At 41.9% G+C, this 143,626-nt stretch overlaps 3 protein-coding genes and 1 long non-coding RNA gene across 7 annotated transcripts; all 4 read left to right on the forward strand.

Annotated features, from left to right (window-relative positions):
* The first annotated feature begins 10,478 nt into the window (after positions 1–10,478).
* LOC135459343 (uncharacterized) lies at positions 10,479–13,610 on the forward strand. Its single transcript, XR_010443018.1, has 4 exons — positions 10,479–10,578; positions 10,963–11,051; positions 11,697–11,769; positions 13,487–13,610. It is a non-coding gene; the product is annotated as an uncharacterized LOC135459343 (long non-coding RNA).
* Positions 13,611–35,013: 21,403 nt separating this feature from the next.
* CCDC112 (coiled-coil domain containing 112) lies at positions 35,014–43,591 on the forward strand. Of its 2 annotated transcripts, XM_064735378.1 has the most exons (10): positions 35,014–35,069; positions 35,393–35,508; positions 36,663–36,784; positions 38,376–38,465; positions 39,690–39,765; positions 40,352–40,742; positions 41,535–41,942; positions 42,670–42,765; positions 43,258–43,376; positions 43,454–43,591. In XM_064735378.1, exons 1-10 carry the CDS (start codon positions 35,022–35,024, stop codon positions 43,482–43,484), a joined length of 1,497 nt encoding a protein of 498 aa, XP_064591448.1. In that variant the 5' UTR covers positions 35,014–35,021; the 3' UTR covers positions 43,485–43,591. The 2 variants fall into 2 exon arrangements, with proteins under 2 accessions (XP_064591448.1, XP_064591449.1); XM_064735379.1 differs by lacking the exon at positions 38,376–38,465 and having other exon boundaries at positions 35,016–35,069.
* Positions 43,592–43,871: 280 nt separating this feature from the next.
* Positions 43,872–79,806, forward strand: PGGT1B (protein geranylgeranyltransferase type I subunit beta). Its single transcript, XM_064735380.1, is given in 10 exon segments — positions 43,872–44,018; positions 48,787–48,905; positions 56,721–56,788; positions 62,772–62,923; positions 64,269–64,401; positions 69,956–70,001; positions 71,716–71,900; positions 72,203–72,311; positions 75,399–75,533; positions 75,536–79,806. Coding segments are annotated over 10 exon segments (1,125 nt in total). The 5' UTR covers positions 43,872–43,884; the 3' UTR covers positions 75,580–79,806.
* A 20,969-nt stretch (positions 79,807–100,775) lies between these two features.
* TRIM36 (tripartite motif containing 36) lies at positions 100,776–126,820 on the forward strand. 3 transcript variants are annotated; one of them, XR_010443086.1, is made up of 11 exons: positions 100,776–100,914; positions 101,845–102,079; positions 109,726–110,051; positions 113,241–113,387; positions 114,417–114,512; positions 115,381–115,634; positions 116,229–116,353; positions 117,140–117,433; positions 117,710–118,007; positions 122,105–125,070; positions 125,688–126,820. XR_010443086.1 is itself a non-coding variant. In XM_064736042.1 (10 exons), the coding sequence occupies exons 1-10, from the start codon at positions 100,888–100,890 to the stop codon at positions 122,457–122,459; spliced, it is 2,157 nt and encodes a 718-aa protein (XP_064592112.1). In that variant the 5' UTR covers positions 100,776–100,887; the 3' UTR covers positions 122,460–126,820. The 3 variants fall into 3 exon arrangements, 2 of the variants coding, with proteins under 2 accessions (XP_064592112.1, XP_064592113.1); XM_064736042.1 differs by having other exon boundaries at positions 122,105–126,820; XM_064736043.1 differs by lacking the exon at positions 101,845–102,079 and having other exon boundaries at positions 100,795–100,914; positions 122,105–126,820.
* The last annotated feature ends 16,806 nt before the right edge of the window (positions 126,821–143,626 follow it).

Here is a 143,626-nt window from a genome sequence, read left to right on the forward strand (position 1 = left end):
GGTAAAAAGGCTGCATCCTCTAATTTTAATATAAGAAGAGAGATACTGTCAAACAAAATAAAATTAAACGCTAAAGAAATTCTGTTTCATGTAATATCTTCTGTAAGGTAGTCTTTGTGGACAAAAACATAACCACATGTGTTATTGCAGCTGAAAGGAAATATTTAATTTCCAAGGTCTTACCCAATGCTGGCACCAGGTCATCGGGAGATAGAGTGATTTCTTGCCCTCAGTATTCAAGTTGTCCTACCTTTTATTGCTCTAGTAAAAGAGGAAGAGGACCTGTATTAAAAATAAAAGGAGAGCAGATTTCCAGCTATCACAAGCCAGAAACAACAGTAGTGGATTAGTGAAGAGTCACAGAGACTTTGCCATGATAGGTGTGGACTTGCTCTAGCCTGGCACATAGCTGCTGTACAAGGCTCACCCCTCCTCACAATGGCAGAAGCTTAATACATTTCTTTCAATAACTAGCTATTTTAGGATGACCAGTTTTCTGTCCCTGGACTGATTAACATTCAGATCACCATACTTGTCAGTGGGATGGCGGCAGTTGTTTGTTTGCACCCATCAAGCAAAATGGCAAAATTATATGTCAGAGTCCCTGGGTAGAAATTGAACCTTTTGTGACAGCTTTGCCAAGCAGACACTGCATGAACTGCTCTAGTAACATGGCAACAAGAGAAAGCAAGTCTGAAGGTTGGTGATGGAAGTTGGAAATGAGGAAACACAAGGTAATACCAGTCTCAAAGATGAGAGGGTTATGAGATTATGTTTTGTTTATGTAATTTGTAATTTTTTCATTCTCTGTTGTGACTGAGTCCTGGGAGGCTGTTGAACAGAGCTCAGAGAAGTTTCTTCCATGAACAGGCCTCATCTTCCTTATGGACAGCATGGTGTCCTGAGCAGTCTATCTGCTTTGGAGGGTATACTAATTTTGGATGGACAAAAGTGATGCTAAAGATCTTCCAACATCCTTGCCAAAGCAGAGAGAAAATTTGTGCTTGCCTCATTAATACTGTCAGGCTTACTTGGAAGCTTATGTGGGTAAAGTCTTGAGATATTTCTTTTCTAGTCCATCCTCATAAGTAAAGCTTCACTTGATCAATCTCGACTCTGCAGCATTTTAGACCCCTGTGAGCTCTCTGCCCAGACCCAAGAGGGAAAGGAAGGGCCTGTGCACTCTGCAGTGCAGCCTTGGAGAGCAGCATCTTTCTGTTGATAGATTTTGTGATCCCTTTGGGGTTACACTATCTTAGCAAATATTCCTTTAACTTTGTAGCTCTCCAGTTCTGTCCCCAAAATAAGGGAGCTCCAACTAAGACTGCTGCCCAAAGCCAGGTGTAGAACAAGAAAGACATCCCAAGGCAGAGTTGTGTGTCAGTACTGAGACTCCAGGGAAATCAGCAGTGCTATTTTCAGCTGAAACATGGTTTCAACCAGCTTCGAATGGTATGCTGACTTTCTGTTTTCTCTGTATGCAAATAAATTTTTCCCTAAAATCACATGCTAGCTAGACAAAGACAACTTTATTCTAATGTGCTTCCAATGCCTTTTGTGCAGGTTCTTAGGAGATTATGCTGAATAAGTGATTTCTGCTTATGCAAAATCTCTTACCATGCAGGAACCCTAGGTAATTTCCTCGTCATTCCCTTTGTAACAAAAAAATAGTGACAGAAGACAAGAACATCTCCCACATATTAGAAAAAAAAATAGAAGAAGAAAAAGAAAAGAAAAAGAAGAAATTAAAGAAAATTAATATGTAGTGGAACTAAGAGAGATAGACAGGATCTTCTCAGACATGCAACAGCTTCAAGAACCCCACGCCCCAGCTGCAATGCAGGTGCAGGCAGGGTCTGTTCCCAGTGGAACAGCAAGAGCAGCCTCTGGAAAAAGTAAGGGATGAAATCTGGTGACTTCTGCTCTATCCAAAGGTCTGTAACTATGCTATAAATTCATAAAGTCGTAGAACTGTAGTGCAAAAGAGTGATATGGACTGAGAAAGGACCTTGAAGACTTTCTAGTTCAAACTCCCCTGCCATGGGCAGGGACACCTTCCACTAGATCAGGTTTTCTGAGCCCTATCCAGCCTGAACCTTCAACAATTCCAAGGATGGGGTATCCACAAGTTCTCTGAGGAATCTGGTCACTGCCCTCAAGGCTGAGGAAACTGGCTGTGCTTTCAGGTGAGGTTTGGGCCAGCTGACCCTGCCCTCCGTGAGCCCCCCGGGGCAGCAGTGCCAGCAGCAGGGCACTCCCTGCACCAGGGGACCGTGGCACTGCTGGCCTGGCCTGGGGCTGCAGAAGTTCACAGTGGGCTGGGGACCTGGATCTGGGTGTTGGGGGGACTGCCAGGGCCTGCCTGAGCCCTGAACTATTCCATCATGTTCTTAAGTGTAGACACCAATGGCAGTGCTGGGAAAGCCTGAGAGCACCCAAAGGGACTACAGAGCTCTGGGGCAGCGGCAGTCGGGGACCCAGGTGATGCTCTAATTCCTGTTAGAGGGGGTTGAAAGTGTAAGAAGGGGGAAGGCAACGGCAGGTTGACTGCCTGTCAATTAAATGTTTGAGCAGCAGGGTGTAGTTTTGGGTCATGGGACCCTGTTTGAAGGTCATCACCTGTTTGGGAAAGGCACAATCTAGCCCACTAAATGAGCAAATACATCTTTACAAGGAGTATGGTTGCCTTAGTAAGGAGAATATATACATGCATACATATGCATATATCAAAATGCAATTAAAATCTTTGTTGAAAGGCATAAATATCTATTTAAACTCACACACATTATTTCAGAGAAAGAAGAGGAATATTTTTTGCAGTACAGAGGGTTGAATGCTAAACTAAAACCAAGAAAAACAAAGTCTACTGTCTCCGCAGACACACCAGAGTATATATTCCATGGTGTGACATGGGAGACTGATTTGATCTTGAGGGCTGGGGTCTGTGTGCATGCAGCTCCTGGTGCCCCCCGGTCAGTACTTGGGGCAGTGCCCTTCTCTCCAGGCACAAGACCTCTCACTGCCTGACCAGTCTGTGCCAAAACAGGTCTGTCTCTGTGTCTTTCTCCATTGCACTTGTCCTGCAACGGGGGCACTTAGCTTGCCAAAAAAAGCCAGGAGCAGGCCAGCCAAGGAGTCTCCAGCATCTCTGTCCTGTCCATCACACTGCAGCAGCATGAGCAGTGAGAGCACCTGAGGGGCCAGGCACTCCAGCTGGAGCCCTCCTCCCAGTGTGACAGGATTCCAGCCCAGCAGCACCACCCTCTCCAGCCGAACTGGTTGATTCCTTAATAAAGAAGGCAACAGTTAGTGCAAGCACTTCTGTTTTTCAGGGATCAGCAGCAAACAATTGTACTTCCAAACTGACATCTTTGAGAAAGCAGCAGCTCCTGTGCTCAGTGCTTTCCAGCCAGTGTGGGGTTCTCACCTGGCATCTCAATTCCTGACAGAATTTCTGCTCCTTCCTGCTCCTCTAGCATGAGTACATTTGCACCTTCACATATGAGAGGTAAAATTACGGGGGAAAAAAATTTACATGACAAATTATTTTTTCATGAAATTGTGATCTAGTGATAACGAAAAAAAAAAAGATGACACAACCGATATCTTGTATTTTGCATAGTATTAATAACTTAGCATAACCCAAGTGGTTCTATTATTACTCCCAAGTGTGACTAATTAGATACATAAAATTAGCTTTTCTCGTCTCTAGAATATATTTGTCTTTCTAAAATACCCGTTTTATTTAAGATTTTTAATTTTGAGTGCCGAACATGTGAGGCAGAGTTTGACAGCTCAGAGGACTGCTTGTCAGTGAAAACTAGATAATTTTTGCAGAGTGGTGGGTATGACAGAGAAGGTTATTTTGCAACTTGAGTCCCAGTCCATGTTTGTGCTATGCCTAGGGTGTTGAAGCCTCCTGGCTTAAGGTTTGCTAGTGCTGCCAAAATGCAAGTACAAAGTCTTTAATTCTCATGAGCCCCTCAGGAGCAACAGCCTCAGGGCCCCATGCACAAGGGCACTGCACAAGCAGGCAGTGACACCAAAAGCAATGGGCTTGAGGGTTAATCTTTGCCAATGGGAGCTCTCTCTTGCTGTGCCTCTGTTTGCAGGGTCTCCCAGAGCAAACCCAAAAATCTCTGCCTGATTTCACTTACTGTGGGAGGTATGAAATGAGAGGGTGATTTCTAGAGAAGAAAAAGGCTCAGAACTGAAGCAAGCCCATTGGTTTAAACAGAGCTGTGCCAGTTTGTACCAGCAGAACATCTCAACCAATTTAGCCCTGGCGGCCTGATGTTGCTAGCAGTGTTGTTGAAATGTCTGACAACAGACAGAAAAAAGTGCATGTTTTAAAATATATGCCTATATTGCTATAAAGTGATGGGGGAGGTGTGGGAGGCAGGGGTGTAAAAAAGAAAGAAGACCTAACAAAAACTCTCAGCTTCAAATTCCCTTGCCTTTTTTTTTTCTCACTTCTATTGACAACGATTTTCTGATGCCTTTTTTTTAAAGTGGCACTAAATTTATTACGGCTGCACCACAACAGGTACTTAGCGTGCTTGTGTGCACTGAGGGAAGTGGTGGCTGACAAAATTTCACTACCGTGGATAAGTGTGGACAAAATTTCACTACTGTGGATAACTGTGGACTGGAGCAGAGCACACTGCTGGAGAGACACAGTGAGTCTGAAAACACCCTGCCCTCTCCTACAGTCTTCTCCTAGTCCTCATGTTATTTTGGGGGTGATTCAGAATTTTCCAAACCCCTCACCAAAGCTCTGTCTAAAAAGCCACTTTCACATCATATTATTTGCAGCATAAAAATGAAAACTCTCCTAAACCATGGGATAACAGGGGCAATTATTTCCTTAGGGCATCATAGTAATTATTAATGATTAAACCATCTCAGCTTTGGACAAGCTGGGCACAGGTATCAATTTCTGTTCCTTTCCCATTGCATCTATTAGTTTTGTTCAGGGGAGCTATGACAAGTTGTGGCTGAGTAAAAAATCAAGAGGGGCTTTTTTCCCCCCTTCCTTCCTGTTTTTCAATATGGGTTAAAAGTTATCTTCCCCAAACACACAACATAGTGCTATTGGCTGACTCAGCCATAACTCACTGCAGAAAGCTGTCAGAAAACTTTTAATCCTTTAGATTTCAAAATTCTGTCAAAAGCATTCAGTGTAATCAAATTTGCTGCATTTTTGTGTAACAGCTAGGAGCCTGTTTTGTGTATTTCATAAACATGCAATATTGCCTCTCATCTTCCTCTCCTTTTAGCGTACAAACATTGTTTTATTGAATGAGAGGTAGGAAAAGATTATCTAAACTTTAACTTCTGTCTGCCAGTCTCTTCCTGTACAAGGGTAAAGTTTATTCTGAAGTCATGCTGACTTCAATAATGTTTATTTGCCTGGGCAAAAAGCACCCAGGTGAGTAAGGGTGATCAGGACTACGTCCCTGGGTTGCAGCCTCTTTACATCTTCAGGATATTTGAAGGATATACTGCAGGATCAGGAGTAGACATTTAATTATTAACCTTTTAAATCTTTTTTCCGCAGTCCTGAGCAAAGTAATAGGACTTATTTTCCCTTGGCATATTGGAAAAAATGAAGGTCCACCCATGATTTGCCAGTGCTGACTTTTCCACATCTGCTGCACTAAAAGAAACAGATTTTGGCTTTATGTAGTGCTTTTCTTCTGCTCTCTTCACAAAATGTTAACAAATAAATTTAGTGCAGTGGCTCTCAAGGTGAAAAGAAGGAAGACACAGTGTACTCAACACTGTTTACACTCATCAGGATGTTGCAGGGTCTTTCATTTAACAGGGGAGATTTGGATGACAAGCAGCATCCTCTTGTAACAAAATCAAGAATTATTGGCCTTCATGTTGCTTCCCACTGTGGGCTTCTTTCTGTAATGCCACAGAGATCACACACTCAGGAGTGCTGTGTGCCTAAGTGAGACACCCAGCCTCACTCTCCTTTCACATGGGCAGCCTAAATCCAGAGGAAAAGAGAAGGTTTTCTGTTTCTTACCCTAAATCATCCTATAATGAAAGAGCTGCACTACCTTCTTTATTGCCCTTAAGCCAGGCTGGACTCCTCCCTGGGTTTGGAACTGGACCTGGAGATGAGGACAGCACATCTCCACGCCACAGAGGGTCTCTGGCATCAGCTCCAGGTCCCTCTGGCATCAGCTCCAGGTCCCTCTGAGGCTCTGCCCTGTTCCACAGGCTGCCAGTGGGCCAGGCCAGAGCTGCTGAGCTGGAATGCCTGTCTGGGACACAACAGGCATGAGGAAAAAACAGCTTGTTATTTTTCTTTCTATCACACTAACGAGCATCCTTTTCCTGCCTTCAGCAGGATGATCCTCAGCAGTGCCAAGAGCTTCCCATTCTGTAAATTCTCTGTTGTCAAAGCTGCCTGAACAAGTCTAAATTGTCAGCTGAAAAGAGCCATTCCTGCATCCATGATGCCACATATTAGCATAGATTTGGAAGCCCCTCTTCCTTAGAATGCTCTCATCAGCACCAAACCCAGCATCTGTGTTAAGTCCCCATCCTGTGCCACTTCTCATCACAGCCACCACTGCTCTAAAACTTTTGGCATAACTTGTTGTCTAGCAGGAACAGAATACATACATTTCTTTTTGGCCCACAAACTTCTTTGTCAGATTCAGTAATGCCAGCTTACAAGGCCAGCAGTGTCAGTAAAACCTGCATTTCTTTCCCTAGACCACCAAATATATTGCATCAGTGCCCCCTGTAACACTCATTCTGCAGTGGAGTGTCTCCAGTAAATATCACAGAGTGATTCAAAAGCCTAAAAAATGATGATTTCAGTGCAATCCTTTAGGACTTCCCTATACGTATAATTCCTGGTGTGCTTGATATGCCTCAGTATGGTCCCCAAACTAAAGGACAGATGACATCATGGACTGGAATATGTTGTATCTTTATATTTAGTGATCTTAATCACAACCACTTTAAATATCTTGAGCAGCATATAAGGGCGATGTTTATAAGGGATGTGCAGTCCTCTAACTCTGAGAGCACATTTACCTCACTACATCACATTTACCTCACTACTACATCATCCTATTTGGATATCCTGTAATGGCAGTGAAGCCCTGGTGAAAAAGGTCAGCAAATAACTGCACAGCTCAAAAAATTCACACATTATAATCCAGTGTTTCAGCTTCCCTCTTCCTCATGCTGTGCATTATTCATTGCCAGACAGGAGCATTTTCGGCTCTCTGCCTCCTGTTCTCTTCCTGCTGTTCTCAAATCAAGAAAAACAGACTCCCTTTTAATTAATTAAACTTGGTTCCTGTGATGCTGAACATTTCACATTTTATCAGAGAGCTTATATTTATTTGACATTAATTTTCTTAGGAAGAAACCTTCAAACTAAAATCAATACATTGCTCATGCAAGTAAAGTCTATTTGGACAATGGGGTGTTTTTGTCTGCAGCCCACACATCTTTCCAGCTGTGAAGCATCATTTGGATGCTGAAGAATGTAGAAGGTGTAGTCAGTGAGGAGTGGGAAGAGAGAGGAAGGAAAAAGCCTCTACAGAAAGAGTCTGGGTGTCCTGGTCAATGGCAAGCTGAACATGAGCCAGCAGTGCCCTGGCAGCCAGGAGGGCCCCCATGTCCTGGGGTGCATCAGGCACAGCCTCACCTCCAGTGCTGGGGGCAGGTCTGGGTGCCACAACACAAAAAAGACACTGAGCTGTTAGAGAGGCTCCAAAGGAGGCCACAAGGATGGTGAAAGGGCCTTGGGGTGAAGCCATGTGAGGAGTGGCTGAGGTCACTTGGTCTGTTCAGCCTCGAGAAGGGGACACTGAGGGGAGACCTCACTGCAGATGCAGCTTCTTTGTGAGGGGAAGAGGAGGGGCAGGCACTGATCTCTTCTTTGTGGTGATCAGTGACATCCCAAGGGAATGGCCTGAAGTTGAGTCAGGGGATGTTTAGGTTGGATATCAGGAAAAGTTCTTCACCCAGAGGATGGTTGGGCACCAGAACAGGCTCCCCAAGAAAGCTGTCACAGTGTCAGCCTGGGATAGTTCAAGAAATGTTTGGAAAAGACTCTCAGGTACATTGTGTGACTCTTCAGACATCGTGTGTTAGGTAAGGAGTTGGTTTCTGATGATCCTTCTGGATTCCTTCCAGCCCAGGACATTCTACGACTCTATGATCTACAGCCTGACCTGTCAGCCTGCCCTCAGGGCCTGGCAAGGTTATGGAGCAGATAATCTTGAGTGTGATCAAACAGAACTTACAGGACAGCCAGGAGATCAGACCCAGCCAGCATGGGTTTGGGAAGGGCAGGACCACCCTGATCTCCTTTTGTGACCATGTGACCCACCTGTTGATGCAGGGAAGGCTGTGGATGCATCTGCCTGGACATCAGCAAGGCCTTTGGCATCATCTCCCACAGCACTCTCCTGGGAAAGCTGGCAGCCCACGGCTTGGACAGGAGCACTCTTTGCTGGGTTAGGAACTGGCTGCATGGCCGGGCCCAGAGGGTGGTGGTGAACGGTGCTGCATCCAGCTGGTGGCTCCTCACCCTGAGGGGTGTCCCTCAGGGGCCTGTGCTGGGGCTGGTCCTGTTTAACATCTTAATTGGTAATCTGGGTGAGGGGATGGAGTCCACCAGCAGCAAATTTGCAGATGATACCAAGCCGGGAGTGTGTGTGGGTCTGCTGGAGGGTAGGAGGGCTCTGCAGAGGGAGGTGGACAGAGATCCCTCAGCTGGGTAGATGGGCTGAGTCCAGCAATAACAAGACTGAGTTCTACACTTTGGCCATGATAACCCCCTGCAGCACTACAGGCTGGTACAGAGTAGCTGGATGATGAGTGCCCAGGCAGAGAAGGACCTGGGGTTTCTCTTCGACAGCAGATTGAAGAGCCAGCAGTGAGCTCACATGGCCAAGAAGGCCAAGGGCCTCCTGGCCTGTATCAGGAACAGTGTGGCCAGCAGGAACAGGGAGGTCATCCTTCCCCTGTACTCAGCACTGGTGAGGCCGCACCCTGAGTGCTGTGTCCAGGTCTGGGCCCTCAGTTTGGGAAGGACGTTGAGTCACTTGAGCGTGTCCAGAGGAGGCAACAGGTGAGGAACACAAGCCCTGTGAGGAACGACTGAGGGAGCTGGGGGTGTTTAGCCTGGAGAAAAGGAGACTCAGAGGCAACCTTATCACTCTCTACAAGTCTCTGAAAGGAGGGCGTACCCAAGTGGGGTTTGGTCTCTTCTCCCAGGCCACCAGTGACAGGATGAGAGGACAGAGTCTCTTAAGCTGTGCCAGAGGAGGTTTAGGCTGGGTGTAAGAAAAAAATTCTGTGTAGAAAGAGGGGTTGGGCACTGGCATGGACTGCCAGGGAGGTGATAGAGTCACTGTCCTTGGAGGTGTTTAAAAAAAGACTGGACATGGCACTCAGTGCCATGGTTTAGTTGACACGATGGTGTTAAGTCACAGGTTGGAGCTGATGATCTCCAAGGTCCTTTCCAACCTAATTAATTCTGTAATTCTGTGATTCTGTGATCATATAAGATGATAAATGATCATATAAGATGATAAATGCTTCTCTTCTATTCTGCGGATTGCCCATCATCCCAGTTCCTGAGACCACAGTGTGTGGGCTTTCGGGGTCCTAGCTGCTAGCTCATCCGCACAGTCCCAGACGACTAAAGACCGCACAGCCAGGTCAAAGGATGTGGGGGCCTGAATATATGTTGTATTGTAAGACCTGTGTGGGTCTGAGTTGCTCCAAACGAGCTGCAGCTGCAGGGTCCTTAGTTGGACAGCAGCTGTAGCTCATGAAGGTAACTGAAATAAATAAGGGTGGGTCGAGAGCCCAAGAGGAGCCCCTGAGAAGAGAGAAAGGACTGTGCTGCAGAGAAGGGAGAAGAGCCTCAGCAGAGAGGCAAGAACAACACTGCAGCGAAGATTACAACAACTGGTGCCCCGTGTGAGGAAGAACACGCAGCCAAACATTGAAAGAAGGTATGGAATCCCCCGGACAGCCGAGAGCTGTGGCAGCCTGAGAGCTGGGACTGTAGAATATAATATGGCCTTTGAATTAAGGAGCTGTAGCAGCAGAAAGCTGTAAGAATATGGCCTTTAAGGAAAAGAGCCTTGAAACATCTAAAGACAGCCGAGAGCTGTGGCAGCCTGAGAGCTGGGACTGTATAGGGGAGATAAGTATATATTCTATGTATGTATCTAAGACAGCCGAGAGCTGTGGCAGCCTGAGAGCTAGAACTGTATGTATATTGTAATTGTATAATTGTTAAAAGAAAAGGGGGGAAATGTGGGGGCCTGAATATATGTTGTATTGTAAGACCTGTGTGGGTCCGAGTTGCTCCAAACGAGCTGCAGCTGCAGGGTCCTTAGTTGGGCAGCAGCTGTAGCTCGTGAAGGTAACTGAAATAAATAGGGGTGGGTCGAGAGCCCAAGAGGAGCCCCTGAGAAGACAGGAAGGACTGTGCTGCAGAGAAGGGAGAAGAGCCTCAGCAGAGAGGCGAGAACAACACTGCAGCGAAGATTACAACAAAAGGAGGGCTCGGAGGCTCAGGTGCTGTTCCAACAGGCTTTAATGTCGGGAAGTCCAAGGGCGCAGGGAAGGATGGAAAGTGGGGTACAGCCTTGATTGAAGGGTACCAGAGCCAGGGTGCCGAGCCATGGGCCCAGGCGGGACTGGGGTTTTTAAGGGGGAAGGGGTAGGCAGGATCGGGGTACACCTTGACCAATAAGGAGAGGGTACAGAGAGGGGCTTAGGGTGGGCTCATTGGGGGCACACCAATAGGAAAACAGGGAGAGGGTGTTCTTAGGAAGAGAGCAAATGGAAAAGTGGGGAGCAGGGAATTTTCTGGAAGCAAGGGGGTGGGTTATGGATGATTGATTGAATCACCCCATGGTGTCCCAACGCCATCCTCTCTGTCCCCTCCTCCCACAATAGTGCCTGGCTATTTACTCGGAAACATGAGGAACAGTAGGAGGAGAGTGAGAGCACAGGCGACCATGTTCCGCTGCAAGGGTGGCCTGCAGGTATGTCAGGTCACAAGGGCATTTCCTATCCCTCTCAGAATTTGACCCTGAATCACATCTTGTTCATGATGAAGCAGGGGCCTAAACAATGTAGATGTAGCAAACTCTGTAGTAGTTTGCTTCCTTTTTTTTTTTTTTTTAGCAGAAAATACATGCATATTTTTACTTGTCAGAGACGTGGGTAAAGCTGGAAAATACAACATAAATGCTGCTCTAAATGTCAAAAAAACACCCAAACAAAAACCAGCAACTAAAAAGACCCCAAGCTTTATTTTAATCTCCTGATAATTTTTCTAGGTAGTTGTATTATTCTTCTCAGTTCTGTAATTTATAAACATCTGTAATCAGCATCAGTCACATCACTACAATACATTCATCCCCTATGAGCTCCCATAAAGACGCTCATGTCAGGATGGAAAGTGACACGACCCAGTTCACATGGAGCTTCTGTCTCTGCTCATCCTCTCTGCTTCTTCTTCTCTGCTCTGCTTCTATCTCTTGGGACAACAGGTGAGGAGAGATGTGTTGAGAAGGATGATGCAGAAGGAATCTTGACTGCCTGGCTTCTTGTCAGATGTAATAAAGGATAAATGAAGGCATAGCTGAGACCACCCCTGATTCATTTGTCCTTTTTCCTGTCTACAGAAAGGAACAGCTGAACAAAGTCAAGAAATAGGTGAAAGAGCCCTGAAAATGAGGGAAATCATCTTGAATAGAGGTGAGGCCTCTCACCATATCAGTTAAAATTGTTCAGGGACACAGAGAGCCACCCCTCAGTGAAATCACTCATCTGGAGACGGGTGCCAGAACGGTTGGTTCTAGAATGAGCTCTTGTTGGCCACATGAGGTTGAACCTGATACTCTTCTCAGAAATGAACAACCTCTTCTCTGTAACACAGTAAACATTAACAGGAATTTCTCAGTCACACCATTCCCTGGCTATTATTGTTTTAAGAGCAGAGCTTACCCAGGAGGAAAATTTGCCCCAGTACAGGCTATAAAGTGCATCTTCACAACAGTCATTTCTGACTCTTTGATATAGGATCAAGCCAAGCAAATTACATGGGTTAGCTATTAATTTGTTTTGTTTAATTGCACATTTTGGTGTAGCTGTAGGGTGTCAGTGTCCACAGCTGCTGGAGCTGGTTGCTGGCCTCAATACCGACCAAGTACGTAAGGTGTGGAGAGCAGATTTGCTCTTTTGCAAGTTGAACCTATCTCAGATCAGCAAAAAAACCAACCAGTTAGACACCTCCCCCTCTCAGAATAGTTGGATTCACTTTGAAGGCCTTAAAATTGCAAATTTTTATTCTATCTCCTTTTGAATTTCCACACCTCTGTAGAGCTAAGGTTTTCATCACCATAGGGACATATAGCAAGTAATTGTTTTAATGTGCAAGCAGAGAGCCAGACTGCTAGCTCATCACAGCTGTGGTTTCTCTGTAGGCCTGCAGCTTTCTTAGGGACTGCATGTCAGTCAGATGGACTGTGCACTGTTCCAGCACCATTGTTAAAAGGTTTTGACCTTCCTCCCACTGAAACACAGTTAAATTTTTATGCTCCATAGAGACTACGTTTATATTCAGACACATTTAGCCTTGTCTTCTCTCTGCTTGAGGAATGTATGCTTATAGGTGCATACACAGGTATGTGTGTGCATTTAGACTGGCTGGGACTGTCTAGACCCAGGACTGGGCAGCTCTACCCTGTCTGCTTTTTTACCTCATAGATGGTACGACAAAAAGCCATGATGTATTTGGACTCCCAGTAGACTTTAGTCTCTATCGTGGATCTGAAAATCCATGGCAAATGTGAACTCTCCCTCAGGCAGATCATCAGGCGCAGGAGTGTGTGTGCTGTGGGGAAACACCAAAGCACAACACTTTAAACCCAGGAATACACCTCTCTCTTGCACAGATTATCATGGAGATCTAACATTTCCTTTGATCCCTAACTCTAAAAATAAGCATGGAAATTTGCACACAGTATCTGTGCCCCATCTTGGCCCCTTTCCATTACCCCTGAGGGTTTGTCCACACCTGGTTATTCATTGAAAGAGCAACTCTGGATAATGACACTGGCTTTATATCTCTATATCTGTCTAAAAGCAAGCAACAGAACTGAAAAGCATTATATGGCTTTTGCCTGGATACAAAAGCAGATCAAAAGATCAAATCTTGCCTAAAAACTTCTTCTCCTTTTCACTCATATTGTGAGTTCCCTCCTGCAATGGAAAGCTCCAGACAGAACCATTTTTTCCTAGCACTTCAGCAGTTCTCATTTCCGGGCAGCAGTAGATCACTGTTGTGAATATATGAGGGGACATTTTCCTTTTGTGATTCTTTTGAGATTACTGGATAGTGGTTTAGTATTTTCCATCTAGTACATCTCAGGTTTTGCTTAATCACCTCATTACTACATCCTTCTTTTCACAGGCAGGCATAAACTAGCAAGCTGTGGGAAAATATGTCCAGTTTCAAGCTGTCTGCAATCAGCATCTCATCTTTAGAGAAGATCCAGGGTTTGGAGACAAATAATAATCTGTGATTCATCTTTGTGATTTTAATAGCCCAAAATTACACCCAAGGATGAAAACCCTGTTAAGAACTAGGGTGCTTGAGACTAGGATCTATATTTTGCAATGCAAGTTCCACTTTGACATTTAAAATATTTTTACACTTATCTGAGTGAGATAGTAAGTCCCTTGGAGAAGTAAAATGATACAGATGATTTGGTTTAACTTTTCACAAAAGGAGTTGCTCACGTGTTTTCTCTGTTTCCTTGGATACTAGAGATTTCATATCACAGTTCAGCAACACATACATTTATATTCCATTCCAGCACCTGGAATATGTATGAAAAATCCCCATAAATTGTTAAGACATGAACAAGACCTCAGGTGTAACCTCAAGCAGGAACATCATGATCAGGGCTAGATAGAAGTGGACAGGGAAAACAGAAAGATCATCATCTGCATAGGCTTCTTAATGATGCTCTTGCTTTTTATAGGTCAGGACTTACATGGGAATATTCTCTTCCCATTTTGCTTCTGCTTTTGGCATTCGTCTGAGTAGGCTCAAGAGATAATGAATTAGACCATGTACATAGCTTGGACTGAAAACCAGCCCAGTGCATTTTAAAACCAGTTTTCATAAGCATTTGCACAATTGTGTTTGACACTGATCAGAACCTCCACCCTCAAGGGTAAACTTAGGTGTGCAGATTGATTTACTAATCTTACTAACCATTTCCCATAGAAATTAAAATTCTGTCCATTTACTTCTGAATATTTGCCTAGCATTTTAAAGTATTTTGCAGGTCATGAATATTTTCACAGAAAAGGATAGATTACTGACTAGCTCCAAGGACACTGATATTACTAACAGAAAAGCTGGTTTAAATAGCCTTATGAAATATGACCAGAACACTTTTACTGAGTGTCCTTTAATCTGGATAAAAGGGCAGGGAAGAACTAGAAAAACTTGGTAAGTTATTCTAATTTAAGGTGATGTGGAGTTTTTCTATTTGTTTTGGTTTGGGGTTTTTTTTTTGTTTTGTTTTGTTATGGGTTTTTGTTTTGTTTTGTTTTCTTAGTAAAAGTAGATGGACCTATCAATGTTTTGAGTTATTTTGAAAATCCAAACTTTTATCATTTTCATAAAAAAACCCTTTTTGTCATTTACAATGTCACGGAGCAATGAGTGATTCAAGTTAACTGGTTTTTGTGAAGACCTACCTCTTGGGCTTGTCTGGAACCTCCTATGTTTATTTCAGTCAGTGTTGTTGAGGTAATGCCTTGGAAGAGCCCATGAAAAACAGCCACCTCCTTCAAATCACTCAATATATATCCTACAGTGATTAAAGTTGGGGGTTTTCTAAGTTTTTTTCTTTTTTTTTCTAGTGAGTATAGTTGAGTTCTGCCCCTTTCCATTCTAAAGTGTGCTAAATTGCTCAATTTTTTATATAGGAAAGATGTTCTCTGTCTTCACAAATCTCACTTTTTTTTTTTTTCCAGAACTTCTCTATTCTTTGACTTTTTCGGAGCTATTTCAAACAAAACACAGTGTCCAGTAGGAACATACAGTGGCATAGTGGCATTCACTGCTTCGTCCTTTACCTTTTTATGAACAACTTGCCTCTTCCTTCCATTTTCAGAATGGTGCTGAGAACCAACATTCCTTGCAGAGCAATCTGGAAGGTTTGGAGCCTCTTTGCAATGGTAACATGGAGAAAAAGAATCAGCCTGAACCAAGTCAGTGCAGTGGCAGGCACTGGCAAAACTTCCCACCTGGATTCCCAGGCGTGTCCTTGCCCATTATGTAGGAAAGTGAGCTGGAGGGACCTACAACCCACCAGGGCAGGTCTTTTGTTTACAAAAGGCATCAAGGGATATTAATAAACCAAGGCTTGTGGAATGGTACTTTTCTAGAATTGCATTAGAAATCACTTAACTAGTCTTGTAAAGTTTATTTTTACTGAATATACCACAGTAGTACTCTTAAAAAGGATGATGGCCCCTGCTGCAAAAGAAGACTGAAAACTTGTTGTTGGAAAGGGTTCCTGCATTATGAAGCCTCTTTATAGGCAGGATCATTAACTCCAATTCCCTCCCAGGAGAGTGGCCTGCTTCATGAGTAATAACTCAGCACAGTTAAGTGGCACAGCAACACATGGTGGTTTTGAGCACTGTAGATGTTTCATTGCATATGTTTTCCACTCTGTTACCTCACAACACTTTAGGGCTCTGCTTGTCTCTGTTTATTATTTCTGTGTTAGTCCTTTAGACCTTTCTTTTCAAATGTTAATTATTTAGAGTATTGACAGCAGAAAATTTTAATACAAGGATAGATATACCACAAATACACCTTTTTGGGCGTTTCTTGTAGTTGAGACTCCAAAATATGCAAATGATGCATATTTTTGATGACAGACTCTGTCTCTTCTTTCCATCATATTGTGCTCTCACAAGCTGGGGACTCTTTGTACAAAGCACCAAGGCCTTGGGTTTATGCCAGCTAGAAACTCAATACACTGTTTGACTGCTGTGTTGTTTGGAACAACAGCATTTTCATTTGCACAAGTAGCCTTACATAAATAAGCTTGGTTCAGAGGCAGGCAGAAAGATACATAGGCACACAGAGCAATACAGCCCAGCAACACTGAGCTGGACATTGAGTTAGTACACTCTGTTTTTTCAGGGAACTCTCTGGAAAAGCCATTGTGATGTTTTCTGCAGAGTCTAAAGAGAAAGTCCCAGAACAATCCTTCTGAGTCACCAGTTTCCATTTGCACAAACCTGGTCTTAAATGAAATGATAGAGAGGCAAATAATTGTTAATCCAGAAAAGGGACAAAACCTATCCGATTAAATTAAACAATGGTCAAATTCAGATGGAAAATGCCTCCCTCCAATCCACTAAAAAGGAGAAGGGAAACTGGATTACTTTCTACTAAAGCTCTTTGTTACAACTTATTTTCTTAAAAATACATATTGCAAGAAGTTCAATTAAAAGTATTAGGATAGATATATCATTATATTGCTGGCCTTGTTTTATCTGAAAATCTCATCTGAATAATATCTAATTAGCATAATTGTAGCTCTAAGATCTAGGAGTTGTACAGGTAAAGAGTGTGGATTTCATGGTGCCTACATGAGCTAACAGATGCATATTGTAGAGAGGTGAGGCACTGGACCAGGGTGCCCAGGAAAGCTGTGAGTACCTCATGCCTGGAATTGTTCAAGGACGGGTTGGATGGAACATGGAGCAGCCTGCCCATCATGACTGAGTTGAAGAAAATTATCTTTAAGGTCTCTTCCAACCCAAACCATTCTATGCTACTATAACAACTTGTTCACGTTCACAGGACTGATGCTAGAGTGAAATTGATTGCTTCAGAGAGGGTTTGTGGGGGGCAAACTGCACTAGCCTGCACTGCTGAGAATGGAGCAGCTTTCTTCACCAAAGAAGGCAGGTGGCTGTAACATTGGTTCTCTTCCCAAGACTGTGTCCCATTATTTCTTGAGTATACACTAAGGAACAAGGAAGGAAGATTTTCTTTTTTTTTTTTTTTTGCTAGGAACTTGAATTTCTAAACTTTCTGTCTGCGGTACATTTAAGAGAGCCGTTTGTTGTATAAACCAAACAGGAATCTGCAACAGCAGTGCTAATGTTAAAACAATTAGCACATCCTGCCCTGGAAAAAATGAGAACCTTTGATTTCTTTCAGTAGACCAAACCACTGAAAAGTGATTCATGCCCAATCACAAATCCGGAATGAAAAATGTAAATACATGTAGGGCACCACTCTGCAGGTGGCTGCTCCACCCTGGCTCATCGGTGTCACCCACAGAGCAATGTGTGCACCTTCAGGAGAGAGGTCATCACTGCCTTTGCCTCATCATTCTTGCTCCCTGCAGAGATACTCCTTCCCAGAAGCCTTCAAGCTGCTGAAATAGTCCCCAGGTAGCCCTGCTACCATCCATAATGGACAGAGATTGTCAGATCTACACTGTGGATGGGGTGAGACCTACCCCAAAATGAGCAGAAAGAAAAATTGTTTCACCATAATTTTGATCCCTAGGTTTGGCAGCATGTATCCTGGATAGGAAACCTTAAGACCTTTTTGGGAGAGCACAGAAAACCCAGGAGCCTCATGACCTTTGAGAAGTCAGGATGGTGACTGCCTTAAGCCCTAAGGCCAATGTCAGTGGCATGAAAGGAGCTGTCGTTCTTGTCTGAGCTCTGTGAGGGACTGGCTGGACATGACTCCAACCCCACAGAAATCCAAGTGCTTTTTAAGCCCTCTTCTGATGACTTTTAAACACCTCAGGATAAAATACAATGAGTAAACACTCACAAGTGAGGTAAACTGAAAAAAAAAATTTAAGTTACATATTGCATTACACTGGGTCACCCAGCCACATGCTGACATCTATGAATGAGGAAACAGCTGAAGAGTAAATCATAGCCAGTTAAATCAAATGGCACCAAATTCAGCAAAATAGCTCTCTTGAGGGCTCAAAATGAAATTAAATTGAAACTTTTGACTGCTCAAAAAACCCAATGTAGGCCTATTCCACCATCCACACTGCTGACTTTGTCTCCAACAACCACTTTTTTCTTGTGTATTTTGAACTATAGAAAACAGATAATCTAGAGTGCTTAGTCACTGCAGTATTGTCTCTGCAGTTTATTTTTCTTTATTTATGTCTATGTTTGCAATGATTTTATAAAACACAATATCTCTTAACCTGAGTTTGATATGAACTCTGTAAGGTCACTACACAAGAAATAAAATGTAGACAATTTATTTTGCTTTAAGCTGATATCTAGTAACTTACATGTGTTCCCTGATAACTGACTGCAGTTTGTTTGACTGCAGTTCATTTTCTGCTTGGGCAACACCCTCTGTCAACCACTTGTTTCACTCACTAGATAAATTTGGGACATTATGGGACATGATCAAAGAGAGGCAAATTGAGCAATGTTGCTTGTGCATGAACATTTTGACTGATGTTAAACCTGATGTTTTTGTAGTGATGTAAAGCTCATTTTCTGCGAAGCTGGGCTTTGTAGCCTAATGGTATTTCATTCTCTCACCTGACAAATTACAGGACTTTATTCTGTCCTGCCTTTTATATGCATAAGAAAGGAATGCATATGTGATGTAAATAAAATCAGGAATCAAGTCAAGAGCATTGTCATTTGGAAGATATTTTCCTTCCCATTTTCGCTTCAGAGGAGGAAGCTTAGAGTAGCAGGTCTGCAGGAAGCAAATTGATTAGCTGCATATATTCCTGTCTTGGACTATAAATGCGCCTATTAGAAAATAGGTGTGTTTAGATTAGAAAATATCACACGTTGGAATATTACTCAGTAATAATAATACAGTCCTAATAATGCTACCAAGTAGCATTAACAATAATACCACATATTGTTAGTAATGCCTCAAAATTAAGAGATCGTGGAAAAAATCAATACAAAACTAGATGCCCATGAAAGAGGGACAGACACTGACTGAATGCTTAACACATATTTGCACACACATATTCACTCCATGTGGGCTTTCCTAGCTGTTGGGTTCATTCTGTTAACATCATGACTGACCTTTTCATTAATCATTCAATCCAAACTCCCATTATTCACCCCAAACATTTCTTCCTGTAACAAAGCCCTCTCAACCACAAAAAAAACCCCTGAACCTGACCATGAACTTTGAACAATTCACAAGCCTGCCCCTCTTAGGAATCCCTCTAATCCTTCTTTCAGTATGATTTCCTGCCCTACTACTTCCCACAACTCCCATGACTTTACCAGATGAGAACACCAGCCTTTCTGGCCCAAGGACACTCAGCAATTTCTACGCTATTTAGTAAAAGTCCTCTTCTGGAGGGAGATGTAAGAAAACACACAAAAACTAAATATGTGCTTTGGATTTTCTCTTGTTTCAAATGTCCATGGTTTCCCCATTGGCCGAGCAGGTTTCCTTCTTGGAAAATTAGTTTTTAGTTCTTCCCTCTTCATGTGCAAAATAAATATATCTAGCAATGAGTAAATACACAGCCACCCTGGGTAGGCCTGCAGAATGTTCTCAGTGGTGCTGAAAGCCTGTTCTGAACAGGTATAGGAAAAATTTCAGGGCAGTACCTGCCAACTTGCTGTCATGGACATGATCCATGGGCTCTAGGAGGCAAAGTGTGCACTGCCAGCCCTCTGCCATCCATGCAGTCACAACCTCTGGGCACAGCTAACAGCCAGCCTGCACCTTCTGCCATTTCAGAAACATCAGAAACTGAAGACTCATTAGAAACTGATGACTCAGGGCATTTCAGAACTGATGGCGTCTTTCTACCTCTGTGACCTTTTCCGTGGCAGGCAGTAATTTCACAGTACTTACATGGTACTAAAGGTATGGAAATGGTATGGCATTAAATAATTGGAAACACAACATGTATGTATTCTATTTTAAGTAGTAAGATGATGATCCTTTATCATCAAAGAGACATTCCTGCACAGTCTGGAGCCTCACAGGCAGCTTTAACAGGTGAAGTTGTGTCTGTAGCACTCCTGGCTTGCCTGTGTGTCATTTCAAAGCCATGTCATGAAAATGCCCTTCTAAAGAAGTGTCAACATTCAGAAATGTTGCAAGACTAAAGTTCTAATATGGTTATGCTCCTAGAAATTGCAGATTTATTGGCAGGTGTTTTTGTTTCAGGTTCATTTTAAAGTGTCCTCCCAGTAAAACAGGACAAAACTGCATACTACTTTGCATTTAGGTCCAGGTGTCTGAAGGTAAACTTAATTTATATTCATGCTATTCTAGTAAATGGGATATGTACACACTTTTTAAGAAGAAGTGAAATTTTCTAGGATGAAAGGTATCATGCAAGAGGAGGAAAGAAATTACCATAATAATACTAATTTGCATTTGCAATATCTTTCATTTCAAGTGGCTTTACAAACCCTAGCTTTTGCTCAAGCTTAGTCTTTGGGTGGACAGGTCTAAAGCTCATACACATATTTGCAGTAAGGCCCCATGAATTTATTTGCCCAGAATATGCAGAATCACAGGTATATTTAGTGAGCAGTGGAGTTACAGTTGTATAAAGGAAAGCCTCCTGTGAGAAAGAAGGGATTACATTACTATCATTGTTTGTCAAAGTAGTATTTTCAAACATTTCCTAGCTATTACTTGGCCCAAGGCTCTCCTTCAGTAAAGGACCATCCCTGAGTCCAGAAGGTATTGGATCAGTCCTTCCTGTATATCCTCTCATGTCACAATATTTGAAGCATCAGTTAAATAGCTTGTTTTGTCTCATTGGCATGGCATCTGCCTTTACAATCACCAACTCTCTTTGTGGCAGCTGTCTATTCATTCCCCAGAACATTGAACTAGCTCTAACTAGCAAGAAAGAAAGTAAAATTAGTGTAACACTTCAGGCTTCAGCAGCTGGGTCTTCAAATAGAATTCCTGGCAGATCTGTGCTTGTCTGTAGCACGTTCCGCTGCAGATGTACTGCTGTAGGTTGAACAGCCCTTTATTGCACAGTTTCTAGCTGGATCTACTAGATCAACTGTTTAAAAGTCAACAGAAGAACACCAGCCAAAAAAGGTCCTGATTAGATCAGAGTTAGCCCACTACATGCAGAAAATCATGGTAGACCAGGGAAGATGAATATATACCCAAAAATTAAAACCCTGATATTGCTCAGTCAAGCTGGAGGAAGATACTTGGCACATCTGCAGCTTCCTAAGCCAGCAGAAAGACTGACCTGAATCAAATTATTTTATGTCTGCTGTGAACTGCACTCAATCAAAAGAAATAAAAATTATCCATGTTAAATAAGCGATCCTTTTTATTTGCTATAGGAAATATATATTTTACTTAGGAGCATTAGGTCTTCCCTCTAACATCTAATAGGCTTGGCCTCTGCTGGAAAAGCAAAATACAAAAAAACAGGTAAGAGAAAAGCTAAATCTTTTGCTGTTAAAGAAATCAAAAAGCTAAATTTAGAAGATATCATCCATAGCAAGAGCTATATGATGCAGAGAAAAACAATGGAGTCCTTTTCTGCAAATATCTGTCAGATGCCTGACAGGGGGCCCCTGGCAAACACGTGCATTTGGGAGGTGTGCAGTCTGTACACCAGCTTTGGAGGCTATTTTGGGACAGTCATCTGTCTCCAGGTGGTCACCATCCCAAGAGCAGATATCCAACAGAAATGCAACACTTCAGCCCTCCAGCAGCCTCTGGAGGCAGTGTTTGGATTTGTCCCAGTGTTAGCTTCCAGGTGATGGTGGGCACCCTGCCGCAGGGGGTTATTCCCCTGTCAGCTGTGGCTGTGGTTCACCAGCAGCATTTGCCTTTCTCGTTGCCTCCCAGGCTGCTCCTCAGAGGCTCATCCACCACCTCTGAGGAATTTGCCATACACAAGAGCAGAAGGCAGGTCTTGTCTTCTCCTGTGAAGTGCCTCTTGTGACCCTAATGTGCTTTGGGACAATAACTTCTGGTGTTGACTTATGCAATGAATCCAACATTTTAGTGTATGTTTAAATTTATATTAGTGTACCTTCAAACTGCAAGAGTAAAAAACAAGCTAGAAAGCAGAGGTCTATATATTTATTTGGATAATTTGAGCTCCTGCTCAAGCATTGTGGTATTTGATGCACTTCAGAGCAGACATTATAGCAACATATTGATTTTATCTAGGTACTGTGGAAGGGTGCTAATACTTTTCTGCAAGATAAATTTCTTGAACACCTTTAATATACTGATGGAATGCCAGAAAAATAAAAATGTCCCTAGGACTAAAGAAACAGCTTGGATAGCAGTTTTAATGTTTCTCTTTCTGATTCACATTGTAATAGTCCAGGTGTTACATTCTTACTTGTCCACAGAATTTTACAGCGATTTAGAAATAAAAATTTTACTATTGTCATCAAGAGTCAGAGGCCTGTACATTTCTGGATTGTGCATAAAACTTTCAAAAGGTTAGCATTCATTCTGTAGGAATAATTAAATATATTATCTGATTAATTTCTGTATCCATTATAGATTTTCCTGTATCAACTTATTTTTGTTTCCCAAAAGACAGTTAAGACTTTTTTTCAGTTAAAATTTTTATATTAATCTCTTTTTTGAATTGCATTGTATTCAAAATATAAACACCCCTAACCACTGCTCTGCTAACAATATAGGAAATTATGAAGATAACAGCAGTTCAATGCCTTAATTCAATAAGCACCGAAAATGTTTACTGCCTGGTTTCTGACTCTGTCATTAATACTTTCAGAGTACACAGCTTTCTGGAGCAGTTCTGCAAGCAATGCATTAAATTTGTAGTACTGACCCATCTCTGGCTTTTAGACAGCTGGCTTTTGCTCAGCAACTTCAAATGAAAATGATAAGTGCTTTAAACCAGCTTTTTAATTATATCTACTGGGATTACTAATGCAAATGCATGAAATGTATCAATTTACTATTACTAGTTTTATAATCACGGGAACATCTGATTTAGTCCATTTGGCTTTGGAACAAAAAAGCCTAAGGCGGGTCGCTCTCCCACAGTTTTCTGGTTTCTGTAGAAAAGACAGCTATGATTTAACCCTACATTAGCAGAGATTTTGAAAGGACTTGTGCATGACCATGTGTCCAAACTGACTTAGAAATGGTATTTCTGCAGGGATAAGGTATTAATTGCTTAAGAAAAATAAATTTGATCCTCATATACTGTAAGCATAGTACAGCACATCTGAGACTCAGTGGTCATTGTCTCTATTCCACAAGGAAGTAGTGAACACTTTGTACTTTCAAGTAAAGTACAAGATTTTACTTCCTAATAGTCCTGTAATGAAAGGTATTTCAATTTAATTATGTCTTACTTTAAGCAGTAGGCCAGTTTTGTAAAATAATGTAACACAGTGAAATGTAATTGAGTATAATGCAGAGAGGGGTTTGTAGAGACAGAGGTTACTGCTACCATCTAGGTACATGCACAGATACTGTGGGGAAAGGTGCATTCTAAAACTCCAGATAAATACTCGACAAAAAGGACAGTATAACACTCTGGTTTTTTGGTTTTTTTTTTTTTGTTCTGTTTTTTTGTGGCTTTTTGTTTGTTTAGTTTGTTTGTTTTTTCATTTTGTTTTGGGTGGGGTTTTTGTTTGGTTGGTTTTTATGTTTGGGGTTTTTGTTTTGTGTGTATGTGTTTTTTGTGGGTGTTTTTGGTTTGGTTTTTTTTTTTTTTTTTACAGTCTAGTACAGAAAATATATCTGAACATTCAGGGTGTCCATCTCAGGGCATTCAGCAGTCGTGTCACCTCAGCAGCTGTGTGGCTGTGTGCAGGGCTGTCCCAAGCCAGGACAGCATGGGGGAGCTGCACAGGCACTTTTCATGCCCCCCCAGTCAACACCCAGCAGATGGCAAACATGGAATGGAAATGTCCTCAGGACTGGAGAGAAAATGGCCTTTACTGTTTATACTTTTCAGTGAACTCCGACAGCAGCTGCCATTTCAGGTGCTCCCCACAGAAAGCTTTCCACACATCAGAAGAAATGCTTAGACAATTCAAGCACAGGTCTGGGGTTTAGTCATTCTGTACAATTTTGTATTGAACTTTCTTCTAGATACAGTGTTTAATGCTGCATGTTTTTGGTCAGATGGGGCCTAACTGAGGTCAGGAAAAGGGCCTATGGAGAGACATGGCCTAACCCACTGAAAAGCACACTATGATTGAAATGTTCAAAGCTTTACTATTATAAATGAAAAGCATCTGGAAAAATTTGATTCTTATGTTTTGGGTTAATACTAATTCCTGTGCATTAAGTTTTAGGAGCTGCAGGTGGTTGCACAAGCACCTGTAAATTCCCTTGCCATTGGTTTTTTCCTTTAATTGCTGATTGTGGTCCTAGCACTGATCTTTCTTTTCATTTCCTTGCTCTTCTGTGACCTTTACAAAGAGCATTTCAACTGTCTGGGAAAACCAGACATAGCAAAATAAGTAAACATTTTGAAGACATACTTTTAAGAGAGATAGAGCTGTTAGACAAGGAATGGTAGCTAAGGTCATTTTTGGAAGTGCGTAAAACCAGACCACATATACATATCTGCAGGTTCCCACAAGAACGTGTCCCGAGGCTATTAATTAGTACTGATACGGGGATTGTGTTACATATTCCTCAGTACCTTGGAATCTGAGACCACAAACATTTGTTTTATGGGAGACCTACTCAACCATGTCAAGTTATCTATGCATATACCTGCTTACAGGATTTGACACTTGGGTTAGGATTTGACACCAACAGACACGACATGAGACAGGACAGAGCTGGCAGGCAAGGGCTCAGTCTGAATGGGTGTGTCCACAGCCAAGCCACTCTTATTTCCTGCAGATGGTCCAGCAGCAGCGCTAGAGAGGGCTCTGTCAGCATCTGCCTCTTCATCCATCCAAGTGTAATCTCATCAGACAAAAGCCAAGCTATGTAAAAGTTGCATGAAATGAAAGGGTTACAATACATTTTGGTTACTTCTCATTTGCTTATTCCTGGGAGTAAGCTGAGATATGACACATAATATTGTGTCATATTTGAAAGGCCCAGCATTCCCTTTTGACTTCATGGCTGTGGACTGTGCGTGTCCCTTCGCCCCTGCAGGAACCTGTGTAACTGCAAACACAATCAGAGCAGTTGTGAAGTGAAACATAATCTGGCAGTCAGACACACACCACACTGATTGCATCCAGAGGGAGACTGAGGGCAGGATGGAAGGCAGAACTACAGATGCTGATCTGCAGGTAAACCATGTTCCCCATGGTGGAAACTCATTGTACCAGATCCCCATCAAAGTCACACATTTCCAGGTATGTGGCCTGTTATTTTGGAACAAGTTTTGATCCCTGGCTGTGGGGTTCCCTCAGCTGGGGAATGGAATAGGCATCAGCTCATAGCAACCTGGGACATGGGTGCACTGGGAAGATCCTTCTGGGCCATTCATCTGGCTTTGGGAAACAACACAAAGTGACCTTTAATGCATACCAGCATCTAGTGCCAAGGGCACAAAAGCCAAGTGTTAGAAGGGCTGCTTTTTTTTGAAGAGGTAGTGAAATGCTAGTGTGTATGGGCTGATGTGTTAACAGAGGCCTCTGACACACAGATCATGCTAAATCCATGTATCTCACTGCAGGACAGTTCTTCAAGTGCAGGAACTCTTCAAATCGCATTACATCAGTATTGTCATTGCAGGACTGTGCCTTGGCTCATGTCCCTGAGTCCTAGCAAATGGTACTCATTTGAGTGTTCTATGCATTGCTGTGACAAAACCCCCACCAGTTTGCAAACAAAAACCTGAAAACGTCAATAGAGGCAGAAAAAAAAAAAGACAATTACTCTTAGGCACACTAGGGTCAGATAACTCACAGTATTTTGTCATAAACTTTTATTATCCTCAGCGCTGCAGGATACAATTGGGATACTAAAAGTTCTCAGCAGAGTGGCAGGCTCTGATTTTGTAATCTGACTAGCAGGAATGGTCAGGACCCAGATTTTCTTTCCCTTAAAGAAAGTTTACTGGAAATAGCTCTTGACAGATGTCAGAGGGAGAGACAGTGTATCAGTCCTACTGGAGTTCTCCAATAATGACACAGGGGAAAAAAAGAAAAATTAACTTTGCTTGGAAATGGAGAAAATTGCCTAAGAAGTTCTGTCAGAGCATATAACATTTTGCTTAATGGTGGAATTGCTCAGTGAAAGTTTCTAAGCAGAATGTTGAACTTGAGGGATGTTTTCCGGCATTTATCATGTACCAATCTAGAAGATGCTTCCAGATGGACTATTGTATGCTCAGGCATTTAATACCTCTTGCAACACAGCTTCAGCTAAATATCTTTAAAGGGCATGCATCTGTATTTTCTTTGCATTGAGTAATAGCTGCTATTTATTTTTTTATTTCTGTAGCACTGACAGTGTGTATTTATCCATTTACAGAAGTGTGCCTTCTGACAAAAGAAAAGTCCTGGCATCCAGCTGCTCATTTCTGACTCCCCATCCCATGGGTACTGAAGTGATGACTCAGACAGAAGGCAAGGAGGGCAGTGGCAGTGGCAACAGTGGCTTAAAACAATCTTTTGTGCTGCTTTAGCTCAGAAGTATCCTATGAAGATTTATGTGGGAAGTAGATTGAGCCTGTGATTACAGCCCATTGAATACAGGAAGAAGTGAAAACCTGTGGATGTAATTTTTAGCAATACTACAGATCAGCCTACACCAAAAAACACCAGTTTGGCAGCTGGCTTTGTGAGCATACTACTTTTACCAGCATTAAAACCACTTGTCATGTCACCCTGATCTTTAGATTTTAGGTCATACGCAGCTAACATCATCTAATTATCCCAGGCTATCTGCTGATGAATTATCCTTGCAAATTCTCCTATTAACAGTCTGTTAACAGAAAACGTATTGCACTACATATTTTTGTCCCAATCTGTCAGGAAGTTCTATAACATATATTCAAGCCTCTCACCTTTCTCATGCAGGCGATTTTCTCTCAGACATTTAATCATCAGAATTACTCTTTCTTAAAGACTTCATTAAGGGAAAAAAATCTCATTGTATGACTTACAGCATTTCCTTATCAGTGCCTGAATTGTGGCTTAGCCTGGTGCAAGATCTTGTTTGAGAAGAAATCAAGCATGTGTCCCTCACTTTTTCTTCTGTGCCCCACAACACGGATTTTTTCCAATCAAATATATTTCTGATTCTGACAGGATTATCTAACTAAAGGCCACCATGATGTGCAGGCTCACAATCCATGTTAGCAAGAATAGCATACTATACAAACACTCTACATATGATTGCATGGGTTTTTTCTCCTAAATCATATATTCTAGACTCACTGCATCACTGTGCCTCTACTGGGAGCTATTGCATTCCAGCCGTCTCCAGCACTTCGCATTTTTGGTATCTCATTATGCATGAAAAGATTTTCTTCACTTAGATGCAAGTGACTGTGTTTTATATATTCTGATAGCCCATTCATTTTCATTGAAAACAGCTTGACAATTTGCAGTTCTGCCAACAGGCAGGAACTAATCAAAAGAGCTCTGCTTTCATTTTCTGCTTTAAAAGAGATAAAATCTGGTATCTCAAGAAAAGCAAAAAACATAACTAGGAAAGAACAAAAATTGCAAAAACATAGTTACTGACCTCTGTTTGGCTGTGAGTTTCTCACTAATTAAATAATTTTCAATACCTGTTACCACAATCCTTACCTGACACTGAAGGTTTCCAACAGATGATTAAAAATAATGTTCCTTTGATCTATTTTCACTTTCTTGATAATTTCAACTAATTTCTAATTTGTATCTACTGCAGATAGGAATCAATAATGATTATGCAGATCCTTCTAAGGTAGCTATGCAGGAGTAGCAACACAGTAAAAAAAAAAAAGGGTCTATGTCACTTTGTGCTTCTTGTTGGCTAAATATGGAAGGAGAGATCATTGTCTTCAAACACACCTGCAAATTCATTGACACAGAGTATGTTTCAGGTTCTTATTACAGTGTCAGCTTCCGGGGGCTATGCTGGGAGCCATAGGATTGGCATCATGAGGTGCCAAAAGGTATTGCTACAGGCACGGTTTTGTGGCAATGGCAACAGACTACCAGATCAGTCCCTGCATTGGTTACATGTGCTGTCTCTTCCTGCCCTGTTGCCTACCTGTTTCCACTTTTAAATTTTCTACTGGATGTTTTCTTGCTCTAAGTACTATTTTAAAATCAAGGAAAATTACAAATTAGGACAAGAGCTTAAATGAAGGCCTTTAAAGGCTCCTGAGCTGTTTCCCATCTCACTGCTTGTCAATGCTGCTTCTGTAGTATTTGAGGTGGAAAAACCTATCCAAAACCTTATCAAAAGCATCAAGGACCATTTGTGTCAACTTTTCCTACAGAAATATTCCTAATGACTTCACTGGGAGGTTATCGGGACAGAAATCAGGAGTACTTACCCCAGAATCATGACTTTGAGAATGTAGAGAGACCATGAAAGATCAATGGGACAGACAATATGTTGAGGGTCTTCACTAAATCCCTTCCTGTAAAATAGCACCAAGATCCTATCTAACACCCACAAAATGTCTTTATCATGTCTTGTGCACAACACTTACTATTGGCACAAACTGGTATATTCTTGCACATGTACTGCCACATATTCCAAATTGTTCTGAGGCAAAAACTAGAGGCAATATTTAATATGGTCTGGAAGGTCACTCTTTGATAAATGGGTGTTGGTCAAAGAAAACTCAGTGATTGTGAATAAAACCTTCTAGCAAACTGTTGGTTTTCATTGCAAGAATAAATCAGTGAAAGCCACAATGTTTAACTCTGTGCTACTGAAATCTGGAATAATCTGTGAAACTGGAGTAGCCTTATGGTGGCCATGAAAGCAGTAAATGCTACCCCTAATTCAAGTTTATTTTTTAATCTGAATTTGGACAATATTAGGGAGGTTTTGCTTATAAGTGGACTTTATGTGTTCCTGTTTTAAACTACAAAGACATGTTAAATAGCAGTGAGTGTGTCTTGCACCTTTCAGCCATATATCTAGAATAATGGAGGTGAAAATTGTGAAAATTGTGACTGTGATTGACATATGTGTGTTGCTGGGCTGGTTGTGCAGATACAGTCCCAAGTCACACACATGCTCTTTCAGCTGCTTATGCAAAAGGACTTAGAGTAAATACAAAGAAAAAAATGTAGAAGTACTACATTCTAAATTGCACCTTCTAATTCTGATCACTAATTTAATCACTTAATTCTCATAGACACTATAGCAATAGTATCTATTTCTCAGTATCTGGTAGGAACCAGAACTGAGAAAAAAAAAGCAACCATAAAACTTAAGGGTTTTAATGTACCCATTAGAAACTCTCTTTTCTGCAGCACATACTTCCCTGGAGAACCTGCCATTACATTGGTAATGCATTCTCATTTATTTGTCTCTGACATATTTGAGGTCTTCAGAGTGCTGCTCGGTGTGACTTGAGTTAGTCAAATCTTGTTCTTCAGGTGACAGGAGGAAGAAAAGCTCCCAACAGCCCAACGTAGGTCACCAGCTTTTCGCAGAAGCTTCAGAACAGGGCAACAAAAGGCCATAAGAAAGTCAATCATACTTGATTGCATTAATAACCAGTTACAGAAAAACAGTATAGGAGCTGATAAATTAAAAACTCATGATGAAAAAGTGGCAGAGACAGCTGCTGAGTAAGGTCTTAAAGTCCCAGCACGACTGATGTAGTGGTGTGACCTATACAGTCTGCCAGTTCCCAACACAAGCAGCTGCTAAGGTTGTTGATTGAATGTACAAATGTGTACCAGGGACAGCATCCAACTTTTTGCTGTGTTGAGGTTTGGCTAAGACTAAAATCTTCTGTAACTTTGCCAGAGCACTTTTCTGTCCTCTGCTTGCCAAGATCTAAGAAGAGCAGTATTTTGGAACACACAGACTTGAACTTAGAACTAACACCTTCATCACATCCAGAATGATTTTCAAGAAAACCTTTGAGACTTAAAACACATTAGGAATTGTTTGTTTACTGGCATGCTTGCTATCTCTTTTTGTTTCTTTCAAGTACAGTTGAGGGAAACATTTTCCTCCTCCTTTTAGAACTGAAAAGGGAGATAAACGAGATAATTACAAAAGAGGTGAGAGTCAGAAATTATGTGAAAATATAGTAAAAATTCTCAAAAACTGAAAAAAAAAGAAGGGAAGAATTGGAGGGGAAAAAGGAATTAATAAGATTAATAATTATTCAGTTGTCTTGTATATAGTTATAAATCAGGAGAAAGGGAAGAAAACTAAAATTATGTTCATTTGGGACCCTTACATTTTTCCAGGGTTTTTTCTTTTCCCGTTTGGTTTCCATTTTAGTTTTAATGTGAAATCTAGATTTCAATGAGGGTTCAAACAGGGAGGGGAGGAGAGGGGAGGGGAGCACAGTGGATATCTCAGTGGACACTTAGAATACAGCTTTTTTTTTTCATTTTTATTATTCCTACCACCTATATTCTTCTATGTCGAGGTTGTCACTGGGTCTAGGGTCTCCAAAGAGACATGAGCAGTTGTTGGCTGTTATAAGGTTGTTTATTGCATGAATACATCAGTCTCAAAGGCAAAGAGTTCAAGGTGTTAGAGTCTGTGTTAAAACCTTCCTAGTACAGAGTCCCAAGCTGGAGCAACAGCTGCAAGGCTGCTTTCTGGTATACAGTGCCAGGTTCTGTGCAGGAGCAGCAGCAGCAGCAACAGTTGTTCTCAGCACAGAGCCCAATGTCCCAACTGCAGTAGTAGAGTCTGATGTTCCAGAGAGCACCAGCAGCAGGGACCACAACTTTTCTTCTTTCTTCTTCTGCCATCTTCTTCTCATGGCTGCTGATGTATTGATGCTGTGATGATTGATGATGATGGTGAAGATGATACTGAAGATTATGTTGCCCATGATGATGATGATTGTATCCCACTATGGGTCTTTTCATTTATAAAACATCCGATCAGCTAAAAACACAATTCTAAAACATTCTTTCTAAACCACTCTGAACTTCATTCCAATGTGTGAAAGTAGTATGAAAGTAGTGTCAGTTCTTATCTGAAAAATTATGTATATAATATTATCTATTTACGCAAATGTACTGTCTGTTTTCTTACTTAAAATTTACATGAATAAGTTTATCTATTTATGTGAATAGATCTATCTATTTATGCATGAAGTTTTCTCTATTTTACATGAATAATTCTATCTGTTCTAGTGGCAAGGTTCTGCTATGTTTTTGTTATGTCTAGGACTAAGTTGCTGGACTTCCAACAAGGCCTAAGGGCCTTTGCTAGTTGATAAAATTTCTTAAGGCACTTAAAATGTATTTCTACTTACCTAAAACCTAGAACTTAAACTTACTTAAAATTACAACTCACGCTTCTATTTACTTAAAACTTAAACCTACACTTCTGCTTTATATCTATGTGGTTTAATATATCTTAGTTTCTCTAAAGGCTTTAATTCAACCCCTGCATTCACCTCCCTCTCTGAGGAACTCAGAGAGGCTTGCGTTCCAACACTCCTACAAACACATACTAAAACTAAGTTACTTACTCCAGGCCTCTTTTCATATCTAGCGCTTTTAGTTTCTTTGGAACATCTACAGGGTACTAAACATGAAAACCAAGCTACCTTTCCTTGCCATCATGCCACCAACCAAATTTCCTTCTACCTAAAGCACAGCTTTACGCTAAAATGAGTTGGGGTGAGTGGAATAGGCACTCATTTAGGGAACAGAAAATTAATTTCTATGATGCCATTGTCAAGTTGCAGCTCCTTGACTTCTGGGGCAAGTTAGGCACTGGCAGGAGAAGGCACTGGGAGACACAGACACTGGTCTGCAGCTGCAAAGCCACAACCCCGTCTACATCCAGGCTGCCAGGTCTGCCAGCACCCCAAGTCAGGACTCACAGGAAAAAGTGATGAGCACTCAGTCCTCATCAAATAACAGGAAACTGATGGAATCAATATGGGGCCATATCATGCCATAAAGAGGGATAGAGATAGCCAAAGTGCTGAATGCAGGCTCTGCGATCTACAGACACTAAAAGCTTGCTGTTGGTTTCTTAAAAAAAAAAAACAAAAAAAACCAAAAAAAAAATCCCAACAAAATCCCAACAACTCAAAAGCTAAGCCTTTAGTAGCTATCATGTGCTTCTCAGATGACACCTGGTGGACAGAAGCTAAAGAAATTAAAGCATTCTGCCTTCATAGTGCAGAACCTTGATCCTTACTCACAACTGCGTTACTGCACTTGCTGCAGGTGCAGCTGTCCTCCATATTCTGCTAATCCACCCCACGCCCCCAGTCCGTTATTAGTTTCCCCGAATTGTCACTTATCACCCATGTCTCTTCAACAGCTTTTCTTTTCAGCACTCATATCCATTTTCTTCCACAAATAAAAGTACAGGGAAAGCCCCTGGTAGCAGCAACGGGGTGCTTTTATGGTGTGGGATAACTAGACAATTTTATGAGTGTCTTCATAAGTGGATAGTTGCATTCAGAGGGTTAAAGGCTTCAGTTTCTTCTGATTATTAATTTACTCTTTTAAACTAATTCCAGTTCACTTCTGTTACAGTGTCTGTCTTTTCTGTAATTGCCCTAATGCATCCCAGTTGAGGTTTCAATATAAAGCGGGGGGGAGAGAGAGGGAGGTATCTGAAGAGAAACATACAGAAGTGTTTCTTATGGGGATGCTTATACCTTGAGGGGAAACAGGTGGTTTCCTCAAGGATCTCATGGATAGGAATATTAAGTTCTGGTGCAGTCCTGTCTCTCTATTTGGCTCAAAGGATTTCAGAAAATTACAGATACTGATGAATCAATACTGTGACATATGAGGCCTCTGCCATAAATAAGGTGACCATGATCAATTGTTTGACTGCTGGCATTGCATCTTCTAGGATTTTTTTTTCTGTTATTTTCTTTTTTCCTGTTCTATGTGTACTCTACTCCTTTAAGTGTTAACAACTTTATTTTTTTTCCTTGGTGTGTTTCCATGCCCTTTTTTTCTGCCAAAATCTTGGAAGATTTTATGAAGCAAAACACACAAAGAAGTCAGGGATTCATTGACTTCAAACACCAAGCTAAACCGAAAAATAATGTGTTAGAGGTGAGAAGGAAATTATTACATAATTATCTGGATTGCTTCTTCTGGACTCAGATTATCTGTTTACCTGTTTGGCAAATAGGCCATCCAAGAGTTGTGGCATTGTATTTGGTCTGGCTGAGGTGGAGTTAACATCCAAACAGCTGTGCTTTGTGTTTGTAGCCACAAAGGCTGAGACCACCCCAGCACTGGGCTCCTGGTGAGCCATGCTCAGGTGACATCAGGGCTGTCTCTCCAACACCTCCCTCAAAGACCAGCAGGTCTAGAGTGTGCAAGAGGCAGGGAAGGGAGACACAGCTGGGACAGCTGGCCCAAACTGACCAGAGCGACATTTCATACCATATGATGTGTAAAAACAAAAGCCAAGGGGTGCTGAATTTTTATTATTAAGGTGTTTGTCTTCTAAAGCAACTGCTACATGTACTGGGGCCATAGTCCCAGGAAGTAGCTGGACATCACGTGCTAAGAGCAATTAGAGAATGGATCTCTTTGCTTCCCAATGTGGCCTTTGCCTTGATCTCAACCAATTGAGTTTTTCATCTCATTTTCTTCCCCTGTCCTGCTGAGCAGAGCAAGTGGTGGAGCATCTTTGTGGAGTCCTGGTGGCCAGTCAAGGTGAACCCACAGCAGGCATATCCTGGCTGAAATGAAGTTTTCCCCACAGAAAGAATGAATAATGCCCTGGCACAGCTGAAAGACAGGGTTCATCTTTATACCAGTGTTGCAACTTGATGTTCAAGTCCCTGCTGTCCAAAGCCAGAAGTAACCAAATCTAGCTATGTTCTGACACCTGAAATATCCCCTCATATGGTTTCAAGAACAACTCTGTAAAGTCCTCAGGATTCTGAGTAACTCACAAGTAAAGTAAAATAGTCATAAAGATTGACCAGCCAGAAAATGGTGAACTACTGAGCAGTACCTGAGTTACACTATGAGTGGAAACACCTTATTAAAGCACTTTCTGAAAAAAGGTGCTTTCTGCAGGGCAGTTCCCAACAAGTGACCAATTTGCTGCTCACAGCAATAAGAAACTTGGAAGGGCTGACAATCACCGAAAGAAAGCAAATGCTAACACAACTTACTTTTTTCTCTTATACCCCATAGTGAAGGCCAAGGCAAAGAGGACTTTGAAACACTGCTTTTATAGTGTTTCAAAAAGAATACTTTTACAAGCTTTTCAGATAGCAATTTGTGAGGACAACACTCTTTATTTTATGCTGAAAAATACTTCCAGGCTTTGAAATGTTCACCTTTACTTTTTAATTCCTATTCAGCAAATACCAAGAGAACAAGTATAGTCATAAAATACAAAGAGGGAAATGTATCTGGAAAGTGCTCTTAACAACATCAATTAGACAATACAACGTCTTCAGCATAGTCCTTTGGGCAGTATCTGTGAGGGCGTTTGTGTCCTGCAGCTGGGGAAACACCGGTTCCTAAGGCCTCTGCGGCAGGAAAGCCACTGGATAAATAATTATTTCTGTTCCACAGAAATGCTAAATGACCATTCATTTGAAAGTTTGACTTGCATACATGAGTGAGAAACAACATCTTCAGAGCCCGCCCCCAAGAATTCATTGAATCATATGTAGAACTCTCCACATTCTGACAGGCTAATGAGGGCCTATCCCAGTGTTCCCGAAGGAAGCAATCCATACAAGCCCTGGAACACAGACCAGGCCCGGCAAGGGCATCCCGGGAAGGGAAGAAGGAAGGAAGGAGTTAATGGCGGCAGCGAGAGGCGCGGCCGCCCCTCCCCTGGGCGGGCCGGCGGTAACATGGCCGCGCTGGCCCCAGCGCTGGCGGCGGCGGCCGGGCGGCTGCAGGTAAAGGCCGCTGGCACCCCGGCCTGGCGGGGCCGCGCCTCCGGAGGAGCTCTGGGCTGCGCGGGTGTGTCGGGCTGGCCTGGGACAGCCCTTCGGTGTGGCGGACTCGGCGTTTCTCTGTTGAACAGTGCATTGGTGTGTGCGGGCGTGTCACACCCCTCACTCCACCTTCGTGCCCCTGCCGCTTAAATTTACCTGAATCGCGCCAATAGAAATCGAGCTCTGCACTGCGGTGTTGTCTGCTTGAAAGTACCGAGCATTAAAAAACAAACAAGCAAACAAACAAAAATGTTATTAATAACAATTGATTTTGTTATCTACAGAATGAGAGCTGTTCCAGTACTGCAGGTGCTGGCCGACAGGTTCAGAGCTGGAAGATCAAAGCTGAACGAGCTAAGAAAGTTGAATTCATAAGAACTGCAGAAAAGCTAAAAGCTCAGTAAGTTAAACAGTTTATTATAAGTATGTTTTTATTCTGTTCTGGAGGTGACATTATTAACTTGAGGTTGAAGGTAAGAATGTATGATAATGAAATCCTTAGGCTAAAGGTATCCTTTTCAGGAGCTCAAATTATTGTGGCTATTACAGTAGCTCAGGATAGGCTTATGAGCTGCAAAATGCCCTCTTGTTTGAATTACTGTTTGGACTTATGCCAGTGGTGTAGTGAGACTTTAGTTCAAATTGTTGCTCTCAGGTGCACCAGAAAAGGAAATGTGTGAGGCGCAATTGAGTTCTCAGTCTTCCTACTTAGCTGTGCTTACCCTGTAAAAACCTAAAGCCCTTAAGACATGCTGACAAAAGGGGTACTGCAGCAACTGCAGAAGATTGAAAGACTTCATCTAGAATATCCAGGCCACTGTTTTGAAAAACAAGGGTTCAAGAAGGGCACAGAAGTTATTTAAACCTGCTTCCCCACATCTTGATCAAGTGCTGATGACAACTGCACTGGCAGGTGAAAGAACAGGGAGTTTTCTTCTGGAACAGATGAGCTTTCTGGGGAGTAGCTAATGTAGCCATCTGACTGAAGGAGAGTTTTGCAGTTGTGAATCCTGATTTAACAGGGCACTTAAGTCTCACACCGGTGTTTTACACTGAGTGTCTGGATCGAGTTCACCTTGATTGCCCTGGATCCTGGGTTGTGGTTGAGAATTTGACCGCTGGGTAATGTAGATGTTCCCAAGCCATTTGAAGCGAGGCATGCCATTTAACTGTGGCTCAGCATCGCTCTGTGATGTTGTCTGTGCTGGGGCTCCATCTAGGTGTGCCACTGCATTAATACAGCCTGTCTGCCTGCACTTCCCAGGGAACACTCTGGCAAGGCTCCCAGAGAGAATGCATGCACATAAAATTTCAGTGTGTAAACCGATGCATGCCACTGAGGTGATTTCCCTGTTAATTTCTTGTTAAAGTTCTTGGGTTACTGTGGTGTGTAGTCTTATAGCTGCAGAAATACTTTCCTTGAAAACAGTTGTAGAACAAACCAGGGATTTGTACCAAATCTAAGACAGTCCTGTTAACGCAGCCTGCCCACTCACCTTGGAAAATCTTGGGGCTTTGCTGAGTGTTACTGAGAAAGGCACCCTTTCTTCCTAGGCTTGCAAATATAGAAAAAGACAAAACTGGACACCTTTATAACAGGAAGAGTGATTCCAGGGTAGAATACAGATTACTTGAGGAACTGGAACACAGCATGACTGTCAGCAGGAAAATGGAAAGTAAGTGAGGTTTTATTTGGGTTTATTTGCTTTTTTTAAAATATGATGTTGTTTTTGTAAATGGCTTAATCAGTAGTACAGAGGGATCAGTTTAGATGGAAGATGGATACTGGTAAGTGTGGTATTTCACCATGTGATTAGAAACAGACAGTTCACTGCAAAATTCAGAAGCATAAACATTTTGGGCCTCATATGTTACTAACTGTTATCTTTTAATCTTCAGTGTAAAACCACTGTGCTGGAAAGGTACTGTTCAAGAAACTTGGAATCAATTTTGTGTGTATATTGTGTGTATATTTGTGTGTCCAGCTAAGGTACAGTAAAAATATTCTTACTTCAACATTCACACACTGATTGTTGCTTTTAAATACCCCTTTAAACTGTTCTGTGTTTGCATTTTTTGAGTTTTAGGGATATGAATATTCCTACTTCAGAGAGTACTGTGCGATGGTAGACAGCCTGTCCTACAGTATCTGTTCCACTTAGACACTATAGTATAGTTCAAGAAAAAAAAGTTACTCCCTTTACTCACAGTGCTTGAATTCTTTCAACAATAATCGCATAAATCATGCTATGCTATCTGATACAGATAAAAATGAGTTGAAGAAAGTAAAGGAATGTAGAAACAATTAAAAGTATACTTTCTTACAAATTTGCGTGTGTTCTGATGTGCGCCTTTTATTTAAGGAATCTTAGAATGTCCTTTACATCTTGCAGTCCTTAAGAAGTGTACATTTTTGAGGAATGACTAAGCTAATAAGTTCAGAAATTTTTTCCATTAATAAGAAGGGAGCATGACATATGGATGGAAATTATGCTGTGAGATAATAAAGAGGACAGTGATGAGAGCATTACATGTCAGATGTGAAGGAGTATATCCTAAAAGATACAAAAGTGTACAACCCCCTCCCTCCCCAATTCAAATTCCCATTTTACTATGTTGAGGTCTTTCATCACGATCTGTAGACTGTAAGATTTTCTGTGGTCTCAGCAGGAACTTGCACTTTCCTTAATGCAAATCTTTTAGAATAAAAGATAAAGGTCCTTAGTATCTAAGATGTAGCCAGAATTTCATACTCTTCAGTAGTGTATGTATGGACTCATGAGGAGCCAGGTGGTAACAATGCAAACAAGTGCACACATGCTTGCAGCATATGAAAGCATTGATTCCTTGCTATTTAACCCAAAGAATAAATGAATCTTGTTGAAGTAGTACATTCATATACACTTCAAAGTTTGTTTTCTCTTCATAAATGGGTGTTTTGCAGCCTAGGTCAAAGTCTGCCTCAGAATGCTAGAGCTATCACCTGCATAGGCAGTATTCTCCAAGTTCCCCTTTAGAAATGGGAGCTACTAATTTTAAAATCTGCTGATGCTGTGTAGGGAGCTAACATGGACCACATGATCAGCTACATGCAATGACCAGTTGAAATGCTTAGTACTATGGCAGTTTCTTATCATCAAAAAGAATTTGTGTCCCTGCTTAGAAGAAACCCCTGGTTTATTTTGGACACTTCATTGCCCTTGTTCTTTTACTGAATATAATGCACAAAGAAACTGTCAACTATCAGGACCTTGTTTTATTTAACAGAAGCTAAAATCCTGCAACAACTATCAAAAATACAAAACAACGTGAAGAAACTTCAGCAGCAATTGAAAGATGTGAAGCCTACACCAGAGTGTAAGTAAAGATGACAGGTTTAAAAACATTTTCCTCTACAGACAGGTTTCTTGCATAGATATCTTTCTCCTGCAGACTTCGGATACTCCTCCAGTCTTTAAGATGTTGCAGGAATCTGGAAGGGGAAGACTAAACCTAGAAATCATAAAAGACTCTGCAGTTCTATGTGGAAACAGCAACTTACTTGTCTTACAAGTGGTGTATGTTTGTTCCTTGAGGTTGTTAAAAGCCCAATTTCCTATATGTAACATTTGCCTTATGCAAAATAAACCTGGTATTCTACTACCATGTAATTCCCTTTGATCTGGTAAGAGGTCACAGAGTAGGTTCTACAGGGAATTCATTTCTAGCCACTGGTTTGAAATGTAGACTGGAATCTTCCACAGAAAATGCTACAGCAATTTGTTCAGTCTGGATGTTTTAAAGCTTTTGGGAAACAGCTTTTGAAAGAACCATCCTTGTGTGGTACCTACTACCTTTTGTGTCTCTCAGGTTGAGGGCCTCCTACTAGCTGAGGGCTTTCTGATGCTAGATAAAATGCATCCCATTTTATTTATTCAGTGCTTTATCTATTAAAAAAGTCATTATCTACTTAAACTGTCAGTTAAGATACTGAGGCACGAAAGACGAAAAATTAGATTTAGTTTATATAACTTTACCAAAATACAGGTTAGTTGAACTGCATTCAGTGTGCCCATAGAGATGTTGGGCTGATTTAAAAGAGATTTTAGTCTAATAATATAATCTAATTTAATGGGTGGATTTTCTTCCACTGCAAAATATATCTTCTCTGGACAGCTGTAGGACAAAGTCTTACTCTGACGTTTCTTTGTCAGCTTCGTAAAAGTAGTTACCTGCAGGTTAAATAGGATTGCTGTAATGTGGAATAAACCAGAGTTGAGTGTGCTTAAGTCATTAACTGCATTGCTATAAGAAACACAAGTGGAACTCTAGGATAAGTCTGTCTTAGTTTGGGCATCAGTTGAAGGTTAGTCAAGGTGAGACTTCTTTAAGGGAAATAAACATTTATATTGGCATTTGCATCTCGTTAGCTAAGTCCTTTCATAAACACACCTTTTGGATAAATAAGAATTTGTCTTTTAAGGCTGTTTGAGGTGGAAATGCATGGTTTTTTGTACAATGAGGTATGTATCCTGAAAGTCTCCTCAAGTCTTGCATTTCTGGATAGTGCTTATATGCTTTTTTCTTCTTTTCCTTTTTTAGTTGTTGACAAGATCAAGGAAATGATGGAGGAAATAGAAAATGCAATCAATGCTTTTAAAGAGGAACAGAGGCAAATGTATGTTTATACGTGCTTCAGCTACTAGAAAAACGGCTGTTGTAAGACACAATGAAAACTTTGCATTAATCTAGCAAACTGTTCTTATGGTTTACTCTTTTGGTAGTGATTCCTGAGGTATGTAAATCAAAGTACAAGCTGTCAGAGTTAGCATCTTGATAAACTGACTTTTAGAGAGGTTGTTTGTACAGCTATTCCAGCATTCCAGCATAACAATTTGCCTATGAATAGGCTTTTTAGAGAGGCTGTAGAAGAGATTAGATTGTGGTGGGGTTTTTTTTTTGTTGCTGTTCTGTTTTCTAATCGGGTTTTGGGGGTTTATTTTTCTTTCTACTGGTGTCAGGAGGGGATTGAGTTAATTGTATGCATGCCATAAATGTGTTCTTTCAGTAAAAGGGTAACTTAATTCTCATTTTGTAGGGATTTATTGCTGGATCATTACAACTGTGCTGTTACCACTCCAGTTCTTAATCTTTGAAGAATAGCTCTTGTGTGGCATTGAACAATTCCAAAATTCATTTTTGGTGAATGGACAATGAATACTGGATTTTTTTTTTCTTACATTTCAGTGTTTGTCTCTTTTCAGATATGAACAGCTTTTGAAAGAGGAAAAAGCTGTCATTAATGAGCTCAGTCTCTTTGAGAGAAAGGTGGAACTGTGGGCATTAGGGAGCTCAACAGCAGAAAAAGTTCGGAAATTACCATCAGCCAGGGTCACAGTTGATAAAACACTGGAAAATCATCTACCCGAAGAAGTAATAGAGTTTGAAAAATTTCTTCAGCGAACAGGGGGGCGGCAAGGAGGCTGGGATGATTATGATCATCAACATTTTCTGAAAATACGGACAAAATACAGAGGAAGGCTGTCTTACATGGATGAAGCCCTTGAGTATCTCAGCGGAAGAACAAAAGAAGATATAGAACAGCATGACAAATGGTATCAAGAATATGTAATTTTACATGAAAGAAAGAAAGAGGTAAAATAAGCCCTCTAAGGCTTTTGAAGAATTCAGAAAATGTACTTATTTTTCAAAGGCATAATCTCTTGTTTATGTATCTGCCTCTCTGGTTGTAGTGCTAGGCAGATTTCTGTTACAGTTGATGGTATATAACTGAGGTCTTTATCATCCCCAACCTGCCAATGTATTTGTCTTTAATAAATAATTACAAATAGGCAAAGACCTAACAACGCAGAGAAGTGGCCTGTTGTATTGCCAAAGTATATTAGAAATGCTTTTGAAGTCAGTGATCTTGCAAGCTGGGTGCCAAGCCCAGAGCAGTTACTGATCCTGTCTTCCTGTTATATTTGTCTCTAGGAATGTGTGTCCCACTGTATAAGCAATACACCTAAGACAGACTGACATGCAGAATTATGATTCCCTCAAGAACTATCTAGTAATAAAAGGCGTACTGACATAAGAACTACTATAAAACAGTGGTTTAATTGGAAAGAAAGCAAGAACTGAGATGCATTTGCATTAAAAAAGCATATTGCATCAACATTCATAACTACCCGAAGTTATTACGATTGCTGTAACTGTTTTAGCAGACATATGTTGAACCTGCTTGTGTGATTCACAAAATAGGGGAAAAAAAAGAGAGAAAACACATATAGGTGCTTCTTGGTTTTAGGTTTTGCCTTCAATAGACTTTTAATTCCTATGTGCATATTTTGTGTTCTTGGAACAAATGTCTTCATCAGATTGAATCCATGTGAATATGTAAAATTTTTATGAAACTTTGGATTTTTTTCTTATGGTCTCTTGCAGTCAATTAAAAAGTGGAAAGAAAAGCAGCAGCAAGAAAAAGAAAGAAACTTGAAGGAAAAAGAGAAATTAGAAAAAATGCTGAAGGAAAGATGGCTGCAGCGTGAAGAAGCTCAGAAGCAAAAAGCAGAAGAAGAAAGAAAAAGAAAACATGCTGCAGTTGAAGTCTGGAAGAAACAGAAAGTAGTAGCATTTGCAATAGATCAAGCATCCCAACTAAAACTAGAAGACAAAGAGAAAAAGCAGCAAAAAGAGAGCCAAAGCCACGTGAAGTTACTGTTGGAAAGGAATACCTTGCAAAAAAAAGTAAAGGAGGAACTTGAAAAGCTTGAAAACGAGAAGAAAGAGGAGGCTGAAAAGGAGGGAAGGAAGAAAATTGCGGCAGAAGAAATTTCTAAATTTCAAGAGCATGTGCGTAATTTCTCCTCCATTTTTGCATGTCGTTGTTTTAAATTTGGTATGTCCTACTACAATATAATCAGTTAAATAGGTTCTAAAGTCCAAGTACCATTCATCTAAATCCATTATTGATTCATTACAAATAACAGCATCTATTGCAGATAAAGAGTATGAAACTTGATTTTAGACAAAGATGCTCCTTTTCTGCAGTAGATATTGAATTCTACAAGGTTACTCAAGATCATATTTCTTTATCCATATAGAAGTGCTTTTATTTCTTCACAAAATAATTTTTTTGAGAAAAACTACTTGAGCTATGCTGCCTAAGAAGACTTTAGAGGACCTGAGTGCTCTATTCAGATGGGACGTAGAAAGAGTTATTGGAATATCCTGCAGGTTTCAGTATCTGTTAGGCAAAGTCAGATCCCATATCAATGTAAATGCAATTACTGGAAAGTTGGTATTACTGTCAGCATTCATACTGAAGTTTTATAAACAGTATGAGCTACTACTTTTTAATTTCCAAGCCACGCAACTATAATTTGTTTGTGCAAGACAAGCTATAGCATGTAGCTACCTAGTGAAACCTTATTTTTTGCTATTACAATAATTTCAAAACAAAAACAAACAAAAAACCAACCAAAAATAAAAAAAAGCTGTGAAAAGGCTACATCTACTTTTTTACATAATTTGTCTTACTTAGAAAGAAAAGTTTGCTTTTTCACTCATTGTGTTTCAGGATCTACATAAACTGGAGCTAAGGGTTCTACAGAAACACACTAAAGAAATAGAAAAACGGGAAAAAGAAAAAAGATTGGCAAAGTTTAGAGAGAAGGTAACTGTTTGTTTGTTTTAACCAGAGATGTGTGCATCTTGGTGGTTTAAGCAGACTTTCTTTTAATTGATATGAAAGGCAATTGTTTTAAATTGATAAAGGAAAACAAAAAGTCATGCCTTGTTATCAGTAGACAGAATTGCAGTAGGCATAGTTGTTCCTGTTTAAAAAAAAATGGGGAAAAATTCCTAGAATTTATGTCTCTCAGAGTAGTATTTCACTGGGTAAGGCTTATAAAAGTGAGCTCCAGTATGGGTGGTGGCTTTCATTTTTCATATAGTTTTCTACCATTACTTAAATAAGTAGGCTGTCTCCCAGAAGCATTTTGCATATACTGGGTTTAAAAAGAGTTCAACCTTTTAAATTACTAAAATTTAATGTGAGCAAGTGGTGTCACTGTCTTCTACAGTGAAGACCCAATGAGCGTCATGGAACTCCTTTTGTGAAGAACGAAAGAGGCTAATTATTTTTGGTTGGTTGTTTCACTCTGAGGTCGAGGTTCGGGTGACCAGAGACCGATCCAGGTTGAACAGACCTTCCAAGGGCCGGGAGGAACGCAGTCAAGAGATGGCACCAGCAGCTGCAGAACCGCTGTTGCGTGTTTCTCAGAGGTGAGGAGGGGACCGATGGATGTGCAGCATGACACAAGTGCACTTTTATATTTTAAGCCTTTTTGTTTTCTTGTCAGAGCTGTCCCAGCCTGGAGAGGAGGGTCCTAGCTGCGCACCAGCCCGTCCCAGCCGCAGTACGGAGCAGCAGACGGCACTTCCCGGCACAGAGCCGGCCTGACCCATGGCGTGTATTACCTCTGTCTTTTGCGAATGTCGCGTTTGACACGCCGGCTGCCAGACCGGCCGGCTGTGATGTCCTTTGGCATTAAAAGCGCGTTTTCCCCGCAGCTGGTTGTGGCGGCCCCTTAAGCGTGGGGTGGCCACGCCGGCCCCCGCCGCAGTGCACTGAGGCGTCCCTTCCCTTTCCCCTCCCCGTTCCCTTTCCCCCTGTCCTTCCTTTCCCTTCCCCTTCCCTTTCCCGCTGCTTCCCCCTTCCGCTTCCCCGCCCCGGGGCGGGCGCCGCGGCTGACGCGATCCGGGCGCGCCGGGCGCGGGCAGCAGCGGCGAGATGGAGATGGCGGCGGCGGCGCCGTGCCCGGGGGAGCCGGAGCGGCTGGACTTCCTGCGGGAGCGGCACGTGCGCTTCTTCCAGCGGTGCCTGCAGATCCTGCCCGAGCGCTACTCGTCCCTGGAGACCAGCAGGTAGCAGCGGGACGGGCGCCGCCGTGTCCGCCCGGCGCCCCCGGCCCGGCCCGGCCGCGCTCCCCTCCCGCCGGGCGGTCGCGGTGCCGGGGAGCCTCTCCCGGAGCGCTTCCGTGTCTCCCGGCCGGGAGGACAAACATCCCTATAAATCTGCCCACCAGCAGACGGCTCCCAAAAAATACGTGTTAATGTAGGGGTGTAGTCATCGCTCGCGTAAACTGCTTGACATCCACGAGGGAAGACTTGTTGATCCTTCTAATCTGTTTTAAATCTAGTGCTTCACTCTCTTAATCTGCCCTGGAAGCCATTTTAAAATAAATCACCTAAGCTTGGGCACGCAGGAGACTCTTCTTCATGTAACAAATATTTTTAAGTTTTCATTACCTAGTATAAAAGAGAAAATACTAGTGAAATATGTTCCTCACTTTGAATTGGAGCAGCATTTGTTCCTCTAATGGCTTCAGAATGTCTTTATTTGATATTCTTACCTCGGAAGCGTAAGAATACCGTAATGTGATTATCAAGCTGCACTTGGTAAAATATTGGAGACAAGTAGATGGTTTTATAATCTTATTCAGCCAATAAAATAGTAAAATTCTTTCCACTTTATAATGTCTGTGCAGCAAGTTCCATGGCTTTGATCAGGTCATCCTGCTTTATTTTGGCTGAGAGCACAAACACTGGGCATAAACATGTAAGGACTAGAACAAGTAGCACTGAACTGTGTGTGAAATAATATAACTTTATATTGAAAAGTTAGAAGTGGAACTACTGGAGAGGGGCCAGCAGAAGGCTTAGAAGATGGTTAAGGGACTGGAGCATCTGTCCTGTGAGGAAAGGTTGGGTGAGCTGGACCTGTTCAGCCTCAAAAAGGGATGACTGAGAGAGGGTCTTACCAATGCGTTCAAGTATGTTAAAGGGTGGGTGCTTGAGAGCATGGGGCCAGACTCTCTAAGTGGTCCCTGTGACAGGGCAAAGGGCAGCAGACAGAAACACAGGAAGGTCCATCTCCGTGGAGAAAAACTTCCTCATACTGGGCTGATCACTGAAACAGACTGCCCAGGGAGATTGTGGAGTTATCTTCCTGGAGATATTCAAAACCTGCCTGGACGCAATCCTGTAAAAACTGCTCTGGGTAAACCTGCATTAGGAGAAGGGGGTTGTATGAGATGATCTCCAGAGGTGCTTTCCAACCCCAGCTATTCTGTAATTTTGTGACATTTTGATTGCAGAGCTGTAGATCATTTATTCATTAAAAAATAGTTGGTGTTTCAGTCTGCTTTCTCATTTATTGTAGGTGACAGCAAAGGGAAGTCTAGGCATCCTATGCCTAACTGTGTATAGGCCTTAAAATGACCACAGCATGCAGATGTACTAGAGCAATAACACAAATAGCATACCTTAGCCCCACTGACATTTGAAAAGAGTTAAAGAAGTGGGATGTCTTCAGCCTAGAGAAGGAGGGACCTAATCACCGTCTTCCATGAGCGAGAAGCTACTTCCAAAGAAAGATGGAGGTGTGCTGTTAGCAAGGGATCATGGTGACGGGGCAGGAGGCTGTGGGAATGACATACTTGGGGGAGAATTGTGTGGCTGTAGAAGAATGTCCTTCACTGTTAGAAGAGTTAACCGTAAAAAGCTTGCCTGTTGAAGTGATGGAGTCACCCTTGAGGATGTGGCTTCTCAGGATCCTGGGTCATCTGCTCTGAGGCCCTGTGTTCTAAAAGTGGGACAAATGATCTCCAGAGGCCCTTGACAATGTAGATGTGTTCTGCAGGGCTGCACACCTGTCTGTTGACAGATTCTAATTGGGAGATTGAACCACAAATGCATAATTTCCAGCTTGATTTCAAGGGTATTAAGTTTCCCTTCTTGCCAAGTTCAAGGTCACTGAGTTCAGCAAACCTCTGGAGCTGATTCAGCTGCAGAAAGAAATTCTGTTACCCTTTTATTTATATTTCCCCTGTTCCTGAATTGGAGTTGTTCTATTTTGAGTTAGATGGGGAAACTCAACTAAATTAAAGAGAGTTGTGTTAAATAAATAAATAAAGTAATTTGTCAGATTTTTTTTTCACTGCACTGCAGTAGAAAACTGTGTTTGTTGTCACCAGACAAGGATGGTAGAGGAATTTTCCTCACTGTGATGGTGCATTCCAGCTTAAGCTGTCGATTGTCAAACAATAACAGAGATTAAAGAAAATTCATTTCATGTTCTGTACTCAACTTCTTGCCTCAAAACCCTTTGTAATTATTTTTATCTGTAGTTACTCACATGCAACAGTAGCTGCCGCAAGAGTAGTTTTTAAACATTCTGATTGATGGTGTTTCATACACATTGATTGTCAGCACTCTGAGGTTTTGCAGGAAAATGCAACTTTCTGGTCTCTGAAGTCTTTAAGATTCTGGTACTTCCTGGTGCTCTTTGTAGTACAATCAGTTTCTCAAATTTGTCACTTCCAATGCTTTTTGAATTCTTCTGTAAAACTGTAGTCTTTGTCCACGCTTGAAGACAAAGGGGTCTGAATCTGCCATCCAAAGTGTCCTGGTGGCGGTCCTCTGTGGAAATGGCTATAGATAACGTTTTACACTTCTTGGCATGTGTCTGTCACCTGAGGTGCTGCTAAGAGTTGCTCTTGCTAGGACATATGTCTGTTAATTTTCTGTGAGGGAGGATAGCGTATGGAGAAAAGATGCAGGACCTAAACAGCTGTATTGCAACCTGTGTGTGACCAGTGCTGCCAGACACTCTTGCCTGCCATAAATAAATTCCATCACACTGCAGGCTGTTCTTTAGTAAAGCTGGAGACAGACAGTCAACTCTGAATAAATGAGCTGAACCCTAACTATACTGAAAACTACTATTTAAGTTCATATATCTGACACATGCCTTTTCAACTGTAGATGAGATTTGCTGTCTGTGCTGTATGTATAGCCGTGTGGTTTTGGACTTTGCAGCAGTTTCTAGTGTGGATGTTGGCATGTTTGTGCCTCATTGGAAGTAACTTAGCTGGGTAAGATGGAGTGAAAATGTCTTTTTAATAGCTCTAGTAAAAGATTGTCTGTGTTCATGAAAATCAGAACATTCAGGCAGTGTTTCAAAGAAATAGTTTATTGTAGCTCAGCAGTAAATTCCTTGTTTTTTTTAAATAAAAGTAGTGATTTTTTTTTTGTTAGTTATTTATTATCCAGGGTCAAATTCTGGGTTAAACAGAAATCTGATCAATGGGAAAAGTTGATATAAGCCTTGAAGTGTTCATTTTACACTTTGAAAAACAATTTCTTAGTCATCAGAAGTGTTAAAATATACTCTTGTTCTACATAGAGTATTTTGTGTGCAATATACTTTTTCTGGCTTTCTCTACTCAAAATTTATTTGAAATAATGACAGCAAATATACATATTTTACTAGCCTGCTGGTAGGAATGTCACCTTAGGAGGTTGTGCCACTGTATTGAGATTAACATCTGCTGCGTTGCCATTTGGCTGCTGTGTTTTAATTAGAATAATTCCTTTGGATGTGTGCTTCGGGCTGACTCACATGGTCTTACTGTTTGTGGTTCTGATGCAGAACCTCATGCAGACATTAAATGGCTGTGGCGGCTCCTGTCCACATCTGTCTCCTCAGAGGTGCCAACCTCTGGCCAAGGTGGCTCACCAGTTTGTGAGGTAAATGCAAATTGCAGCTTAATCTTGTAAGGAAAATTGGTATTAACTGTTGGCATTCCTTTGCATACTGAATTTTGGTTTCTGCATGTGTAGCAGTTGTTTCACAATCCATCATCTTATCTGGTGTATGGAGAGCAAGAATTTCGAGAAGGGTCAGACAAGTGTGGATGGCAAAATAAACATCCAGCTAATTTCAGTGAGTCAGAACATCCAAGGTACCATTACAAGAGCGTTTTCTCTCACAGTGAGTGCTCCCAAGTTCCTAACCCAGTGCTGTTGCTTTGGTGCTCTGTCAGAGTGAGTAATGCACTGCTGGAGGGCCATGCCACCAACGGCTGCAATGGTTTGAGTTAAAACAAGCCCAGTAAAGAAGGTGTTAATTAGCAGGCATGATAGCACACATTCATGGAGGAAAACAAGTTGTAGGAAAGAGGGACATTCAGCATGCCAGCTACTCCACTGCTCTGTGGGATACTTGAATGTGACGTGCTTAATTTTAGATGTTTAAGTGAGGTAGTCATCTAGGCTGCTTTACACCCAGGGACCAGAAATAAGTACCTCTAGATGTTAATTCATTCTATATGCCTATTTATGCATTGTTAGCTTACAAAGTAGGCTTTGCTGTTTGACATTGACATCTGAAATTGGGTTTGAGACACAATAAGACGCAGCTTACTATAGTTAAAGGTTACCTTGCATATCTGCCTAATGCATGTTAAGGGAATTGTTCATGTAAGAATTCTTCACAGAGAACTAGTGCTCAATATGTTAATATCATAACCTAGTTTACTTCTTAGTGGGTTGTTTTGTTGGGGTTTTCTTTTGGGTAAACAGGCCCTTACATAAATTTTTAATTGACATATCATTATTATATAAAAGGAGGGACAGCTTATGTGAAAAAACTTGATGAGGCAGAGAAATGTTTTCAATACAAAGAACATTATTTTGTCCAGTAGATGACTTTCATGTATTCTAAGCTAGGCTCTGTGTTGCACCACTGTCAAAGGCTGAGAATTCATAGATGTGTCTGTTGCTGCAACCGTTTGTTAATTTCCCCATGATATTTATGGTGGGAAGTGTAAGTCTTATCTTTTTCTTTTAGGTTGACAATTGCATTTTTCGCACTCTCTGGTCTGGATATGTTGGATTCCTTAGATGTGGTGAACAAAGATGATATAATAGAATGGATTTATTCCCTGCAGGTCCTTCCCACAGAAGACAGTGAGTGAGTTTTTAGTTTTTTTTTAATTGATATTAACATTTTTACTTTTGCTTTTTACTTGGGGAATAGTGGATGACTCTTGTTTTTATAAAATACAAGGTTGACCTTCCTGAAGTACAGTCCTGATAATTTCAGGTAGTGATGTTTAGCAGATCTTGGGTATAGATCCCTCACAAGTAATAAAGCTAGAAAAAGCCGAAATTAGTTTGAAGATCAGCCAGTAGAAAATAGTATAATAAAGTTATTTGGGTTTTTTTATATATATATATATGTAACTTTAGATATTTCAGAGGAATGTTTCACCTGCTTTTCACCTGCTTCTAAAAGAAATGCATTTGTTTTAAAAGTATTACAAGTGTAATAGTGATTATATTGACTTCCACTTCAATGCCAGGAGCTGTGAGCACAGGTGTGGTTTTTGACAACAGCTTTTGGGGATTTGGAGGTGTAAGAGTAAGAAGCAAAAAGGATAAACACAGTCCCTGCCTGATGTTCCTTAGATCTGTGAGGGTTGAATTTACCCTAGGTTTTGAGAAGGAATAATGCTGCTGCTGAATCCCAGCTGTCCTCAGAATGGCAGGTGCATAGCAGAAAAGCTGGCAAGGGAACTCGCAGGAATGTCCCTTTCCTGGTTGGCTGGACAGAGGTTAGGGAGGTGCTGTTCCTGTGGGCTAGTTGTTGTTGGCAGTTTTTTGTGTGGCCGCCCAGGGGAGTGGCTGTCAGCCCTATGAGGGCTGGGAAGGAAGGAGGGACGCGTAGGGGCGGCACCGCTGCTCTGTGACAGAGGGGGCTGGCGTGTTAAATGCTGCTGTGGGCATGGCTCCAGGCTGCTGCTCTCTCCAGTTGCCTGTCTGTAAAATCATTTGTACATCCATCCATGTACTTTGGATGGATATAGGCAGAAAATTCAGTGTTTTCTTCTGTTATTTATTCTAATTATATACAGCAAATAGGGTCTCTAAATACAACAAATTAGGTGTCTAAAATTAGTTTTATGAAATAAGCATATGGAAGTCAGGACTGCTGATGCTTTATTTTTATGGTAATAAAAAAAATCCTTTTTCTTACTCTGGAGATTTAGAAACCATCCGATCCACCACAGGAGCTAGTTTTGATGGATTTGTTGTTTCTCATATTGCCTTCCAGGATTGATTTTTGAAAAACAGGAGTTTGGATTATATAAAAAATCCTACAAAGTTTTTTAATGATTAGAAGGTTCCTGTGCCTTACTGTTAAGAAATCTTTCCCCAGTGTACATGCTTTGTTTCTAGGAGTTGCTCACTTTGTGACTTTTATACCAGTCTTCAGGATTTAATTGCAAAAAAAGAGGGAAGTTTGCAAGAGGAGAGATCAGAACAGGCATTTCTGTTTGGTTGTCTTTGATAGTATGCACTAGTTCTCTGGGGATTCTACCTGGTCAGTGTTTAGAATATTGCCATTGTCTGGAGCCTCCTAGGGAGGGCAGTAAAAATATAAATGTGCAGACGTGCAGGCTGACAGTTTGGCAGAGATGTGCTCCTTCTTTTTCTAGCAATCATCCCCTCAAAACTGAGAGGAGTTTTGGGGAGGGCACTTTTGGCAGTGCACTCTGTGCTTTCCAAGTAATAAATCTGCTTTTCACTAGAAGAACAAGCTGCCCTTCAGTTCTGTGTTTTTGTATCATACTGTAATAACTCTTGTTCTTCCTATGCTTTTGGTAATAACACTGCTTTTATCTGGTCACTTGACCGCTAAAACTTCAGCATCATTTGTTTTTCCTTTTTCTGTTGGACAAAATGTGCAATAGAAAGTGCAAAATGTAAATGATGCTGATAGCAGCAGGCTAGATACTGAATGACTAAATGTGAAGAAGGAAACACCTACACTCTGGTAATGTCTACTTCCAGTAAAATGTATCGGCTCTCTGGTTTATAATCCTGAGTGGGTGCAATGCTTGTTACTTGGCAGCCTCCCAGCAGCAGAGCTCCTACTCCCTCTTTCGGCCTCTTTGGAGAAGTGGCTAAGCTGTGGTAGGCTACAGCACTGAAGTTTTTGGTTTCAAAGTGCTTGCGCGTCTTTCTTTATGCATAGCACTTAACTTGATTTTTATTTAAAGCATTTTTTAAGAGGGTAAATTCATATTATTTTGAGAACTACTGCTGCCTTAGAGTCTTCTTTCTAGTGGATGGGAGACAGAGTAGTTGGTGCTCCACAAACTTAGTATCTGTTTGTTTTTATCAATAACTGTTATAGTGGGTGCACTGGCTGGCCTAGAATTAATTTTTTTTACAGTAGCCTCTAATCTGCTGTGTTCTGAGCCTGGTACCAAAAGAGTGTTTTAGTCTTTCAGCTATTGCTGAGCAGTGCTAGTCAGGGCTAGCTCTTTTTGCCTCCTCTGCACTCCTTTTCCAAGGGCAGATACCTCAGGGGACACAGCCAGGACAGCTGACCCAGGCTGACCTCAGGACCATCCAGAGGATCACTCCATAGCATCTGGCATTATTTTCAGAAAAAAAAAAAAAATTTAAAAACTTGGGAAGAGAAGGAGAAAGAGGGCAATATTCATGGTTCTGGCATTTGTCTTCCTGAGTAACCCATACACTTGCTGAGGCCCTGCTTTCTGGGAAGTGACTGTATACCTGCCCAGCTGATGGGAAGTAGTAAATGAATTCCTACTTTGCTTTGTTGTGCACCCACAACTTCTGCTTCACCTATCAAACTGTCTCTGTCTCACTCTCTGAGTCTTCTCTTCATCTCTGTTTTCTTGTCTCAGCTGCTGCTTGGAGTCAACCCACTACAGCAGAGTGATACAGAACCTGCTAGAAAATTCAGAATTTGGTGGTTTAGAGCGCTTCTTAGATAAAAGTCTCGCAATATCCTGTGATAGTCTTAAGTGACATGTTTGTATTTACTGATATGTAGTATGGCTGATGGCTAGTGACAGCTTCACTTCAGAGGTTTGTAGTTTTGAAACTAAAGCACACTAATGTTGAGATCTTGATCTACTGAGTAAGAAGGCAAACATATGCTCTGTCAGCCTAATCAAAATGCACTTGAGGAAGCTGAAGATTAGAATCTGTCAGGATAGACTGTATTCTTCTGTGGGTTTATTGTAGCTGTGATTCAAACAGAAAATGTCTTTTTGGTACCATAAGTTTAGTTCAACTCTTCCAGAAGCTGGCTCAATACCACTTCTAATTAGGAGGGAATGGCAACACATCGCATGTGCAAACTGAGCCTCACACAGAAACACATACTTAGCTGAATGCTTCCACTTACTGCTGCCTTCTGCTTGTTTGAAGGGTCCCCGTCTTCTGTAACTCATGCTAAATAGTTTGGCTTTATCTTTGATTTTGGCCACTGTTACCTTTCCTTCCCTTTTAGTGAGTGCTTTACTTAGATGCATAGCTACTGTGGTTTTGTTTTCTTTGTGTGGTCGCTGCAAGAAGAGCTAACTATGTTTCTTCTTAGAAAGAAGTTGAAATCTTAAAAATTGCTTTTTTCTTTTTTAATTTTGTGGAGGGTAATGTTCTTTTACAAGCATTGCTGAAATGATACATTTTTAGATTAAAACACTACTTTTTGAAGTGTTAGTGAAATTGGGAAAGGGTTGACAAAGCACCCTCTTTTAGCTAGTTCCTTGTTCTTAAGATCATGTCAGTGTTTTACTGTTTTTCCTCTCATAGTGCAGCTCCTTGACAGAGCTATTTCAAGTTTATTTTAACTAACTAAAGTGCAACTCATACAATTTAAGAAAGATATATTCCAGTTTCTTGCAAGTCACATTCAGGGCCAGTTCAGCACTTTTAAAAGAGAGTGAATCCAGAACTTTGTACTCAGGTAATCTAATTACACAGTGGAAGCACACTGCTTGGCCATATTCATTTACCATCCTCCCCCATAGGAACAGTGGCATTTGTTTGACCCTGCTTGAGAGCTTGCTGCAGTTGCAGAAAAACACGCATTTATTTATCTCACAGAAGATTAGCTTTGTGTTGCATTGGTGAACTGTGTTGATTGGGAGCACCAGTGCCAGCCCACTATGGGAGAAGGAAGAAAATTGTACTTTTTGACGGCTGGATGCTTCACTAGCTTTGCTGTACTAAAAGAATGGAACCAAAAGGAATAACAAAACATATGTTATTTATTGGTCTGAATCCCCAGGACCCATGGATACTACACTGAAAACCAGTATGATAAATGACAGACCTAAAACTTACTTCTATCAAAATCTAAATTCAGATTTGTATTAATGATTCTTTCTTCTTATGTGGCAGTACTCAAAAAAATGTATAAAATGACATTGACTTTTTTGAAATCATCAATACATGTGAGCTTTCTGATCATGAGTTTCTTGAGCAAAAATGCAAATTTTCTTCCAGCACAACTTGCTTTTATGGCTGCATTTGAAGTGTTTATCTATATGTAAAATGGACATTTTAGAGAATGGAACTTTGCATTTAGTGACATCCTCTAGTGCTTTGATTTACAGGGGCAATTACAAGCTCTAGTTCAGTGAGAAGAGCTTATGCTTACTTTTATCTGGATGTATGGACTGAATCATGATTAAAGCTGTGATTTTTAAAATATATTATTTTAGTAATATGTGTAAACTCCTGTAGTTAGCAAAAGGAGACTAGTCCTGCAGCCAGAGGAATGCATGGATAGTCTGAATGTTAAAAATTAGTGGTAAAAGTTTATCAATTCTTCCATGCAATATAAATAACAAATTCCATAAAATATAAATAACAAAAATTCCCTGTCTGTGAAAAAAGAGCTCACAGGATAAGTTGTCTGTGGTCATCACTTGAAGCTCTTTTACATATCTTAAGGACTTTCTGGTTTAAGGACGCACAAGTAATATCTTTTTCTTCACAGGAAAGTTTCAGCTCTTGATTTAGGCATTGGAGTCTCTTGGTTTTGGAAAAGGGTCCATTTTCTTTAGTTGTCAAATGTGAAACATTTTTCCAGGTGTGTTTTTTCAGTTTTCAAACCACCACAAATGGTCACACAGCAGTTTATGAAGTATTTGTTACTTTTTGCTCTGTCTGCAGCTGCTGTAGGAGGTGGCTGAGCAAGGCTGGTGGTGGAAGTGAACACCAGGTGGAACCATTTCTCAGCTGCCGTGAAGATGGGGCGCAGCAAACTCTGCTGCAGCTGAACTGGCCACTCCAGCAGCTTTTCCCCAAGGGACATGGGCTGCGATCACGGCCTTTTAATTTGTTTCTATTTTGTTTTTAATTCCGTTTCTGATTCTGACAGCCCATTTTTGGTTCAGGAAAGTGAAGAGTTTGATTAGCAATACTAAGCTATTACATAAAACAAGAAGTACAAGTAAATTGCAATAAAATAGTAAAGCCAACTTTACAGAAGATGAAATTTCACTTTGTAAAGTTTCTTTCATAAACTGAAAGACAGTAATTTCCTGTAACTTGCCTTTGGTTTTCACTTGATTTTCAACCAGTATGCTCACAGGATGCTAAAAAACCATTTTGAGACGCTGCATCATGTTCCAGAGTCATGTGGTTAAAAACAAGCTGTTTTCACTTCCTGTTTTAATGCTTCCTTTATCAACTCAAAATTCTATTTTTTTACTTCATGTGCTGTGACTAGAGATTTAGCAACTCCCTTGTAATAGTCTAGGAAGCATCTATTCGAGCACATTAATGCATTTAAGGGGGGAGATGATCAAATTCCCTGCAAAGTTTGCCCTAAAGTTTTCCTAAAAGGGCATGCTGGTCTTCTCTTTTTCCTAGGAGCCAGTGTATGAAGGTTGGAGTGGGAGATGAGAAGTACTGACAAAAAGTGTCAAAATAGATTTTTAAATTCATAGCAATACAGTTAAAAATCCAACTTTAAATAAAATTTTAAAATTGTGAATGCTGTTTTCTAGTTGATAAAAGTTCAGTAGTAGAAGAAAGGTTTTGAAATACTACATGAAAATTGAACATCTAAAGGGAATAGTGCATCATGATTTCATTAATGTACTTTATTTTTAATCTATTTGTAAAGCATCTGTGAACTCAGAAGGGGATCAGACTGACCCACTAACAGCACACAAGCTTGGGTTTCATGCTGCCATTTCTACCTTGATAATGAATTATAAGCTACACTCCACAAGGCCAGTGATGGGGATTGGTATTTCTAGGGTGAATCCTGTCATCAGTCAGCTGTCAGCTGAGTTCTGGTTCAGCTGCAGAGCTGTCTTAATTGCAGCATGTGTCCTTTGCAGTAGGCCAGAATAGCTGTGTTAGTAGCATAATATCTCTTTTCTAGGTAAAGGGTTTCCCTACCAGTATCATTTCAAAGTGAGGGTTCTGGTTTGCTTAAGCACTTAAGACACAGGTTCATTTTTACTGAAAATGAACGTGAATGTGATTTTTCCCCCCCTCCCACGATGTCACCTAGGAAATCTGGAACTTACCAGGCAAGAATTCTAGGTCTTCTCTTTCTGATTTGTTCACATTGTGTAATTTTTGAAGTTGTGATGCTTTTTTGGGCAGTGTTCTTTGGGACCTTAGATTAGTCTTTAAGACTCATTTAATTTTTTATGCTTTCCAGGGGCTGAGGTGGAAGGAAGTCAAAGACTTGCAAGTTTTTGACTCTGCAAGTGAATAGACAAATGTTCTCTGCTAAGAATGTTTATATTTTAATAAAATAAAACAGATATTATTTTTTTCTTTTTGTTTCCTCTGTGTGGATCAGACTATGGCACACCAGCTTTTAAGCAGGCTGAAGTTGCTTTTGTTACATGTGTAGAATCATTAAGAAGTACTTTTGACTGAGCTGTGGAGGAAGTGGAGAATTGCAGGTGTTTCACTCTGTGTCAGTTAGCTCCAAAGACTTTTCTGGCAGAGAAACTTGCATACTTCAGGTCAAGTAGAAATTCTTGAGCTAACAAAACCTTTCGAGTTTAAATTTTGCATATAAACAGAGTATGTTTAGAATTAGAAGATAATATGCTGCTAAATTATACCAGAGCTTGTAGGCCACATTGCATAGTGATGTTGCTTGGAGCTTTCAGCTTTATAACTATTCATTCTTATTTATTCTGAGGCAATTTTCTCTAATATCCATGAGGATTTTTAGCTTAAAGGCTGAATAACTTAAAAGAGGTCAGTAGTTAAGAACAAGCAGCTGCTGTTTGACTGTGGCATTCATTAGGTTTTTAGTTTCAGACATTGACCAGTAAACTGAGGTTTTGCCATGCAAAAGCAAGTCTGAGTCCTGCAAAGCTGTGCTTAAACTCCTGACAGCGTTTGGTTCGTGGTTCTTTGTGCCACGTGCTCAGGTATTGTGACGCGTTTGAAACAAATTACACTGTATCGCTGACAGAAATGTTTGATAGCTACAATGTGCTTAAAACTGCGAATTGTTTATCCTTGAACGTGTTGTGAAGAATCTTGAAACAGTTCTGCATGGGAACAGATGGTATTACCAGGCAAGAATCCAGACAGGAACAAAAAAAATATGTTAACTCTGGCCATTTTCCCAGGGAGCAGTCCTCTTCTCTTTTTTTCTTGTGAGCATGGAAGACAAGTCTGTGGTGACACAAACTGTATTTCCACCAAATTAAAAAAAACATTAAAAATCTGATGCTTTGTGTTTTGTCACTACAGCAATAAGTAAGTTAAGTTTGCTTGTAATTTTCTTTTTTTTTTTTTGTTAATGAGAGAGATACCAAACTAAGGTTGGGAAATGAGAGACACATGCACACTTTATTAAGCCTGTGAATAGTGTTGAACTAAAGGGTCTTGATCTCATTAGATAATTACAGTTTATAATAAATGTTTCAACAAAACAAGTTAGTTGAGTATTGTTTTAATCTTTTCCAGGATCAAATATGAATCGCTGTGGATTCAGAGGTTCTTCATATTTAGGGATGCCATTCAATCCCTCTAAGGTCAGTTAAGAATGTGTATGTGAAATGTTTTCAATTAGGCAATAAATTATCTTGTGTCTTTTCTATGATATTAACTGCATAATTACAGAATGTCTGGACAGCAGGGAATTTTGTACTGTTAATACTGAAATGTTTGCAGAACTTTTAAGAAATGTGTATAAGAAACATTCTAAAATGATACCTAGAACTTAAATTCTCACAGCAGTGAAGAAACTGGCACACAAATTATGGCTTATCTCAGTGCAGTCTCTTCCTTCTCTGGTCTTCTCCTAACAAAGAAAAACTTATCTAGCTAAAGAATTGTCATGAGTTAGAGAAGCTGGCCAGAATAGCCCTAATTAAGTGGTGCAGAACATGCTCTTCTTTGCTATCACAGAAAGGTTCAGGCTGGAAAGGGCCCTTAAGATCATCTAGCTCCTATCCCCTTGCTGCAGGCAAGGACACCTTACACTAGACAGATTGCTCAGCATCTCATTCAGCCTGGCCTTGGATGCTTCCAGGATGGGGATTCCACAGCTCTGGACAGTCTGTTCCAATGCCTCACCACCCTCACAGTTAAGAATTTCTTCCTAGTACGTGATCTAAACCTGTCCTCTTTCATTTTGAAGCCATTCTCCTTGTCCTGTCACTGCATGCTTTGGTAAAAAGTCTCTCTCCATCATTCTTGTAGGGTTCTTTCAGGATCTGGAAGGCCACAATTAAGTCACCTCAAAGCCTCCTCTTTTCCAGGCTGACAAATCCCAACTCTCATAGCCTTTTTTTATAGGAGAGGTGCCTCAGCCCTCTAATGAACTTAGTGGTCTCCTCTGAAGGTGTCCCAACAGGTTCCTGTGCCCCCTGTGCTGAAGACCCCAGGCCTGGACACAGCATTCCACATGGAGTCTCACCAGAGGAGAGCAGAATCCCCTCCCTGCCCTGCTGCCCACGCTGCTTTGGACACAGCCCAGGGCACATTTGGCTCTCTGGGCTGTGGCTGCCCAGGGCCAGGTCAGCCTCTCAGCCACCAGCACCCCCAAGCCCTTTGCTCTCCATGACTTCTCTTCTCTCCCAGTCTGTACCCTCCCAGTCTGGGGTTGTCCTGACCTGGGTGTAGCACCTTGCACTTGGTCTTGTTAAATCTCATGAATTTCTCATGACCCACTTCTGGAGCTTGTCCAGGTCCTTTGAGAAAAGTGAATCCCATCTGATGCTGCCAGTGTGTCTGGTGCCATGTAGGCCATCCCACTGTCAAAAAACCACCTAAAATCTTGGCAGTGACACCAGCCAGGGAGGCATGTATTAATAGACTGGGCCTGGCTGTTTCTTCCAAAGTGAGTGTCTGCAACTGGTATTTCCCTTCCTGTGTTGAATCATTCATATTTGACTGCACCTGATACCACCCAGACTTAGGCACGTCTGTTCATTCCTGTTTGTCATGACAATGACAGCAAATGCTTTGAAGCCCAGTTCAAGAGAGTTCTTCCATGTGAAAAGAAAATGCTTTTAATAAAAGACAGAAATGAGGTTAGCAGAGGCTAGTTTAGTGCTTTCACAGATTTTTTCATCCACTTTTCAGTACAATTTGATTCGCTCTCAAACACAGGACAAAACTACTGTACTTCTTCTGTCCTTCCTGCACACTGGCCTCTACTTTTATTTTCCAGTTATATCGTACCTTTAGCAGCTGTACAGTGTAGTATTTTAAATAGTGCATACTTTTGGAAGCCTTTTTCAAATCCTCCCCAGTGTATGAAGCTAGAAGAGTTTATTCTGGACATAGTTCTGAGATCTTGTAAAGGGCCATAAAGTCAAAAAGTCTGTAAGATTGGCCGAGCATTGTTTTCTCCTCCCAGCACTTTCTGGTGTTTTAATTTAATTCTTGCCTTCCAATAGTAAATGCTTCATGCTGAAATATTATCTTTACTGGAAATAGGTTGCTGTCCACTGGTGTCTTAGAATGTGTTGGCCACTATACATATGAGATAAAGGAGTGGAATCAAGTTACTTGTAGAAATTAGCTACAAGGTCACTATCTCTAGAAAATTGTTTGCACATGGATGAGGTTTTTATTCAAGCATTGCAGTACTTTCTTCATTGTATCTGCATTTGAAGGATTGTATCTGTTTGATTTATTGGCAGATAAAGGTTTAAAGCATTTCCAGCACTGTTGCCTGAAATATCCTGAAATAATTTAGGAAAAAAAGAGTTAGAAATTCACTGCCATGACTCTGGGATGTGTTTATGGTCAAGTAATTTTTTGTTTTTTCATTATTTAAAAGTGTTCTGTTAAGTCTGCCATAAAAAATACTTTCTGAAAAAGTCTGTAAGCATTTTGGATTTGCATGGACATTTGCTATCTATTACATGCCACTACAGTGATTTCATTCTTGAGCTCTTAAGAAAGTGATAGCCAAATCTATTCAGTCAGTAGGGGCCCTTCAAACTAATAGAAAAAAATGAAAGTTATGTTAGCATATCCAGCTTTACTAAATCTCTCAAGATTTAGTAGAGCAGGTTATTTGGATTTGATTTGGGAGTTGTGATTTCTTAGCTGTTGCCTTTGAGGTGTTTGACAGCAGTGTGTTTGCATCTTTTTGGGACAAAAGCAAAAGTGAAACAAAACCATATCCACTTCACCAACTCACAGCACAGCCCTCATGAACTGTAGCAGTCTTAACTGTGAATGAATGCTAAGAGTGACTCCTCTAGCTTCACATTCAAAACATGATTGCTTTTAGAATTAGAAAATAATTTTATACTGAAATGGCCCCAGATTTTGAAGTGTCTCAGATTTGCTGTTACTGCAGTTTAAACTACCTTTTTAATTTAGGGCTAAACAGCCTCCTCAAAGTTTCAGGTAGGCCTAGGTATTTTCAGTATGTTGAAAGTGTTGTGATTAAATTTTACTATGTTGAAAGCATCGTGAATCAGAATTTTGTTTTCAATAGCTGCAACTTTTATCTAAGATTGTGGTAATTAACATGTCCTTTCACTTCGGGGGAAGAAAGATATCTTTTGTGTTCCTGACACAACATTGTATTTTCTCAAGGCTGCAACACTGATACTGGTGAAAGATGAATAGTTATAAATATTTTTCAGAGTGAATCACAGAAAAGATAACAATAAATAGAATATAAAAGTAAATGTAAGATAAAAATAAGTACTATAAAGACCCAGGTAAGCCTGGGCCAAAATATCTCTGTACTAATATTTTTTTATTTTAAGCAGGCATCTCTGTATATTTTAAGGGGTCCTGTGAAACATGGTCTACTGAAAAGTGTCTGTCCATGGCAGGGGAGTTGCAGCTAGGTGACCTTAAGGTCCCTTCCAGCCCAGGCCATTTTGTGGTTCCATGAAGTAAGAAACTTAACAAGTCTTGCAGAATAGTTTTGAAACTATTAAAGAGATTACAGAAGCAGAGACACCTTGAATTTAGCCACTAATTATTTGGCAACAGCTAAAATCTTGTACTTTCAATAAACTTAAGAACATGAAAAAGATGCCTCTAAAGCTGAGGCTACCCATGTCCAAGTGAAGACCCCTACCAACTGAACACCTGCAAAATGTGTTGTGAAATACATCAAAGCATGCAAAAGATAGATTGTTAAATAGCTGTTGAGTAGGCATTTATTTAGAAATTAGGTAGCTACATGTGGTATTCACATGCCCTCTGAATGGTGAAAAGCAGAGAAAAGAATTACCAAAAAAATTCTTATCTCATTATATCTCATTAGCTGTTCCTGTGTTTTTGGACTTGTGGAATGTGTTGGAAGATTATTTACCTAAAGGGATTGCTTGATTGGATTCTGGTGGACACTGTTTGTGTTAATTAGCCTATCAGTCAAGCTGTGTTGACTGTCTGGTCAGCAGTCAGTCATGAGTTTCTTCAGTTTACTATAGATCTTGTTAGTGTAATACAGTGTAAAATAGTTATAGTATACTATAGTATAATAAAGTAATTAATTAGCCTTCTGATATCGTGGAGTTCTGCGCATCATTCTTCCCTGCATTGAGGAATCTTCATAAATACAAGAACTACATACTTGCATATTTTGAAAGTATAATTATGCTTCTTGGCTGTAACCAGGTGTGTTGGCTTGGTGGACTTAGCACTCAGCACACACCTCTGTGCAAATGTGTCAAAACCGCTTAGCTCCGTGTGTGGATTGGCACCTGGGTGAAGGAACCCTGTCTTGAAAGTGGGACTGTGCCAGTGCTAGTGCATGTTTAGTAGCATTCTTCATTAGTGTTTGAAGAGATCTTGCCCATGCTTCTGCAGGAGAGAGAGTTTCTTGGCTCTGCAGTGGTCACTGGGAATTTTTGGTGGCCATGAGTTATGTTTTAATAGCTGTTTTAGTTGATGTAGTAGGGAACACTGTCACATCACTGAGCCAAGTTTAGATGTTTGAAAGCTTCCCCCAGCTTAAATCTTTTAAGTGTTAATTCTTTTAAAAAAGGCTGAGATTGTGAAGAACATGATGGTAATTCCAACAGAACAGAACTGTTTACTCCATCTCTGAGATCCAAGTAAATCTATTTCCTGTGGGACCTACAGACTAATTTTTACAAAAGGTAAAGTGCATGGAGAACAGACCCTGGCCATACCCCCTTTGTTGTCTTCTCGGAGCATACTCTGCACCAGTGCATTAACTGAGGTCAATAGAGACCACTTAACAAAAGCAATTTAATGTGCCCTATATGTCTATTTAATGTGTAGGGTAGGAGACGGATGGGAGTGGGAGCTGTTGAAATTCATGATGCCTCCTCAAGAGAGGGTCCAGGACTGGAAGAAAGGGAGAGGAGGTGCAGCTCTCAGCACGTACACTCCTGTTCTCCTCTGTTACATCGCTTTTTCAGTGCTGCTGAACCCAATTCACCCTGTTTTCTGCCTCCCTTTCCCAGTTGTCTCTGGTTCCCTTGTGTGAAAGCAGTCTCTTGCTGTCTAGTGGGTAATAACAATTTCTCTCCCAGTTTCTTACTAGAAGAAAAGCCTTTTGGCTTTGGAAATAAGTGTGACTTGCCTGAAAAATACCAATTACACATAACATAACATTAAACTTGGTTTTATACTGCTTTTTCCTTGTGTTTTTAGGATTAATTGCAAAATAAGAATTGCAACTGATTAGGCAATAATGCTAGTAAAATATAATTTAAAAATCTATCTCTAATACTCAATATTGAAATAATTTTATGTGTTTAAAATAGTTATCTTCCAGTTGCTCCAAACTGAACCATCCCAGGTATCCACAGTCATCTTGTTACATGTGGCTTCTGTTTTCATGAAGTAGTACAGTCCAGGATGGGCCTTTAAAATACCATAAAGAAAAATAGTAGTTTTAGCATAGCTGTATCAATCCCTTTCCCATTTCTATGAGTTGTATTATGGGACTACTCAGCCTTTAACTATAATTTTGCTTCTCAGTGATCCTTGTGAGTCCTTTCCAACTCAGGATATTCTATGTTTCTGTGATTATTTGGTATATAAATACTGTGTTTTGACTCTAATTATTATTTTAAAATAGAGATCAAAGTAGGTAAGTGGCTAATTTGGTATTGCTTCAGTTGACAGAGAGAGTACTAATAATCTTTCACACCGCTTTCTCCTTGTAGATCATGATGTTGTAAAATCTCTGCTGAGGGACCTCCAGAGTTAGGTTGTTTAAGAGTGCTTACCCAGCTGCCAGGAAGCTAATGGCCAGTGGTGTGTCAGGACAAACTTAGGCGAAGACATCCCCTTTTTTCCTTAATTGTTCCTCAAATGGAGTTCTTGTCAAAGCTTTTTTCTGACCAAGTCTTTTCAAGAGCAGCAGAGTTAGGCAGTAACTTAGTTTGATAAGGAAAGCTGAGCAGAGTTTGGTGAGGAAAGCTGGACAGGATGTCTTCAGTTTTACCATAATGAGTAAAGGGAAAAGTAATTTGTTTACCTCTTACCTTAAAAAAAATATTTACTGTAGTGTAAGCTCTTGCGATGTTTCAAAATTTCAATTTTTTTCTCCTTTTTTAGGGTCCTGGTATATCTCATCCCTATGATAGTGGGCACATAGCAATGACTTACACAGGACTATCATGTCTGGTTATTCTTGGAGATGATTTAAGTCGAGTAAATAAAGATGCCATACTGGCAGGACTGAGAGCTCTCCAGCTGGAGGATGGAAGGTAAAAGATGCTTTATATGCTGGAACTCCCACTACCCACATGTGGAATGGAATGTAAGAGACATGTTCTTTATAGAAGTAGCTATAATCTTTTTGTTCTATTAGAAAAATAGTTTGATTAGGAGTCACATAAGTCATAGAACACGTGCTGGCTTCTGGAAAATGGTTAAGTCATCAGAGGGTACTAACTGGCTCTTCGAACCAAATGGATGCTTGCCAAGCAGCAAGTCCTAGAAGAAACAATTAAAGGTTTATTTATTGTCACAGGTAATTCAACCATTTACCTAGTTTTGTATATCGTGGAAGCATTTAGGTTGTAAAAGACCTTTGAGATCATGAAGTCCAACTCTTGAACCCAGCGCTGCCAAATCCAGCACTAAACCATGTCCTTAAGTGCCACATCTACATGTCTTTGAAATACCTTCAGGGATGGTGACTCCACCATTTCCCTGGGCAGCCTGTTCCAGTGCTAGACAATCCTTCTGATGAGGAAATTTTTTCTAATACCTAATCTAAACCTCGCCTGGTACAACTTGAAGCCATTTCCTCTGTCCCACATGGGAGAGGAGACCAGCCCCCAGCTTGCCACCTTCCAGATAGTTGAGTGAAAAGTTGTCCTCTTGGTGTTTTTTTCTCTGTGGCTCCTTCAGCTGCTCCTCATCAGATTTGTGCTCCAAACCTTTCCCAGCTCCACTGCCCTTCCCTGGACACACTCTAGCACCTCAGTGGACTTACTTGTCTTGAGGGGCCAAAACAGAACTCAAATCTTGAGGTGTGGCCTCACCAGTGCCCAGTACAGGGGGAGGGTTACTGCCCTGGTCAAAAATTTTTAAATATTTGTAGAGTTTGGTGCAATTGTAACAGTAACTAATTAAAAACTGATTCACCATTTGTATTAGAAATAGTAGTATGAGCAGTTGCCTTTATACATACCTGGGAAACTGGTCCTCAAGTTGCAGTAAGGAAAGAAAGCCTTGTGAGCTATTAGGATTCCTAGGAAGTCAAAGAATTCTGCCTAAAAGAGGTAAAATGGTAAGTCATGTATCTGTATATGCTGTAATAGGTTAAAGACTGTAAGTATAAACATCTTGGAATAAATAAGCACTAATATCATTATGTTGCTGGAAATAGTTACTCAGGCTCCTAAATGTTTAGAGTTCTATGCATTTTCCTTGGCTTAGAATCACATCTTCTAAAACAAAAACCTAGTGTAGCTTTGGGTTATATTTATGAGACTCCTGTAAACTAATCTTTAGAGAAAACACTGTGCAATTCTTTGAACCGCATTTCATGTTTTCTGGTGTAACAGGCAAAACAGTGTTTAAAGACAGAAATGTTTCTTTCAGTTTCTGTGCAGTGCTGGAAGGAAGTGAAAATGATATGAGGTTTGTGTACTGTGCTTCCTGCATCTGCTACATGCTCGATAACTGGTCAGGCATGGATATGAAGAAAGCAATAGACTACATTAGAAGAAGTATGGTGAGTGTTCACAAAATGTTGCTTCTTCCTATGCTTTCAGGCTTTAAGCTTTTTTTCTTAACTGTGGCTTAAAAGAAAAATCTGTCTAAACTGTATTACAGTAATTTCTTTTTTTTTTCTTGCTGCTCTAGCAAGTTGAGAATTACAAAGTACATTGGCTTTTTGCATTTGTATTTTCATTAAAATATGTGTGCTAGCAAGATAATTTTATTTGGTGTGTTTGTTTGCTGCAAATTGTATTTAAAAGCCTCTTTATTTAAAATAATTAAGCAGTTAAAAGCAAGGTTTTGAAAACTAAGGTGTGATGTTTCTGTTTAGAAAAAGTGCAGAAAGCACTTTGGAAAAGCATACCAATAAAATCCTCATATTTCATTGAGCTATAGTATTGCTTTTTAAAAGATATGCGGATTCAAATAAATTAATAATTGACATGAGTTCATCCTTAAGTCTTTCCAGTCATGCACTTCATAATTTATTTATTCGATACTTGGATTGAAAAAATGTATTCATGAGTACGTACACATTTTTTTCCTGTGTCTGTGCAAATTGTCTTCATATTCGATTGGAGTAAAGGAAATTTCCATTTTTTTTCATGTTGTTTCATTCGTTTAATTGAGTTACATTTTCAAAGACTGAAACGCAATTTTTTAAGGAAGCTGAGCAAGCTTGAAAATTGCAGTTCCTTTAGTGAGAGTAAACACAGGTTAAATTCTTGTGGTCCACAAAGAAGATTCAAATTTATGATGACACACAGCTTCTGTTGTAAATGACTATTTTCAGTAGTTGCTGTCAGCAGCAGGATTGTACAATTTATGTGAGAAACAAGTTTAAAAAAAGACTTTAAAATCTCTTGCTTCAGACCAAGTTGTTTTTTATTTGTTGTTTATTTTTAAAGGAGGTATTTGGATGTCTTAGTATTTCTTACTGTACACCTCAAGAAGTTTTCTGGCACACTGCCATAGTCCTGGACAGACAGAGATGATCAAGGCCAGGGCTCAGTCATACAAGGATATGGACCTGCAGTCTGTTCACATCCTAGTAGCACCTTTTATCTCATTTTCCCCTCTGTTTCCCCTTGTTCTTCTCCAGTCTGCTTTGATATTTCTGTTTCTTACCATTGGCCCTTTTCCTTGCCATCCCATAGTAAGTTATGCTTACCCCTGCATTCCCCAGAAAACAGTCCATGATAAGGGAGTTTCTATACAATCCTAGAATCTTCCTCCTCTGCTTCCCATAAGAGCCCTTCTCCCATAGCTGGTAGCTCCCCGTAGCTAGCATGGGTTCTCAGCATGAGAATATCCCTGCTGAGTCCTTTCAGTGGATTTCACCCAAGGACGATGATTTATCCATTCTGCTTCCAGTCTGAGAGAGGAGCTTAGGCAGAGTGCTTGCTCTTACCAATTAGGCAGGGATCATTCTTCATCCTCTGACCATTTCTGGACCTTAATGTTTGCTGAGATCAGTCTTTAGTAAAATAACTTAGCAGAGTTACAGTAGGAGAATCAAGTGTTAAAAAAGAATAGAAAACAAAACCCAAGAGCAAAATCCTCATTGTAGTTCTGTACATCACATTGTCTGTTAGTTGTGAACATTTGAGTGCAGTTTTGATCCCAAAGGAAATGGTGGAACTAGGAAGAGGACAAAGAAAGTTGAGTTGAACTGTGGAAGGTATGAATCAGCTTGTGTAAAAGGAGTATTTCATATACTAGGAGTCTTTATTCTGGAAATTAGATTGTTAACTGGAGTGTGACAGCAATACATAATGTAACAGGCAGCACTGAAAAAATAAATAGAGGGAGAAGCAACTGTTTATTTCTAAGAAAAAACAGACGGCATCAGATGAGGCCATAACAGAGCAGACAAGTGGAGATTTTTTGAAAGTTTAGAGCTTTGAAGTGGTACTGGAGATTTATTGTGTAGTGTGATCTTGAACCAAATTTAAACTTTGTTTCTAGAGCTTAGCATTAATTGTTGGACCTGAAAATTCCAGTCATTATGTTCCTATTGGAAAAAGATACATTTTAAAAAAACCTCTAATAATTGAGGCCTTACCATGGCAAGACATCTTGGAAGGCCTCCTACTAATACTTCAGTTCACTGGTAAAGTAGAACTAAGTCTTGCCATGGTCAAAGTTCAGAAGACACTGTGGCTTATCACAAAGATTGCGTCTTTTCCTGGCTAGCTTAATGAGTAACTTAGAGATCCAATAAGCAGTGCTCTTTAGGGAGCAGTCATTCTAGCGTGCAGAAATGTGCATCAAGACACACTGTATCTTTGTCCAGGTTTACTGTGAACTAGGTTAACTCTACACTGTGTTCAGTGGGACTTCTTTAAACCACTTCTATGCTGTGAATTTACTTCAGAGTTGGCATGCACATGTACACTAGTGTACACTGTGTTTGCTGGGTTTTCACTCCTTGGCCAACCAGTATTTCTGTGAATTAATTCAGTTGCTAGGTGTCTGGCAATCCTGAGAAAAGACACAAAACCTTTGCATCCTGCTTGGTCACATTTAGAGCTGTGAATGTGTCTGAAGAGGTCTCAGACATTCAGGGAGCAGCCCACTGTGAAGATTATTTCACAGCAGTAGTTGTTCTTTCCTTTCATTCATTCATTCATCTCTTTCCACCAATTTCCTTGAGATGTATTTCAGTTCAATGACCTATCGCAGGAGCCAGGTATTTCTTAAAGTGTATCTCATAAATAAACACAACGACTGTGAAATGTGGCATCCAAGAATGTTAGCTTGATTTCTCTCATTAAGATTTTGTAGATGGTGCTAAGACTAACCTATAAAATGGAACAATTAAAAGTAAATTCTCTTTGAGGTTATTTCATTTGCTGCTCCTTGTGTAATTAACTATACAATTAATAACTATAGGCTTTATTGTAAATGCTTATTCCTATTTTGCTGTCACAATGCCACAATGTCACCTCATTCTGTCACTCTCTTTAGTTGTAGACAAAAAGGGATTTCATTGCTCAGTACCAAACTGCTTTTACAGAAGGGTGTGGTTTTGATTTACTATTGTATGTCACTTGTGTGCACCTAGATGAAGCACATGACAGTTAACAGAACTTCTTTCAGTTTTTCAGATTGCCATACATGTGAAGTACAACTCATCTGGATTGAGAGTAATGTAACTGGTTGACCACAGTACTGTTTGTAATAAGCTTTGGAATTTGATACGTTTAGTGATACGGTATAAGGATTGTGACATACAATTCAATACAGCTGAATGACGGAGTGCATTTGTTTAGTTAGGCATTTCAAGAACAGCAGGAGATTGAAACATAAACCATGTTTAAAATGTTAAAAATAATTGAATCTTCATACAGAATAGATAGCCTTCTTGTTGTAATTCGACTAAAAAAGTGTTTATACAATGCTGATCACAAAAATAATTCTAGGCCAGTAAAATTGTCAGATTTCAACACACAATTTTTAGCAGTGTAGATTGACTCTTGTCTTTCACATTCAAAACTTAGATATATCACTAATCAAAAGACAACAAATACTAAGATGCTGAGATTTTGAATGACTTACAGAGGCTCAATAACACTGTTCTTTGCAACAGCGCTTTTTTTTTTAATAGAGATTTTGCAAGAAGCTTTAAAAATATCAGCTGCTGCTTCTAGTATAGTCTTTCTCAAATGTGCTTGTATTGGTCTGTTGATATAGTTAAGCTGGTTGTAAAACTTGTAGACTTTGCAGTGAAGATTTTACCAACTGGATTTACACATTTCCTGAGGATAGTATTTAATTATACAGTTGTCATGTTGCAGTAGTCAAGAGCTCCTTTTGCATACGATTTCTGGAGTCTTTTCAAAAGGACCAAGAAATGAAAGTATTCCCTAGCTCTTTAAGGCACACAAGTCCCCAGAGAGCAGCTGCTGTCTGTAAATAAATAGGTGTCAGTTTGCCGAGGGTCAGCTACTGTCTGTTAGAGTTTAAAGCTAATTGTACAGCACAACATGGTAGTGTCTGGGATGCACGCTTAACAGCTTTTCTCCAGGGCTAATTACTTTGTCATACATAAAGCAAACCACCTCCTCCAAAAATTGCTGTTTGTAGAGTTATTTAGCTTTGCCAGCATAGCTTTGCTAATCAGCTTGCCTTTTCTTAGCAATTAATGCATCTGTGGAGTGTGGTAGCACATTTGTATTGCATTCTCAAAAGGCAGTGAAAAAGGAAGAGTTCACACTGTGTGCTTTAACATTCGGAAGTTCATAGAGATTACTAAAATTTACTGGTTCAAACCTGAGAAATCAAGCTGCAGCTTGAAGTGTATGTATCAGATATTAGTATTTTCAGTTGCTTCAGCTTTCAGCAACAATTCAAAACTAGGAATACAGTTTTAGTGTAGCTTCTGTGTCTTCTTCTGTTTACTTTTTTCTTCTCAATGTCAGCTTTAAAAGCAGATGCACAAAATAATCCTTAGGTAGTTCCTAGAGATACGATAGTCCTGTAGCCATTCTTTGATTAGGACTATGGGAGTCATTATTGGTTTGTCAAGGTGTCCTGTATCTACTAGCCACTGTTTCAGAGAAAATGTGAGAAATTCACAGTCAGCACCTGCAGGATGTGGGAGAAGGATTTTTAGTGCTTTGTGTCTGATCAGATCCAATCATTAATTGAGCAGTTGATGTGGAATACGTAGGGCGGATATAATTTAACTTCAAGAGTTACACCTCATTTTTCCTACTAAGCAATTTGGTATTTGTTCAGAGATAATTCATTAGGTATCCTATGAACTCTTGTAAAATGAATATTTGCTCTTTTATGAATAATTTCTTACATGGTGTTTTGTTTCTTTTCAAGTAAAATGATTTAATGGATTTTTAGGGAAGAAAGATTATTATTCTTACATATACATGTGTCCATAGATTGCTCATGATACACATGAACTATGATATTCTTGGTGCTTTGTCAGACTTGAGTTTCCCCTTCTGTTGCGCTTAACAGAGTGATTTTTCAGCACTGTAATGGTATTTTTTAACAGTAATATTTTATAGGCCAATTTAAGTTTATTCCAATGGATGTTATAATTTTCTTCTTGCTTCTTGTTCCCTTCTCATTGTTTTCTAAAGCCTGATGTACTTGATTCTTACTAAAGAATTGCTTGGATTTGAGTATTCTACACACAGTAGTACTTTGCATTTTGCCTCTTTTTTTAATGTTAAATTGCTCTTGGATTAGAGACAGATTAAGTTATCTATTTAATTCTGTTTTGTTTTGATTACATAGCCTTTTTTTTTCTTTTTATACCTGCATTACATGATTGTTTTCGTTGTTGCTTACCCTTTTTCAGGTTTCTGACTTGTGTCACAACTAAAATTAACTCGATGAAAGTCATAAAAACTTCCTGCATTGAAAAAGAGCTGATTTGTTAACTATGTTGTGGCAAGAATTTTTGGAGGTTCAGAATTTAATGAGGTTAAATCATGGCAATGATCTGATGATAATTTTGCTGGTAAACTAAGAAATTGCGATGTCTGTCAAAGTGCTGTGGTTCTAAATTAACTGCTTTCTGGGATTTTTTTTTTCTTCAGTCTTATGATAATGGCCTGGCACAGGGAGCTGGACTGGAATCTCATGGTAAGAATGTCAAAGTGCTCTACACCTTTCAGAGTGGTATTGAAAGTGCTGTAGCAGGTGCAGGGTATGCCATACCTTTCCTTCCTTTCTGAGGAAGCTGTGTGAGGACGAGCAAATCTAAAACATTTCTCCAAATATCACTTCTTCCTTTAGATCTAGCTTAATATCTGAACAGACAGGCTTTTTTTAATCACTCCCATTAATCTTATGAGTGTTTTTGTTGAAATCTTATCTCGTGTTTTGTTGAAAGGTGTTGCTTTTAGTTCTCAGCTGTTGCTGACAGAGCAAACTTTTTCCATGTGTCATTGTTACTCTGAGGATTTTATCTGCAAGAGATTTTGTGCCATGTAGCTGACTGTTTCCAATTTCAACAGCTTTGGTAAAACATAGAAGCATTTCCTCTGATAGATACAGCATCTGTTGTGGGTTCAAACCTTGAAGCAACAGTTAATTTTTGTAAAGAGTTGCTAGATCTGAAGATAGGAATCCCCAATAGACTGCTATTTTTAGGCAAAATGTTTCTGTGCCATGAAGTAGCAGTCTGCTTGTGACAGAGGAGTTTTTGGCTTTTAGGTGACTCATACTAAATCTAGTGCTGTAGTCTGTTGGACTGATTTGTCCAAGGTTAGACTTGATGATCTTGGAGGTCTTTTCCAACCTAAATGATTCTATGATCCTATCAAACATTTACCCTTAGTATTGAGCTTTGATAGGATTTTGTCTGTTTCCTTCTTACTGCATCAATAAAGCTGAAAAATTTAAATTATACCCCTAGATATTAAAACAATTGGTTAATTAACTTTCTGTAAACTGTTAGTGATAACAAATAGCAATACTTCAGCACTGTATTTCAGCATCAGAGTGAAAATAATCTTAAATATCCTGGGGTCTTCCAGCACCAGGATATTGTAAGGAATTTTGGGGCCCAAGTCTCCTGTCAGCAGCTTGCTTATGTTCTTTCCCAGACTCTGATTTTATCATATCAGGTATTAGACTCAAAATGAACTTGGATGGGCTTTAAAAAGTGGTGGCTGGGCTACACAAAGATCATACGTTCATCTTTTTTACCATACAGTTTCCTTGACAGCAAAAAGATCCTTAGAAACACAATTTGTATGTATTACAATCACAAGAGTCCAGGAGTATTTTCACCATAAGTGCACACGTTGTTTGGGACTTTTTTAATAATTTTAGTTCGAATTTTTTTTTCTCCTTCTGCTCTCTGGACACTTCTGTCTGTTTATATCCTCTGGGGGATTGTGTCCGAGGCTGGCTTTGGCATCTCTGCTTCAGTCTGATGGCTGGCATTCCAATAGCTTTCTTTTTTAAGTTACAAGTGAAGAAATATTTCTGTTGCAATTCCTTTTACTTGTTTCTGGACTGCTGTGTAGTGTAAATTGCACAGCATTGTGAAAAGAAACAGCTTTAAGAAAATGAATTGGTTTATTTCTACAAGAGCTGGGTTGAGGGAGTTCCTGAGTTCCCCCCTCCCCCCCACCTTTGACATACCCGCTGAACTTGAGTGTTCTTATTTATTTGGATTTTAGACTCAAAATTAACTCTTCCATACTTTTAAAAATCCATTGATTTCATTGCTAATAGCTTAGTTAAAGTTCTGACTGAGGTCATACAGGCTTCAGCAAATCTGTGTATCAAAGCATAGCAAACCCTGCTTTCTCTTCACAGAAGCAAACCCTTCTCTTCTCTTCTGTAGGGGGCTCTACATTTTGTGGTATTGCATCACTGTGTTTGATGGGCAAACTGGAGGAAGTTTTTTCAGAAAAAGAACTGAACAGAATAAGAAGATGGTGTATAATGAGGCAACAGAATGGCTACCATGGACGACCCAACAAACCTGTAGACACTTGCTATTCCTTTTGGGTGGGAGCAACACTGAAGGTAGTGTACAAGTGTAGGGATAGCTATTGACTTGTTTTGATTTCTTTAAGCACTGTTTTCTTTGCTTGAAAGCATTAGATATTTGACACAAGTGCACCAATATGCACCCATGGCTATAAATGTCTTTCATCTTGTAAAAAATGCAGGAAATGGAGGTTTACCAGATTAGTGCTGTGCTGCTACTGCTTATCTCAAAAATAGGCACTATATTCTAGTGTTAAAAATATACTAACACTTAGTTAAGACGTAATGTTAAAAGTTACTAAGACTTATATTACTGTTACAATCTAATTTCTTTTCAGCTCTTGAACATATTCCAATATACAAATTTTGAGAAAAACCGAAATTACATCCTGTCAACTCAAGATCGCCTTGTTGGTGGATTCGCCAAGTGGCCCGACAGCCATCCAGGTAAAATAACTTCTCAAAATTGCAATGAGTATGTTCTAAGTAAGAAATAAATTCCAGCAGCCAGACATCTGAGAGGTGTAAGGGAAAACATACCCTTCCAAAAAAACCCCAGAAAAACAAAGAAAACCAACCAACGAAAACCAAAACAAAACTCAAAATATAAAGACATTTTCATTCTTGAAGTGGAAAGAGGGAGATGAAATTTGTCCTTGTTCAGCCACAAAGGAAGTGAATCTTGTTTAGATTACTGTTAAAAGAGTATCACTGTCTATTTAGTATGTGTTTAACTGTTCTGCTTAAAGGATATATTGTGTTGTAGGAATCTCTGTAAATTGTGGTTAATATATCGAAATATTTGTTTCTTTAGAAAATTAATAATTCAGGCTTATTCCGAAGTCATTGATATAAGTAAAAAGAGTCAAAGTTTTTGCATTTATGTACTATGATTTACAGATTGTGTTTATACAAGTATGTCTGGCACTTCTTATGCTTTCAGAAGTGGATTATTTGAAGTAGTGAAAAATACTCAAAAAGGTGCTAAAATCTTTTAATTTTAAAAGTTGTTAGAATTCAATTAAGGTATTGCAAGTTTCTGAAAACAAAACTTGTGCTAGTAGGTTTTCAGTGCCCTCTGTTAACTGGCTTTTATGACAAGGTTATCCCCCCAGCTGACCAAGGGAAGCCATTTGATGTAATCTAAGGCTTTCAGTAGTGTCCCTTCCAAGATCCTTCTGGACAAACTGTCCAGTACATGGCACCTCGAGTGCCAGGGACATTTTTGGGTGTCGCAACACAAAAAAGGCACTGAGCTGTTAGAGAGTGTCTAAAGGAGGGCCATGAGGATGGTGAAGGGCCTTGGGGTGAAGCCATGTGAGGAGTGGCCGAGGTCCCTTAGTCTGTTCAGCCTGGAGGAGGCTGAGGTGGGACCTCACTGGAGGTGCAGCTTCCTTGTGAGGCAAAGAGGAGGGGCAGGCACTGATCTCTTCTCTGCTGTGACAGTGACAGGACACAAAGGAGTGGCCTGAAGTTGCATTAGGGGAGGTTTAGTTTGGATATTAGGAAAAGGTTCTTCACCCAGAGGGTGGTTGGGCACTGGAACAGGCTTTTCAGGAAAGTGCTCATAGCACCAACCTGTGAGAGTTCAAGAAAGTTTTGGGCAATGCTCTCAAGCATGTGCTGTAACTCTTGGGATGTCCTGAGCAGAGCCAGGAGTCAGATTTTGATTGCCTTTGTGGGGTCCCTCCCCACAAAGTTAGTGCAGTCCTGATACAAAGAAAGACTATAAATGCAACATTGCAAAGATTGCGTCTGTGTTTTCATTGTTATAGTTACATAACTAAGCTGCCTGCAAGCTCTGTCTCATATCTGAAAGGCAAGTTGTCTTTTGATATAAAGGTTCCTAAGACTTAATCAGAATTAGATTTTAATTTCTGGGGCTCCTACTTTATAAAAGCTCTGTTTAAATTTGGGGACTCAAACTGTATTTGCTGTGCAATAATGTTTTTAAGAAGACTAGAAGAAATTTCAGAATACAGTCAACTGTATCAACTGCTGGTGATAATCTATGTGTGACATGGACTTTCAATGTTAGCAAGTAACTCTTTCCAGCTGATTATTCAGGAAAATAATATTTTGTAGTCTTGCTGTTCCCATGCTAACAGACGTCAAAATATTGTTGGTTGTGGAGGCCACTAGCATTATTTAACAAAGAACTGATGGGATAAGAAGAAATAGCCTCAGGTTACACTAGAAGAGATGTAGATTGAATAGTAGGAAACATCTTCCCCAGAAGGGTTGTGAAACATTGGGACAGGCTACTTGAAGTGTTTGAGTCACCATCCCTGGAGATACAATATGACACTTAAGGGCAGGGTTTTGTGCTGGTCTTGGCAATTTTAAGGATTGGATTTTGATCTTAGAGGTCTTTTCCAGCCTAAATGATTCTGTGATCATTTTAGTGAGATACTAAATTATTGACACCTACACAGAGCTACATGTTGAGCTTTTTCAAGGAGCACATGAAATTCCCATAGTCTTTCTACCTTTCACCTCTGATTTCATGGGCAGATAATCCAATCTGATAGCTTGCTGCTACCCAGAGGAGGCAGACTCAGCGAGCTGCAGCCCTGGTGTAAAGTGGACATCAGGAGCAGCATGGAACAGGAGACAGTATCCCATTTTGGTGGCAGCCATCTCTTGATCAAGCTGCATGAATTCCTATCCTTAGGATAATCTCTATCCTTAGGAAAATAGGAAGGTAGGGAAAGTAATGCCTTCTTCAATTTCTTTAAGTCTTGCTGTTGGCAGCTATTTGCACTAATTTTGCCGTTTCAATAGTTAGCTGCTCATAAAGTAACCAGCCAAAAGTGCTTGCAAGAAAAAAAAATTTCTTTCTGGACTGGTTATTTTTGGATATTTAAATTCTTTTGCTTTTTGGCTGTGGCACTCAGAAAAGTGTAGTGCACAAGGTGTTATAAAAGAAATGTGGACTTTAGTTCATGCTGGTAACTCTGGGCAGAAATGTTTTCCTTCCATCGAAACTCAAGTTTAAATTACGGCTGTGGTATTCACATGCCCTCTGAACAAGGGGAGACATAATTCTCTCTCTCAGTTTTTTTTCCTGGAGAAGCACAGAGGGAAAACAATTCCTATCTCATTTGCTGCTTCTGTTGTTTTGCAGACATGTGGAATGTGTTGGAAGATTATTTATCTGCAGGAATTTGATGATTGGATTCTGGTGATGGTGTTTTGATTCATTGACCAGTTGAGTCCGTGTCTTTGTGTTGGGACTGTCGGCTGACAGTCATGAGTTTTCAGTTTAGAAATTAGAAGTAAGGATGATATGGTATAGTACATATCTCTTCAATGCAGTATAGTATAATAAAGTAATCAGTTAGCCTTCTGAATCAATGGAGTCGGATGCATCATTCTTCCCTGTGGAGGGGGATTGCCTGCTGATCCAGTATATGGCACCTGATTATTTGTTTTCCTTGGTTGTAATTACTCAGAGGTGTTTGAATATGGATTGAATATTGGCTGTTACAGCCTGAAATTTTTTTTTTTTTTCCTTTTCTGTCTTTCTTTCAGATGCTTTACATGCCTACTTTGGGATCTGTGGTTTGTCATTAATTGGAGAATCTGGTATTTGCAAAGTTCATCCCGCCCTAAATGTAAGCACAAGAGCATCAGAGCGTCTTCACCACCTTCATCAGATCTGGAAAACACGGACTTTAAACAGCGTTCAGATGACACACACCTCTCTACATGACTGATTTAGACTTGAATTTAGTTCTGGTAGCATAATTGTAGCCCAGGGTTAAAAGCCATGTATAACCAATGTGCTCTTTTAAGTGCTGGAGTCATACAATCAGATCTGTGTTGCTGGCATCACTTTGATAGGGAGTTGCCTTCAGCAGGTTATTCTGCATTGTGAAATGGGGAATATTTTGATTATATAGAAGTTTGTCACCGCAGACTGTAAATGGCTTTTCAGATGGCTTTACTTCTAAGAAATCCCTTGAGGCATTTAAACTTCATTTTAATTTTATTTTTTTAAATTTGTGCATACTGTGTCAAAATATATAATGGGGAAGTATTTTCAAAATTGTTTACATATCATACAGTATAGCACAGAATGTTGAAGTTCTTTATAATCTTACTGTTTTACATATTTTTGGGTAGAGAATCTCTCATATTAAGTCTCAGTTAAAAATTACCTATTATCATCAACTTTCAGATTCCATAAACTTTGTTTTTCACAAACAAATTAATTAAATACAAATAAAATTATTTTATTCAATATACTGGACTTTTAAGGTTGTGTGGCCTTACTAAATGGATCTCATAATTCTTCTGAGTAGGTTTTACACAGATGCAGTGGATTGTTAGCCAGACAGAGTTTTCATCTGAAATAGTTTCTTCATGTGAAGTTCACTAAGAGTGTGGCATATTGATGTGCATCAATAAGAGATATTCAGCCCAGTCTTTTGGAGGCATACCTGTATGCAAGAGTAGCATTAGAACCTGCTTCCAAAGACAAACCTTTGCAATACATTGAAGTTGTTTGAATTAGAGTAATGATGAACATTCTCAGCTTCTTTAGTGCTTTACTAGTGCCTTACTTTGTATGCTTGAAGTGCTGTTCAGAGTTGAAGGAACTAACTTTGCAGCTGGTGTGTTTGTGGCAGGTCAGTTTGTGCATTCAGTAGACACCACATCTTTCAACTTGCCAGTCATTAACAGCACTTTTTTTTCTTAAAGGTTCCAAAGATAACTGAAGACTTCCTAAGACAGATTAGGTGCACCATTTGCCACTGCTGTGCCCAAAGAAACAGGATGTAGATCTTTTTGGCTAGCAAAAAGAGCTTTGGGGATAAACATGATTCCTGTTTTGCAATGCAGGGCGAGTGGAAAGGGTAGTGTAGTTGTACCCTTAGCACACATGTCAGAGAGGTCCAGTAGGTATCTTTAGGCTACCAGAACAATCCCCTTGTCCAAACCTGTAGCAGCCTTCCAACCTAAATAGATAGGTTTTATTTCTGTAGCAGATTTATTTTCATGGCAGCATTGGGAGCATGACTAGTGATAGTTGTCTGCTTAGAAAAGCAGAGGACGAGTGGGGTAGGGTGTGTGTGATCCAGACATGTCCCAGTAGACACTTTACTTGGAGGAGGAGAGACGCAGCAGTTGTAAAAACTGGGAAGTCTGGAACCAAGAGAACTGTGAGGCCAGTACTGGAGAGGGGGAATGAGGTGCTTGAGTAGGACTGTTGCGGAGTGAGAGAAATGAAAACTGGGAGATACTAAGGCTGGAGGCACCAGTGAAATATATGGAGTAGTAATGGAACCAAACTGGTGGAAAGGATTTGAGCTGTGTCGGGTAAGACTGGGGAGCAAAAGAAAGGTACTGACTCAAGGAACATGAAGGAGTTAAGGAGCAAAGATAGAGTTTGGGAGTTGGTTTTACTGACCACATGCTGACATGAACAAAAATCCAGCCACAAGTAAAAAGAACTAGCAAGATACCTGAAAGAGAGTATCTCCCAGGCAGGGGGCTCACTACTGCAGTTCCTGTGGGAATCCCATTTTCCTGAATAGGCTTAATGGGGTGTTGGTCAGCAAAGGCTGAAGTAGCTTCCCTGAGCAGAAGTCTCTAAGGTCATAGGTGTCTACCTAGAAAAAAACCCATTTAAAACCAAACAATAAAAATCTTGAAGTAAAAATGGATCAAAAAAGCATGGTATTTTCTTGTCTTTGCATCAGATGGTGATGACAAGTTGACTTCATGGTAGGATAGGATGGATTTCTGGTGTAGTTACAATGAAAGTGAAATGTAATTTTAGCTATCCATCCCCACCACTGCTTCTTTGCCTTGCCGGTGAACCATCTTTGAGTTTTTTAGCTTTTACCACATACCCTGGTAGAGGGAGTAGCTTTGAGTTTCAGAAGAGTTGAATAAAGTATTCTGAGTCTCTGCTGGGAAACGTCAAAATATTTGTTCTTACTTATCTTAGTGCAAAATGATGTATTTTACTATGGTGAGGCAAATCCATACTTGCAAAATCCTGAGCTATGGTTCCTGAGTTGTCCTGTGTGTGACCACATTCTCATCTGTGAGGGACATCGGGGTCCCTCAGCAGAAAATATGGGGGTAACAGTGAAAAATCATACAATGTGAATAAGAAAAATTCTCATGGAAAGTAATTTAACAGTTTTCTGTCTCAAAAAACAGGTAAAGTTTCTTGCTATGTTTTCTGTAAGCTACCCTGGGTTCTTTATATGGATTTTACATTTCTTATCTCCTTGGCCCCCAGTTATTCTACAACATCTTTTCAGGCTGCCTGTTGACTGCAGAGCTGGCCTTTCCTAAAGGTTGCATAAGGTGTATTTGTTTCTCATTAACCCAAAGTTTGATGAAGGCAGCAAAATACCTATGCTTTCATCTCACACTGAGTATCTAATTACTTTAATTCTTTTGAAATCTTTAATCTTTTTTAAGTTGATAAAAATCAGTACTAATAACCAACTCTGCATATATGATTTGCCATTCTGAATGTCCCAGTTTATGTCAGGCAAACAAATTATGAACATTGAATGTTCCTGTAGCAGACATCTGGATTCTGACTGTATTGAATTGTCTCTCTGATTTTTGTGGTTTATTGTGTCTTTTGACTAGAAAAATGTTAAATGAGAAATCAGTGGACAAGAGTTTCGCAGAAGTCCATAACCTAAAATCACTTTTAAAGGGGATACATCAAAATAGAGCTAAAACTTAAATGTGAAGTTTAAATGTAGCTAGAAAAAGTAAACCATGTGATTATTACCTACCTCTAATAATTTTGTGTTAACCACAGCTTTACATTGCTGAGACTGAACCTACATAAGAAATTCATGCATTGAATGGCTTTACCATGTGCTTGAGGATGAAAAACCTCTTGACTATCAGACTGACAAATGTGAGTGCCTCTATCCTATCTGAAACACTCCCAAACTCTGTGTGTGGCCCGAGTTTCTCTTCCAGAAAAACTGCTTTAAAATGGTATGTTGAACAAAGGAAGTCAAATGTATCTTTTCCATAGGATGTGAGGACTGGGGATTTAAACATTGTCACTAGGGCTTTCAGGCCCACTTGATTTGTACATAGCTGCTGACAGATGTAACACCATTTTGGAAGGCTGCTTCTAAGCATGTTTGTATTTATAAATTTTCATATTGAGAACTATTTTTTCTAAATGGAACAATCATCATCACTGAAAAAACTAGCAAGTAAATTGAGTATTGCAGAAATACCTGAAATGCATATGCTGAAGCACATATTAAGAGTACCGCGCTCTCTGCTCTATTGCCCAAGGTAAAAGACAACCTGAGAGGAGCTGAAGAAGCTGCCTCAAATTTGCTTTCTCCATGAATGCCAGTATAGAAATTAAATATTCTGTAGAAACTGTTGTGTTCCCTAAAAAATACATTTCAACTTTGTGCCAAGTGAGCCATTCAGTGTGGGGTTGCCTAATATAGAGGGGAAGAAACAGTGGTTTCCAAAGTCAAAGCATTTTATGGACAGCCCATCTCCTGGCATTTTGGAGAAACTTGCTATCAGTGTCCCTGTGGAGGTCAAAGAGATGTCAGGACATGCATAAGAAGCAGAGAGACCCTAAGATGCTATTGTTGCAACTAAATATGAGACATCTCCAAAATTCATCATTGAATGAGATTATTGGTCTGTTTACGTTGATGTTAAATACTGTGGTGGTTCTGAAAAGCTCTTTTTTTGCTGTTGCAAGAAAAGACCACTTAACAAGTTTTCCTCATTTCAGATGACACTGGGTGGGAAAAAGGAAAGTCTCAACATCTTTATACTAAATGGTTATTAAATTACTCCACTGAGTGGTTACAATGTGTTGTAGATTTACACTTTCTGTTCACCATTTTTAAGCTTTTGTGTTCCTGGATCTCTATTTGCCTGGTTAGTTTCTGAGTTTAATAAAAATCGATGAGCTGTTGAGAAAATGTGGGAAAACTGTAATTTCTTTTTAACTGTAGCTCTTGTCATGTGTTTTTTCCCAAGTTACATGTTCTGGGTGAGGACTTGTCTTCCTAAGGGCACAGAGCACGACAGCCTCCAAAGGTTTTCAAGCTGAACCCATCAAAGGCAGCAAACCCTGACACTACTGCTTTATTTTTGAGGCACTGGAGAAGTGCTTGTTTGGTAACTACATTGTGAGAACATAGAATCATGGAATGGTTTGGGTTGGAAGGGACCTTAAAAATCATCTCATCCAGCTCCCCTGCCAAGGGCAGGGAGACATCCCACCAGATCAGGTTGCTCAAAGCCCAGTCCAACCTGGATTTGAGCACTTTCAGGGATGGGGCATCCACAGCTTCTCTGGGCAAACCTTTTCCCGATGCCTCACCACCCTCAATAGTGAAGAATTTTTTCCTAATACCTACTTTGTCAGTTTTAATCCCCCTTGTCCTGTCACTACATGCCCTTGTAAAAAGGCCCTCTCCAACTTTTTTCTAGGGTCCCTTCATGTACTGGAAGGTGCTGTAGGTCTCCCCAGAGCCTCCTCCTTCCCAGGTCAGATAGGCCCCTCTCAGCCTGTCTTCACAGGAGGGATGTTCCAGCCCTCTGATCGTCTTCGTGGCCTCCCCTGGATGCGCTCCTGAAGGTCCGTGTCCTTCTTAAGTTGAGGATCCCCAGAGCTGGATGCAGAATTCCAAATAGGATCTCACCAGAGCAGACCAGAGGGGCAGAATCCCTCCCCTCCCCTGCTTTGGATGCAGCCCAGGGCACGTTTGGCGCTCTGGGCTGGGAGTGCCCATGGCCAGGTCATGTCCAGCCTCTCAGCCAGGAGCACCCCAAGCCCTTCTCAGAACAGCTGCTCTCAATCCATTTGCTGCCCAGCCTGTACTTCTGTCTGCAGGACCTGGCACTTGGCTGTACCAGACTCCTCCATGAGGTTCACACAGGCCCCCTTCTCAAGCCTGTCCAGGTCCCTCTGGATGCTGTTCCTTCCTTCTGGTGTGTGGATAGCACCAAGCAGCTCAGAGTCACTGGCACACTTGCTGAGGGTGCACTCAGTCCCCCTGACCCTGCTGCCCACAGGGTTGTGGAGCAGTGCCAGTCCCAACACCAGGCCCTGCAAAAGGCCACTCATCACTGGTCTCTGCTTGGACATTTGGTGTTGACCACAACTCTTTTGAGCAACACTGTACAGCCCATTCCTTATCCATTGAGTGGTCCACCCTCTCCAGTTTGGAGCAAGGATGTCATGTGGAACAGGCTTTACACAGGTCCATGTATATCATGTCAGCTGTCCTTTCCACATCCATCAGTGTAAGCCCATCTACAAAGGCCACCAAAATTGTCAGGCACTGTTTGCCCTTAGTGAAGCCATGCTGGCTGTCACAAATCACCTACTTATTTTCCACATGCCTTACCATAATTTCTAGGAGGATTTGCTCCATGATCTTGCCTTCCACTAAGGTGAGACTGGCATCCTTTAAAATGTTTCATCTGCAGATCCAGGCTCTGTACTTGGGAATAGGACTGGACAGGCTGCTATCACTGGAGAACAACTAGGATTCTGAGGAAGAATATGGTCCTTACTTGGAGTAAAAAGAGAAAGTTCATTGAGGAAGAGAAAGTCTCTGTGAAAACAATCTGCATGCTCTCTCACTTGAGAATTAAAAATGTTCTGGAAAGAGGTTTCAACTTGCCACACAAGTTGTTTATATTAAATTTACAAATGCAAGGAGGGAGATATGAATGTAACAACTGAGTTTTGATAATTTTATTCTGTTTGTGAAAGTGACTTCCATGTTAACTCAGTTAACAGTGATGATAACCAAGTCCTAGGACGAGGACCAGGAGCTAATCTGTTGTGTTGAGTCTGGCTGAGTTCATTTTCCCTTAGCAGCCCTCACAGTGCTGTGCTTTGCACTGGCAGCTGGAAAGGTGCTGATAACAACAGTGCTGCTCTCGTTCAGCTGGGCAGTGCTGGCACAGTGGCAGCGCTGTCTCTCCAGCACTCTTGCCTACCCATCAGTAGGCTGGAGCTGGGCACGGTTCTGGGAGAAGACACAACCAGGCCAGCTGATCCAAACGGACACAACGTATATTTCATTGCATATGACATTAGCTCAGATATAAAAGCTAAGGAAAGCAGGAGGAAGTAGGATGTTTTTATTTACAATGTTTGCCTTCTGGAGCAACCAGTCCAGGTGCTGAAGCCATGTTCCTGGGAAGTGGCTGAACATTGCTCGCCAACGACGGCAAGTAGAGAATAAACCTATTTTTTTCTCTTTGCTTTTGCATGCACAAACTTTCACTTTTGCTTTAGTAAACTGCCGTATCTGAACCTGTGGGTCCTTTTCAATCTTACTTTGTCTCTCCTGTCCATCCGGGAAGGAGGGTGATAGAGTGGTTTGGAAGGCATCTGGTGCCCAGCCCAGGTCAGCCCACCCCACTCCAACCGCTTTGGATACTCGGTCTGGGAGAGCATGGAGGCTTTCATGAGGCTCTTTCTGCAAGATCCAGCCTGAGCTTCCATCAGAACTCTCCCTGTGTTCTCTTTGCTGCAGACATGAGACAGAGGCTCTGTCTCACCCTGGGAAGGAGGATCCCACCTTATCCTTTTACAAGAAATCTGCAGAAGAAAAATTTGAAGTGAAAATGAGTCAAGATTTTCTGTCGTTTATCGCTCTTTGTGAGTGCTTGTGGGGCAGGTGCTTATGCTGCCTGGAAAGCTAAATATGCAAGAGTGCTGTTGAAATTGCATGCTGCTTTTGTTTAATTTAAAGGTTTCCCTAAGCACAGAGCTATATTTATTTGCTGTTGTGCTGTGTGTGTAACAACCTTCTTTAAATTACAGCCAAGCCTTACTAAAATAAGCTCACTTGACTAAAGTGAAGTTTCATCTTTTTCTCAACATCCATTCTGCTTATTTTATCATTAAAACCTCCTTTGAATTCAGACCCTACAATGGGCAGAGGGATCCTCTGTGTAAACCTGTTGCCCAGGGAGCATTTGTCAGGGGTGCTCTTTCACAGCAGGTTAGACTAAGAACAGTTGGGCAGTTTATCCTGCCTTGGGGCACTTTGGTGGACTATTTCTTACAGTTACTTAGATTCCACTTTAATTTATTTTTTTTTACCCCCCCCTGAACCCCAAACCTGTAGATTCTTAAACCAAAGACAGCTTTGCTCTGTTGGGACAGTTTATCGTGGAGCCAATCTGTGAGATACATAGATGGGAAGGCGGGACAGGGGGAAGGCTTCTACAAATAGCACAAAAATACTTCAGAAGGAAATCAGAAATCTTAGTTCGATTGGGCACACATGCACTCTGGTCTGTACACTTGTATTGTACAGATCAGCTGTCCTCAGGAGGTACTTGCTGTCCAGCATCTTTCCAAAATACCCTCTGAAATATGCAGTTCTCTGGTGAGGTCAAGGACAGGAGTCTGCTCAAGAGAAGCCCTGATGAGGCTTTCCAACACAGGCATGGGGCTCTTCTGTATTTTTGTATACAGCTCTATATATAACTCCCTGTATGTGGCCAGAATGAGTCCTGCAGGGCGGTGATAACATGCCCTCTGTTATCCCAGTTGCTATAGATAGCTTCCTGTGCACACCATGCAAACTGCTACTACCACCAATTTTTTCTGATGTCTCCATGCCTTGACATCTGTTTTCAGTGTAAAGAAACTCCAGCCTCCAACAACTGAATTCTACAGAATGAGGAGCTGCTGGTGCAAGTGAGGACTGTGATGGTGGGCATCTGAAGAAAAGGTGTTAACTGCTTTAACAAGGTGAGCTTCCCTGGCCTTAAGACAAGTCCTGTCCCCTTCCCTTCTGCCAGCTCTGGTTTATCCTAGTTTTTATTAAACACAGGAATGAGGGAACAGCAGAGGCACAAGTTTACTCTGCCCAGGATGCACACTTCTCCCTGCTGAGGGGTGTTGCCAGCTCTGAGCACAAGCTGGGAATGGCGGCTATCAGTGGGAAAGCTGTTCCCCGGCCTTGTGACAGCTTCTGAGCTCAGTGGCCACCAGCACAGACCTGGCCAGGCATCCCAGCCTGGGCTGTGCCCCAGGGGCCCTGTGCAGAGCAGCAGGAATGCTCCTGGCATGTTTCTCCTTCTGCCCCTGGATGGTCCTAACACTGCATTTCCCTTGGCCTCTACCTGTAACCCCTCCGGACTGTTGAAGGCTTTCTCAGCTCCTGTGACTGCAAGTCATGGTGCAGAAGCCACAGAAAAGGCAGGCATCACAGGTCCCTGCATAAAGCAAACACAAGCACACTGTTTCTGGCTGCAGCAGAAACCTGAGCAAACACACAGGCATCTGAGATGTTACGCAGCATCTGTTCCCCAGGGAGAGCAGTTTCTTAAACCAAAGGCTCCACTGACTTTGGAGAGCAACAGTTCCCACAGTTTCCCTTCTATAAAAGGAAATTAAATTCTGCAGCAGCTGTTGATATGATAGCCAGTCTGGACTGGACTCCCTCCCATCCCCTTACTGGCTGCCCAGCCTACTCCAGCTACCCACAGGCCGCTTGTCCTGTCAGAACAAGGTGCTTTTTGGTGCTTTTTGATGCTAGCTGGATTTGGGGTCAACAGGGACATAAAGAAAGATCTTTTTTTTTTTAAACAAGTAAATGCCCCAATCTCAGTCACTTCAATAAAGTTTTGTGCTCTGGAAATGCTGGAAAATGATGATTCAGGCACTTTAGGTGTGCCTTGTCTTATGGGTTGAGACAGCTCTAGCCTAAGCGCTTCTGCTCGTCTACTGCTGTCACTCAGGAACAGATTTTTCTTGTTTGCTTTAAAGTAATGGTAAAAAAAATTAAGCCAGGCTCAAATGTTCAATTTTGCCAACATTTTACACACCTCAGTGTGTAACATAAATGCAGTTCAACATAAATGCAGTAAAATTGTAATAAATGATACAATATTCCAAACTAGTATGAGTTTGTCTATCTTTAACATCTTTGAAATCCTTGCCTGACAAGTTATTTGGGGAGGGGACTGAGAGGGGTCACTCTTGGCACACTAACATGCATTGACTTTCCACAGCAGGGCAAGGCTGGTGTGCCTCTGTGGATTTAGTGTGCTGTAACTGAATTGGAGGGAAGCCTGTTCTGCCCAGTTAGGCTGCTGCGTCAGGGAGGCCTGATGAGAACTGCTGTACTTGTCAAGCAGTCGGAGAAGTCAAAGGAACGAAAAGAAATTTTCATGGGAATCCAGGGAGATTTCATTTCCTAGAAACTCCAGAAGAGTGTGTAAGTGCTTGTGGGCCCATGGCAGGGACTCATCATGGGAGACTGTGCTGCTGCAGCCTGTGACCCATGAGATCCAGCAAGGCTGACAACAGGTCGCTTTGCTCAGTGGTATCTGTGGGACAGCGCCTGGAGCCACGGCTCTCTGCCTGGCTCTGCACCTCATGATGCTTTGCTTGCAGAGCAGCTCACAAGGGGAACCAGGCAGAGCCATGATTTGGGGGTTTGGACCCCAAATACGGCTGACCAGGAAAAAATTTATGCCCCACACTCCACACAACGGGACCAAGGAGTAGGAGTGTCACTGTACTCCACCCCTGGCTTTTTATTAGCACTAAAAGGAGCAATTCTCTTTGCAGTGACTCCAGACAAAGTCCCCCAAGTGACATTTCTGACCTTTTGCTCTGTGATGAACATCCCTTTATATACATAAGCCAACTTTGTCTGAGCCACTTGTTCTTTGACAGGTCACCAGTGCCTTTGTCAGCCTTGGAGGCTGTCAGAAGGAGGCTCAGCAGTGCAGTGCGGCCTGCCCAGAGGCAGCAGAGTCACTGCTCCTGCAGGCAGCTACTCCTAAATGCTGATCCCAGCTGGGTACTGGTGTTAAATGGAGCCATTGAGGTGCAGTGGGGGCTCTGGAGAGCCTCAGATGCCCAGCGGGCGCACAGGTGAAGGGGCAGGCTCGCTCTGGTGACACAGGAGGGTCACACAGCACCCTCGGGCACAGCAGGGCCTGCACCCACCTTGCTCTGTGCACAGCCAGTCTGCAGGGAGCTTAATCCACCTTCAGAGGGGATTAAAGACTTCATTAACCCATGGGTAAATGCAGGCGATGAATTTCAGTAGGAGCACAGCATGCCACTTTGAAAAAGGAAAGTTAATTCAAACCTAATCCTGGTGTAGTTAAGCTGAAAGAAAAGTGTAGGAGCCCAGCTGGCACACTTAAATCTTGAAGGCATGAATTGGACAGGCCTTGTAGAAGGGTGTAATAGTCTCTGAAGGCCAGCTGAGTCTAAAAGGCTTTCATGTCTGTGCTTTGTTCTTCAGAGCCTTCACAATTACAGACCTGCCCCTTTTGAAAAACACACAAAATTACTAAAACACACATGAAAACATTACTAAAACATACATGCATTTGCATGCAGATTTCAGCAGTGATCATCTTTCCCTTATCTTTCTCCGATTTGCATGTCTCTGATTTCTTCATTAGACACATTGTTTTAAGTAACTGAATAGAGTCAGTAAATTAATAGACTTAAGCTTGCTGTGTTTTGCTCAATTAATATTTGTTAAAACTTTAGATAGCCCAAATTCTCTTTGTATTGTCAAACTTGATTACAGTAGTTGCAACAAAAAATAGCAATTACATGATATATTCATGGTATGCATAATTATGTACTTTATGCCTCATAAATATCTAATAACATACTCAATACATTAAATATTAATAGTGGTCTACATACTTAACCCATATTTTTTAAATGAGCTTGTTCCCAGGGGCATGTGATACTCTTCTAGTGTCACATGGGACAGGCTAGGAGGAAATCATACATAAAGATAATTTTTCAAACAGTGCAGATGCAGTTTTCTCTCTGTACTTTATTTTGTCTGCTCGTGTCTCAAAAATACTGAATGAATATATTAATAGAACTTGAACAGAGGTCTTTAAAGGGAGTAAGAAAAAAGCCTAGGGATAGGTATCTATCTCAAAAAGGTTTGAGCACAGTAGAACAAATTATTTGGCTCTAGTAGATCATGGATTTGGAATTCACTTTTTAATTTTATTACATTTGCCAAAGACTTACAGCCAGAAGAGAAACGAGAGGTACAGGCAAAGGGTGAGAATCTTTCTTCTGGCCATTACCAACCAAGTGAGTTGTGTTAGCCGCTGCTTCAGTATCTCATGTTGTTTATTTGCCATATTAAGCCCTATGTGTTTAGTGACCTTCATGTTTTTGCTGTTTTCTATTAAAGTACATGAAAATAAATAAAACCCTATTTTGGTCTGTGATGATCAGGGATAAAAACAAGATTACTAAGGAAGTTTAGAGACATTGAAAGGGTAAAAATCAAACTCTCCAGAAGAAAGTGAAGATGTGATTTGGCAGCTGCATCATGTGAGAGATCTGGGGATCCCAGGCTAAATCTGGGTCCTGAGTGGAGTTCATTAACATGGTTGTTGGGGTGAAGGTGCAGGAGTTGGCCACCTTGTAAATAACATCAGTTAAAATGTGGAAAAGATGCAGAAACAGTTTTCTGACTGCTTTGGAAACTTTTGCTTCTCTGTTTACCTGAGAGCAGCACAGGTGGGAAAAAAATGGCAGAAAAAAATGCCCCTGTGGTGCCTAGAAAAACTAGTGATGGGATTTATTGCGGGGAGAGGTTTAGGTTTGCATGCAAGTACTCTGCTCTTTGAAATAGTTTGGTCTCATTTGTTCTGCTTGCAACACCTTTCCAGTTAACATAAGGTCTCATCTGTTCCATGGCAATTTTCTTCTGCCAGTGACAGTTCACATCTACATCACTCCCTGCAGAAGGAAGGAGTTTATATAAAATTCATAAACTATTCACATGGATTCTCTTTCATATTACTCAAGCAGGATGCAGGCCTCAGAGAATAAAAGCAGGTCACAGTCTTTACCAGAGATGTGCACACTCTCCTTTCAGAGGTGTTTCTTCCGTGATTTCAAATGTTTGCTCACATGTACAATTCAACAGTGAAGCATTTCATGCCAAACACTGGCACAGTTTTCCACTAGTGATCTTTAACATCCCCTTTCTTGCATCTCCATTGTTCAGTGACATAGGAGTTGTCTGAGATGAAAGTACATCTACACAGATCCCTGCATCCTATACAATGAAACTGCTCTTTCTCTCCTTAATACTGAATTGTTTAGCTAGCCCTTAACCATACCACCTGCAACTGGTTTCAAACACCCTTTAAGATGATTTCCTCAAGTGGTGATGGCCAACAAGTTCAAGTGTATTTACAGGAGCACAGTGGGAGAAGACCAACCTCCCCATGGTGCTAGACAGCTACTGAGGGTGTGTGCTTGGCTGGATTCCCTGTGCCATGGAAATGGGAAAATACCTCACAGTCCTAGGGGAACAGAAAGACAAAAGCATCTGAGTGAGCTTTACCATTCAGATTTAGTTTAGAATTCAACTAAGACAGAGAAGGAGATCAAAGAGAAAATCTAGAGCTGTCATCATTGTCCTGGGAGAATCAACATAATTCACAGGTCAGGAAACACAAATTTCCTTTGTGTTTTCATTTGTGTACCAACATGCCACAACAGAACCTTGTGCTGCATGGCATTTCAGGATTAAAATTCAGGACCAGTTTTTCCACAGATATAAAATTATACCGAATAGTTTATATAATTTGGTAATCTGACTGGTATCCTTATTATTTTTGGAGACCTGCTTCAAGTTTAAGTAACAGAAAACAAATATGATCCTGTATGTTTCACTTTAACATAATATGATGTACTCTTAGGTAATTTCATGACAACAGAAGGTTTGATTTGATCCTGATTCCTTAGAAAGGAACCGATGTAGAACACAAAACAAAAGAAGGAAAAGCATGAAAAGCAATTTCATATCTTGTATTTATGTGGAACAGGTGAGGAGCTCCCAGCTATTTTCAACATACAGCCCACCTCAGTAAAGGTTGTGTAAAACACAGCCATCAGTTTCCAAGAGGGGTGAAAGCCCCTGGGCCACCAGCTGCAACTTGAAGCTTCCCCATCTGTCTGCAGCCTTCCAAGTGTGCATTCCCCTGTCAGCCTTCTGCCACTTAAGGCAAAGGCTGGCACAAGCTGTCTGCTATCCAAGGAGAAGTAAACAGGGGCCCTCAGAATGGCTACAGGAATCGTTATCTTCTGCAGAAGATAGTCCCAAATTCCTAGCTAGTCTGGATATATGGAGAGAGCTTGTGTAAATGACGCTGAACTGTCCACAGGGCTCTGCTCAGGCTTGCTGGACTTGCAGAAAAAACACTTTTCTGCAGGCCTGATGGCAGAGTGCCCTGTCATGCAGGGGCCAGGATCATCCTGGCTAGAGCTGCTTGGGAGGATGCCATTGCTGAAGCTGTGAAATCAATGCAAAAGTGGTTTGTGGCTTCCTCATGCTTAACTATCACTGGCAGCCATCTGAACCTGGAGGGCTAACAGAGCTAATCCTGAAACAAAACCACTCCAGGAAGAGATCATGAAAGAACCATCAGCTTCTTCCACCTTCTCCTGTATCCTTTTTACCCTGGCTGATTTCATGACTTGAGCTACATTTACATCTCTTTACATTTACATTTACATTTATCAATTTATGGAAGTGGGACACGAGGAGATGAAGGAAGGGGACAAGGAATCGTCCTTTTTTTTGTCCTAAGTCCTTGAATTGCAGCCCAGGCTGGCCATAAACTACAAGGTTTGGCAGAAATAGAGAAAAAAGCACACAATCCAAACGCAACTGTCAAAGAAAAACAATCATGAGACAGCAGCCAGAAATTCAGAGCACACAGTTCACAGTACTGATGTGGTTGGTGGCTGAAGAACACCAGACAGAGCTCTGATTTGGAGCAGATCCGTGGTGCATGCACAGGAGGATGCTCTTGTCTCACACTCTTTGGCTGGTGGCTGTTGGGGGTTGCTTGACCAAGAGATGACAAAGCTGCGGTGAGGCCCAGTGCAGGCGTGCCTTCCGCAGAAAGCATTCCAGGGAGTGAACAGCTTGTGCTGCGGAGCTCAAAGGGCTGTAAATTCCTCGGCTTTTCACACAGCCTGTCATTAAGGAGCTGTAGGGTCAAAGGTATGTTTGCTCTTGGTGCTGGTTATGGTTTGGAGATTCGCTCTGATATTGTGGTACAGCCTTCCATGAGGCAGGAGTGCTGCTGGGGCTAGCATGGATTGCTGCAGACGGCTGCTGGGCTGGAGCAGCTTGGGAGAAGCAAGGTACTCTTTAGGCAGCCCCTTGTCCCAGCCTCAGCCAGCCCTGCCCTCTACCAGCACTCCACACTGAGACAAAGAAATTAGAGTAGTGAAAACTTCCTACATGACTGCCATTTGGTGAGCTGAAATCAAACCAGGAAGCAAAATATCTCACACTGAATTCAATTATATATGGAGGACTGCTCAGCTGTGTAGGCGATGACATCTGACTGTCCCCAGTGCCACTGCCTATTGTTTATTCCTGGGCTGTTTGCACAAAAGCAAGAAGTGCAATGAAAGCCTGTCTATATCATAATAATGAGCTATTTGAATAATGAGTAATTTGATAGACATAATTGTGCTATATCTATTAACAGAAAAGTCTCAAGCTATTCATGAGTCCCGTTTCCTGAGAAAGGAAGGATATACTATTTCAGTGAGTAACCTGTAGAGAGAATTTGAGATAACATTACTACTATATCAATATCTTAGGAAATGCAGCCTCTGAGGGGATACATTATACTGTTATAAAATACTCTTTGGTGTGTTTTCACCACACAGGGGTGATGTGCTCCATGGGATACCTGATAGCTACAGCGTAAGAAAGGCTTGTCACCTTCCACCCCTCAGCTTGGAAGAGGACTGGTGAGACAGCACTGGGCTGGCCATTCACCTGTGCTTCTCCCCCAGGTCTTGCAGGCAGCTGGGACCTTTGTGTTTGGGGAAGTTTGACTCCAGAACAGGAAGGAATGAGCCACTGCTGGCTGAAGCGAGCTGCAGTTCCTCCACCAGAAGGAAGGTGTATATAAGGCATGGAGTGGGGACAGGCACGGAGCACAAATGTGATGTCTGCCACGTGTCAAACACCATTCCCCAGCTGTTAAGCTGTGGAGCCCCCTTGCCCACTGTGTCTGGGTGGTTGTGCAGGGCCTCCCTCACCTGATAGCTGATCCTCATGACTGGTGTGAACATTTCAGTGGGACTGATGGTTGCTTTCATCAAGAAGAGGATGGTACTTGGGTTGCTGGGACCAGTTTTTCTGCCACAGTTGTATACAGGCATGTTGTATGCATCTCATCCCTAAAAGCTTCATCAGGCCTGGGATGAAGAAAAGACCTGACAGGAAGATTTCTTCCTGTTTGAGTTACCCCACAAACACATCACCAGTAGAGTGCAAACACACGAGAGAGATCATCTATGCAATTATGCACATTAGTAGGTGTTCTCTTTTGAGACACGATTTGTCATTTAAACAAAAGCTTAGAAGTTAAGAAAGCCAGGTGGACCCTGAGTACAAATGCATCATTCTGTTCCTCAGCATACATCCTCTAAGCCTTTGCTTTGAAAGGAGGCATGCCCACCTCGGGTGTTGCCCTGTGCGGCATGCACAGCCACCAGCCCAACGCCACAGTCTCGGTGACTGATGCAGCCTCACTCGGTTTGGACGAGACCTCCAGCAGGTGCAACTTTGTGCACTTTGGCACAGCGCCCGCACCTGGGCAGAGGCGGTGCCAGCCGCCAGCCCTGCCGGACGCTCCGGGATGAGGCGTTCTCGGCAGCATCCCGAGTCCCGTGCGCGGGTGGGCGGGCAGAGCATCCGCGGCGCCGGGGCGGCCCTTCCGCGGAGCGCCCGGCACCGGAGCCGGGCACCAAGGGAGCGCAGGGGCGGCCCGGGAGCGATCCCGGGGCCATGGAGGCGGCCGCGGACAGCGCCCGGTTCGGCTACATCCTGGAGCTGCTGCGGCGGGACAAGGTACCGGGACAGCGCGGGGCGGGCGGACAGAGCCCGGGGGAGAGACCGCTCCCTTCGCCAGCGGTTTGTCGGGTTTTCAGGGGAATGTCGGGGGAGGAATGACTCGTCTGTACAGCTAAGGTACTCTGGAGGCTCGGCTAATATTTGTCACACACTTCCGAGGCTACGGGGTGAAAACGTTGAAAAACAATTTCCACGCGAAGTGTCCCCCAGCCCAGCCCAGCCCAGCCCAGCCCAGCCGGGCGCGCATCTGTCGCGTCCCAGCCGCGCTCCTGCTCCGTGCGCGGGGAATGCCCCGCTCCAGCGGGATGGGATGCGCCTGCCCGGGGGGATGCTGCTGCTGCTGCTGGCCACCGCCTGCGGGCAACGCTGCAGAGAGAGCTGCCTTCCCCGGACTCCGATTCAGAGCTGGCACGTATTTTGAGGAAAACTTGTGCACGCATTTCGTAGGGGAAAAAAAAAAAAAAATAAAAAGAAAGAAAAAAGAGGAAATCCAAATTCTTGTACTGTTGAGATGCTGATATGTGTGCAACTTCTTGTACTGTTGAGATGCTGATATGTGTGCAACTTCCTGTACTGCCAAGATGATGATATGAGTGCAACTTCTTGTACTGTTGAGATGCTGATATGTGTGAAAACTAGGGAGCACCAAAGATTCAGGCACAGTGGTTTGTTTTTTTTTTTTTCAAAAAATGAAGCAGCCACAAGTTTAAACTATAGTTTAATTATTGTTTGCCACAATTATTTTTAAACTTAAGAATAATTGTGGCAAACAATGATGATATCAGAAATATTGCTTATTCCAGACTCATCCTGATGGCTTTCCAGCATATCTCCAAAGGCTGCCTTCACAGCCAGGTCTTTGTGCACATCCTTCTCCCTCTCCCTCTCCTCCACTCCCTCTTCTAGAAGTTCTGGAACAACCTTTAGAGCAGGTGAATGAGGAGTTTCCTGGGTGATTTTCTGCTTCTCCTTTCCTGAGCATAATCATGAAAAGGAAAATTCAGTCTTGTTCTGTCCGTTTTGCACACCAAAGAAAATCATGAAGTGTTTCAGGCCAGGAACGCCTTGTGCCTGAAATGTCCCTGCAATGGGACAGTGCTACATCTGTCCCTTATTCCACTGTTAAGCAGTTTGTACTTAATTCAGACACCCTCTGCAAGAGCATATGGCTCGATAGACAGCAGAGTTGGCACAGTAGTGTGAAATATGCATGTTTATTACAAACAGTGCTGTTGTTTATACACAGACAATGACATTGCCAAGTCCCATCATCACAGACACTCCATGTACGTGAAGAAAAGGGGAGCAAGATCAGTTGTGTGACTCCCACAGACTTCCCATGGTGGTAGTCACTGTTGGAGCTTCTCCAGCTCCCTGCTCTGAGACCTTTTGCTCTCCACATTTTCCTTTTGCATTTTTTGAACCTTCAGACTGGGGTTTTAGATTACAGCCTCTTTGTAATTTATTGATGTTATCCAGCAGCTTGGAGGTATTCTGCTGGGATAATTAAACTGCTTTCTCAGATGACATAAATCATGCCAGCAAAAGGACTCTTCTGCATGCTAAACTGTATTTGCTTGGGGTCAGGGTATTGCTGCTTAGAGGTTTCAGCACTCCAGTCTTCCTGTTCCCACTTCCCCCCATCAATAAAGCTTTTCCAATAAAGCCTGGAAGCATTAACATTCTCTGAGTTAACTGCTAAGCATCTGGCTTTCACTGAACAAAGATCTATTAGAAAATCAGGACACAATAAGAATACTTTACACTTGCACACTCAGTCTCAATGCACAGGGTCCCTGCAGTACGGTGCATCAGCTCTTGAATCCTGGGCACATGACCCCTTTTGGCAAGCATGCTGTTTTTCCACTCAGCTGGCAACCTCCCTCAGACCTCTCAAACAGGGCAAATCATTATATATCACTTTTCCCCGGGGGAATGTCACTTCAAAAACCTGTTATCCCTTTTAATGATCTGTACTCATTATTCTCCTGTGACTCCCCTTCATACATACAACTTGCACATAGTACCTAGAACAGAAAGATGCATGTAGCACTTTTAGTTCCAACAAGACACTCCTTGTGCAATCCATATATCCACAACATCTGTTTAGGCTCACTACAATACTCTCTGAGATATTCTGGGCCTCCGTGGCACCTGTCACAAATGTCACAGTAGCATCTGAGAACTCCAAAATACCCCTGAGAGACAGATTAACAACTAACTGCGTTTTGTATCAGAGGCACTGGTGCAGAAAGAGATTGTATGACCTTCTTTCAGGATTCTGAAATCTCAGTTCAAACCACAGCAAGGACATTCATCTCTCTCAAAATGATATGTCGTTCCAGAAATGGTCTCAGGCTTCTTCCAACCCTGCCTCTTCCCCACCCTCTCCCAAATTATTCTCTGTTAAGTTTACTTTTGCAGTTGACAAAATACACTCACTCCTACCCCAGCTATTCACCCAAACTCCAATTCAAATGGGTTTACTTTCATAGGTGTATGTTTTCTTCTTTAGAAATGCATGGGATTATCTCGTAGTATTAACTCCAGAGAATTTTTAGATCTTGTAAAAAAAACAATCATATCTGATGGGCTAAATGATACCAATGCTTGCCATCTGTTCCGTAAAACCATTTTTGAGCATTTTTCTATAAGCAGAATACAATCAATAAGCTGATATAAACCATCGGGAGTTTCAGATGGAAGCTAACAACATGCTCTATTTTTTAATCAAGGTCCTCACTTGTTTGCTTTGTTTTACCATCTTTTTCTACACTCCACATGGTGTGCAGAAACCAACAGTTTGTTGTTTAAAGGAAACAGCTTTAAAAGCTATTTTCCAGAAAAAGCATTTAGAGAAATAGATACTACTGGAAACAAGCTCTAAGCCCCATAAGTTATGAGCATGAGAAATACATAAAAATCATTTTAAGAGCATTTTAAGTTGTGCATGCTCTCTACCTGAAACCTGTAGGTGACACTGATTTCTGTCCCTGCCTTCTGCCTGGTTTCATGTAATGACTAATGTAAAATTCTCTTGTGGTAGCATTTTACCTTTTGTCCAGGTGACAAAAAGGGATACAGCTATACAGAGGTTCAAACTGAAATCACAGTGAGGAGCCAGAGAGGAGAAATGAAACATTTGCTAGTGGTGGCTGGCAGGTGGCTCTGGGCTGCCTCATCAGCCAAACTGGAGCTCTGCTCCATGTGTGAAAGAAGATAAGGCTTTGCATATTTCTTGCTTATGTGCAGGAAAGTGCTTCTTTGGGGTTTGGGCCCCTGTGAGGAGAATTCTCCTCTAACAGCAATTTTCTTTCTTTTACAGAGTATTCAAAAACATGCCAGAATATGTGTGTATTGTGAGGGGCATTTGCACAAACAAGTGACTCTGGTTAAGAGAATATGTGGAGATAACTTGGAGTTCAGTGTCAGGCAGCAGCATTAAGTTAGATACTTCAGGGGGGTCTGAGATGGAGATCTAACCAGTCAAGAGCAGTTAAAATCCAATTTGCCTGTCTTCACAGCTTTTAATCAGTTACTTGGCTAGGTTAGTCAGCCTGTGTGACAGAGGTGGGTTTCCACATCTTAGACATGTCCTCATCACTCCAACAGTTTTCCTGAAGCACCTAGAAGCACATGGGATGTGACACGGCAGGAGTGAGCTTCTGGCTTTTTCTTCTGTCTTTTTCCCTGCCAGCTTTTTCCCTGTCTTCTGTGACAGGGATATCCAAAGTCTGAAGCAAAGGAGAGAAGCTCCCCATGTGCTCCATGTGTACTGTACTATTTATTGTGTCACATCTTTATAGTGTCAGAAACTGAGCCCGTGACTGATTTTTTATATTATTTTTTTTCATGTAAAGGGTTTATATTCTAAATCCTTTTCAAAATAACCTTACATTGTCTTTCTGCTAAACGGTAATAATATCTTTAGAGGTAGGACTGTCTCTAAATTTAGAGCTGGGAGGTATTTTGATTTTAATGTATTGTATTTTTGGAAAGCTTTTTCATTAGAATTCGTCCATTGCTTGGCAAGTGATTGCAAGATATGAAGGGAAAGAGCAGAGTCCTCTGTGTGGACTATTGTGTGTAGTTGGTCCTTGGATCCTTTTCTGCTTTCCAGGCATCATGGAACTGAAGCAGAGTGCTGTGTATTTGGCACTCTGTTAAAAAGTAAAGACACACTGAACCAGTTTCACACACTTTGAAACATGCTAGCTACAAATCCTACCCAAAGCTAATTGCAGACCCAGTGTACTGGCAGTTCAATGAGTGCAGTCTTTATCGCTCAGTCCTCTCTGCAAAGCAGTGGCACATGGGACCTCCTGAACTTGCCCAGTCCTGCTGATCAGGTTATGGGATCTGTTAGGAAACCTCTCCAGCCTTCAGGATGATGGACCTTCTATGCAGAGAAGACAAACAACCCTGAACCAAGGGATTAGGACATTTTTGTTTTATCATGAGATACTCTGGCCATAGTTATGTTCACTTGGAAACACCCAAGGTCTACAGATCCACGCTAGCTCTTCAAAGTCACACAGTTGAAGGGCAGCCGTTGTGAAGACAAAACTGAGCCTCTATTCCTGAGCCAAAACAGACACATTTCTCTGAGGCAGCATAAATTCCTGCCTTATTGCTGCCTTATTTTTTAGCCTGCATGACTGGAAGAAACCTGTGGGTAAAAGTCATCTTCATTATGTTCAGCTGTTCAGAAGAAGAGAAGTAAGCAGAGAAGCAAATTGCATTGCTGACAATTTACAGAGGGTGGAATGAGGGCTAACACCCCTCTGAATTCCTCCTGGAAGAAAACACATTGCACAGGGAGAAAAGTGTTTGTGTGTCAGGACAGTCAGTCATACTAGCTCAGGAAAAATTCTGTTCTCATCCTGCATATCTCCACTGTGATGCACTGGCTCCAATAATATTTTCAGTCAGAGGAAGGCAGACCAGCAGGAAACGGATTCAGTCTCAAGCTGTGGTTGCAAAATCAGCATTAAAATGTCTTGAAAAGCTTTGGTTTGAGGATCTTCTGAGGGCAGGGGAGGTGTTGGCAGAAACTTTCTGGTGCTTTGGGACAGGCTTGTGTTTTTTCCTGCAGTAAGACTCCAGCTACACTGTTTAACAAGTGTAGGATTTTTACAGCTTGTTGGAAAGCAGTGCTGCATCCCTCTTCAAACTATCTTAATAGTCAGTGCAAATGAGCACTTGGGAGATTTCTGCATATCAATTATTTAATTAACAAGCATATTTAACTTGAGGTAGGGTGGAAAAGAGGATGCCAATGCCCACCCATCCTATCTGCTGTCTTGGGAGCGCAGGGCCTGCTGTAAATCCTGGTCAGGCCCTGTCTGCCAAAGCAACTGGGCTGAATTTTGAGGGATGTGTAGAGCTGCTTGAACACTACCCAGGCATTACTCCAGGCAAAAAGAGTCCCTCATGAGCAGAATGGTGTACAATTGATGCACATCTTTGGCTGGAAACAAAGCAGAAAGATAGGCCTGACTTCTGTAGTCATGCTGATCTTATTAACCCCCTTTTCAGAAGCCAAGGACAGGAGTCTTTTCTGACATTGGTTTGTGCTCTTATCTTTTTAATATATCCATCATTTCTAGCTGTTGCTTTTCCTCCCAATACTTGAAGCTAATGAGAATTTTGGCACTGCAAATTTAGTAGTCCCAAGCTGGGGAGGATCAAAAGGCTAGTAAAAAGGTGTGAGGGCACAAGAGGGAGTTTTGCCCTTTGGAGACCTTCAAGGACGTTTTCTTCCATGCAATGGAGGTGGTAATTAAAATCTTGCTCTAAACCACCCTGAAGCCAGAGCAAACAGGTACACAAACAAGATAATACCTTAACGACCTGTTAAGAGGTTGAACAAGGAATAATTCACAAGTCCTGGCAGTAACAGTAGCTGGCACTTTGGTCCACCTGAAGACTTCAGGAGGCCAGGGGAAAATGTGTGTTCCATGTTTGTCTGCACTAGCAACAACCACCTGTGCTGGCATCTCCACCTTTGGCACGGAGCTCAGAATGGTTAAAAGCTCATCCTACTGTTTCAAAGGCAGCTGTAGAGCACAGGAGTCTTTGTTCTCGTCTGAGGCTGATTGTTTGTGTGGCCCTGCATCTGCCACAATCAGTGGTGGGTAGCGTGCTAGTGCAGACAAGTGCTCATTAAAAACTGGTAAGCCTGCTGGTAAGGAAAGCTGGAATCAGGGAAGCTGGGGAATAGCAGAGTTAGGTAAGAGATAATATCCTTATTCAGAGGCTTGCAAATCAGTATTCAAAACATAGTTGGAAGGCTGACAACATATGACCTTACCAACCTGTTCTCCCCACGCCCAGTTAAGTGACATGTTTCAGTTTGAATACACACACTGTACATTTGCTGGCATTATCAGAATAATTTCAACCGGAGCACTCTGTATTTTTATGAAACTGGTTACTAAAGTAAATGCTAAATAATATCTTTATAAGTCTTCTGTAGAAAGTTCTCCTTTGTTATACTGGAGATGTAAAAAATCACCTCTGTCTTCATGATTTGTGAGTGTAAATTTCCATTCAAGTTTCACATCCAGGCCCCAAAACCCAGGTGGTAAATAATGTCCAAGCAAGGCACATCAACAGTGTTTGTTTTATTGACTCATATGAAAAGTAGTTTTCAGGGGAAAAGGGAACTTCTTATCCTGATATTTTTCTTCAAATAAGCAAGTAGGTCAAATTTGGTGTTTGTCAAACTGGCAACATTTCATCATTCATATAATCCAGGGTTCATGTATTTTAATTAACTAAACCTCCTTCCCCTGTGTAATGTGAGGACAGTGCATGCTTTCACTCAAAGCTCTCTAACTGGTTCTTTCTCCCTTAGCTTAAGCTATGTTAACTATTGCCACTGCAATGGTTGTGTGTGCACCCTTGCCAAAACCTGAAAGCGCTGGAAATTTAAAAGTATTTTTAGTTTGTCCTGGTGGGTGGTGAAAAGGGTATTTACTACCTCTTTTCCAATGGCAATGAGCTGTAAGGGAAGGGTAGAAGGTGCTGGCCATCATAACCACTTCTTCACCTCTTTTTCATCCTAGCTGCCACACAACCTGCCTGGTGCATGCCCCCTGCATGATATTTGAGAACTCAGGGCAGTCAGGCAAAGCCCCCAGTGATAGGAAAAGGGGAAACACCACACCTATTTTTGATTAGGGGATGAAGGAAGGTCTGGGTAATTACAGACTTGTGAGCCTTGCCTTGGTGCCTGGGAAGATCATGGGACAGGTCCTCATGGAAAAATGTTAATGCACATGAAAAGCAAGGAGGTGGTCTGAGACAGCCAGCACAGCTTCAGAAAGGGGAAATTGTGCCTGATCAAACTGGTTGCCTTCTGTGATGGGGTGACTGCAAAAGTTGACAAGGCAAGACTGAGAGATGATCTGTGTAAGGTCTTTGACACAGTCCCACATGACATACTTATCTCCAAATCGGAGAGACATGGATTTGATTGATGGACTCTTCAGTGGATAAGGAATTGGCCAGAGAGCTGTGGTCAATGCCTCTGTGTGCAGGTGAAGGCCAGCGATGAGTGGTTTTCCTCTGGGCTCTCTCTTGGGACTGGCGCTCTTCAGTATCTTTATTAATGACATGGGCAGTGAGATCCAGGGCACCCTCAGCAAATCTGCAGATGGCACAAAGCTGAGCAGGGCAGCTGACACAAAAGGAAGGGATGCCATCCAGGGGGACCTGGACAAACCAGAGAAGTGGGGCCATGAGAATCTTACAAAGTTCAGCAAGTGCAAGTGCTGCACCTGGACCGAGGCAATTCCAAATGCGAGGACAGACTGGGAGAAGGAGTCATTGAGAGCAGCCCTGAGGAGAAGGACTTGAGGGTTCTCAGGGTGAAAAGTTGGATATCAGGCATCAGTGTGCACTTGCAGCCCAGAGAGCCAATTGTATCCTGGTCTGCATCAAAAGAAGTGTGGCCAGCAGCCTGAGGGAGGAGATTATCCCCCTCTCCTCTGCCCTTACTGTATCCACCCGGACTACTGCATCCAGGTCTGCGATTCTCAGCACAAGACAGACACAGATCTGTTGGAGTGAGTCCAAAAGAGGGCCACAAAAATGATCAGAGGACTATAGAACCTCTCCTGTGAAGACAGGCTGACAGGGTTGGCACTACTGAGCATGGAGAAGAGAAGGTTCCATGGAGACCTTACTATAGTCTTTCAGTACATAAAGGGGGCTTATGAAAAAGAGGGAGAGGGAGTCATTACATGGCCAAGTAGTGTAAAAGGGCATAATGAATTTAAACTTAGAGAGGGCAGGTTTCGATTATATGTTAGGAAGAAATTCTTCACTGAGAGGGTGATGAGACACTGGCATAGGTTGCCCAGAGTAGCTGTTGGTGCTACAACCCTGGAGTAAGGCCAGGCTTAACAAGGCTTGAGCCATCCATTCTGGAAGGTGTCCTGGGCATTGGAAATAGATGTTTGGATTGAGAGGACACTGTCTGAAGCTGCATCAGGAGTAGTTTAGCTTGGACATGAGAGGGAATTTCTTCAAAGCTCAGGGAGGTAGTGAAGGTATTTCAGGAAAGACTGGATGTAGCTGTTGGCACCAAGGTCTAGTTGACATGATGGCTCTAGGACACAGAGTGGATTCGACGGCCGCAGAGGTCTTTTCCAACCTGGTTGGTACTGTGATTCTGTGATCATCGAGGTCCCTTCCAACCCAACCGATTGGGCGATACGACTCGGCGACTCAATCACACGGGTACCACGGGGGGTGATCAATGGCTGAGGGGGAGAGCCCTCAACACTGCCGGGACGGGCGGCATTTCCGGCGCCGCCTGGCGAAGGACAAGGAGCAGGACAATAGCAGGGCAGAGCGGCGGTGTCCCGCGGGGCGCGGGCGGCGGGGCCGGCTGGACAGCTCCGCTCTGCGGCGGCAGCGGCGGCCGCGCCCGCCCCGCCCCGCCCGCGCTGCCCCGCGCCCGCCCGCCCGCGCTGCCTCTGCTGCCTCCGCTCGCCATTTTGCGCCGGGCGCCGCCGCGGGCGCTGCTCCTGCGTGTCCCGAGCGCCCGCCCGGGCTGACGGCGCCCCGGCGCAGGAGGAGGACGAGGAGGAAGCGGTGCAGAGATGGAGAGCGATCGGCTGGAGAGCCCGGTGAGCGCGGGGGGAACCGGCGGGGCGCGGCCGCCAGGGCGGGGTGCGCCGTTGCTCTTCCTGTGCTGCGGGGGGCTGTGGGGTGTGTGCCTGCCCGTCAGTCCCTCAGCCCGTCAGTGCCCCGCCGTGTGCGCCGGCACGCCCGTCCCCGCGGGGCTGTCGGCGCGGCCGGGACGGCGGGCAGGGCTGGCGGGGAGCTCCGACGGGCGCGGGGCGCGGAGGGGAAGCGCTGCCCGAGGGCGCCGGGCCGAGAGCGGGCGCTGCCGACACCGCGGCTCGGCTGCCGGGGGCGGCCGCGGGGGTCGCGGAACTGCTGAAGAGCCGCACCTACCCACGGGCGGCTCTTTGTGCGACAGATAAAAGACGTAAATAAACATATAAATGAATGAATGAATGAATAAATAAATAAATAAATAAATAATGTTCCTGACTCAGAATTGTTACCCCAATGAAGTCAAGACAGTTTCAGCCCTTAAACGTGAATTACACGTCACGAAAGCCTGTTGTTTAACCAGTCTGACACTTAATTTCCCTTTTACCCCCCTTCTCCCTCTTCGTAAGCCAACGAGCAAGCTAAACATATGGACTGCTATTGTTGAGAAGTATGGTTGCGTTCGGTTGCATTTCACTAGGTCCTTGAGTGGAATTAAGACTACTCCCCTCCTTTCCTCCCCTGCAATGCAGACATGACCTAAAGATGAACTGAGTTTGCCTAGTGGCAATGTTCACTTCAGTTGAAATGAATGCTGTCAGTGCTTTCATAAATGTTAATTGATATTTGTTTTATCCAAAGAAGTGCCTCAAACCAGATAAAATTGTGTGTATTTGTTCTGCAGATCTGGGGTTTGGTGGCATAGAGTAGTGCCATAAGTCTTGGTGGCTCATGTTTTCCTGCACTTAGACTTGTTTCTCCCTCTTTCTATCATGAAGATTGCCATTAAGGGTATTGAAAGAGAGCTTATCTGCCCAGCCTGCAAGGAATTGTTTACCCATCCACTGATCCTTCCCTGCCAGCACAACATCTGTCACAAATGTGTGAAAGAAATACTTTTTGCATTTGAAGACTCCTTTGCTGATGGAGGCTCTGAATCCTCTAATCAGAGTAGCCCTCGAATTAGAATCGCTGCTTCTAGCATGGACAGAATTGACAGGATTAATAGAGCAGGTATGTATCAGAAATTGTGCATGTTTTCCTGATTTTATTATTAGACTGGCTTGAGTGGAATGGTGTCTGCATTGGTAAATGTCTTCCTGGTACTCCTGATGCAGTTATAGAGATAACTTGGGGATAGTGCTACTCTTGTTAATTTTGTGTCCAGAACAATGGGAATATTTTTAAGGACAATGCACTCTGTTCGATCTTTAACAGATTCGTCTTTGTGGCATTCTGTAGATCTTTATAACCGTTGTGTTGTTTATTTCTGCATTTCAGTTACATGGACATGTAGTAGCATCATGTTCAGTAGCAAGGAGATGTAGATTTTGACGATTTCATTGCCTGCCATGGTTTGCTCTGGTTTCAGCGAGCCCCAATGCAGTACTTCTGACTTCCTTCTGAGCCTGTGTAGACTTTGCAAGCTAGTTTTGTCCTGCCCACTTCATTATGCATACAGTAAATAATTTTCCATTGGTTATGATTATTGCACGGTTGCAGATTTGAAGGGCAGATGACTGGAAGCAGACAGCCCTAACAGCCTCCTTCTTGCTTGAAGATTGAAGGAGTGCTTAGCTTTAGGACTCCTCATGCTCTTTGTGGTATCGTGCTAGAAACATTCTTGCAGTCTTTGTAATCCGTGGATGAGTTGGTCTGCTCTCCTACAGATGCATTGGAAGTGCTTTGTGCATGCTTTACTTCTTGAAAGATATCTAATCTCGGCTTTCAGGCTTTTTTCTGACATAATTATCCACTTTAAAACCACACTTCTCTGTGCTCAGGAAGAGTTACCAACAAGAGAAACTCCAAAGCTTTATCTTTAAAAGGCTAATGCTGGTTCATAGCTTCTTAATGATTAGGATGATATTAAAGAGGATCAGCTTTGGCGAGTGGGGTGGATTCTACTAAATTGGTATGAAGCTGTGGTTGGCTCCGAAGATTTCTGAGCATTGTCTCTAGAAAACACCTGGTTGGGAGGCAAGGAAGGAAGTTTGGTTGAGGTGTCTTGGGATTTTACACCTAGGCTGGAGACAGCTCATGGGTTATCTTATATTTCACGTTACTAAAGTTCATCCTTCCCAGTTTTCGCAGATCAAATGTGCAATTTCACCTGCTTTTTTAAACAGTTGTTTAGTTCTGTTTAGTACTGAAATGTTAATATTGGTACTCTTTCAAATAAATTTGTTAAGCAAAAAGCCACTTGGTACTTCTCCTGCCACCACCACCCTGTCCTGAGATACATGTACACAAGTTGTTGCAGGAGTTGTAAATCTTTAAATCTGCTGTGGTCTGCCACAGTCTCAGCAAACTGATGGGAATATATCTCCTGATCTGACCTGCTAACAGGGAGGTGATGGCTTTCCTAAAGACCTGTTTGATGAGTAGCAAGAGAGGGTTGAGATTTAGAAATAATGAGCTTGCCCTCTCTTACCTCAAAGAGCTTTGGGCAGATGCACATCACAGGAAAATTATAATCTCAGACAGTTCAAATTTACAGAATGAAAAGCATATGGAAATTGAAGCATTAAAGGATAGATGTTTAAATTCAGATTATACTGTTTTTGCTTCTAATGTTATAGGCATTATAGCTCCATTGCTATGTCAAGTGTGAGATTTGCTCTCAGTCCAGTTTGGTACCAGCAATGTTTGCCAGCTTGCAATTTACATTTGCATAGTTGTTCCCTTGCATCTGAAGAACTCATACTGTGCATTACCTTGCTAAATTGGCTTTGTGATCTGTAGGAGAATTTGCAAGAAAACAGCTCCATAAGAGAGAGATAATGCAAGGAAAACATTCAAAGTGGGGTCTCACATGCATAACAAAAATCCACTTGTGGGTTAGCATTTAAATTTTTGGTATGCCAGAAGGAGCTGGTCTGTATTTGGTCATGTTCTGTATTTGTTGTGCACACACAGCTTGCATTTACAAGTACAATTTATCTTAATGTAAAAGTGACAGAACTCATTGAAATGGAGTGTATGTGCTGCTTAAAAACCAGTGTATGTGCTGGTTAAAAATACTCTCCTGTTTGTATTGTATTTAAAATAATTTTTAATTAGCAAAGTCTTGCTGTATATAACATGAAAATGAAGGCTATTTCTTATTGCTGTTCAATTGTCTCTAATGTTACTGTAATTACAGTGTGGGTGCAATTAAAGCGTGTAATGTGGTTATGTTGACGCTCGTGTGAAAGTTTGAAATATCTTTCCCTATGCCCCTCCCCCTGCCAATGCCTTATTTCTCCCTTTTCCTGTTCTGCTTAAATCTTACTGTTGTTTGATATGCTAGGAAATTAAACATTCTTGCCTTTCAACCCTGCAGGAGTTAAGCAGCCACAGGAGAGAAAAGAGTTGGTGCTTTTCATTTGAACCATTGTAAACCAATGGTATATCTCATTTTTTGATGTCTAAACAGCTCTCTGTTCATTGTTCACAGCCTCACAGAGGAGGTCTTTTGGGTGCAGAGGTAGAAATGCTTCACTTCTTGTGTTGGCTAGAGATAGTCTAGCATTTAGATCTCGAGTTAAATATTGTCAATTAGCATATAGCTTTTTGTCAGTGGTCAAGTCCACAAAAATTCTTTTGCAGTGACTAAAGGTACAGCAAAGAAGTTCTATAAGGACAGCTTTTCATTCTGTGCAAGAATGATTTAAAGGTCAACTGGACTGAAAATCAGTTAAGGATTGAATTATATTTTTTCCTTGTGTGTATATGACTGAGTATACATCGGTGGGTACAAAAATGCACACAGAACCCTAGCAATCACCGAACCGCCTCCTCAACCCCCTGCTTTTTAATTTTCAGGAGTTTACATACTCAAGTTTCAATGAAACTCTCTTACTGGTAATGAAGTGTGATTATTGGATTGATCTTCCTTACGTTTACAGGTCGTATTTGGCCATCACTGGTAAATGGAATGTAATATTGATTCATTATTTTATTTAAACCTGCTTAATTTGATGAAGAACAGATTGAAATTTACACCATGTTGAAATGAGTAGGTAGTTATGAATCTCACAGTTTATCACAGCACATGAATGTGTGAGGAAAATGAAACATTTTACACTTAGACTTGTAGTATTTGGTGTGTCTAATGACACAATCTGATTGAAGGATAGTCAGTCTTTTAATTATATCTTGTTTCCAAAATTGAGCTTTGTCTGAGCAGCACAGCCACTGTGTGGACTTTTTTAATACTGATTACATTTTTTAAATGTAATTGTTGGCCAAAAATGGGAGAAAAAGTCCCTGAATTCTTTGTTGCCACAGTATTGGCAGACACATGAGTAATCATAGAATATGGTGTCCTTCAAGACAGATGTGAAGTGAGCTAAACACAAATCTGAATTTCACACTCAGTGGAGGACAAAGCAGCTGATGGGAAGAGGAAGTTTAAATTGCCTCAGTTGAAGGCTGAAAGTGTCATTAAACGGAGATACCATACAGTGCCATCAGACCTCTTGGAAAGCTGTCCATGTCTGCTCTTTTAGCAGAAAGCTCTTCTGATTTGTGAAAGACTAAAGTATCTGAAAGTAACATTTTAGCTCTGCTGGCTTCTCTTAGGAGGTCTCTCCCCTTTCCCCCTTCCCTCTCTCTTTCTCTCCCACTTCCCTCTTTACCCCTTCCCCTTGCTATCCCTGTCCCCTTTTTTCCCTTCCATTTTTCCTTCCCCCTGAAAGCCCATCCAAAAACATTAAACAAGTTATGGGTAGCATATATATTTGTATTTTTAAAAAGAGAATCCAGTTGCAAGAGAATCCAGTTGACTTTTAAATCTGTTTTTATTAGACTTTCACACATTAAATGTCCATGTCTTCCACAACCATAGAATTCTGGTAATACTGTTTATTTGCAAAACACAACTTTAAGATGTCTTATCCCTTTGCAAACCATTCACTGCAGCTTGGACTTTTCAACATTTTAAGTGTTGGTACCTTGGTACCTCTCCTTGCGAAGATGATGTTTAAAAATTGTCTTTAAAGGACATACTTAAAACTGCTTTTTGACTTGAGTCTTTGCAATCTGTATGGTAATACTTGTGAGTCTGAGCGTATGTTGTGATTTTTTTTTTGTAAACTGATTGAGCAACTTATTGCAAGTGGAGCAATCAGTTTACAAATCACAGTGGAAAATTTCATGTGGTGATTTCTAATATTTCACAAAATACATATTTGCTTGTTGTAAACTGAATTGGCAGGTCTAAAAGAGAGTGTGGGTAGGAGCTAACTTTCTCTGAGCTGCACATCTAAATATGTCTACAAAATCCAAGGGGTTTTTTTTCTCTTTTTTTTGTGTGCTTTTTTTGGTTTGGATTTTTTAAAATATAACCAGAATTTAGTTTCAGCAAGTTGGACATCATGCAGATAGGAAAGACAGTGTCCAAAGTAATTCACTACTTCGCCAGTGCTTTCTTCTTAAAATATGAGTATAGAAATCCTTTAAGAAGAAAGCAAACTAGAGTGTTAGTATTTTAACACTCAGTAGGCAAAAAGAGGATGTATCTCCTTATTTTTTATTATTGAAATGGCAGAACACGCCAAGCAGCTTAGCAAATAAATTTCTAGGATTTAAAATGGGAAAAAAACCCCAACCTAGATTCTCAGAGTGCTGTCAATGAAAAGGGATGAGACATCTGAAGGTGTGCAGGACTTCCCTAATACTGGATTGCTTTCTGTAAAGAATGTCACCAGTCTTGGCAGAGCATGGCTCATGATGAGACAGTCTCATTTCAGTCCACCACTGGCAGAATGAAAGGCCTCCATTGGGATGGATAAGAATTTCAGATTATATTTTTAAACTTGACCACTGCACCATGGTTTTTTTCCTTGTTTTCTTGCTTTGTCATTGTTCACTCTCTGCTCTAGCATACTACTTGTAGGCAGTCCTGATATGTGGCTGCATTGTATGATTATTTTTGTAGTGTCAGCAAATGTGTGTATTCTAGATCACTTTTTGTAGCTGTTTTCTGCATGGCACTGCATGTGAAGTCATCTTTTTGTCTAGGACATTGTAGAAGTCTGTATAGAAGATTTCTCTGTGTTCCTGTGTGCAGTGCTAGCTTGGAGCGTACACTGAAAATACAATTTGTGTTTCACTGTTGTTGCTGTGCCTTGCATGCGTGTGTTGCTGTGTATGCCAAGTTATAGGTGCTGCAGGATGTGCAGTAATTAATTCATTTCAAGTAAATATGAAAAAAAAAGTGAAATCAGGCAACAATCTCTGCTCCCTTAGGTAGAGATTTGCATACCTGTGCCTTGTGTCACCCATCTTCTTCTGTAAATGCAGCCTGGTTGTGCTGCTCAGAACTTACAGAAAAGCATGGGACCAAGCTGGGTGGGAGACTGTCAGTGCATGCACACTTATCCATGCTCTGATTGTGACTTCTTAGCTGACAGTCATGCATAACTACCACGGGTTAAATTTCAAAGATATTTAAAGGAACTGATTCCTCATAGGAGGGTTGGTTTGGTGTTTTATTTGAAGAGACTGGAAAGGGCATGATAGGAATGGATTGTTAGGTGAAGGAGCAGGAGAGCAGTTCAAGGCAAGTCTATTTTGGGTAGCAGTACAGGACACTTCAGAAAGAAATAAAGCATTGGCAATTTTGATGGGAAAATACTGATTAAATACAGAGAAGAACAAATTTCCCTTTCTGAAGACAAGCCAATTTCAACACTAAGATTTCAGCTTTAAGTCATTTAAAAATTTGTTAGTGTCCTGGTTTCAGCTGGAATAGAGTTAATTGTATACTGGAGTATATATTGAAGGGATAACAAAAATAAAAAAATAGTAATACAGAAGAGAGAGAGGAATAAAATCCAAGAAAAACAAGTGATGCACAATACAATTGTTTGCCCGGTGCCCACTGTGTCACACCTGACTGCCCCTAGTTCATGTCATGTCCAGGCCATGTTATGGTTTGGAATATCCCTTTGGCTGTTTGGATCAGCTGTCCTGGCTGTTCTCCCTTCTGGCTTTACATGCACCTGCTCTCTGGTGAAACATAGAAAACTGGAAAGTCCTGGATTTAGGGTGAGCACTACTTAGCAACAGCCAAAACATCAGTGTGTAATAACCTCATACTGAATCCAAACCACAGCGCTAAGAAAATGATCTCTAACCCAGATGAAATCAGGACAGTTATACAAATATGCAGTGCTCTTAAAGAGATCTTAAAGCAGTGCACCAGCACTACAGAATTTGGGGTTTTTGGTTCTTTGTAAGGGGAAATGGAGAGAATACAAGTTAAGCCTAAAGACTGGCTTAACCTGCTTTTGAAATACATAAAGGATTCTTTCTGGTAGCTGCAGCTTGTGGGTTCATGAGTGAGACAGGATGCACTCCTGGTTTGATAACCTCAGGAATATTACCTTGATAATAACCTCTGAGTTTATGTCAGCCATCTCCTTACACACTCAAAAGGCTTCTTAAATGAGTGGCTTTGCTTAAGCCTGTGATTTTACTTTGGAGAGAGGGGGAAATCTGTGTGTAGCTGCTTGGTAGGAGTACAGCTTCTCTGCAGCTCCCCCTTTAGAAATTACTAGAGGTAGATGCTGCATGCTGCTTAACATCCCTGTGGAGATCTGTGGTTCCTCAGTTGAGGGTAGAGTAACTTGAAGACATAACTACCTCAGATTCCCCTTTGGTGTGCAGGGCTGATTTGGCAGCCCTCCTTTATTGAGGCCTTTCAGGAGGGGCCAAATGAGCCTCAGCATTTTTTGACGAAATTATTTGGCTGAGATGATGTTGCTGTTGAGTAAGAAATGACACAGACTTACCAGAAGGCTGGTTTGCACAGCATAGCAGCTTTACTTCAGATCCTCCTTTTTATACATTGTTCCAATACAGATAGACCTGATTGGTCAATTAATCAATGCATTTCACCTGATTGGCTAATTAAAAAAATGCCTTTCTTATAAACAATATTTGAGAAAATCAAGAAAACAGAGAGCAGGAAAGCAGCTATTTTTTTTAATAAATAAGCTATTTTTTAAATATTAATGAGCTATCACTGTTTCTCTTCAACTCGCTAAAGTCTCACAAGCTGAAAAACTTACCTAGTTTTCTGACAAAACTTATCTACTTTTCTTGCTCTCTGACCAGACTGTCACATCTACAAGATGTCACACTGATGCCTCATTTTCCATTTTTTTTGTGATGCCTCTTGGGATGAGTAAAGTAAGTTTGAACTCAGCCAAAGCAAGTATCAGGAACCTCAAGGTTGGCTATGTGTTTCTGTTGCTCTGGGAGTAAGCATCTTTCACTTCAATATATTAGGAGGCTGCTGCTCTCTCTATGGGTAACCAGTTAGTCTAAAACCCCTTGGCTTCCACAAAGTTTTGTGTTTATTGTTTCAAAAGGTTACAGCTTGAGTGCATCCAAAACTAGATAAAGAAAGTGGAATTGGAAGAGCTAAATTTATCTTAACATAAAATTAAGTTTTCGGGTAGTAGTTTGTAGTGCTCTTTGGAGTCAGACATTACACTACCTTGTCAGGGCAATTATATTCTCTTTGGCTTGGCAGACTACATATGAATTGGTGTTGTTTGGATGATGTGCTACAGTCTGGAATCGGTTCATAAATTCCTGTGCTTCTTTTAAAATCTAAACCAGTTTGGTTTACACTCATCCTAAATTGGGTTTTGGTGTCTACACAGGCAGAAAACGCAATTCACTGACTCCTAGATCAACTCTGTTTCCTTGTCCGAGTTGCCAGCGGGATATTGATCTTGGGGAGCGTGGCATCAATGGCTTATTTCGCAACTTCACTTTGGAAACCATTGTGGAAAGATACAGACAGGCAGCCAGGGCAGCCATTGCTATTATGTGTGATTTCTGCAAACCTCCAGCTCAGGAGTCCACGAAGAGTTGCATGGACTGCAGTGCAAGCTATTGCAATCCATGTTTCAAAATACACCATCCTTGGGGAACAGCAAAAGCCCAGCATGAATATGTAGGACCAACCACCAACTTCAGACCCAAGGTAAGTATACTGTACCTTACAGAATTCAGGTTGCAGCATTCTCATGTAGCTGCAGACATATCTGCGCAATGATAGTTGCTTTTTAGGACCATGGTTGCTTTATTGACAATGATTAATTTATTGATTGAACCACAAGCTTTTGCTCCTTGCTGGCATTGAAGGGGACATTGAGAACTTGAAGGGTCCCGTAAAATAAGGGTTTTTACTTGGTGGAATGGATTGTGTTACTTGTGATCTGAGTCTTTTCTTTTTCTTTTCTTTTTTTAAGGCTTATTGATCACAAATAACAGAATATCCTAAGTTGGAAAGGACCCACAAGGATCATCAAGTTCAGGTTTTAAGTGAATGATTCATAGAGGGATTGAATCCATACCCCCCTTGGTGTTACTGGCACCTTGGTCTTGATCATCTAGAATGGATTGCCTAGGGAGGATGCCTGTGTGTGGTAAACTTAAAAACCCCACACACCTGGCCTCTTCCATGCCCCCTTTAGGTACATCCCCTTTGGATGCTTTGTGCTTGAATTTGATCCATCACCAAGCATCTTCTTTCTCTCCTTCCTTGCATCTAACAAAAGCAAAAGATGGAGTTATGTTCTCCATTGTTATTACACCATTTTTTTTTAATCTATAGCAGAAATTCTACTTTATAGCCTGGTGCTGCTGTTACTGCATTCAGGCAAAACAGTGGTAACAAAATGCCACTACCTTTGTGTCTCAGGCTGAGCGTGGTGCAGTACATGGCAGTGCCACAGATGTTACATGTCACAGACACTATCTTGCTAACCAGGGACCACAATGATGGCCTTAATGTCCCAGCACAGGTTGGGGGACATGAAGGGGCATGTGCCTGTGCCTCCTTGCTGGACATCCCACAGGTACCAGAAATGCTGATGGTAAAGGAGTCCTGATTAATTATTATTAAATTAAGTAAATTTGACTAATGTGCAATGTCTAAGAAGCTCTTCACTCCTGGTGTACTTTCCTTCTCAGACTGGAAAAATTTGAGCCTCTAAAGTTAGCAGGCTTGGAGATACTGAACGTCCAGAAGTCCACTTGGTGGTGTTTTCCTTGAGTCTAAAACACTAATTCCAGTTAAAAGTGAGCATGTGCTTCATATGCTTTCAAATGTGCTTGCACATTGTGTGAAATGTCCCTCTGTTGGATAAATGAGAAAGGTGAAAGTTTGCATGCTATCTTCCAGCTCTTGCTTTAAAATGCTATACAGCTCCTTAAAAACTTTTTTTCTATGGCATCTAAATCCTCACAGCTGCTGTGGTGCACTCCTAAAAGTGCCCTGTGGTGTTACTACATGCAGACTGAATTCAGGATTAAAAGTCAGTAAGTGAATTCTCTTGAAGCAGAGCAAAATGGGGTGAAGTGGTTTAGATTATTCTGACACTGATGTATTGAGTATGTGTGCACGTGTGGGATTTAGCATTTCTAATTGTATGTGAAGACAGGAAGAGGGGAAAAAAGGAGAAAAGCACAGTGTAGGTAACTTTAGATACATCTGCTTGTTTTGAAAAACTTCCCAACTGCAGCAAGCTGATCCTTACTGTGCTCTTATAGAAACTTTTCTGAGGAATGTTTGAGCTCAATATAAAGTAAGAAAAGTGCATTTTTCATTGCACTGCAATTTTAAGACCTGAGCTGAAAGCATGAAGTATTTGTTGATTCCCTAAACAATGTCCTCAGTCACCATTTTAATTTACAACCAGGCTGGAGAGCACTTGGTAGGGTGTGTGGTGGGGATGGGAGAAGCACATACTGGGCTGATTGTTCTTGAGTTTTGAGAGGAGACAAGGTAGTCTGCTGACCTCTGCTGTCTCTTGCTTGCAGGCTGTAGTTCTTGCTTATATGAGGAGATGAATAAAAACAAGGATTTTCTGTGAGGTGTGGAAAATTTCCACACTGCTGTGTGGAAAAATTACTTCCACAGATTAAGTGAATGACTGTAGCTTTTGGAGATGTTTGCCTGCACAGATGATTTTTCTTGGCAGCTTCCTTTTTTCTCTTTTTTATTTCCTTCCAAATCCAGTAGTCAATCCAAATGGGATCACTAATTGCATATTTCGTTTAAGGATAGTCTTAAGGTGCTGGTGAGACTGGTGCCTTTAACCATTCCTTAGGATAACATTTGAGATTTGAAAGCTGGTTTCAGGTTTTAGCTTATTGTGTCCATATTTGTGATGCTCACAATTTTCTATTTTTATGCCCTTTTCTGACCTCTCTTGTGTGGGGGCATATTGAAACTAAAAAGCTTCCTCAAAAGTTCCTCTTTGGTAACTCCTATGTAATAGATGACTCAATGTTGTTATGTTGTCTTTCAGTGCTCTAGAATGAGGCAAAGCAAGCGTTTTTTTTTTTTTTAAACACACACACACACACACACACACACACACACACACACACACACACATACTTTATATGTTTAATCTGTTCCAGCAGCTGGAACTTGGACTTGAGCAGCACTTTTTTAACTCTTTGAGCATTCATTTCAACAAGTTCTGGTTTTGAAAGGTGATTTTTTTAGCAAACTCCAGGTTTCTTGCAATGCTCTTTTCGCTAATTCTGGAAGTAGCAGCCAGTGTGAACAGCTTCTAACCGGAGTCAGACAGAAAAATTGAAACACAAATTTGAAATTTTGTCTTTAAAATGACTGTAGCTGTAGGTGGTGGCTGCACTTCGTGGCTCCAAAAGCAATGGCTATGTGGTTTATTAAAATGTAGCTTGGACTTAAATTGCTGCAATGTTATGTCAGCTCTTGCTTTACGAATCAGTTCATAGCTCTTGCAAGAGATGCTGGCATGAGCATGGTTAAGTTTGGCAGGCTGAGTGTGTTATATGTTGCATTTACAGCTCTGAGCCGGAGTGTAGGGTGCTGGAGGGATTGCAAACAACATGGGCAGGGTTTAGCAGAAGATTGATTGCTGTATGGAGGCTACACAGATACTGCTTACTTAGAGGCTTACTTACTGTAAACCTTGTGAAACTGTATGTGTTCATCTGCTGGCTTTCAATGGCCTTGACAAATATAAAAGGTAGAGATAAACTGACTATAAAAAATTCACCGATGAAGTCACACGCTGCTTTGGGTTCATTGGATGTTTTGATTTTTTGTTGAGAACCTCCATTTTTGGAAGTACACCTGTACTGTCTCTGCTCTTTTTTTTTTTTTTCCCCACAGATTTTGATGTGTCCAGAACATGAAATGGAGAGAGTAAACATGTACTGTGAAATCTGCAGAAGGCCTGTTTGTCATCTTTGCAAACTGGGTGGAGGTCATGCAAACCATAGGGTAACAACCATGAGCACTGCCTACAAAACCCTTAAGGTACAAGAAAATATCATTGGATCTGGCCTTAAGAAGGGAAAGAGTACTTCTGATGTGAGGGCAAACTCCCACTGGATAGAAGCCAGCTCCTTAGTCTCCTTAGGAGACTCTGGACTAGTTTTGAGCCCTGTCATTGTGCAACGTTTGTTAATGTATATATTAATGTGATATAGGGCATATTTTAGAAACCAAACTGTTTGCTATGATGCTTGAAATATAACTCCAGAAAAGCACTGGCATCTTATTTCAGTTAATTAATTGTACAGCAGTACAGACAATGCAGAAGGTTTAAGTAATTAATCAACTTTACAATCAATTTTTTAAAATATAAGTGTTCAGGTAGCTTGTGGTAGAGAATACTTGAGAAGCTGGTCTGAGAAATGTGCATCTGAAGTATCTGTTGATATCTTTGTATGTTTCTGAAGCTGCATAGCTTCAGAATGTTAATTTCCTAAGCAAAGCACAACAGTAAAGACTTGCAAACATCAGATAGTTATTGAAGGCAGCACCTACTTCCTCTTCTTCCTTTTCTTCCTCTCTTGCTCTCAGGAGAAAGAAAAAAAGGAAAAAAAGACCAGATTAGCCTGCCTTGTGCTATTTGGCCTCCTCACCAGTTTGCAAGGCTTTTCCTGTAACTCTTGCAGCTTAGGAAACACTGGGACAAATCTGTGATTTGATCTACTCATTTTTCTAGCAACTCTTACTACAAATGAGTTAATAACTATCCTTTCTGTAAGTTTAATGTCCTGAAGCCTCTTTTTCCCTATCCAAGAGAAGGTGATTCCTGGGTGATTGGGAGCCAGCTGACACTGTTACCTCTGGTCCTTCAGCCTGTGCCAGCAGCTGCTCTCAGAGTTGCTTTGCAGTCACTGCAGGTCACCAAACAATTCTCCGCAGGACTGCTGCTCATAACTGGTGTCATGCTTTTGTCCTTGTGGCTAGATAAACTGAGGATAAAACAGGATGACCTGCTAGTGCTGGTTGTCAATTTGTGTGAGATGTCCCGTTCTTGCTGGTTTACTTCAACAGGAGAAACTTTCAAAAGATATCGAGTACCTCATCAGTAAGGAGAGCCAGGTGAAGGCTCACATCACACAGCTGGATCTGCTGATGAAAGAAACTGAGGTAAGAGTGGCTTCAAGGTTGTCTGGGGTTGGCCTTTGTAGAGTCACAGGAAGGATTCAAAACTGTTTTCAGTGAAATGTTTCAAACTTTGTTTTTCAGTTAAGTAGTAAAACAATTTTTGAACAGTTTGTGGTAGACTGAGTCACATGTGGTAAGACCTAGTCCTGCCAGTATGGGAAGCAGACAAAAGGAAGTTTATGTTTGTGTAAATTTAAATAAAATAAAGCTTACTTGATACCTTAATCAAAGTGGGTTACACGTAGGGTATTTGTGTATTTATGATGGTGCACTATTTACACTGCCTGTTTACCTTGAGAAAGGCAGAATTAAGGGCAAAATCTCCCTGCAAAAGAGTCACATACAAGCTGAAAAGCACAAAGGCAGAAATGAAAGAAGCTCCTAGTACTGGTGTGTCTTGATTGCAGACTGCCTCTGAGTTTTGCAGTTCCTTTTATCCAGGGCAGTATTCAGTGGTTCAGAGAGTGTACATGAGAAGCTGGGCTGGACCCTCATGTCAGGGTGGTTGGGGAAGATGGAAGAGCATCTAGCACTTGGGCATGAAGACTTCTGAGACTGTTTTTACAGTGCTTTTTCATGAGCTCTCTAGACAAATGTAATGCATAACTCAGGGTATAATCAGAGGAATACTTTCCTGCTCTTCATTCTCTGTTAAAGATGGCAAATGCTGACTGGCTTGGGTGGTGTGCTGATCTCATTTTCAGTGCTGAACAGCATAACAAAGCTCATTAGTCTTACCTGTCAAATGGATGACTAGATTACTGTGATATCTTGAACAACTTTAAGTATGTTTCTGTACGGAGTCACAGTGACGTAGAATCTGTCTGAAATGTCTTTTGTTTGCTCCTAGTGCAACAGTGAAAGAGCTAAACAAGAAGCATCTCAGAGTTTTGAGAAATTATATTGTGTCCTGGAAGAGAAGAAATCTGCAGCTCTTAGGGCAATTGAAACTTCTAAGAATATAAGGATGGAAAAACTGCAAACACAAGTGGAAGAATACCAAGGGCTTCTGGAAAATAATGGCCTTGTAGGATATGCTCAAGAAGTGCTTAAAGAAACAGATCCCTCTTGTTTTGTTCAAACAGCAAAACAACTTCATGTCAGGTATCTTAAATATCTTCTGTTTGAGGCACAAGTACTGTTCCAGGATGTCTGTGCAGTTGTATTCTTGGGAGATGATCCTGGTTTAGCTGGAATTCCTGCATTAGAGTGTGCCTTGGGAAACAGCACTCAGGAGAGGAGTGCTCTTGTCCTGCCACAATGCCTAGCCTTGCTCAGTGGGACTGAAGTGGGAGGGCAGTCTGTTTAGCTCCCTGACAAATTCCTTGTCTCAGAGATTTTATCAGGTATTTGCAAGTTAATCTACCAGGACTCTTCTGGCTTTAGGCTCTTTGATCTTTGTGTTCTCTACTAACACCCTACATCAGTTTTGTTCTTTGAACGTAATGCTCCAGATTATTTAAATGCTTTGCGAACTGAATGACTACCTGTTCATTATCTTTACACTCATGTACAAAAGGCCTTTAAATTTGGCATTTGAGAATCTTTCTAGAGATTCCAGAGAAAATTTCTAGGAGACATCAGTAAGTGCATGAAAGCAAAACTTTTTTAAAAGCAAAACCTGGCATTTTTACTTTAAGGAATGTCCAACTTGAATTGCCTTTTTTTTTTTGGGCTATCCCACTTTGGTGTTTTCAGAATCCAAAAAGCTACTGAGTCTCTGAGGAGCTTTACGCCAGCAGCTGCAACTACTTTTGAAGACTTTGTGGTGGACACTGCCAAGCAAGAAGACATCCTTGGTGACTTGTCCTTCCATTCCAATGGTAAATTCTGAGAGCTTTAGGTCTTTCTCAAGTTTTAGCTTTAAAGGCTTATCTGGAGAAAGGCAGAACTTGCACAGGGCAGCAGTTGCAGAGCTCAGTGTTGTCGCTTGCATTGTTCCTTCTGTCTGCATGATTCAGAAGGCATTACCTGGAAGCAGTGTTAGTTTCAGCTTTCATAAGGAAACTAAAATTATATTTCCTTTTCTACAGTACCAGTTTGCACTGGCTTCCAAAATATTGTATTTACATCACACTCAGTCTTTCTAAAAGCTTTTTATTGCGTAACAGAAAGAAATAGTTTTTAAAGCTGCCAGAAAAAAAAGGCTCAAGCCTTTCAAAGTAAAAACAGAAAATAGGGGATTTATTTAAGTGTATGAACAGAGAACCATCCTCATCTACTCCTTTTAACTGAGAGAGTCAGATTCCCCCTTTAACAGTGCTATAGCTCAACAAAGGGGTTATCTCTTGGTTTAAGACAGTTTTAAGAGGTGGATGCTTTAAAATGAGTTTCCTTCCAATATAGTTTTAACCAATCCCTTTCTACCAATAAGGAAAAACAAATATGAGTAGATAGAAGTGAAGAAAATAACAGTTTACTAAAAAAACAAAATAGCAATGGGCCAAAAATAACTGTAATAGTCCCTAGTTACAAAGTGGCTGAAATCTCACTGGGCACAGCTAGATTTGGAATACAATAACAGTTTGGGTTACCCAGGACTGGTTGTATGATTAACTCCAAAATAGCATGTATCTAAATTTCAGAGCCTTTTTTCTCATGTGTTTCAGGCCTAGAAATACCAGAAATCAACGAAGAGCAGAGCCGAATGTACAACAAAGCTCTGATCAGCTGGGAATGCTCTGGGAAGACAGATTCAGCTGATATCTATGTCCTTGAGTATCATAAACTTAATAAAGAAGAGGAGAGTGTGACATGGCAGAAGACTGAAGTGTGTGGCAAGAGCAAAGTATTATCTGATCTCGATGATGACAGCAGCTACGCCTTTAGAGTTCGAGGTTACAAAGGGTCCATCTGCAGCCCTTGGAGCCAAGAAGTTATCATGCGTACTCCTCCAGCTCCGGGTAGGGGGTTTTCTTATATCCGTCAGTGTTAAGAGCTGAAAGCAGTTTCCAGTAGCTCCCAGATGTCTCCTACACTGTTACCAGTTTCATAAATGTTTAGAAGCACTGTTACAGATTAAGTCAGTAACATACAGAGACTGTTAGCTTGCATGACAGTCCTGGTAGCCTTTAAGAGTGGCAAGTTCTAATGCCTGTATGACTTAAAATGTAGTTTATAAGCACAGAAGGCCAAATACATAACTAAGCAGAATTTTTCTCTGGGATACTATTTTTCAGTTTTCAGTTTTCTTTTTGATGACAAATGTGGGTACAACAATGAACATCTCGAGCTGAACCCAAGAAGAACATCTGTGGAAAGTAGGGCTGGATTTCCTCTGCTTCTGGGATCTGAGCGCTTGCAGGTTGGATGCTTCACAACCCTGGATTACATCATTGGTGACACTGGGATTGCCAAAGGGAAGCACTTCTGGGCTTTTAATGTTGAAGCCTACTCATACCTGGTCAAAGTGGGAGTTGTTCCTAGCAGCAAGATACAGAAATTGTTCCACAATACCTCTGATGTTATCAGTCCAAGGTAAATTGCATACTCTTGCTTTAATGCATGTTTTACATAAGAAGATGTTTTTTTGTTTTTTTTTTTAAAGTAAATGAAGAGCAAGTCTGTTTTCAGTTAGTACACAAGGTGAACCTAACCAGGGAAAAGTTTGAAGGATATTGTGTAAGCAGTTTCTCCTGTTATTAGCAGAAAGATGTCCTGATTATCCAGAGTCCTATTTTCTTTCTTTTTGGGAAAGAAGGTTCCTGCCAAGGAATGTCAGTTAAAGCAAGAAGGTTAAAAATAAGAAAGTTTTAAGACTGAAGCAATACTTGATTATCAGTACTAAGGCTCTGCCTTAATTCCCTTGGCATACAAGGTTTGGCAGCCTTTCAGAGGAACAGTATTCACTGTGCATATTTGTATGTTTTTGCAGTAGCTGTGTCACAGTGGATTCCAAGTCACTGGCTTACCCCAGGCTACATGCTTGCATACTGCATTGGAGTGCTACTGAGCACAAGTCAAAGTACAGTGGACAAACCAATAAAAAGATTTCCATCCCACAATTAGAGTTATAGCAAGCCTGCACATATGTGGGAACTGCAGGCAGGGAGGCTATCTCCTGGGGGCTCGTATTGAGAAATTTAGAAATGTTTGACTTCTTCCTGTATAACACATGGAAAATGTGTCAGCACAATCTTGAGCTGCTTGAAGCCAGGTGGAGCCATTTGCAAAGTGAGAAATTAGATCTAAATTTCCTGATTTCTTTTTCCTTCTCCTCATAGAGAGCTGTAAAATTTTAGCTGACACAGAAAGAACTGCCCCCACAAGCACCCCAAAACTGAAATCCTAAGTAGGGAATGTCTTTACTGAAGAATGTGTGTTTCTCCATGCTTCTTTATCTGAGGACAGAAGTGGAGAGCAAAGCATGTAGACTGACCAAGTATGTCTGCAGACTCTCCAGTAACCATCTGGGAAACTTTCAGGGAAGTCTTCAGATAGAGCACTTTAAAAAAAGCCACCAAACTTAAACCACTAAAACACTACCTTTTGTTTTGTGAATTTTACAGATACTGTAACATAGCAGCATCATGGAAAACTCCCAGGACATGTTCTTGTCTGTAAGGATTGGTCATATTTGCTAAGTTACTTCTCAAGTTAACTGATTTACTGTACCTGTAGATTCATTAATGATTGCCTAGCCTAAGTACATTTAGATACATCCACTCCTTAGTAAAACCTTCTGTGGTTTTGTCCTTATTGGAGTTCAGGTGTTATTAATTGTTTGAAGTAACCCAAGTGAAATCCCACCTACTAAATGCCTCTTTCTTCCTGGCTAAGCTATGTGTCACTGGTGGGATGAGTGCTGTGACTGGAGTGCCCTGTTGGTTACAGGCTCTTCAGAGGGACTGGGGGCAGATGAGGTGGGGGTGCCACTGCCTGTAACATGGTGCCTGGAATGTATGGAGCCTGCAGCTGGCAGTGCTGCAGTTGGGAACCTCTGGGTAAGGATTACAGCACAAACAAAGTGGATGTCATTGTGGGAATCTACTACAGGCTACGCAGCCAAGATGAGGACACTGATGAATTATTCCTTAAGGAACTAAGGAATATCTCTACATCAACCACCCTTGTCTTTTAGGGCAATTCAGCTTGGCAGATGTTAACTGAAAGCACCACATAGATGATACAAACAGGTCCAGAGGAGTCCTAAAACACCTGGATGATAACTTCTTGGTATGGGTTCTAAGGGAGCCAGCTGAGAAAGGTGCTCTCCCTGATTTTTTCTGAGTCAACAGAGAGGATCTTGTGAGCAAAGTGGAGATGAGCAGCCATCTTGGCCACAGAAACCACGAAGTAATTGAGTTTAAAATCTCTGTTGTCGGGAGGAGAAGTGCCAGCAAAACTTCAGCTCTGGACATGAGGAGAACAAACTTCAGGCTGCTGAGGATACTAGTCAGGAAAGACTGGGAGGCCACTATTGAAGGTGCTAAGGTCCATCAGTGCTGGTCACTTTTTAAGCACCACCTCCTCAGGGCACAAGAGCAGGCAATTCCAAAATATCATAAGTCAAGCAGGTGGGACAGAAGGCTGCCTTGGGTGAGCAGAGAAGTTCCAGAGCTGAGGCAAAAAAAAAAAGGTATGGCAAATAGCAGCAAGATTGAGCAATGTGGGAGAAATAAAGAGATGCTGCTTGACATTTGAGGGAAAAAGTTCATGTGGTCAAAGCCCAACTGGAATTGAAGCTGGCCAGAACGTGGGGAACAATAAAAAGAGTTTTTTAAAAATACGTTAATAGCAAAAGGGAGTCAGAAATACCATTGGCCTGTTGCAGGAGGAGGATGGTCACCTCACTAAAAGAGACAGAGACAAGACAGGAATGTTTAATGCTTTGTTGACAGTTTCAACACCAGTAGTGGTCTTTGGGTCATATTTGCTAATGACCCAAGAACCCAAGGACCATAGCTGTGAGAATGATAAACTCCCAGCCCATCTCAAATTTGTGCAGGATTTGCTGTTCCACCCAAATCCCCGTAAGTCTGTGGAGCTTGATGGGATTCTTCCTAGGGTGCTGAGCTGACTGATGTAATTGTGAGACCTCTCTGATGTTTCAATGGTCTTTGGAGGTGCCAGTCCACTGGAAACTAGCAAATGTTGTCCTAGTTTTCAAGACTGGCAGGAAAGATGACCCTGGTGACTACAGGGCTGTGAGTCTCCCTTCAGTGACTGGTAAATTTATGGAGAAGATTATTCTAGGAATTACTGAACCTGAAGGACAGTGCAGTCATCAGGGGAAAGTCCTGCTTTAAAAACTTACTTTCATTTCATGACACATGTAACCCACTGAGCTGACCAAGGGAAGTTGATGTAATCTCTTTTGATTTCAGTAAAGCTTTTGATGCTGCATCTCCCAGGATCCTTCTGGACAAACTGTCCAGTACACAGCTGGATAAAGACATTATGTGATGGGTGAGCAACTGGTTCAGGGTCCAGGCAGAAGGGTCACAGTGAATGGGGTGACACCGGACTGGTGACCTGTCACTGGGGGTTCCACAGGGCTCCATGCTCAGCTCTGTGCTCTTTGTCTTCACAAATGGCTTGGACACAGGACTGGAAGGGTTACTAAGTAAGGTCACAGATGATACAAAACTGGGAGGAGCAGCTGACTCCCTCAAAGGCCGGAAGGCCCTGCAGAGACACCTTGACAATGAGAGGGCTGGGCAGGCACCAACTGCATGAAATTCAGCAAGGGCAAGTGCTGGGTTCTGACCTGGGATGGGGCAACCCTGGATGTACAGACAGACAGACAGACCCCAGATGCACACAGGGGAAAGCAGAAATGAGTTCAGGAAAGGGACCTGGGGATCCTGGTTGAAGTTGAACATGAGCCAGCAGTGCCCTGGCAGCCAGGAGGGCCCCCATGTCCTGGGGGGCATCAGGCACAGCATCACAGCCAGGCAAGGGAGGGGATTGTCCTGCTCTGCTCTGCTCTGCTCTGCTCTGGGGCAGCCTCACCTCCAGTGCTGGGAGCAGGTCTGGGTGCCACAACACAACAAAGACACTGAGCTGTTAAAGAGTGTGCAGAGGAGGGCCATGAAGATTTTGAAGGGTCTCGAGTGAAAGCCTTATAAGGACTGACTGAAGTCACTTGGCTTGTGCAGCCTGGGGAAGAGGAGATGGAGGGGAGCAGAGAGGAGACACTGATCTTATCTTTCAGATGACCATTGACAGGACCCAAGGGAATGACATAAAACTTTGTCATGAGCTCCTTAAGCTGTATATTAGAGAAAGGTTTTTCACCCAGAGGGTGGTTGGACTCTAGAGCAGGCTCCCCAAGGAAGTGGTCCCAGCACCAAACATGCCAGAGCTTAAGAAGCATTTGGACAATGCTCTCAGGCACATTGTGTAACACTTGGGGCTGTCCTGTGCTGAGCCAGAACTTGGAATATGATGTTTTTAGTGTTTTCCTTCTAATTCAGGATATTCTATGATTCTGTGATCTTTTTTTTTACCCCCCAAGATTCTTGGGTGATCATGTGGTGTTGCCTGTCTGACAAAAAGGTTCTTCTCCTGTTCACATCACTGATCCCACTTCAGCATTTGTCAAAAGCACGTGGGGTTTTTTTGTGTTTCAGATACGAGCAAGACAGCGGTCATGACAGTGGGAGTGAAGATACCTTCTTTGACTCATCGCAGCCTTGCACACTGGTCACTTTAGGCATGAAGAAGTTCTTTATCCCTGCCACACCTGCTGCTCCCAAGGATCCAGCCAGCAGAATCCTTCCCCTGCCGTCGTGCTTGGGCGTCTGCCTTGACTGTGACAGAGGCAGGGTGGGGTTTTACGATGCAGGCCGCATGAAGTGCCTGTACGAGTGTGAGGTGGATTGCTCCGGCCTGATGTACCCAGCGTTTGCCCTGATGGGCAGTGCGGCAGTGCACCTTGAGGAGCCTGTCACAGCCAAGGACAGGGAGTACCACGACGACATCTAGTGCAGTAGTCTCTTCCCATTGCTGTTCTGAGACAGAAAATGAAAGCAGAAGAATTCTACCTTAGCTTTTAGTCCTGATAAATTATATTCCACATACAAGTTGCTCACAAGCCTCTGGCCTGTGATTTTTTTAAAATAAATGGTCCAGGCACTTCTGCACCAGAGGAATTCTCCTGCCTTTCTTGTGATCTGTGCAATGCTGTTCTCCACAGACTTCTTTTCCTGGGGGAAGCAGGGAAGAAGTCTGACTAGCAACCAAAATTTACTTTTCAGGACTAGCAACCAAAACTTACTCTTCGGGGTAGAAATCTGCCTTTTATTTAACTTAAATCCTTACATAGTCAGTTTTGTATTTAATGAAGTCAAAGCTGACAGTGTGTGATTGCCATTCTCCTTTTAAGAAATCTGCCTGAATGCCTCTGCAGGGTTAAATGCTGTCCAGTTAACCCCTGAGCACCAGTTTGGCCTTTCAGCACAGAATAGAATATAAAAAAACATAATATGAAAGAAGAAGAAATTAGAAATGGTGTTGAATGTTTAACTTATACTTGGAATGATGAAGGTAAACTTGAATCTCATTGCATGTTGTATACCCTTAATGTGATTGTAAGTTAAAACTCAAGTTCTGACACTCAGTGTCATATAGTTGGTGGCATAATGGTAAGTTTCTTTATTCTTCTAGGCTTTTACTATAAGCTATCTAAAATAAAGTGCAATTTTACCTTAAATGTCAGAATTTGGAATTAAAAATCAGAAATGTTTGCATGTGCGAGTAATGGTACCTGGTATTTAGGCAAAAGGAAGTGAGTTGCTGACATGAGTAATTATATGTGAATTTAAAAAATTAACTTATAAAAGCAAGTATTAAAGAAATATCTGATTTTTTTTTGATCTAGTAGCAGCTTGGATTTTTCTTAGTAAGAATGTTAAAAATGCACTGGTTAAGTTTTGAGACCTAATTTCTGCCTTAAAGGATGTCTCCCTTCAAATTTCAGTTCCTCTAATGTTAAAACTGTATCACATTAGCAGAATCATAGAACTATGGGAACAATTTGATTTCGAAGGGATCTTTAAAGATCATCTAGTTCCAACCCCCCTTGCCACAGGCAGGGACATCTTCCACTAACCAGGTTGCTCAAAGCTGCATCCAACATGAAATTGAACACGTCCAGGGATGGGGCATCCACCACTTCTCTGGGAAACCATCTCCAATGTCTTACCACCCCTATTGTTAGAAATTTCTTCCTTTAAAAAAAAAATCTCCAGCCGAAATCTATCATCTTTTAGTTTAAAACCATTGTCCTTTGTCCTGTCTCTCGAGGCCTTGGTAAAAGACTTCCTCCATCTTTTTTTAAAATCCTTTTTATATATTAAAAGGCCATAATAAGGTCTTTCTGGAGCCTTCTCCATGCTGAATAACTCCATCTCTTACAGCGTCTTCACAGGAGAGGTGTTACAGCCCTCTGACAATTTTTGTGCCTCTCCTCTGGAACCACTGTACTGGGGGCCCCAGAGCTGAACGCAGTGTGTGCAAGCACACATCGCTGGTTCATGGCCAAGTTTTCATCCATCAGGATGCCCAAGTCCTTCTCTGCAGAGCTGCTCTCTATCCCTCAGTCTGTATTGATAGTGGAGATTTCCTGGATTCAGGTGCAGTACCCTGGGTGGTGAACCTCATGAGATCCACATCAACACCAGTGCCAGCACAGACCCTTGAGGGATAGTGCTCATTATTGGTTTCTGCTTGGACATTGAACTGTTGACTGTGATTCTTTGGGTATAGCTATCCAGCCAATTCCTTATTCACTGAACAGTCCATCCACTTAAACCCTTCTCTTTCAAGTTTGGAGATAAGAATGTTGTGGGGGATCTTATCAAAGGCCTTACAGAAGCCCAGGTACATCTCTTAGCTCTTCCCTTATCCACTGTTGCAGTCACTGGGTCACTGAAGACCAGTAGGTGAGTCAAGCAGTTCTTGCCCTTGGTGAACTCATGTGGCTGTCCCCGATCACTTTCTTGTCTTCCATAAGTTTTGACCTATCTTCCAGGAGGATCTGTTTCATGATCTTACTGAGAATGGAGGTGGACTGCCTGTCTTTATAGAAACCCATGTATAAAAAAAAGTAGGGTGTGTGAACTGTTGACTTTTGGAAAAATAAGGATCTAAAGTGAAGGATGTTTATAGTAAGTACTTGGTGCTTTCTAATTTGGGGATATGCTTTCTAATTTGGGGATATGCTTTCTAATTTGGGGATAGTGTTGCATCTTGATGAATGTGTGTGAAGGATGCTTACTAAGTACATGTATATACAGCTTCAGAGCTCTGAAACAGGACCTGAAAATCACAATACAGTTAAGTGAATGTAGGTCATAATGCAAATCTTTTGCAGGCTTTGCTGTCTGATCTGACCTCGAGTCCACCTCTCCCAGTGTCTTCTCTCTTAAGCCTCTGACTGTGGCCACTGTTGGAAAAAACTGTCAGAAGCAGTTATCTATACCAGCACGAGCATGACAGCCAGAAAGGCCGAGCAACTGCAACTTCTTTTCTGCATCTCATCTGCAAATGTTCTGTCTTGATGAGACTGTGTGAAAGTGCACTCCATAAATTCACTGTGAGTTGTGTGAGAAACACACAGCAGCAGGTGTGAAGTATGGGGTACCTTTTGGAATTTTCTCCCCCAAGCGAAAAGACAAAGGGTCTCTCACTAGTTAGCCTTTTTAGTAACTTCTTCTGGTTTAGATGGTTATCATTATAGCCTTTAATTTCTGTCACTCCATCCCTTTCACCTTCCCTCTTACTGGATTGAAGCCATTGCAATCTTCTTGCCTGCCGAGGCTGACTGAACAGTCTGTCCATAATACACCCCGTTGCTGTGACGGATGACAAAGTTTTGTGTTTTACTTCTTTTAGTCCTAAAACCTTAATTTTTTAAAATTTGTTTTTATTTGCCTTTTATTTGATTGATACCTGATACCATAGTCATGATGAAGCTTCTTCTGCATTGTTTTTCATGCAGTCCCGATGGTTGTGCAGGGTGCGTGCAGGGTGCATGCAGGGTTTCCCCCACTGGTGGGCTGTTTTGCATTTCTTTATGTCGATCATGCTTGTTTACCTAATCACTAAGTTCTGAGGGCCTTCTGCAGCTCTTCAGTTGCTTCTAGACTTGGATGTTCCTGAGTAGCTTAATTGGAAACACAAACATGCCCATGTTTTTGTTTGCTTTTCCAGGTCTTGGAGCAAACTGGTTGTAGTGAGACTCAGATGATCTCTCTGCTGTTAAGATTTTTGTTCCTTCCACTTCATTTCCCCCTCCAATATTTATTAAACCCCAAGTGAAGCACTGAAAACTCTTACATTAGTATACTCTGCTGAGTATTATGTGTGAGTGCAGCAGTCAGAGAGAGCCAGGAGAAAGGATTCTCAATTCAGTAGCTGTGACTTCTCCCCTTGTATAACTGGTATGGTCAGTTCATCTACCACACCAAGAATCGGCTTAGACCTGTAGGTTGTAGAGCTGAACTTTCTTTTCCAGACCAAATCTCCTTCCGTAGACAAATGTTTCATTTTTGATTCTTCTGTTTCAGAAACTGGTCTAAATTAGATGCTTTATGTCATGGTTAGCACTCCACATTTCCACATTTAGATTTTTTATAAGCATCTGGATTTGTATCCCCAGACCTTTTTTTACTTTATGGAAATATTTGTAAATGGAACAGTCTATTGCAGATATGAAGACAGTGTCTCAGACTCCATAATCTAAAAAAAGATTATTGGTTTGAGACTGTAGAAGTAAGAAATTCAAAATTTAGGGGCCTTTTCTACTAGAGTTTCAAATTCATTTAACATGTGTTCTGCTATGCAATTACTCTACTGGACAGAAACTGATGCTACTTTAAACATTTATCTACCTTTTGATATATCTATATTTATCTCATCCTGAGTTTAAAAATTAATTTGGCTTTTGGTGTTACTTGAATACTTAGTATGCATTCCAGACAGTACTCTTTGGTGCTTACTCCAGCTTATTAAATAAAAAACACACTGTCAAGAGGCACTGACAACACGCTGTGATATTTTTTCAACTACTATGGAAGTGTCAACTTTCAGAAATGCAGTTCAGCAGTACTTGCCTATCCAGATAATTATTTTTTCAAGTTTCTCCCTATGAAACAGCACTTTACAATGTAGACTAAGCTAAAACTGGTGTGGTATTGTGTGGATCTTTGTGCAATATAGGTGTTTGGTGATTATGATGTGACTTGCAAAGCTTCATACAGGTGTGAATCATGTAGACACTTTTTAGATACCTAAAGCTTTAACAAAAAAAACCTTGTTTGAAAATATTCTGAAATGTAAAAGTGATGTCCTGTTTTTTTTTAATAAAAGCTGAAATAAAGTATTTTAGTCATTCACATTATTGCATCCCAGCTCCTGAGTATCCTGGTTGAAATAATTTTTCCTACAAAACATGACAATAGGTGACTCGTGGGGAGAAAGCATTGCTTTGGTTCTCAAGTATGCTCATATACCAGTTTCTCTGATTTTAGGAGGACAAAAGAGTAGTTTGGACTGACTGCCAAGCTTTTACTTAAAATGCTGATGTTAGGATCTTGACTGCCTGAGCCTCCCTCCCTAGTCAGGGAAGGAAAATGTGCATCCAGAGGGAACTTGGCTGTTGAGCATTTTCAAGGGAACCTACCCCTTCCCTAGTAGAGGAAGCAGATGCTTTAGCTCTTCAACCTGTACAGCTCAGCCAGAAGACCTCAGGTTGGGTAGACCTGCCACTGCTTAAATCTGCATTCCTTGTTTAATTCAGTGTTTACATTAGTTGATGCTGTTGTTTGCAGGGTGTTTTAAAAGTTCCAGCTTCCAGTGGCTGCTGCCTTCAGGCCAGCTGTGTGTGCATATGGAAGCGAGAGAGGCTGTATCCACAGGGAATGTCCCGTGAGCTGTGCCAGTGCAGTGAAAGCTGCCAATATGTAGATGTGTATGCTCTAGGAGAGGGAGACTGATACTCCTGTGAAAGCAGGAGTATTGAAACCAAGAGCAGTATTCTGCTGAATTTTCACAGAATCACAGAACAGTTAAGGTGCGAAGGGGCCTCTGGAGATCATCTAGTCCAGCACCTCTGCCAAAGCAGGGTCACTGTCATGGTTTAGGATTGGTGTTCTTCAGTTAAGTGTTCCAGTTAAGTATGTGCTGCTTTCTCCCTTCCCCACTGTGGCAGGAGGAGTACTGGAGGCATAAAGAGGTAAAGATTGCGGGTTGAGATATGGAGAATTTACTAGAAAAAAACAAATAAGAAAATTGCCAGCAACAACAGCAATACTAATAACAGGTGAATAATTGACATGGGATTGCTCAGCACATGGAACCCGGTGCCACCCGAGGGCACATCCGACACACCTCGGTGAAAAACCCCACACCCCTCTGTCCCCACTGCACAGGGCCTGAGCTGCTATAGAATAACCTGGCTGTGCCATTCATGGCTGCTGCAAAAGTTAACTCTGCCTGGTGGAACCAGGACGTTCACCCAGAGCCAGGGAGAACAGGAGCTTCTTCCAGGTGGGTTTTGAATGTCTCCAGTGATGGAGACTCCACAACCTCCCTGGGCATCTTGTTCCAGTTCTTTCCCAGCCTCAGGTGGAATTCTTCCTCATGTTAACATGGAACTTCTTGTGTTTGATTTTATGGACATTATTCCTTGTCCTCTCACTGGGCACCACTGAAAAGAGTCTGGCACAATTCTTTTGTCTCCCACATCTTAGATGTTTGTATTTACGAGGTCCCCTCTCAGTCTTCTCTGCTCTGGACTAAACAGGCCCAGCTCCTGCAGTCTCTCCTTGTGAGAGAGATGCTCCGGACCCTTAATCATCTTTGTGGCCCCTGCTGAACACTCTCCACTAGCTCCTTGTTCTTGTACTGAGAAACTGGACACTACAATGCAGATGCGGCCTCACTAGGGCAGAGAAGAGGGGCAGGATCACGTCCCTATTGACCTGCACTGCTGGCAGTGCTCTTCCTGATGCAGGATCCCATTAACCCTCCAAGGGCATTGCTGGCTCACAGTCAGCTTGTCATTCATGAAGACTCCCAGGAGCTTCTCAAAAGAGCTGCTTTCCAGGTCAGGCCTCGACCTGCGCTGGTACTTAGGGTTATTCCTCCCCTGTTGTAGTACACTTGCCCTTGCTGAACCTTACTAGGTTTCTGTCTTTTCAGAACTCTCCAGCCTACCAAGGACTCACTGAATGGCAGCACAGCCTTCTGATATACCAGCCCAGTTTCATATCAGCAAACTTGTTGAAGCTGCATTATATACCTTTGTCTGGATCATTGACAAGCAAGTTGAACAACACTGGATCCAGTACTGATCCCTGGGGAATGCTACAGACCACAGGCCTCCAGCTGGATTCCACTCCACTGACCCTCTGAGCTCTGACATTCAGCCAGTTCTTGACTTGCTTCACTGTCCAGTCCCCTCGTGGGCATTTCCTGAGCTTACCTACAAGGATGTTACAGGAGACAGTGTCAAAAGCCCTGAAGCCAAGGTAGACAACCTCCACAGCTCCCCTCACCAATTCATGCTGCCATGCCATCACAGAGGCCATCAGACTAGTCAAGCATGATTTCCCCTTGGTATATCCAAACTGGCTTCTCTTGATCATCTTTTCTTTTACATGCCTGGTGATGACTTCTAGAGAAAAGGTTCCATCACCTTTTCAGGGAGGGAGGTGAAGCTGACTGGCAGCTGGCTTCCTGTGTTCTCCCTTTTTGAAGATGGGGTAACACTGGTCTTTCTCCACTTATTGGGAACCATTCTTGTTCTCCATCATTTTCCAAAGATGATGGAGAGTATCTTAACAGTGATATCTGCCAGCTCCCTCAGCTCCCAACCCTTTTTGACCATAGCGAAATCTTCCTTTTTCCAGCATTCCTCTCTTAACTCTGAGGTCTGGGACTCCTGAGAACCAGCCTCAGCAGTAAAGGCATGCAGTAATCCTTCCTGACCTGTGTCTTCTGTCACTAGGACACCCATGTGGTTCAGCAGCAGCCCCACATTTTCCATAATGTTCTTTTTGCTGCTGATGTACTTGCAGAAGCTCTCCTTGTTTTCCTTGATATCCTTTGCCAGATTCAGTTTCAAGTGGACCTTTTCTTATTGCATCCCTGCATACTCTAATGATGTTCCTACCATTCTCCCATGTGACCTGTCCCTTTTTCTACATCCCATAAACTTTGTAGTATGTCTCAAACCTTCTGTTTGAGGTCAACTAGAAGCCTCTTGCTCATCCATTCAGGTCTCTTGCCCACTTTGCTTGAATGTTTCATCATGGGGACACACTGGTCTTGAGCTTGGAGGAAGCGATTCTTGAATATTGGACCCCTTTATCTTGTGGAGCCCTAACCCATAGAGCCCTTAGAAGAGGCTGAAGTTAGCTCTCTAGAAGTTTGGGGTTCTCGTCCTTAGTGCTTTGCTTCCTCCACGAAGAATCCTGAGTTCCACCATCTCATAGTCACTATAGCCAAGACTGTTCCCAGCCTTCTTACCTGTGACCAGTCCCTCCTGGTTTGTTACAACAAGGTTCAGCAACATACTTTTCTTCTTGGGTTCTCTTTCACTTCTGTCAAAAAGTTACCGTCAATGGTCAACTTCCTGGACTGGGTGTGCTGAGCCATGCTGTCCCTCCAACAGTATCAAGGTGTTTGAAGCCCCCTCGTCTGTGACTGTGAGGTTGCTTCCAGCTGCCCACAGAAAGCCTCATCAACCTCCTCCTGATCAGGTGGCCTGCAGCAACTATCCACAACATTGTCACCCTTGTCTGCCTGCACCTTAATTCTCACTCATAAATTCTCAACTCTTTCATCTGTCCCTCGGAAGTGCTCAATACATTCCCGGTGCTCCCTCACTTAAGGAGCAATGCCATCACCTCACCATGCTGAGCTGTCCTTTCTATAAAGTACACAGGCATCCATGACAACATTCCAGTAATGTGAACAGTGACATCAACCTGTTTAGGTTTCTAGTTCCTTTTTGTTCCCCATGCTGTAGGCTTTTGAGTACAGGCATTTCAGAGATGTGATACAGCATCCAGGTTCCCTAGAAGGGATTTACCAAAGCCATACACACCTTGATGTAGTTAGCCCTGTGGTTCTCAAATTGAGAGGCAGCCAAGGGAGATTTGTCACTGCGCTGGCTCCCCAGGAAGAAGCAGTGGCAGGAGCACTGCCACTTCAGACACAACACATCCCCTGCCCTCAATCCTTCCATTTAAAGCCTGTCTCACCAAATGGGCCAGCCTGCTGCCAAAGATTCTCTTGCCCCTTTTAGACAGGTGGTTCCTGTTTCTCCCTGACAGGTTATCATCATTGAAGTACAGCCCATTGCCATGAAAGTCAAAAACTTCTTGATGGCACCAGTCATGAGTGGATTCTAATTCCTACTAACTTCTTTTGCCACCTCAGTTTTCTCCTTGTAATTTTCCATTTTCTTCAATTTGCAAATTTTTATACTTTCATCACCTGTGGCCTTTTTCTGCAACAGGAAGCATAGGCTAGTTGTTCCACATTTGGACTTTGGGATCTTAAATGCTGACTCAACTGGGAGCACATCCACTGATCATGTGTTTCATACCAAGATCACTCTCCCTGTAACTTTTAACTTTGGCCGGACTTCTGTACAATAATGAACCATCTTGATTTGGTCTAGGCTTTTTGTGGCCTCTTGAGAATCCCACTTGTCTAACAGCTGTTCAAGTGGGCTATCAAGGGGGATACTTCTCACTTTCTTGTTTCTTCTTAGGCAGCCTCCCTCTTTGCTAACACATTTACCCATTTTTTTAAACCAATAAACTAAAACTTCAAAGGTGCCCCTACCTGAACAAAAATATACTGACAGGCAACATAAGTTCGTAAGCAATTAAAAATTTCTTGACTTCCCTTACTTAACTTACTTTACCTTGAATCCTTAATGCTTAACGCTTAAACACAAATCCTTTTACTGGTTTGAACTTAATATTTTTTCCACTACTCCTACACCTTTCACACATTCACTCTCACACAGGGAATAGGGTATTGGAATAAAGGATAGGGCTTACGCACTCTTCTTTCACTCACTTTCTCTCTCCTTTGCCCGGGCAGCCTTCACTCATCCTTGGTTGGCCCCTATGGCAGTCCCCTGCCTCCACTTCGGCCAAGGGCTTGGACTTTGTGCTGATCCCTAGTGACCCAACCCCCTATGTACCCCCACGCCTCACCTCTGAGACTCTGAGCACACTTTGTGGTGCACGATGGGGTCCCTAGCACTGGGGTCCTCTCCTTAGGCCACAGGACCTTCCATGCCTAGCCACCCTCCAAGCCAGACCTATAGTCCAATCTCTGGGCTAGAACCATCCTGTCCCTAGTGCTGTCTCTCTCCTGACTTTTTTATGCAGAGGTAGGAGGGCACAGGAGACTCCATGAAGTTACCCAGATCAACCCAAGCAGGGTCCAACCTCTTCGCCTTCCATCATGTCTGGCTTGGCTATACCTCCCCTGGCAGAGTAGCCTCAGTGAAAGGGATGATTGTGTGTATGTGTGGTGCCCGCCTTGCCCCCAGCACTGACTCCCCATCCCTGTGCTCTCGGGCCATGGGTTTGTGGCCCCCCTCCCTGGGACCACGGCAGTGCACCACCTACAATACATCTGGCCCAGTCCAGGGAAGCAGGTACCTTCTTGGGCTCTTGGTATCGGCAGTGCCTAGGGGACGCCCTGTAAACCCTGGTATGGTCAGCCTCCCCCTCCAGGGATGCCGTGACCCACATCACGCCTAAGGCTCTCCATGTGCCCGCAGCCACCTAGGCTGCTACGGCCTTACCAGGGGAGGCCTAGCCCTAATGTGTGTGGCTCACACCCAGTTATCCCCTGCCCTCTTTGTCCCCAGGAGGCGCCTCACTCACCAATTTCTTTCACTTCCCTGTTCCCAACTGTGCTCCTCGCAGGAGTCCAGAACCGTGGTACGAGGTGTCCACACTCGCTTTGAGGGTCCAAGCTGCTGACCCTCATCTCGCTCATGCACCACCCGCACACCTCCTACACCCGCCACTGGAATTTCTTACCCTTCCAGTGCTCCTCGACATCACTGGTCCCAGATGATTTCTCTGGTCCAGATAGCCAGCTGTCCTGGAGGCCCAAGAGGGCAGGTGTCTGTTCGGTCTCTGGTCCTCTTCAGGCAAGGCTATCCCAGATGAGTCCCCAGCTGAAATAAATGGGCAAGGAGACCTACTCCTCTTTGACGCCTTGATTGTGAAATCAGCTCTGGGTGGGGGCCCGAGGGGTCACACACACCACTGCTGCTCCCTTTGGCAATGTGGAGGAGGAGGTAGGCAACTTTGCTGTATAGCAGAGCTGGGGATTCCGCCCTCATGAGCGTGCCTAGGAAGACACCTTTGGGTTCGTTGTCTAAGGTCCTCATCCTGGTCCAGTTCTTGCTGGGTTATGGTGACAACCTGGAATTACAGCGATGGAATAGAAGGACAGGTCTCAAGCATGACAGGTCACTTAGTCTCTTGAACTGCAGGTTGGCTCGTCTTTTCTAGGGTGTCATTCCTCTGAATAGTAGCGGGTGTCTCTCAATTTATACAGACGCCTGTGATGTTACCTTCCTCTTTATAACTAGGACCATTTTGAGAAGCAGCGGGGGTAATACTTGATGGATAAAAAACGGTACAGGTAAGGGACTGTTGGCTAGGGTGATTACCAATATAGGTAATTAACAGAATCAACACATTCAACCTGGTGATTAACATTTAACAACCAACAAACATTATAAGTATTGATTAACTGAGTCAACCTATAAACTTGTTCATAACAAAGCCAGATCTTTATTTGCACTATGTCTGCTTCTCTGTCTCTATTTCTTTCTCTCTGTCTATTTATTTCTCTTCTGTATCTATTTCTCAACTGGTAGCATAGATGAGAAGAGGACTTGGGGCACTGATATTTTTCACCTGCCTCACCAGGAATTTACAGTCTTCCTTGATGCTGCCTAGTTTTTGGCTTGCGGCATGATTTGCATTCACATGAAATAGTAGTAGCGGCTACTTGGCAAGTTGGGCAACATCATGGCAACATCTAGGCAACATCATGGATCTTAGCCTCTAGCAGGCAGCACAGATCTTCTGCCCCTCCATCAGGCTGGCAGGTGGGGCATGCAGTGCCCCTTAATAGAGTGCTGCCCACTATGAGTAAGCTTTTTTGATATGGCTGCCATTCTTCAGTAGGTTGTTCAAAGGTATGAATGACACATTTGTTTTTTGACTGAAATGTAGTAAAACAGACAGAAGGGTGTCTGAGGAAGCACTTGAAAAGGGCTGTGAAGAATATTTTGAGTACTCCACCAGCACATGAATGCAGAGCTGTCTGGTGCTTTCCAGGGTGTTTGCCATCAGGGGAAACCTGAGATGGTTTGTGGTGTCTTTGGCTCAGTTCCTGCTCAGAACCAAGGTCTGAAAGCCTATTTTGAGGTTCAGAAAAACAAATGATTCATCTGTGTGAGAGAGAATTTCAGTTTGCACTGAGTCTCAAATTAGAAAGAAGTAGCTTTACTTCGGTCTGAAGGATATTTCTAGCTCCTTGGCAAAATAGTAAGGCTTTTTGTCTATTTATTGCCTAACTATAAACATTGCACTGAGAAAATCCAAATTAGCCTGAAAGGATCCATTTGTTTTAGCAAGCCTGCCTGGTTTGACAGGCTTTGTTCTTGTTCTTAACCCTTTTATTCCTCCTGTATCCCATAAGACACTTGCATAGGAGAAGTGGGGGGCTTAAACACTATAAATAATTCTTTTCTCAAAAATTAATTTTTTTTTCCTGCCTATTTGTTAAATTCTTCCTGTCTTTTGCTCTATCATAGCTGCTTTCCTGCTCTTTTCTCAGACCTGAAAACAACTAAAGCAACTAAACACTTAATATTCTGCTCCTCTGTTCACTCTGACTGGTGAAGAAAAGAAAGAAATAAAATATAGAGCTATATTTAAACTAGATGAAGATGGAGAGAAAGTGCCCTAGGTAGAACAGAAAACTCAACTTGGTAGGAAAAAAAAAGGAAAGAAAGGGCAAGTATTTTCAGAAGACAGGAAAAATAATTATTTTCTTCCTTGGACTCTATGAGTGACCATTCTGCATAGATGGTTGAGCATGGAAGAGGAGGCTCCCACCGGTGCTGCTAAACATGGGCAGCCCACGGAAGAGCTTGTCATATTGTCCAGAACTGTTTCTGGGCTTGGTAAGCACTGCAACCTGGTGGGCTAAAACAGGGGAACAGTCAGTTTCTTCCTATCTGATATAATGTGCAAGTGGCTTTCTGTCTGTCTGAACTTGAATAAAAAGAATATATTTAGACTATGTTAGTTGATGTAAAAGATGTCCATCTCCAGCAAAAACATTGTTTCCATATGGATACATATGTATCCATCCATTCTTAAAAAGAGAACTGTGGTATAACTTTTAAGAGTAGTATTTATAGCAATCTAATTTAAGTGAGTCATCATGCTTTGCTATATAGCACGCCACAAAAACACCATAACTAAATTGGTGGAAGAAAAGAGCTTGAGAAATAATCTCATGAATACTCCTTCCAAACCAAGATAAGCAATAAATGAAGGTTGAAAAATGAGAATTCATTTGAGAAGTCATTTCATAACGGAATTGCAGGAATTTGAACTAAGTACTTGGCTAGGAACAGATAATTTAATTTCTCATAGAACCTACCTCTGTATATATCTTGGGTAAATGTGCTTAAGTTTGTGCTCAAGTGCATGTATCTTTTTTTCTGGAAAGTTACTTGACTACTCACAACATTTTTAGGAAAATCAGAAGACAGCAGGACTTATACAAACAATCCTGATAGTTGTTCTTAGGCTGATCTTACTCAGAACTGTGCATATTGTTGGGCTAAGTGTGCTCACTGCAGCCAGGTATTTACATCATGAAGATGGCAGAGGACGGCCCTTTCCTTTCCTCACCTGGGAGTGAACAGGGTGAAGGGACAATTTACTTGAGGCAGAAGGGGCTGGGTCTGTGCATCCATCCCCTCCACCTATGAAGCCAAAAGAAGGTGTGAAGATGTGGCATTGTACCCCAGTGGAGCTGACAGGATTACTTTTTCTCACTTTTTTCCTCACCAAACCTGCAGACAATAGACACTTAGAGCTCCCTCCCTGCCATTTCTTGGGAGTCATAAGACTCTAGAGTTGGGAATGATGTTAGGGAGCACCTTTCAAGCCCAATTCTTGTGTATCTCTAACCTTGCAGAAATTCTCTGTGGCTATGTCCACATGATTCTCATTCAGGATCTGGAAGTAAATTTCTTTGTAGACTGCCTGGAAGATAACTAGCAAAGGAAACAGGTTTCCCACAGGCATTCCAGACCTGAGCTGAATTTGTCACTTCTTTCCCTATTTAGAAGATGCTATAAATCAGGTGCCTCCTGATTCTCTGTGTATTTAGGCAGGTGTGAATTCATTCATGTCTGTTTTATTGTGAATTTTTCCTGCTTCCACAGGGAAACAGGAAAACAAACCCTTACACAAAGTAAATGTAACCCAAAGTGCCAATTTATCTTTTTTTAAAATGACAATAGAGATCATTTTAGAGACTCATTGAGATAGAAAAATCAGGACAAAAAAGGATAAGACTGAGACTTACTATGAGAAAAAAGAAATCACATATAGTACCAGGTTTGTACTATTTTATTTCAGAGCCCTTCATTTTTTCCAGACATAAAAAGGAATGAGAAATGTATTTCCAAGACACTAGAGAGAAAAGTAAGAATTTTTTATGTAAATCCTATTTGTTGTCCAAATATCGCAAATCCTTTGCAAACTCAGATTTTTCTTTTTAATTTAGTTTTGGTTTTTTTTTTTTTTTTTTTTTTTTTTTTTTTTTTTTTTTTTTTTACTTTATGCAGTTTGTATTTTGTGAGGCTGCATGGAGGCAAGCTGGCCAGCCCTAAGTCCCATCCAGTTCCCCATGCACTGGCCAGGCACGTGTGCACCTGGCAGGCACAGTGCCCACAATGGTGCCTTGCTGCTCTGGATCAAGGGGCAATAACACCCAGCATACAGATTCATGGTGTAAATGCATTCAAGAGTAACTGAGTAGGAGTTTATCTTCCAGCACCCCTTTTGTGACTTGCTGTGAGAGCAGTGAGTACAACAGGACACATTGTCTTGTTGAGCTTTCCACGGGGCTCTGCCATGATTTTTTGTTGGGTCTCGGATGCTGATTTTGGAGCAGAGCAGATACCCTGGCCTCTTATCCTGGCTGCTTGTGCTCTGTTGTCCTTGCTGGGGGATGGCCACTGTCCCTCAGAGTTTCAGCTCTCCCAGCTCAGGGGTCTGGGATCCCTCTGTTGGTACTAACACTGAGGTTTTGACAGTTTATGACAATTCCCCAAGGTGCGCTTGTGTGATCCTCTACTTCAGGACATGCATGCCTGGGCTAGCTCCAAGTTCACCTTAAAAACGCCAATTGTGTGTACTGGTGAGCCTGGACACATAATAGGGCAGCAAGGAAGAAATACTGAAATATTTTTAAGAATGCACAGTCAAAACATATTGATGGATAAGCAGAAGCAAAAATAGTTAGGAGAGATGGGCTATCTGTTTTCACAGCAGCCATCAGCAGTTTTTTCCTCCTCTCCCCTGGGACACAGGCTGACCCTTCTTTGTTCTGCTTCATGTACAGTCAGTGTGTGCTTTGCTGTCTACAATCTGCAATCTCACAAGTACCCATTTACTTCTCAAAGGAGACGAGAAAGATTTAAAGCTGTGTGAAGTGCTCTTTGACTTGGGACCAAACGAGGCTTTCATGTAATTTTCCAGTGCTGCTGGTAGCACTGGGTTGTCCTCAACAACCACACAAGAAAGGCAAAGGCACAAGGGCTAGCTGCTTTGAAGTAAATCTGGGAAATTGTTTTTCCCCTTTGAAATGCAAACCCAATGGCAAAGCCATTGCTCCAGTGACTGCCTCTCTGCTCCCTTTGATATGGCACAACACAATGCAAATGTATTCTAGAGAGTGACTATCAAAAGGTTTTGAGAAGCAAAGGAAGAGAGAAATCATATTCTTATTCTCCACAGCTATTATGCCAAAACAATATTCAGCCTGTTGAAATAGAGTTCAACAAGTAGGTTTGCAGAGACCAACTTGTTGAAAATTGAGTTAAAATCTTGCCCGTCTCATGAGTGACTCAATGGATGATTGTACTGTTTTCCTCTGTTCACATCAATATTGTTCCTATTTGCAATGTTTTTGCCAGAAGAAATTTAGGTTTGGCTTCTACACTGAGAAATCTGCTCAAAGTCCTTATGCCATCATTAGGGAATTTGAGAATAATATTCTTTATTAATACAAGAAAGTCAACTTAGTCATTAAGTTGATTTCTTAGTTGCCATTTGTTATTGCTGTGGAATTAGCACAATAGTGAATTTTTTACACTTGATTATTTCTTTTTAAAATGATACAATACTTTTTTCTCCCCGTGATTCCCTCAATTGTTGAGAATAAGAAAAAGAAAAGCAGATTCTATTGAGAAAAAACCAAATGGACAAACCTACATTTTTTTCTAATTTCAAAACAAAATTAAATTTTAGTTTAAAAAGGACAAAACTCTAAGCAATCTATTAATTACATCTTCCTGAACTGAGACTAAGGAAGTAGATATCTGATGCAGACATAATTATTTCTCCTCAGGAGAGACAGGATTTTAACCATGTTCTTCCATCCAGCATATCTGTCTTTCTGGCCTGAATTTTCCCAGTTTCCAAAGCAAGTTTAGGTTTCATTCACACATTTACTTTGTGTGTGACTATGATGTTCAGTCCAAAACTGGTTGAAGCTCTAAATTAGACTTTGTTCCATGGCTTGCTGAAGAAAGTAATAGATCCAAAAAAACAGCTTTAAGCTACGATACTGAAAAACGAATAAAGGAAAATGATTATTAATACTGCAGAAAGATTAGGTAATGTTATAACTTTGTAGTACAACAACTTGCCAATTCTACTTCTCTTTTCTGTAATTAAGTTACCAGAACATTTTTATCTCTCTGCCCTTCCCCTTCTTGTAAAAGATTTAGTCTAAATGCCTTCAAAATATTGTATATGTTGACATAAATAGCAGTGGAAATACTTAACAGATAATTAATGTTAGTTTGCTTTGTTTTACAGCTAGGGCTTTCTATCTTAACAAAGTGCTAAGACTACAATATTCCAAGTTACCAAACTATTGAAGAAAAACCGTTTTACATCTTCATTAACAAGCTCTGATCTGATCCTTGGGTAGTTCATTCAACACATTTAACATCAACAAGATTCCAATTACTTAAGTTTTGTGTTAAATTTTTTTTAATTTTTAAAAACATGTTTTTTTAAAATTTAAAAAAAATTTAAAAAAATTAAAAAAACATTGTTTTTTTAAAAAACAGCAATGTTTTTTTTTTAAATTAAAAAAAAAAACCATTGCTGGATTCAACAGAACAAAGAAAAAAGCCCCTGTGTTGAGCCTTGGCAGTGAAATACCAAATAATCTTTCTCATTTTGAAACACAGCTGTGTTTCAAAAGTAAAGTCTTTACTTTAGATAGTACTCTATTAACAAAATACTGATTGATCATTTCCTTTTGTAAAAACTGTTCCACACAGCAAGGCTGTCAAAAACAAAGCCAAGCAAATGGAACAAAAACAGCTTTGAGAAAGTAATTTAAACCTGTCTTGATTGTATTAGTTTCAAGACCTTACCACTGAGCTTTCATATCTTCATAAATTCCTCAACAGACCCCGAAAGAGGACAAGAATAACACATTTCATTAAACTCCAAACTAGTTTTCTGCTGGAGAGATGCAAGTGTATGCCCACATGGATGTAACAGAATGGTGAAGACCTTAACATCAGACATGAAAGCATATAATATTAAAAAGAAAACCCAGGTTCTTGCAAATAAATAAATAGTCTTGAGTTTCTTTGTGTTTCAAAAAAAATCTCTGCTGTTTCCCTTCTCCTTCACCTGCATGTTTTACTTTCCATAGCATGACTATTTTTACATACAGTTATGAGAGGTGGCTGGAGTTTTAACCTCTGATATCACAGCAGTTGTTAGCATGATCATCTCTGCTTCTACTGAAACACTCAGGTTCAGTTTTAAATAGGTATTTCTTCAGCCCAAAAGCCTGGCACTGTGCTCTATGCAGTCTTCCAGATCTGACATTTAATATAATTTAGTAGTGAGCTTAGTTCCATTAAATTGTTGTCCTTAAACCATTGGCATGGCAATCACAGCAACTCTTGTGAACGATTGTGGGTACAGCCCAGAGAGAACTCTTTCAAACAGTGTTTTAGTGAAGTATTTAGTCCCTTACGCTTCAAAATGGTTATATTTTCATTAAGTAGTATAAAGAAATAGGTAAAAGCTGTAAGTTAGTGCCTTCCCCTATTTTTGTAAGGTAGTGTCCTGCACTTTTCCTGAGGAGAGCAAGCAGAGAAGTCCGCTACAGGAGGACCAGAGTCCATTTCCTGGACTACTGGCAGGACTGTTGCCCACTGCATGTTGCATACAGAAGTTGCAGACCTTTGCCTGGTTGGTTTGTCACTACCATTTTCACTACCAGGCTGAAGTTAGCAGGGAGACAGAGCGGTCCATGGTGGGCAAGACAGATTATAGTGGGTGCCCTCCCCGAGTGTCTATGGAGCAGATGCCTGGAATGAATTATGAGAGAAACATTAGCTAGAGTAATGGGAAACTCTTCTGCAACTGTACCAGCAGGGCCCTGCCTGTGTCCCAGCCAGCAGCTAAGGGGCACTGCTGGACCAGGGCCAGGGACCCTTTCTCAAGGCTCACCTGGAGATCCAGAGAAAGGTTGTGGATTTGTGCAGACAAGCAGCTGAGGTTTAGAATGTGTCTTCTTTCTGCTTGACCTTATGACAGACCTTAATGCCATAACGAGGAACCTGTAAATGCCAAGGAACATCTATTTCCACTTGGAGTGCCATGAAAGGAAAGGAAAATGGGATAAGAAAGGGGAAGCTGGAAATAGGATACCTGCTTAAACGTAAAATTTACAGCTGAAATTAATATACTGCTAAAATATACAGTTATGGGATTGCTGCAGGTGGTAGAGATATAGATGTATTAATTTGTGCTGTAGGAATAGAGGAAGCTCTCTGTTAGGGTGTATTTCAATGCAGACAAATATAAATTTGCTGCTATAAAGGCAAAACATTTCTAAATGTCAGTGAGGAAAAAGGAAAAAAGTACTTAGAAGGTCAAAACTGACTATCTGAATAGTCTGTGCAAAAGATGTCTGGTCTCAAGCACCCACGGTACCAATCAGTTAAAAACTCTGTTGCTTTACAGCAGAATATATTTGCTTCAACTTCCATGTGTCTGGCCATCCATTGGGATGAGACATAGGGTTTCAGGGATGTGGCCCTTCCAGCGACCTTGGAAGGAGTCATGTGAACAAAGCTTGTGGCCCCAAACACCTCTTGCTGAGAAGACCCAAAATAAAATCCGAGCCAGCTGTTCCAAAGTGTGATTCAAGGGACCCAGCTAAATGCCAGGAATGCCCAGTAGCAGGTCTGTAAGCGTGGCAGGAACTCCTCCCTTGCAGCCGTGCCTATTGACTCAAACCCCCGTGCCCAAAAAAACTCCCACCACCCAAACCACAACACGAAACAAACCAAACCAAACGAAAACAAACTAAACCAAACTAACGAAATCCCCAAGCAACAAACACCGTCCAAAACATAAACCAGCAAACCAAACGCAATAAACGCAGGCAGCCCGGGCAGGCGGGCCCGGCGCGCTGTGGCGCTGCCGGCAGAGGGCAGGCCTGCCCCGGGAGCCGGGAGCAGCCCCGGGAGCCGGGAGCAGCTCCGGGGCTGGGAACGCGCAGCGCTCCCGGGCTGCTCTGCCAGCGCCAAACAGGCGCCCCCACTGCCCAGGGACACAGCTGGGGCCCAGGGACACAGCCGGGGCAGCTGCAGGGGGCTAGCGAGCGGCAGCAGAGGCGCTGGCTTGCCAAGTTTCACCTGTGTGCTCGCTGGTTGCCTTGGCCCGGGGAGATCCCCAGCCCTGTCAGAAGCACCTGGGAGTCCTGCAGCCCCCTCCCAGAGCCGAGCAATAGAGGAGGAATTGCTTTGCCAGCAGGCTCCCAGGGCGGAAGACAGCAAAGGCCAAGTTGATTGCCAAAGACCTGCCTAGTCTTTGCTTACCCAGCTCCCAATGCAGAAGTGGGACAGTTGAGTCTGTGATCCGTGTCTCTGGCAGAACTGGGCACTGTCGTGGTCTCGCCATCTAGGTGAGACAGAAGATGCAGTATTACCACCTCTGCACCGTGTCTGCTTTTGTTGCTCTGGTGCTAAGAGAACTGCTGCAAAGTGCAAGAACAAACTGTAGGATGCATGCACTAGGTATGCACCAGGTACTAGGCAGGATATATACATTAGGCATACATCTTACAGTGGTAAAAATCTGCTGTACCCTATGAGTTGATGTAAATAAGAGATTTCAAAGGCTAGCCAACAGGCAAAAACCCAAGACCAATGTAGGAAAATAAAATTGAGGAAAAACCGTATGTGTTCACTTGGCAGTGCTGAGGATCAGGCCTATGTGTACAAAAAGACATTTCTATCTGCACTCGGTTAATGCATCGACCAAACATGCTTCAGATGTACAGTTCTGATCTCTTTAGAAATGCCAGAAGCACTCACCTTTGTGCCACCATCGCAGGAACAACTAAAGTGGAGTTCTGCACTGGGCACTAGGTCTATTTTCTTGACTGCTGTATCAGCAGGTGGTCGGGGGTTGCTTGTGTGAGTACATGTACCAACCAAAAAGATTACACACCTTTTCACTTCCTGAAAGAGTGCTGAGTTCCAGGCATGCTTTTGAATCACCATTTTTTTTTCCACTCAGGATTAAATTTGAATAGATGCCAACTACCTTCCCTTCTACATCCCTCCCACACATGCAGCTGAGTGGCAGTGTCCTGTTCACAGTGCCCAGGCAATGCCTGCACACTGCTTTTGCTCCCCCGGCCCTGTGCAGGGGAAAAATATGGTCTGTGGGCAGCAAGTCACCCAAGGTGAGGTGAAGCAGAGCTTCCTCTGGCTGAGTGCTGGTTGTCTCAGCTGGAGGCTGTTCTTGGCATATGTTCACTACATTCCCAGAAGGACATACAGCTTGTTCTAATACTGAACACTCAATTTGCAGGCACTCTGCGCCTGAGACTATAAATAATTTTAAAACCAAAGGACTTGGAGAAGATCACACTACCATTTCTTAATCTGATGATGAACCCATAGGTGGAAAGAGGACACAATGCCCATTTACACAACAGGCTTCTCAGTCTAGAGGACATTTTTGAAAATTTGTTGCTGTTGAGGGCTAGGTTTCTTTCCTTTTGTCCTTTTTATATGTAGAAATTTTCCCCATAAACTGCTAGGAAACTCTAACAACCGAGTACTTAAGGAAAACAAAAGAAGTGGCCAAGCTTAGGGGAGCACGGTATCTGGTTTCACTTTTCTTATCTGGGAGTTTCTCTCCGAGGGGCAGAGATACTGCGGGAATTGGGCAGGCAAAGGACGGGCTGGGGCAGCTGCTGGCTCTCTCCTCTCTCTGTCTCTGTTTCTTTCTCTCTCTCAGCTTCAGAGGACGACGGTCGGAGCTGCTGCCTGGGGAAGGGAATTCGCTGCTGCCGCCAAACCCCAGCCCAGAGCTGCTGCTTCTCCTCCATGGGGTGAGCCTCTGCTGGTGAGAGCAGCCACTGGACTGGGAGCTCATTAACACCAACCTCACTACAGAGGGACCTGCCCCGTCTGCTCCTGCCCAGGATCCTGAGCTCGGCTCTCCCTGCCCTGCTGCGAGCTGGGCTGCCCATGCAGCTTCTTCAGCACCGCTCGGAGCTGTCACTGCACTGCAGCCCCCCACCCCTGCCTGCCGAGATACCCCTGCCATCCCAGCCTGGTGCTCCCGAGAGTCCCGCCGGAGCCCGGATCGGTGCCACGGGTTTTGTGGAGAGAGGCCTCTCCCCCATCCCGGCCCCTCTGGGCCGAGCCGCCATCGCCACAGCGCCCCCTGCAGGCGGGGGGAGGCACCGCCCCTGCCCCGCCCCCGGCAGCAGCAGCGCCCCTG

The sequence above is a fragment of the Zonotrichia leucophrys genome, chromosome Z (assembly GCF_028769735.1).
Source record: "Zonotrichia leucophrys gambelii isolate GWCS_2022_RI chromosome Z, RI_Zleu_2.0, whole genome shotgun sequence".
Taxonomy (NCBI): Eukaryota; Metazoa; Chordata; class Aves; order Passeriformes; family Passerellidae; genus Zonotrichia; species Zonotrichia leucophrys.

Excerpts from the sequence above, each read along its gene's own strand:
- TRIM36 (XM_064736042.1), top strand. The coding sequence starts at position 100,888 with ATGGAGAGCGATCGGCTGGAGAGCCCG. Across the intron at positions 110,052-113,240 it reads CCACCAACTTCAGACCCAAG|ATTTTGATGTGTCCAGAACA; the intron begins GTAAGTATACTG and ends TTTTCCCCACAG. Across the intron at positions 116,354-117,139 it reads CTTGTCCTTCCATTCCAATG|GCCTAGAAATACCAGAAATC; the intron begins GTAAATTCTGAG and ends CATGTGTTTCAG.
- CCDC112 (XM_064735378.1), top strand. The coding sequence starts at position 35,022 with ATGGCCGCGCTGGCCCCAGCGCTGGCGGCGGCGGCCGGGCGGCTGCAG. Across the intron at positions 41,943-42,669 it reads TTTCTAAATTTCAAGAGCAT|GATCTACATAAACTGGAGCT; the intron begins GTGCGTAATTTC and ends ATTGTGTTTCAG. Across the intron at positions 42,766-43,257 it reads TGGCAAAGTTTAGAGAGAAG|GTCGAGGTTCGGGTGACCAG; the intron begins GTAACTGTTTGT and ends TTTCACTCTGAG.